At 52.3% G+C, this 142,742-nt stretch overlaps 1 protein-coding gene across 1 annotated transcript; it reads left to right on the top strand.

The window, feature by feature from the left end:
- Positions 1-48,553: 48,553 nt before the first annotated feature.
- On the top strand, positions 48,554-102,002 carry TMEM132E (transmembrane protein 132E). The gene is made up of 9 exons (XM_049701793.1): positions 48,554-49,378; positions 88,268-89,198; positions 90,684-90,830; positions 91,092-91,284; positions 91,943-92,086; positions 94,532-94,737; positions 96,556-96,841; positions 97,790-97,981; positions 98,855-102,002. The coding sequence occupies exons 1-9, from the start codon at positions 49,312-49,314 to the stop codon at positions 99,908-99,910; spliced, it is 3,222 nt and encodes a 1,073-aa protein (XP_049557750.1). The 5' UTR covers positions 48,554-49,311; the 3' UTR covers positions 99,911-102,002.
- Positions 102,003-142,742: the final 40,740 nt, after the last annotated feature.

The following is a 142,742-nucleotide window of genomic DNA, read 5'->3' as shown; positions in this document are numbered from 1 at the left end:
ATGCTGCGGGCACCAGAGCCTGCACGGAGCGTAATCTGCGGTTCTGCATCTGATCCATCGGCAACCCCAGGAGAGGAGCCTCCCTCCCTCTCCTTGCTGGCTCAAACAACCGCCTCTTTCTCACCTCCCACTGAAGCTGGGAGTTTAATTCTCCCCCTGGACCAGGATGTCTCTCACTTCTTGGAATGGTTCTGTGGCTGCCTGCCTGCATTCTCCAGCTCAACAACCCTTCCCAGCCCAGGAGAGGAAGGAGGGAAGAGTGGCGCGGGGCTGGGGGGGACGTGGGAGGGAAGAAGGGAAGCCCCAACAGGGAGAGGCGAGCAGGACTGGAAGCCCAGAGTCAGATTCCTCGGCCGGCAGGCTGCTTGCGCCTAGATTTTCCCATCCGTACAATGGGTTTCCATTCATTTTTTTCAACAAATATTTACATGCCAGACCTTGTTCTGAATGCTCTACCTAGCCATCATGAAGACAAGACGTGATGAGCAAGCTTGCCTTCTGGCCCTGAGCAAGCTTGCCTTCTGGTGAAGGAGACCAGGAATGCCAAGGTAAACACATGGAGAAACTAGACTGTTTCAGATAATAATGGCTCTGAAGAAAATTGAAAGGGTGCTAAAAGAGCGATTGGGGTGAGGACACAACTGAAGCAAAGGGTTTGGGGGAAGTCTGAGGAAGTGGCCTTGGAGCCGAGGTCTCAGTGATAGGGAGGAGAAGTCAAGTAAGGACATGAAGGAAAAGCATGCCAGGCAGGGGGAACAGCAGTGCAAGGTCCTGAGGTGGGAAGCAGCTTAGCATGTCAGGCAGAAAGCAAGCCAGTCTGGTGTCACTGGGATGTGGGGTTGGGGCAGTAGGAAATGCAGTTAGAGAAGGTGGCAGAAGACCACACAGGGCTTTGCAGGCTGTAGACTGTGGGGTAAAGCATGTGGATCTTACCATGGGGAGGTTCTGAGCTGGGGAGGGCCGTGATCTAATTACATCTGGTACAGATCCATCGAGCTGCTTTGCAGAGAATAAGTTGAGGGGGATGGGAGTGGAAGCACTTGGTGTGGAAGGAGGCTCCATAATAGGTATGAATATTTGATCCAAATGAGCTTAGAAAGGAGATGGGTAGAATGTAGCTTTGAAAAGGCAGATTCAGCAAAGATAAGCCAATAGCCACCGCCACTCCAACCCTGCCAGGAAGGAGCTAGACAACCTTCTCATGGTTCGTTTACAATTCAACAAACATTTGTCAAGCACCTTCTGTATACCACGCAGTGGGGAATCAGACCTAAGATGGTATCCCTGTCCTCAAGGAGGTCCCAAGCTAGTGGGGGAGACAGGCGATGAGACAAATGACTCCAGGCACAGACAGCCTATGGGCAGCCCTACCCAGAGAAATCAGGGAGGGCTTCCCAGGGGAGGTGACTCAGCCAGGATTTATAGGAGGAGGAGGGTAGGACAGGCAACAGCACATATAGGGGAATCCCAGACACAGTTAGACTCAAGGCCTGGCCTCGAGTCCATTCTGCCAGGCACTTTCAATCACCAGCCAACATGGAGAGGCCCACGCAAAGAGGAACTGAGGGCCCCAGGTGACCACCAGCATCACCTGCCAGACAGATTCTAGCCTCCGGCCTTCAAGCTTTCCAGCTGAGGCCCTAGACGTCATGGAGCAGAGAAAAGCCATCCCCGCTGTGCCCTGACCCAACTACTGATCCCCAGAATCTATGACATAATAAATGGGTGTTCTACACCACTACACTTTGGCATAATTTGTTACACAGGCAAGAGTAACTAGAACAGCTCCCCATTGTCTGCCGTTATTCTGAAGTCCAAGTTCTTTACAATGACTTGCCAGGACCTCCAAGACCGGCCCTGCCTACTTCCGGGCTCAGGTCTTTCCCCTTCTCCTCCCACGGCATCTGCATCTGAAACACCTTGAGCTCTGGAACATGGCATGCCCCCATGTCTCACATGTGCTCTCCCTTTGGCCCAGTGCCCTGGTTCCTCCTCAACAACCCTAACTCCACCTCCAAGTCTTACCTGGAGCCCACTTCCTGCGGGAGCCCTTTCCCGACACCCGCAACATGCTCTCAGGGTACCATCCACCCCCAGCACCCTCGTTATCACTCACTCCTTGGTGGGTACCTATCCTCATGCTCTTTCCCTCCCCCAACTAGGAGCTCTGGAAGGGTGACAGCTTTGTACCTTTCACTGTTTTGTCCCCAGCATAACACCTAGTATACACTTGTTGAAGAAATGCACCACTGAGTGTGAGAATAAGTTCTTCCTCACTGGGTGTGACCAAGCACACACCAGGCATTTCCTGAGCTCCTCCTATGTGCCCAGCACTGCTGGGCACAGAGAACACCCATCGGCTTCTAACACACGGTAAGTCTGGAGAGGACTGTCAACAAAGGAAGAAGCCAGTAGTAGGAAAAGTCAGAAGGACAGCTCCCACCCAGGGAGACTTCCTGGAGGAAGTGGCATTGCAGCTGGGCCCTGAGGGATGGACAGGATTCCAACAGGTGGACACAGAGGGAAAAGGGGCAGTTGGAGAGACAAAAGGAACTGCCTAGATAAAGTCTAAGGCAGTCCTGCCTAACAGACTGGTCCAGAGACCACACATTGAGTAGCACCAGTTTCAGAGGCGAGACCAGGACCCGGAAATGGCTCAGCGCCAGGGCGTCTAGATGAGGAAAAGTTGACTTCACAGGGGAGAAGCCAACCTGTGTGCCAGCATCTAGTCCCTGAGAGAAGCAGATCACAGCTGTTTGGAGCAGGGTATAAGGAGCAGCATGGGGGCTGGAGCTGGAGTCTAAGAGACAGAATAGCTAGACAGAGCTCCCTTCCCAGAGGCCAAAGAGCCCCAGACAAGACAGTGCTACCCTCCGTGTGCCTTTGCAGGTAACCAGGTCTCTAGTGGCCCAGGTGACCCCCATCACTCCCAGGCTGGTGCAGTGGCTCCCACCCCTTTGAGATTCTGTTAGAGCTGTGGACCCTCCCTCTGAAACAACCGTGTGCACACACACTGACACACTGATCTGTAATTTCCAAAGCTCCCAGAATCATACCCCAGTTAAGTACTAAAGCACTAAGCAGCCCCTTGGGCAATGTGTGGGATCCCCCTAATCCAGGGTCACTAAATCAGGTGGGGCAGGTGGCGAGGCACCAAAAGAAAGGTCTGCAAGCTCGTGGGGCAGCAGAGGAAGGGGAGATTTTTCAGGGTTTGCCTGAAGGCAGAGCGGAAGCCCAGTGGGAGGAGTTAAGGCTCCCTGGAGATTCAAGCTGCCGGGAGGAGCAGAGGGACCAGTAAGGCTGAGGCAGGCCTGAGGAGGGCAGGCACGGGGTCCCCAAGAGAGCTCTGGGTGCCTGGCAGAGGAGGAGAGCCCAGGTGCCTCTTGCCTCAGTTTCCCCATTTGTGAAATGGGAAGATGCTCCTCCCGCCCTTGCCTTCCCCGCTGTGGAGCCTAGAGAGGAGGGCTGAGATGAAGCCCAACAGGCACCTTGGACCCCAGGAAGGGGAGCACTGGCTTAATGCAACGATCATGTTCATGTAACGAGTTGACTGTACTGCACAGGCAGCGGGGCTCAGCGAAGCATCCAGCCTTCCAGGGAGAGAGAGAGCTGGCGAGAGCGATAGTGCTGGCAAAGGAGGCGAGGGAGCGTCGGGAGGGTTTTACCGAGATAGGAGGGGAGAAAGCGGCGGCTAATATGGGTGGGGGGCGGGGGGTGAGCAGAGCTGCTCCTGATGCCTCGGTAGGGCCTTTGAGCTTGAAATCGGGCCTTCCTCGGGGAGAGACCTATAGGACTGTGAAAAGCAGAGGGAGTAAGCTAAGACAAGGAGATAACTGGCGAATTGGGCATCTCTAACTGGTCCCCGCCCCTCTGAGGACCTCGGGAGTGGGGATTTGGGGGAGGTGAGAGACCGCAGCTGGAAATCAGACAGACCCAGCCCACCTCCCTCTTGCTTACCCCATGACGTCACTCAGCCCCTTAGCCCCTCTGAATCCCAGAGAAACGAGGGCACCCAAGGGGGTGCTTGGGACATGCTGGCACCCACCTATTCCCGGCCACGTGGCTCTCTGCCCTCCTACAGATGAGCGCACAGGTCAGAGGCCGTATGCAACCCTACCAGGGTATAGAGGAGGAAACCGAGGCACTGAGAGGACAAAAAGACCAGCTGATTCCAGAGCTCGTGTTCCCAGCTGCTAGTTACTCTCGGGTCCAGTGTGGATCATTGGGGCCAGAAGAGCAAAACTGGATTGTTGAGCCGTGAGGAGGGGTTCCTCCTCACAGGCAGAGGCAGATCCAGGCTCCTGGAGTAAGCAGTCATTGTAGGGGCGCAGAGGGCATCACAGACAGCAAATGGGGCCGGGGCTAAGCTAGGCTAAGAGTACACACAGGCTATTACCCATTTAAAACAGTTGTAACTTATTGGGAACCTACTGCGTGCCAGGCATTTGACAGATGAGAGGTAGCCCACTGAATCCACACATCTCTATGAAAAAGACTCATTATCCCTTTGTGGCAGAAACTCAGAGAGGTTAAGTGACTTGCCTCTGGTCACAAAGCTAGGAACTAGCAAACCAGAATTTGAACAAAGGTGTGTCTACCTCCCAACACCTGCTTTCCCCATGGTCTACACTGCCTCTACAGCACCTACTTAGGATGCTGCCCAGATCTAGAGTGGATGGGATTTAGGTTCAGGGCAAGAGGAGACCATAGAAGGAGCATCGCCCTGAGGATCTGATCTCCAGAGTGAGGGGAAGAGAGCAGGTGTCAGCACCTCTTTGACCTCAAGGAACAAACCTGTATTGTGCCTTGGGAAGGTTTCTCCAAGCAGGGCCTGGAGAGCAAGGGAGCCCTTGCCTCTGGCCCTGGAGGACTGGCCTTACCTGCCAGTCAACCATCAAGCATCACTGGCTCTCTGGCCTTTCTATGCCTGGGAGCACCTGGCAGCATTGGCTTTGCTTCACATATTAATTTTTCAATCTGGTAAAAGCTGTTTGTCTCCCAGCCCCTTCTCTGCCCTGCTGGAGACAGGCACATCCTGAATCCTGACCCTCGGGGGAACAAATGCTGTTAAAAACTCATCGGCCTTCAAATGAGGCTCAGGGCCCCACGCAGGAGCTTGTTACCTGGCTCCGAGCCCCGGGCTGTGTGTCGGGTTCGTGAGCAGAGGCCCCAACTCCATACCGGGTGGCTGACATCACTCAGTTTCCTCTCAACTCTCTCCACCACCCCACAGCCCAGCGGTCCCCTCAGTCTGCCCATTCTCACCCTGGTCCACTACCCCTTCTGGGGATGTTAGCATCTCTCAGCTGCAAACCAGCCACCTGCCTCCATCAGCATCCCTGCTGCAGAAGCTTCACTCATTCACACATTTGTTACTCGGTTCACTCAGCACCTACTATGTGCTGGGACCTATTTTGTGCCAGCACCCATGCTATACCCTACATATGAGAGTGAAAGACGTAGTTCCTGTTTTTGAGGAGCTCACAGTGTAGTGGAGGCACCATGAGAGTCAACAGATATGAATGAACTGTTTCAGAAAGGTGTGGTAAAAGTTAGAATACAGTAAGCTCAGTGCTATAGGAGGTGTCGAAACTCATCCCCAAGATGAGTTCAGTCTCAAAGATGAATAAAAATAAGCCACCTGGATTTCCGCCCCACCCCCACCCCCCGCCATTTTCCACTTGTTGAAATTCTACTCAACAAGCAAGGCCCAGTTTAAAAATCCCTCTCTGATCCCTTTAACCCAACCAGTCCCAATGTGCCCCGTATTTTCTCCACTTTCCCACAACACATGCTTCTACTCTTTTTAGAGCTCAGTAAAGGATTCTTGCAAGGCCCTTGCCTATGGCCATACTCACTGTGCATCACACTGCTCAGGGCTGCCATTCCCAGAAGGGTGGTTGAAAGTAGCACCCCCAGGAGTATTGCAGTGCGCAGCCTGCACAACTGTACATGGGAGCCCTGGGGACATAAGTGATTTTTCTTCTCAGCATCAGCCCCACCAGCATTCCCACAGCAGAATATCAGATTAGTCCTCACTTTCGCCACTCTGCTGCTCACCCACCTCTCTGTTCATTCCACGCTACTTAATAAGCTCCTCTACTTCCTTCCTTTTCACCTTACTTCAGCTTCTAATGGTTTGTGCTGGTATGGCTAACCATGTTTAAACTGATGACTGCAATAGTCCTGCCCAATCCATGTTTTCAGGATTCTCCTCCAAGCATGATTTCAAGAAATATATTGATTCGTGAAATCAGGGAGTGTCAGCATGTGTGTGTGGACTCTAAGTGGAAAAGAGAAGCAACACCATTGATTATCCACTGCATGCCAGCCACCATGCTAGCTGCTTCACATAATCGGATACAGACAATTTTAAGGGAAAAAAGAACACTATTTCTGCTTCATTGCTGAGGACTGAATGAGAGGGAGTGAGGCTGGAGGCATTTATGTTGAATATATATATGTATCTATGCATATAAAATGTTTCACGCCCCATCTTCTCCCTCTATCAAACTCCCTCTTTGAGTGTCCTTTGGTCTATCATAGTGGTGGATACAAGTGTGGACTGAACGAGACAAATGTAGGTTTGAGCCAGTGAATTAACCTCTCTAGACCTCAATGTCCTCGTCGATGCTATAAGGTTAACACTAGAAGCCCCTCGAAGGCAAAGATTTACTGGACTACCTATGCCACGTGTTTTACAGGGTGCCTGTCACACCTTAAGCAACACATCTTAGCAACTCGTATCATTACCATCATTATTTAGATGCCAGCTTCCCTCCTTGTTGGAGTTTCCACATCAACTCGATGTATACTTGAGTGGGGAGTGTGTGTGATGGCAGGGGCTGCAGCAGCCCCGATCGTACACCCATCCTCTTGGATCCCAGCAACCTGGCCGGCGAGAGTCACCCTGTGCCAGCTATCCTGGAAGGTGCTAGCTGGGACTCTGGTTCTGCCAAGTCCACTTTTCACAGAGCCACTCCAGCACCAAGGGAGTAGAAATAAGCCAGATGTGTTGATATGACTCCCACTAGGGTGCCAAGAGGGTGAACGGACTAATGTTTTCTAAGCAATTCGAGATGATCAGGCGAAATTCCTTATATAAATACAATTCCCTAATGGATTCACAGCAGCAAGGGAGATATCATTCAACTGAGTATTTAACAAAGCTGTTTAAAGAGGAAGACTGCGAGGACCATGCTTTATGTATTAGCTGTGAAAAATTATCTTTAAAATTTGTCTCAGTCATCTGAACGCTGGAGTTCCTATGAAGCGCCAAGTTCTGTGATATATGTTTTACAAGCATTGGCCCACACTCACATCCTTCTCTGCTTTTACCCTCCCTCACCCCCATCCCTGGCCAAATCCTCCAGAGATACATTTAATCCTCCCCCATCCCCCAAATGTTCTAAAGCAAACATGCAGTATCATTTTTCATGCATGTGTTAATAATTCAAGCTTCACACCAGGTTTTCAAAACTGAATTGGCTTCCTAGGCCGATGTGGAAATGTCTGGGTCAAATAAACTTTAAAGAAAAATTCCTTTAATTAGTTTCTTTTGAACACAACACAAAGGCCTAACTTGATAGCAAGGCAATTTACTGCCATCTTGACACGGCTCCCATGTTTATCAGTTAAATGATTCTGTGGCGTTGGAAATAGGACAACTCAGCTCCAAAGGACATTGCAGTCTTGTGTATTTTCTATTCTTCTCTTGCCTGCTTCCTAGAAGGCTCTGGGCTTTGTTCTCTCTGGTTTGAAGGCAGGGAGCAGCCTAGCCTGGAGACCAAAGTAGTTTGGCCAAGGTCGGAGTAGAGGCAGAACTCAGATCTCCCTCTGTCACCTTGGCCAGTTGCATTGTCACCACAACCTGAATTTTCTCATCTCTGAAATAGGAATCATGATGACAGATCCTTGATAGGGTCGATGTGGGGATAAAATGAGATCATGAATGTCAAGTGTTCTGCATGTAGTCAAGGCTCAATAAAATGGTGATGGTGGTGATGGTGATAATCACCACTATTAGTCTCCTCCCCAGATGTCTTCTCTCTCCATTCCAGAATTTCGTGCATTAAAACCCCTCCCAGTCCTTTCCCATGATGTGGAAGGCATCTGACTACCCTCTTAAAGGAATAGACAAGCTTCCTACAGCCTTGTCCTCTAGCCCAGTGCTTCTCAACAGTTAATGTGCACACAAGTCTCCTGAAGATCTTGCTAAATGTAAACTCTGATTTTCAGTAGGAGTGGGGTGGGGCCTGAGATTCTGCATTTCTAACAGGCTCCCAGGTAATGCTGATGCTGCTGGCCCATGGACCACACTTGAAGTAGCAAAGAGTAGCCCACAGGGTAAACGTTTATTTCTAGAAAATATACATGGAGAAGAGGGCAGAAGAATTAGGGAGAGCTGGTCTTTTCCCCTTGTCTTCCTTCCTGCCTACTCTCTTTCTTTCTTTCTCTGTTTCTTTTGGGCCTTTAGGGTCGCTTTGAGATCAGGCCGTCACAGGCTGGGCTTCTGCTCTCCAAAGAAAGGAGAGGTGAGAAAACACCTGAGCCAGGACAATTCAGTCATTCAATCCAGGCCTCCTTCCTTCATCTTTCAACAAATAAGAACTGAGGACACACCATGTGCCAGGTGCTGTACACAGAGAGAAGTTCAAAGAAACAAAACCCCTTCCTATAACCCCAAACATTTTTCCACTGAAAGAGGCCTTGATGGTTGAAAGGCTCTGGGTCAGATCTTTACATTGCCATCTTTCAGAAACTTGGGACCAATAAAGAGATAAAAGCCACTGCCGAGGTCATAACAACTGTTGTTTCCATAGCCGCTGTTTTCACCTGATCAGCAGGTCAGGGGGTTGCAGCCTGTTTCCAGGAACTGTGAGGGACCAGGGAAGAGAGGAGTCATGACAACACTGATTCAGTGCTGTCTGGGAGGAAAAGCATGCACTGGGGACAGGCAGGCTGTGGGCACCAACCCAGCTCTGCACTAGGTGAGCCTGGACCTCCCTGAGCCCGTTTCCTCATCTGTGACAAGATAGTAAGAGCACTTCCCTCCCAGGGATGCGGGGAGGGATGAGGGAGACCAGGTGTGCCCAGCGCAGTGCCTGGCACATCCTTCTTTCTGCCTGTCTGTGTGTCCCCTTCACCATCCATCTGAGGGAGCTGGGGATTTACTCTGCAAGTGACAGGTTGAACAGCACTGAATCATAGGGGGTTGGTTCTTTTGTTTGTTTGTTTCCCATCACAAGCTTGTCTACTCAATAATTCAATTCAGCAAGGCCTGGTTAAGCCTTCCTTCATTCCAAGGGCTGTACTGGGCACCAGAGGGATTAGAAAAATAAATATAAATAAGACTCTGTTCCTGCTCTCAAGGAACTTCCTGTCTTGGCAGTGACGAAGCCAGACACCCATACAGAGCCCTGTTCCCAGGGGGACAGCTGTAGCCGTCAGAAACACACACACACACACACACACACACACACACAAACTGTCACAAGTGCAAGAAATCAGCTGTGGGTCTTGTGAAGACTGAAACTCAATTCTATTTGCTTTAAAAAAGGGTTAAGTTTCCCCCCATTCTTATTATGGAAGAAAGCAAAGGCAAGATTCTGAGTGTTGTCTGGTTAAAAGGCAGAGGCTTTAAAGATACCTGGGTATATATATATTCACCACATACTTAACTTTGATGTCAGGTAAATTGAGATTGATATTATGGTTAAAACACCCAAATCACCCAGATTTTTGGTGACCATCATAATTTCAAATATTCCATATTCTGTTGTCTCTTTAGGTACGTGAGTTCTTGCCGGGTGTCCTGATTTGGGGCTGGAAAAACGTGGTTTGCATAACGATAATGCACAGGCAAACTCCCCAGCTGCCTTGGTTTGGAGCAACAAGCCCAGAATCATATAACCAACTGCTTTCCAAGTCTCTCCCTGGGTCTTGGCTCCTGGAAGGCTGAGTCTGGGTCTTTCATCAGTGGAAGCTCCACGCCTTAGGGGCCTGGATACAGTGGCTCCTTTTTAAATCAAGAAACAACTAAATCACCAAAGGCCCATTGCATCTTGCATTGTGAATGGCTGACTAAAGGGGAGACAGGTAAGAAGGCAGGCAGGCCAGGAGGAAGGGGTTAAAGAGAATGGAAGAGGAATAGACCCCTTCAGCCTGGGAAGAACTGCTCCTTGTAAGAGGTGGGAGTCGTGTCAGTTTAGTATGATGATAATAAAGCCTGACTTATTCTGGCAAGTTCCCAAACCTCTGCCTTTCTCCTTCACCCCAGTGCTTCCCCCGGTTAATGATTAACACGACCATGATAGCAAAGCTGTTCTCTGAAGAGTCCAGGGCAGTCAGCACTGCTGCAAAGAAAAAGGCATTTAGAAACACCTGCAGCTCTCAAACTGCACTCAAAGTTTGGGGTGCTGGGCTTCCCTGGTGGCACAGTGGTTGGGAGTCCGCCTGCCAATGTAGGGGATGCGGGTTCGTGCCCCGGTCCGGGAAGATCCCACATGCCGCAGAGCGGCTGGGCCCGTGAGCCATGGCCGCTAAGCCTGCGCGTCCGGAGCCTGTGCTCCGCAACGGGAGAGGCCACAACAGTGAAAGGCCCGCGTACCGCAAAAAAAAAAAAAAAAAAACAAACGTTGGGGTGCTGGGAGATTTGTATAGCAAGGGAGACAGCCCAGGAGCTAGAAGCCCAGTTGCAAACCCAGCACTGCACCCTCCGTGACTCTGAGCAAGTCACAATCCACTCCTCCTTTCTGAGCTTTAGTTTTAGTTTTAGCTTTAGTTTTCCCATCACAGCTGAGATGTGATCAGTGAGTTTCAAACTCCACTCCCTGCAGTTGTAAGGGTTCCACAGAGATGGCTGGAAAGGAAAGACCGAACAAGAGATAGGCCTGGCTCTACCCCCACTGTGGTCAGAACAGCTCAGCTTTCATCTATAGATAGACCGGACCTCTGCATAAACCTTCCCTTTGAAGAAAGGGTTTTGAGGTTAAAAATAAACTGAGAATTACTGGATTGGACGTCCTCTGAGGTTTCTTTCAGCTTTGACGTTTTCCTTCCCGTCCTTGATCTATTTCTTAAAGTTCTACTGCAAGGTAGGCACAATGTTGGCCAGTAAGGAAGGACCAGTGAGCAAGCCTGCATTGTACCTGTGGACCCCAGTCTCAGGGTGGGGAAGATGCAGCCATGCATGGCAGCCCCCTGAAGAGCCACAGCTGGGAAGTACTTAGGGGCTGGAGCCAGCTCCTGAGGGCCTTCACTTGACCCAGGCGAGATGGTGCCCAAACCATTTCTGGGAAATGATACACAGGAACTACTCCTGCAAAAGTAAGGTTAGACATGTGACGAGGATGAGCTTAGGGGCCAAAATATGGAGATGTCTTGACCTCCATCTCTTATTCCCCAGGATCCAGCCCTGCAGGCAAAAGGACATAAGGACATCAGGGGCCCACAATCACACTTTGCCTGTGTTCTTTATTAAGTCTTCATGATCCTGCAATCTGAGCCTTCTTAACGCCTTGTACAGATGAGAAAACTGAGGCTCAGAACAGTGAAGTGACTTGCTCAAGTTCAAGCAGCTGAGTCCATCTCCTCTTCACCCCTGCTTTCCACAGCCTTTATGAAAGATCATCTGCTCTCTCCTTGGCTCTGTTACGGGTATAAAGGGAAGGGCCATTTGTCCAGGGTGGGGCTAGAGTGTTATTGAAGTCTCAGCATCCCCCCGAAGCCAGCAAGGGGTCAATGGCAGAAATCAGAAAGGAAACCTTTGAAACAAGGTGAAATGGAGGTCTCTGCAGGTCTTCTTCCTTGTTGGCCCCTCTTTCCTACACCAAACTTGGAAGTGAAGCATGGAGCCTTTCATCCAGACAGGTGCCATTTCTTACATCACATGGGTTGGCGAGATGGGACGAGGTCAACCTCATCCACCCATGGCCCATGCAGAATCCCCCAAAGAGGATGGTTTTCAAGAGCAGCGAGCTGTTGTGACCACCTAGAGGGGTGGGATAGGGAGGGTGGGAGGGAGGGAGATGCAAGAGGGAAGAGATATGGGAACATATGTATATGTATAACTGATTCACTTTGTTACAAAGCAGAAACTAACACACCATTGTAAAGCAATTATACTCCAATAAAGATGTTAAAAAAAAAAAGAGCAGCGAGCTAATCTTCTTTACTCTGGCCCCTAGTGATGGTTAAACAGTAAGAATCAAACTGACATGAGTTGCAGTCCTGCCTCTCCACTCATTAGCAATTGGATCATGAGTAAAAAATCCATCCCTCTCTGAATCTAAGCTTATCCCTCTGTAAAACAGAATCAGCAATACACTACAGGGTTGTTCCTTTTTTTAAGATTAGTGCGTGATTTTTAGTTTAATTTTTCTTTTATTCCACGTAACATAGGTTAAGGATCAAATCATTATACAAGACTTTCACAAAAAACAGCAACCCCTGCCTCATTTCTACTCTCGTTGCTTACTTCTCTAAGAAAAACACTTTGAATTTTTTAACAGTTCTATTGAGAGGTAATCCACATACCATACAATTTACCCATTTAAAGGGTACAATTCAATGCTTTTAGCACATTCACAGACTTGCTCTGCCATCCCCACCATTGATTTTAGAACGTTCTCATTAACCTCCCCCGAGAAAACTCCCCACCCCTTAGCCATCAACTCTGTCTCCCCTCCCCCAGCCTTAGGCAACCACTAATCTACTTTCTGTCTCTATATAGATTTGCCTATTCTAGACAGTCCATATAAATGGAATCATACAATATATGGTCTTTTGTGACCAGCTTCTTTCATGTAGCATGATGTTTTCAAGGTTCACCAATTCTGTAGCATGTATCAGTACTTCGTTTCTTTTTTTGCCTAATAAGATTCCGTTGTGTGCTTATATACTACCTTCTCTTTATCCCTTCATCAGCTGGTGAACCTTTGGGTTGTTTCCACTTCTGGGCTATCATGAATAATGCAGTATAAATATTGGTACACAAGTCTTCACTTGGACGTATGTTTTCATTTCCCTTGGGTGTATACTTAGGAGTGGGATCCCTGGGTCATACAGGAATTCTCTGTTTAACCATTGGAGGCATCAGAGACTGTTCTCCGAAGCGCGGCACTGCTTTACAATTCCACTGGCAGTGTATGAGGCCCAGAGCTGTCCTTACCAGTTGAACTAAGATGATGTTTATAATGTATCTAGTATGGTGTCTGGCAAGTAGTGGAAAAAAGAGTAGTTCCCTTTTCCCTTTATTAATATGTCAGGGTCCTGAACAACTCCAACTTTTCCTAACACTTTGCCTAAATTCACCCTATGGATCTCGACCTGAATCTAAGGCCAAGTTCTTCACTCCAATTTATACCTCATTTGCATAGTGATGATTTCTCCCACCGAATTCACCCCAGGCACCGAGGGGGCTTGCTAGGAGCCCCACATAGCACTTCACTTGCTCGTCCTCGGGACATGACCAGGGGCAGATCTTGGCTTAGCTGCACTTCACAACTACTTTTTGTTTACACTCCCAGCATCTTGTGCAGCTGCACTGCCCAGGAGTGCTTGGAAACCCACATCCAAATCACGAATCCGCTGATTTCTTGGCACCAGGGTTAGAGCTCAGACCACATGTGTCCTGCTGGATGTCCAGTATCTGTAGTTAAGGCCACTGAACAAGGCCCATCTAGGTATAGCATTCCAGCCTTGACTACCTAAGGCTCCCTCAAACATGATAGAAGGCTCTAAAAGGCTGTAAGATAAAAAGACATGCAAGATGTAAGAAATCGATAAAAGCGAAGGAACCACAGAATGGGAAATTTATCCCCAAACAGCCTCTTCTGACTTTGGACCCACACAGCTTTAGCTGGATGCCCACTCCAGGTCACCCCAAGTCTCTGAGAGTACCTCTTTGTAGTAGCCAGGCTTCTTATGGTTGAAAGTTATAAAGACCAACTCATGATAGCTGAACCTAAAAGGACACTTTATTGGCTCATTGAAAGGAGAAGTCTGGATCAGGGGATGGGAAGCATTGAAAATGAGATCACCAGGTGAGCATTTCTCTCTCACATAAATCTGTGTGCCTCTGTGTGGTCTTTTCCTTGTGGAGACTGGCTTCTCTGTGGGGCTGGGTAGGCGGGACAGGGAAGTAGTTGCCATGTCTCAAATATTTCTAGGCTTCAGTAAATCCAGTTTAATAATCTCAGAGGACAGGGAAAGAGTCTTCTCCCTCTGTATGTAAAATCTGTATGTAAAAATCTGTATGTAAAATCCCGGAGTGGACTCTGATAGGCCTGGCTTGGGCCTATGCCCACTTCTTGGCCATTCTCTGTAGCCAGGCAGGTGCTGGGTTTGACAGTCCCACCAACACTACATGGGATGGGAGAAGGGAAATTCCCCAAAGGAAAGATGGAGAGCTCTTTCCCCAAGAAGGGGATCTCAAATAGACAAACCCAGCAGGGCTCCCTGACATGACTTTTCAACCTTCTCAAGAAGACCACAAACCTCCGAGTGCCCAGCTTATGGGACTTCTATAGCCTCCATCTCCTTATGATAACAGCTTCCTGTTATTCAATGCCCGGGACCTGCCCAGCACCTCCCATGGATTTTCTCATCTTAACAACAGCGTTTCAGTTGGGTGTTAGCACCCCCATTTTACAGACAAAGAAACTGACGCTCAGAGAGGTCACATCAGCTGCCCAAAGTCACACAGCTGGACAGTGGCTGAGCTGGGATTCAAGCTCTAAATGAAAATCAAGTGCTCTCTTGCCTGTTCGCTCTCCTTAGCAGAAGCCCCGCAGCCAGCTGGCACCTGCGGTCTCTCTGCCAGCACAGGTGTGCTCTCTTCGCTTTCTGACAACGACTCTACAGGCTTTCGAAGGAGGCTCCCCTGACTCTCTCAGTTCCCCATCATCCTTGGGTGGGCTGGCTCCCACCAGAGGAAGCTGGAACATTCATTACAAGGCTAAAAATCTTGTGAATCTGTGTAAGCCTTGAAGACTGGCATAGAGGAGCTGTCTCCCGCCAGGCTGGAGCGGCAGGAGATGTGCCAGTGGGGTTACACCTTGTCTGGGGGCAGCTGCAGCCACGCTGGGCAGAGGGCCTTCATCACGGGTGTCTCTGGCAACCGATGATGATCTCCTCAGACTCCATGCTGACAAATACAGCCTGGGAGGCAGGGACCTCAGGTTCTATATCCAGGTCACAACAGGCGATACAGCACATAGCTTCTGGAGCCAGCTGCCTGGTTTGAACACTTACTCTCCCATTTATGAGCTCCATGACCTTGGGGATGCTATTTAACTCTCTCTGTGCCTCAGTTTCCCCATCTATATTATCATCAAGGTGTTGTCAAGGGGGAATAGTAGATTAATATTTGTAAAATGCTTTCAATGGTACTCTGTCAATGCCGGCCACTACTATTCCAGTGACCCCTGACCCAGTGAATAGGAGGAAAGGGGAGGGATGGCAACCTCTCCCCCTCTAGGGGAGAATGACTGGGTCTCTCCCCTCCCAGGGGCAGCTGTGACATCTCAGCTAGCACCCCAGCTCTGGGTCCAAGATATCCTGTGACACAGGACGGTTCATTTCGCCTCGAAGAGCTTCCGTTTTCTTAACTGCAGAGCAAAGCTAATAACGCCTGCCCTTCTATGTGGGTTACAGCAGTGACAGCATCATGTGTACTCTAAGTGATGGTTAGTCTTCACAAAGGTGCCCTGGTAGGAATATCAGGAGAATGGAAGCATGATGAAGGTAAGCAGGAGCTTTGGAGCCCTAAGGAGGTGGCAAAGCTAACCCCAGGCTCTGGGCATAGGGATCTGTGGGAGCTATCATCATCATCATCATCATCATCATCGTCATCATCATCATCATCATAATCATCATAACCATCGTCATCATTATCATCATCATCATCATCATAATCATCATAATCATCGTCATCATCACCACCATCATCATCATTGTCATCATCATCACAACATTGATACTAGATGTCAGAACATTAACACTAGATGCCTGATTGCATATGGCAATTGATGGAACTATTTATAGATAGTTATGTGAACCCTGCACTTGCCTGTGGATCAATTATTCTCTACCTCAACGGTTCTCAACTGGAGGTGGACCATTTGGCAATGTCTAGAGACACTTTTAGTTGTCACAACCTAAGGGCTTGTCACAGGTGAGTAAAAGGCCAGGGATGCTGTTAAACATCCTACAATGCACAGGACAGGCCATAACAAAGAGGGAGCTGGCTCAAAATGTCAGTAGTGTTGAGACTCTGCTCAATATTTTTTACACCCTTGATGTTAAAAGTGTGACAAAGATCCCCTGGCAGCTTCTTCCTCAGGCCTACTGAATAAGAATCTGTCTACATACTAAAGTTTGAAGAACACGGTCTAAAAACAAAAACAAAAAAAACTTGCTGAGAGAATATACAGCCAGCAAACCAAACTACTAACCATATAGACCAAATGTAGGGCATTTGGGGTTGGGGAAAACAGAAGACAGACTAACAGTGGATGATGGAAGGATGGATGGATTGGTGGAATTAAGATTTGTTGAACACCTAACATTCACTCAGCGTTCTCATTTTACCCGGCTGCCCTAATTCCATCCCTGAGATCTGTTTGCCCGGGTCTCTTGTTCCCCACCCCATCAGCAGGCTCACTTTCCCTCCAACCCCAAGTTAGCCTTGGGCTTGGAAAATGCATTACGAGGGCCTCAGTACTAAAGATGGATGGCTGTTGACCTGGATCGGTGGTCAACAGACTTCTTCCATAAAAGGAAAAGATAGTCAATATCTTAGACTCTTTGAGATATACAGTTTCAATCGCATTTCCTCAACTCTGCTATCACAGCACTAGCACGGTCACAGACAATATGAAAACAAGTGGACGTGGCTGTGTTCCAATAAAACTTTATTGACAAAAAAACCCGGGTGGCAAGCCAGATTTGGCCCCCAGGATGTAGTTTGCCAACTCCAGACCTATGCAATCTCTAGGGTTTCTTCACCCCCTAGTATTCTGTGGCTTATGTATAAGAGAAAGTCCTAGATGAGAGGTTTAAAATGGGGGGTCTAAGCCATATCCAGCCCACCGACAGATTGTGTTCAGCCCAAACAGAGTGTTTCTATTTCAAGGACATTTAAAACAAACCCTGAAGCAGAGACTAGTACAATGAACCCACATGAACCCATCACCCAGTTTCAGCAACTATCACCGCTTTACCAGTCCCATGTCATCTATTCCCCCCACACACCTTTTTTTGGAGGTATTTTAAAGCAAATCTAGACATCATATTATTTCATCCATAAATACTTCAGTACATCTCTCTAGCAGATAAGACCTTTTTGAAAACACAACCATTATCACCTTAAAAAAATGAAGAATAATTCCTTATTAGCATCCAGTACCTCTTATATATTTAAATTTCCCTAATTATCTCAAAAATGTCTTTTTTACAGGTGTTTTGTTTGAATCCAAATAAAATCTATATGTTGTAGTCACACAGAGCTTTTAAATTTTGGAATTGGTTGTCAACATATGAAAAATCTGGATTTCACACAAACATCAGGTTTTCAAATTTTCTTGAGAAAAAATTGAAATATTTGCAACTTGGCATCCTCATCCCCCTGACAGCAGCAGCACTGAGCAGCCAGCACACACTCAGGATGAGGACCCAAGTTCCCTGCCCACTCCCACCCCGCAGCCCCCAGCATCCCTGCAAGCGTTAGAGTTTGCCATGCTTATTCTACATTTTCTAGTCTCTTTCTCCCACCTCACCTCTTTCTCCCAGGAAGTCACTGGGGCCGTTCTCTGACCCACTTTTCCCTCCACCCAATCCCAAACTTCCCCTTTACCATTATTTTTCCTCCATCAGAGAAAACCTTTGGAGTCTACACAATTCCTCCCGGAACTGGGGGTGGGGCAGAGAGGAGGGATTTACCCAGAATGATTGGCCAGCTTCTTGGGTGGCTGCCTCCAGGGAACTCGGATAGCTCCTCTGCCCCCTGAAATGCTCCCAACCAGCTCAGCTTCCGCCTGATGGTCACAAGGAACAGAGCTCCCTGCCCCCTCCTCCAAGTAGAGAACAGATCTGCCTGGAATTCACTGTGTGACCTTGAAGAAATCACTCTCCCTTTCTGGGCTTCAGTTGCTCCTTCTACACAATGGAATTATGTAGAATGGAGGAAAGTTGGGTAAGAGAACGGCCCAAGTTGAGTTTCTGGGTGAGACATGAGTAATTTTGAGCCAACAACCTGTGATCCTGTGATTCTATTGGTCATACATGGCCTCGCCAACCCTTCTCCAGGATGGTTGTGGGGAATGGAGAGGTGCCACCCCAGAGCAGAGGAGGAGGAGGAAGAGAAAACAGCCTGCACCCCTAATTTCCTTTGCATCTTCTCAGGCCACACCGTCTTCTGACTGTGAGTGCATGCTGGTATGACTTCCGCTCCGGATACTGACAAGCTGTGTCTGCCCACCCCTTACAGTGGTGCATACAGGATATCCACCAGGGCAGGACAGACTCCAAGAAATTCTAAGGCTGCTTCTGAGCATGTGCAGGGGTGGGGATGCCCATGTAGGGCAGGGGTGGGATGGCAGTGGTAGGTTCAGAGTCTGAAAAAAGGGATTCAGGCAACAGCCCATCCTGGGGTGCTCCGTCATGCACAGGACTCCAGCTGCAGGGAAGCCAGGTGGCAGTCACAGCCCACTGGGGGTGTCAAACACATAAACAAGCTATTATAATAAAACATGACAAATGTGGAATAGAAGCCTGCATCAGGCACTTTGGGAACACAGAGGAAATGGTTTGTTTATCCAGTTATATATGCCTCCACCTTATTCCAAAAATGATTTGAAGAGGCCAACAAAGCTCAATACAGACAAACGAAGTGAAGATGAAGCAAACAAGGCAAGAAAAATCATGTAGGAGGAAGAAGGTGAAAGCAAGGGTGAAGTTAATACCCAAAATGTCTACCAAAAGGTCCATACTCTTGCTAGAATCGAGCCACAGATTTGCCTGTGGGCTTCCTAGTAGTCAACGCAAAAGGAGAAATCCTCAGAGTTGTACAATCACAATGCTCCTTAAAATAAAGCATGGGAATAACTCTGGACATGCATAAGTAATCCTGATGCTGGGATCTGAGAGAAATTCCTCTCTGAGTGGTTCTCAAGAGGAGACCCTAAAACTAGGTGAGGAATATATGGGAACTCTCTGTGCTGTATTTGCAACTTTCCTATGAATCTAAAAGTATTCCAAAATCAAAGGTTTATAATCAAACGTTTATTTACAAAAGAAATAAGAGAAGAGGAAGAGGAAGAAGGAGGGAGAGAGAGAGGGAGAAGGAGAAGAGGAAGAAGAAGAAGTCGTCCACAGATAAAGCCCAACTCTCCCTCCACATTGCCCGCTAGACTCAAGTTTGTGCTATTCCTACTTGTAACTCCCGGGGGCGCCACTCACATCTACACACTACCTGACACATAATAGGTTTTTTATAAATATCTGCTGAAATAATTCTTGAGTGGTCAAAATTGACATTCAGGGGACATTTAGAAGTGAGAAAGGATATGGACTCTGAATTGAGGGAGTACCCAACAGATAATCCCAGGTGCTTTAGGGACATTTTGGCGGGGGGGGGGGGGGGGGTTAATTTATTTTATTGAAGTATAGTTGATTTACTGTGTTATGTTAATTTCTGCGGTAGAGCAAAGTGATTCAGTTATACATATATATACATTTTTTTCATATTCTCTTCCATTATGGTTTATCACAGGGTATTGAATATAGTTCCATGTGCTATACAGTAGGACCTTGTTGTGTATCCATTCTATATACAACAGTTTGCATCTGCTAATCCCAAACTCCCAGTCTATCCCTCCCTCCCCTCCCCTCCCCCTTGGCAACCACAAGTCTGTTCTCTATGTCTGTGAGTTTGTTTCTTTTTCATAGATAAGTTCATTTGTGTCACATTTTAGATTCTACGTATAAGTGATATGGTATTTGTCTTTCTCTTTCCACATTACTTCACTTAGTATGACAATCTCTAGGTTCATCATGTTGCAGCAAAATGGCATTATTTCATTCTTTTTTATGGCTGAGTAATATTCCATTATATATATATTACCACATCTTCTTTATCCACTCATCTGTCGATGGACATTTAGGTTGCTTACATGTCTTGGCTATTGTGAATAGTGCTGCTATGAACATATGGTTGCATGTATCTTTTTGAATTATTGTTTTGTCTGGATGTATGCCCAGGAGTGGGATTGCTGGATGATATGGCAACTCTATTTCTAGTTTTTTGAGGAACCTCCATACTGTTTTCCTTAGTGGCTGCAGCAATTTACATTCTTTAGAGCAAGGGTCCCCAACCCGTGGGCCGCGGACTGGTACCCGCCTATTAGGAACCGGGCCGCACAGCAGGAGGTGAGCAGCGAGCCAGGGAAGCTTCATCTGCCGCTCCCCATTGCTCGCATCACCACCTGAACCATTCCCACCCCCGTGCCCCACCACTGGTCCATAGAAAAATTGTCTTCCACCAAACCGGTCCCTGGTGCCAAAAAGGTTGGAGACTGCTGCTTTAGGGGCATTTTAAGCTACATCAACAGGCATCAATCTTTTGACCTTTTTTGGCTCCATTTACTAGTTTCTGCCAATGTTATGTCCCTTGGCAGTGAAAAAGTCACAGAATAGAATTTAGAGTGAGATTTACAGAACATGACAAGATTTGGGAGAATCATCATTTTGAATAAACAAGTGGACTTTAGCTCCCCTTTTATCTTTTTCACAACTATTAACTTTAAAGTGACACAATAATTTTTTTTCATAAGAATATAGCTGCTCATGGCCAGAATATTATCCAGGACATCTGACCTTAAGGCTACAAGGAAAACAAGACAGTGGGAAGGAAATTATGGAAGGCATTACGCTGAATTCTGAATTTTGTGACATCTGCTTTATTTTAGTCACTCAAAATCTTATTCCATTTGAAATGTCTGGGTGATCCCTAGACCATTTCAACAAACTACAGCCTAAATCTGGGATGTGCCTCACAATAAATGACAGGATTCTTAATCAGAACATGATTTCTAGACTGAAAATGCAATCATTTTATAAAAATGCTGTGGTGTACTATTTAGCTATATCTTTATAATATGAATAAATCTACCTGAAGTTTCCAGCCTCCTCCCTGCTGCAAAAAAGACCCTGGGTGATGGGATGAATGAGCAAAGGTCTCAATCACAATCATGCAATTGATACAATGATACAACAGTAAGCTTCCTAGGCAGGAGTATCCAGCTCTGCCTGCAGAGATCAGGGAAGCCTTCCCAGAGGAGGTGACTTTGGACTGAGTCCTCAAGGATCGGTAGGATGGTGTCAGCCCAGAAAGAGAGAGTGAGTGGAAGGAATTCCAGGCAGATGGAAAGGCAGAACCCAGTGCACCAGAGGCCTTCCATTTGCCCCTTAAAATCTCTCTCTCTCTGCTCTGCTGTGGGTCCCCTGGCTGTACTGAGTTTGACCAAAGGGATACCGAAGATGCCAATGCATTCCCTGTGTCAGCCAGGATTGATTTCCTGCCTTAATTTCGTATGGTATCCTTACATGGCCAAGAGAGACAAAGACAGAGAAAGAGAGAGAGAGAGAGAGAGAGAGAGCGAAAGAAGGAGATCATTTGCCTTCCGTCCCTCTTTTAAGGGCACTAACTCCATCATAAGGGCTCCACCCTCATGACCTGATTACCTCTCAAAGGCCCCACCTCCTAATACCAACAAACTGGGGATTAGGGCTTCTATGTGTGAATCTGGGGGTCTGGGGGACACAAACATTCAGTCTATAGCAGCAGCTTATAAACAAAGAGCCCCTGCTCACCAAAGCTCTTAATTATTCCAGGCTTGAGCCAAAAATTCCATCCTGACCCACCAGGAAGGCAGAGGTGAGAAGGACACAGTTGTCTGCCTGAGTTCCAAATGCAGGTCTGAATAGGTCATTTCAGGCATTTTCCCAGAAAGGGCTGGAAAGCTTGTCCAACACAAGAAAGTCAGCACACGGTCAGTCACAAAGCCAGAGCATGTGGTCTCAGAGAAGCTTCTCAGAAACACCAGTGCTTCCGCTCCTCTGCCCTCACATCCTACTGACCTTGGTTTTGTGGCATCTTTCCAGATACTGCCAGTGAAAGATTCAGAGACCAGGATAGTAGTGCTCAGGATTTAGTGCATATCAGAACTCGGGGAGCTTACTAAGAATATAGACACTGAGATAGTTACCAAGCTGCCCTTGTGGCGCTGAGGCACACCAGAGTTTGAGCTCACTGGACCAGGGAAATCCTGACATGGGGTAAAAGAATGGACTTCTCTATTTGGTGGATGTTTCTTACTGTCATTACTACTACTAAGTCATTGAAGAATTGAATTTTATAGCAAATGTTTATAACAGTCAAGTAGAATAAGTACCAACAGTGACAATATCACAGAACTGGTACCTAGCATGTACCAGTTTCCTTACATGCATTAAAAATGCATCCTTATATAAACAAAACATAGTATATACATATAGCGGAATAGAATTCAGCCTTAATATTGGATACAACATGGATGAACCTTGAGGACCTTATACTAAGTGAAATAAGCCAGCCCCAAAAGGATAAATACTGTATGTTTCCATTTACTCAAGATTCCGAGAGTAGTCAAATTCACAGAGACAGAAAATAGAATAGTGGTTGCGGGGGGCCGGAGGGAGATGGGAGTAGAGAGTTATTGTTTAACAGGTATGGAGTTTCGGTTTGGGAGGATGGAAAAGTTGTGGAGATAGATGGTGGTGATGGTTGCACAACAATGTGAGTGTACTTGATGCCACTGAACTGTACATTTAAAATAGTTAAAGTGGTAAATTTTATGTTATGTATATTTTAGCACACACACAAAAAGAAAACATGCTTACAACAAAGCTGGGCTAGGAGATGAATTCTGAACTTCAGAGTCGGGGAAGTGTGGGTGTGAATCCCAGCTGTCTCAGTGATCTTTGGCAAATACAACTTGACCTCTCTGAGCTTCTACTTTCTCTTCTGTGATATGGGCAGGGAGGGGGACCAGGACAAGAATTAACGTCTCAGGGTATTGACAGCGGCTGTCATTCCATAAACATCAAGTCACTGTCCCACAGCCCTGTGAGCTGGCTGGGTATTATTAGCCTCATTTTGCTGTAAAGGAAGTTGAGACCCTGAGAGGTTGTGTGACATGTCCAAGGTCACACAGCTAGGGTGGAAGTGGTAGGGTTCCAAATATAAATATGAGTATAAAACTGGGCTCTGGGGCTTCCCTGGTGGCGCAGTCATTGAGAGTCCGCCTGCCGATGCAGGGGACGCGGGTTTGTGCCCCGGTCCGGGAAGATCCCACATGCCGCGGAGCGGCTGGGCCCGTGAGCCATGGCCGCTGAGCCTGCGCGTCCGGAACCTGTGCTCCGCAACGGGAGAGGGCACAACAGTGAGAGGCCTGCCTACCACAAAAAAAAAAAAAAAAAAAAAAAAAAAAACTGGTCTCTGTGTTCCGTACTCTGTGATTCCCCCAGATACCCCTTGAAGCACATGCAGAATCTCACTTTGGATTTGAGGACCTGGAGGGTGCAAACCCAGGTGCTTGATTTAGGGCTTATTCTTCAGGTTCTGATATAAAATGTATTGTTTCTGAGGCCAATACGCAGCATCTCTCAGTTTACGGGCGTCCTTTATATTTACAAGTCCTATGAATGCGCAATTGAAATAGACCCAAAACGTGTGTCTCTAGACTCTTACGTGCTTGGAAATCAAAGCAGGACACATCGGTGAAGGGAGAAGTTGTTCCGAAAGCTGAAGTCTAAATTATGGGAATCAAGTTGAAATCTCAGTTCTGGGAGTAAAGTTCAAAATACACAGCGAGCCAGACAAGATAACAGGTATCGCTGCCAAGAGAAGGGAATGGAACTTCAGCAGAAGCAAAACAAACTCAGTAGAGTTCTCCATCTGAGAACTCAAGGATGCAGGTTTTTCCATCCCTGCCTCCCTGCCAAGGGCAACACTACACAGAACCACAGAGATTGCGCTCACCTCCAGGGGTTGCCATTTGCATGTTCAATAATACAAATGGCGCCCCCAAAGCTATGCAGTGTGGCAGCCCTCTCTGCCTTCAGGTTAAGGAGATTTCTAAGGATATCAAACACGGTGGGCATCCAAGGAGGATGGTGAAGAAAGACGTGGGAAATGCCCTGGCTTTCTTAGAACTTGGAGATCAGATTTTAGAAGGTGAAAGAAATACCATCAATCTGTATGGAACCCACCGTGTGCCTCCACCATGCTAGGCTTTCAGCCATTTTGTCTCATTTAATCCTCAGGAAAAGCGCTCAGAGAGGTTCGGTAACTTGTCTACAGTCACACAGCTAGGGAGTGGTAGGGCCAGAATTGGAACCAGGACAGTGACTCCATGTCAGCTCCTCTCTATCCAGCTGCCAGCTGGGAAGACTCTGAACCAGTCTGGACATGGATTCATCTAGGCAAGGCTGGGCTACTGAGCCACTCGGGGGAGATGCAAAGAGGAAATTAAGCCACAGAAAGGCAACCTGAAGGGTTCGGGGAGAAACAGAGCAGGGGAAAGAGACCCAGTTCCTCTAAGCCTTGAGGATTGGGGGGGACAAGAGTAGAGGTTGACCGGTTATCAGCAGCAGGGGTAGAGCTGTCCTAGTCTGTTCCCTCTTCCCTGAGTCTCTGCCCCTCCAGTTCTCACTGATGAATGACCAAGCTGTCCCCTGGATCCTGCACATCCTGAAGATGGCTCTGTGGAAGGACTGAAATGCAAAGCTCTGAATGGGGGTCAGGAAGCCTGTCTCAGGCACTTGGGTCCAGAGGTAAACTGTGGGCTCAGCACTGTACCAGGAGACAGGGGTCTGAGTTCCAGGCCTGCCTTGACCACTTTGGGCCTGACTTGGGCATGTATCTCTCCTCTCTGAGACTCCATTTCCTACCTCCATTCCGTGCAGGCATGTTGACTTAGACGGTTATTTCTAAGCTTTTTCCATCTCTAATATCCTTCAGTTCTAGAATTTACCTCTGCTTCAATTAGAAAGGCTAACAAGCCTTCTCCAGGGTGCTGGCCTTGTTTTGCAGGTTCTCTTGGTCTGGGTGGCTCGGCTGTGTCCTGCCGTGTCCCTAGCCCCACACTCCAGGGCTCAGGCTTCGTTAGCCGACCGACAAGGGGAGAAGGATGGGAGGGGAGCAGAATCATCTCACCTTCCTGCATCCCAACACCTCCCTACCTTTCTGAATTTTTAAAAATGCCTTTACTCAGAATTCATCAAAGATTCATCAGGCTTGGGACTGGCCCAAGCATTTGCCTAAGGAGCCAAGTGGAGGTGAAATGAGAGAGGAGGCCAGGGGGCCGGGAGGCTGGGCAGGAATGTGGGTCTCCAGAGCTGCACTGGGGGCTCTGCCGGCCCTGGCTCGCTGGCTCAGTGGAGTGGGGCTGAGAAAAAGGAGGCTCCCTGGGCACCCAAGGATGCTTGACCCAGGCTCTGGGCACCCTCCCTTCAGCAGTGTGGGCTGCACCTTCCCCAGAGTGGGAGTACCCCTGTCTACCCTCCAGTTTTACAGGAGGTGGTGAGGATCCATGGGGCAATGGTGGGACCCCACTCTCCATGGGAAGACAAGTGGGTAGCATCCCAGCTGACTGTCAAGGAAGGCATTTGAGAACTGCTGGCATAATGTCCCAGACGGGGCAGGTGCTGGGGCAAGGGAGAGGCCATAGGTTAGGCTCTCTGCTCCTGGCTTCCAAGCTCCCTCCCTCATCTGCCTTCAATCTTTAGTTTCTACAGGAGATGCTCTTTTGGAAAAAAAAAAGTGCACCATTAATGTTTTAAAGCTTGCAAATCATTGAACAATCTACCCCTTCATTTTACAGACAAGGAAACTGAGGCCCTGAGTGAACAAATGACTTGCCCAAGGCCATTGGCCAGTCAATGGCAGAGCTGTGACTAGAGCCCAGGGCCCTGGCTCCCAGGCCAGGAGCCTCCCCCTTCTCCACTGGCCTCACCTTGCCGATGCCTTTGTGTGGCTATGTCCCTCCCAAATCAGAGGTGACCTTGCAGCGGGTAGGCAGCCTGCCTGACGCAGGAGAATATTCCCCAGGTCAGGATAACTAGGTTGGGCAGATCTTCAGCCAATGCCCATGAAGGAATATTCTGAATTATGTGTGCCTTGTCAGCGGCCTGGCTTGGGTCTTTCTGCAGAACAAAGTGAAGTTCCTCCAACCCCAACGGAGACTTGGATTTCAGCTCTCAGAGCATTGGGTCATCTGGTTCAATTCTCAAGTATTCACAAGAAGACACTGAAGCCCAAAGAAGCCATGGGTCAAACTGGCACGAGGTTTCCCGGGTCCCAGGTTAGTGCTCTTTCTGCCACATCACCGCCCCTCCCCAGGGTTTCTGTCCTCCTTCGGAAGTATCCCTCTGCCCCCACTGCCACCTCCTCCCCTAAGAGGTGTGACAAGGCCAGAAATCAGAGCGGACCCTCTCTGGGGGTCTTCACTCCTCTGTATCTGAGAGGCTTGGCTGGCTCTCAGCACCAGAACACCCACTGCAGACCTAGCAATACAATAAACCGTGATAATCATGTTTTTAATAATTGCCTGGAGTTTGTTTAACATACAGTCATGGCCGGCAATAAATCCAAATTAAAAGCCCCACCGGGAGGCCTAAGTTAAGCTTCCTGGTGGGAAACGGAACAGCTGAGGGAGAAGAGGGGGTGGGAGAGGAAGGGTGTGGCCAGAAGGGGAGCAATCTCCCTTCAGGGCTAGGATGCCCTCCGGAGGGACAGAAAGGCGACTGCAGGGAAATGGGCAGGTCCAGGTCTGGCCCCAGCATCAACCTCAACCCTAGCGCGTGTTTTGGTTTCTTAACCCGAAAGGATTTCTTCAATGGTCCAGACAGAGAAAATATCTAAGTTCCCAAACCTCAGAGCTGTAAAAGAGACAATATTCATCCCCCTGCCTGGAGGTACCTCGGCTCCATATGGCAGGACCTTGCTTGTCATACTCAGTTCTGCTTCCCCAGTCAGCAAATATTTGCAGAATAAACAAATGGACGGATGAATGCGACTGAATGCTTCCCCTTCCCTTTATTAATTGCCTCGGGTTTTTTTCCCTCTTCAAGTATCTACCGTACCTACAGCACCTGGGGATGCAGATGAGCGAGATCTCTGCTGTCTAGGGGCTCCCTGCCAAGGGGACAGGAAACTGATGGATGATTCTGGTCTGTTTGATGCATGCTGAGAGAGAGCACACCCAAAGGGATGGAGGGAGGGATTCACAAGGGCTTCCAGGAGGAGGTTTCTTGAAGCCAAGTTCTGAGAGTAATTAAGTGTTAAGCTTAGGGGAGAGAGGGCAGGGTTGGGAGGTGACACTGACCTGAGAATAGTGTTCCAGACAAAAGAAACAGCATGTGCAAAGGCAGGGACGCAAGTGAGGATGTGGCAAGTTTAGAGAACTGAGGAAAATTCCGTGAAACTGGAGAACAGAATTAGAGCTGGAAGATGAGGAGGGAGGGAGGGAGGAAGGGAGGGGGTCGGGAACGGAGGGAGGGAGGGGGAGGGAAGGGTGGGGGAGGGAGGGAGGGGTGGGGGAGGGGAGGGGGGAGAGAGGGGGGGATGAGAGCAGACGGTTGGCAGGGCCCAGATTGTGAGGCCTATGTGAGCATGCTAAAGAGTTTGGACTTTATCCTGAGGGCAAAGGGAAGTTACTGAAGGGTTTTAAGCTCAGCAAGGACATGACCGGAATTGCAGTTTGGAAAGCTCACTCTGGCCACAAAGTGAGGTGAGGGAGCCTGGGGCCAGGCAGAGTGGTTAGGAGGCCGCTGCAGCGATCCTGGCAAGAGAAAGTGATGGCCTGGACCAGGCAACTGCAGGGAGACGGAGGGACCGGGACTCATCCACGGGGAAGGGTCAAGGATGGTGGGCAAAGGGTCATGCCAACTAAATGTGCGAGGGAAGAGGGGGGACCCCCAGGTATCGTGGGTGGTTGAGCAGACAACACTGCTGCTGAGGACGGGAGCAGCGACACGCCTGTCAGAGGTAACTTGATCTGCTGCAAACATCTCTTGGGGAGAAAATAGCCACTTGTCCCAGTGCCTGCAAACTCTACAGGGAAGATGGGCGGAACACGTCTGAGTCAGCCAGACCGAGCGAGCCCACAACACAAGGCCACCACCCTGGGGAAGATGTGACTGAAGCAGAGACAAAATCCAGAACCTTAGGGGCTACTTGCTGCAGAGCCTGCAATTTCTACAGATGTTCTTCCAAACATCTGCCTTCAGTCCAGCCTGCTGCTGTGACTTGCCCAGTGTCCCCTCTGGAAGGCAAAGTTTTGACTCCTACAGCATCGAAGCTGGAGTAAGTCTTCAAGAAACATCTCAGTCAACCTCTTCATTTGACAGTCTTGGAAACTGAGGCCTGTTGACTTGCCCAAGGTCACCCAGCAAGTTGGTGGCTGAGCTGGGAACAGAGTCCAGGCGTCCTGACTCCAGGCAGAGATGGTTTACAGTGATTGTTCCAGTTGCATGCAACTTCCCAGCCCTCTCCGTGCCTCAGTTTCCTCAGCTGTAAAAAGAGAACCAGCTGGGTTGGAGGTATGGGTTGAATAAGAAGACACATATGAGAGGCCTTTTGAGCTGGAAAGCATCGCAAATCAATAACAGCTTTATGCTTCCATTATTACTTTTTTAACAGATACTTGGCCTGTATCTGGTCTGTACCAGCTGTGCCTCTATACACCATGGTGGGTGCAGAAGTGACTGGGACAGGGGTCACCAGTGGAACTGCCCACCCCTGCACTGGCTCTGCACGCTGGAGCCTGGCGCATTTCAGCAGGTGGGTCCTTCCTGCTGCCTCTGGCCTCACCCACACTCCCTCCAGGACACTGAGATCCCACCCAGACCCATCAGCCCAGGGAGGGGACTGCTTGCAGGCCCTCCAATACTCATTCAACAGTCCTTTATTGTATGCTGGTTCTCTCTGCCCTCAGAGAGCTGACAATTTCATTGTCCTGAGGTGCACAGCAGTCCCATCTGCAAACATATCGCATTTCCCATCACACTTAGGATAAAAAGCCCAAACCTTCCCTTGTCTCAGGGCGTGGTCGACCACACTGACCTCAGGTGCCAGCACTGCCTCTCCCTCATGTCACGCCAGCCACATGTAACCCCCATCTTTCTTCAAACATGCCAAGAATGGTCCCACCACAAGACCGTAGCACTCACTGTACCCTCTGCCCAGAATGCTCCTCCCCAAATACCCACACAGTTCACTCCCTCCCTCCATTCAAGTCTCTACACAAATGCCCCCTCCTCAGAGAGGGCTTCCCTGATCACCCTAGGTAAAAGAGCCACCCCTGATCCCTCTCCATCCTTCATCCTGCCTCACATTTCTTCAAAGCTCTTACTGTGACCTTCCTCTTAAATGATTTAGATTAGATTTTTATTTGGTTATTTATTTACTATTTGTTTCTCCCAATGGAATATAAGCCACATGAGGTTAGAGACTTGGTTTTATTCACTGCTTCATCTCAGTGCCTAGAACGGATCTCCATAAATATTGGTTGATTGATTGATTGATTGAGTAAATGAATGAAGTCAATCCTTGTGGCCCTCAGGCCATGAGAGAAGCAGCTACTGCATGTCCCTGTTTCTAAAAGGCATTTCTCGAAAACATCTGCACAATTCTGAAATGTAGATAGTATGTACACTTACAGCAGGGTTTCTTTTCCCCCCAAAGCTATTATGAAATCGGTGCATCTCACAGTCAATGGCATCTTCCAGTTGAGGAAGAACCCAGAGAGGCAGGGACTCGTCCTCCCCAAGGAGACTTGGTGGAAACTTCCCCAGGCAGAGCACATTTAGCAGAGCTTTGAGGGATGAGTGAGCGTTTTCTGTAATGAGATTGTACAATAGAAAGGACAGTCCAGACCAGAGAAACAGCACGTGCAAAAGCACATCTGTTATCTTCTCTCCTTGAGAGGTAACATTATTATTCCCATTTCACAGATGAGGTAACTGAGACTACCATTTTAGCACCTGCAAAATGCCTGGTCCATAATGGACACTTAATAATCACTTCATTTTCCCATAAATATTAATTGAGCATCTATTGTGTTCAAGGCCCTCAGCCAGGTCCTACTTCTAAATAAGGTCTACGCATGTCATGCTCGTTCTTGTCCCCCGGCATAGAGGTCTTCACTACCTGAAAAACTCCCCTGATGCTTCAAGATGCTGCTCAGATGCCACTTCTTCTGTGGCCTCCCAGAGCAGGACGTATCACTCCCTCCTCTGCTTCCCTCCTACTCTGTAGGGCCCTCTGCAGAGCATGGCAGGGTTCACCTCTGCTTCCCCTTCTTCTAGGGCAGAGACTGGGCCCAGCATGCCATCTGGCACACAGTAGGTCTTCAAAACACGTTGGTAAATTGTGTGAATGAACGGATGGACAACCAAGTGATCCACAAAAAGGTGCTGCCCTAACAGAGACCGGAATGAAAAAGGAAAACTAGGCAGAGTTGAAATATGTGTCAGGGAAGGTCAGCCTCGGCCTCCACCTCCGTTCAGCCAAGCTCTGGGGTGCTCAGAGCTTCCTCCAGCCAGGCGCAGAGGATGAGGGAGGCATTCATTGAGATAGCTACGCATGGTGCTTTGAACGGGGACAGGAAGCACTTTCCTAGGAGGAGAATGGGGGTGAGGGAGTTAAGGACAGCCAGGCTGGCTTGTCCTGACAGCAGCCACGCCTGGGGAAACCAGGGGCTGGAGTGCTCATTTAACAAATGGAGCTGGCATTCCACAGCCCTTCACCAGCAGAACAAAAGTAATCTTTGGATTTTCAGTTAATTTGTTCTTTTAATGGATCCATCTTTTTATCAGCTGTTAAAATGGGCTTTCCCCATTAGCTGCTGGAGTCCAGCAAGGCAGCTGGTTTCCTAGCTCCTCTGCCTTAACAAGAAGCAAATGGGCTGTGGCACCTATGTGTCCAGAGACTATGGGGGGGTGGGGGGGCTGTTAACTTGACAACACACACTAGCTCAGGGGCATTTGAAACCTTTGGACATGCACAGTGAAATTTACACAGGATATGTTGAACACAGAGAGTTGTGAATCCCACCAGTGTCCACACTATTCCTACGTGTATAAAAAGGCAGCGCTGTGGGCTTCTCTGGTGGCGCAGTGGTTGAGAGTCCACCTGCCGATGCAGGGGACACGGGTTCGTGCCCCGGTCCGGGAAGATCCCACATGCCGTGGAGCAGCCGGGTCCGTGAGCCATGGCCACTGAGCCTGCGCGTCCGGAGCCTCTGCTCCGCAGCGGGAGAGGCCACAGCGGTGAGAGGCCTGCGTACCGCAAAAAAAAAAAAAAAAAAAGGCAGAGCTGAAAGGGGCCTTGCCTTAGAGACGACTGAGCTTAAAGCCCCTCTTTTGACAAAGGTAAAAGCCCAGAGAAGGAAAGCAACTTTCCTGAGGCTGCACAGCACCTTGATGCCAGGGCCGAACCTGGAACCCAGGTCTTCTGGTGCCCAATTGCTGTGGTCTCCTAAAATATCAGCTGCAAAGGCTGGTCCAGCTTCCTCAGAACTGGGGTTCCCAGCAGTCCCCTAGGGTTCCCCTTCTTGTTCATTTTCCACTCCACCAACCTGTCTCCCACACATAAACCTGATTATGCATCACAGCTCAGCTCCCAAGAATTATAACAGTTACACCCTCAGGCATGTGTGCAGCACTTTACAGTTTACAAACTGCTGTATCTCATCAACTCTCCGTCTCAAAGGTAGGCAGAGCTGGTATTATTTTAATCTCCATTTTCCAGATAAGGAAGCCCAAGCTCAGAGCTATTGGAAAGATAAGGCCAGGATTCAAAGTCAGGCCTCCCAAATCCAAATCCCAGTACCCCCAGGGCAGCGCTGTGATTGCTAGGTGCAGAAACCAAGGTTCCCTCTCCTAAAACCAAACTCAGAAACACGCGCCTGCAGGCACACGCACATGCGCCCATCACCCCAACACATGTGTCTGCACAAATGAGCAGGGCTGGACTGTGTGTACAGGCAAACAGCCTCCCCTCCACTCACATATTCCTCCCCCCAGCCAAGGCTGGCCCAAATCTGCCTACACTCCGGGCACTTAATAAGCAAAAACATCAAGTCACTCAATCAATAAGCTCAGCTGTTGACAACAGCGAGGGCTGAGAGCTCCTAAAAGCTAATAATGCTTTGAGCTATAAACATGGTCATTAGCCAGGTTCCCGCCCTGCCAAGCTGGCTCTGCTGCTGTGGACGGGGGCACCCGCGCCTGCAGCCAGAGGCCATGGCATTTCGAGGTTGGCTGAACCCACTCGGCCTGCCCAGACTGGGCTGCTGCTGCCATCCCCCTCTCCTGACTTGAGTACCCCTGGGGACCCTTTCCCAGGGCCCAAGAAGGGGCAGCCAGGCTGAGGAGGCCCCAGCTGGATCCCGCCAGAAGAACATGTGGGAACCCTGAGGGCCACCTCCAGGACTGTTAACTTTGAAACTCGTGCTGTCTCACAACCACCAATGCCACTCTCGGGAAGCTGCCAGGGAAAGATGTTACACACCCAGGCTTCAAGGAGATGTGATTCAAAGAGGAGGCCTGACTCCTAGCTGAGCCATTTATGAGCTGCAGGACCTTGGGCAAGTTACTTAACTTCTCTGTGCCTCTGCTGCCTCTTGTGTAAAATGGGAATAACCACCACCTCCCAAGGTGATTGTGAGGCTTGAGTGTGATACCTGCACCTAGCAGAGTGACCAGAACAAGAAAGGTGCCTGATAATCGAGGAAGGAGGAAAGTGACCCTGGAAGCCACCTGTAAGTGTGGGAGAAGCCAGCACTGTTGGAAGGTGGGAGGGACGTGAGCCAAGTGACATACCTTGTTGTCAAACATGGTCAGGCAGCCGGCAGAGGGTCTGCCTTTTTCCAGCTGTTTCCTCCAGATGATGTCTGACCTTAAAAACTGTCTTCAGCCAGGGTAGGTAGGGTATTAGCAGATCTGGACAGCACAGGAAGACAGTGACCTGCCAGGACACCAGTCCTGGATTAAGGAGGGCTCTGGGGTCCCATCACAGATCTTAAATCTGGGCACAAGATTCCACCAGCCTCTCCTTTTAAATGAATCAGCCCCGGCAGGGAGTTGCAACATCTGAGGGTTGCCCTTAATTAGTTGTTGTTTCAGCAGATAGAATCAGGGAGCATGTACCCCCCAGCTTCCCAGAGGAAAATAATATGCCTTCTTAGTAAGTAAGATTATTTGAAAGTGATGTCAAAACAGAAGCCATTTTTTTTTCCTCTCTGGAAATCTCTCAGCATTTCTGACTTTCCAGTGGCTTCTCCTATCTGCTGGCGCTCTCTCTCTCTCTCTCTCTCTCTCTCTCTCTCTGTGTGTGTGTGTGTGTGTGTCTTCTCTGTCTCTTAATGTCCTTTTCTGTCTCTCTCTGTTCCTCTTTGTCTCTATTTTGGCTCTCTTTTATCTCTGAGATTGTCTGTGTGCACGCATGAATGTATATGCAATCTTATTTCTCCTACTATTGACTCTTTTCACCCAGTTCAGAATTTCTGAAAATTTTTGGATAAGAGTTCCCACCTATGACCCAATATTGAAGGGGGGATTACCTTCGTGGGGTGACGGTTCAGAAGCATGGGCAGAGTTTCGCGTTGGCCACGCAAGGACTTCCAGGCCCTGAGGAAGGCGTCCTGGGTCGGGGTGAGTGGGGTGGGAGGAGGCTGGGCAGGATGGGAAGAAGCTTCTGGAACTGGTGAGGGAAGGAGAGGAGGAGCCTGAATTGATGGGAATGGGCTGGGTTGAGGAAAAGAGTGAGGATAAAATCATAGTGAGGGTGGAGGGCTGGATGTACCAGAGTGAGTATAAAGGGGTGAGGCTGTGAGTTCAGGGCTCCTGAGCATGAGTGAGGTGAGCAGAACGGTGAACAGCCGTGCGTGTGTAAAAGAGCATGTCTGTTCATTTGAGTGGATGTGAAGGCAGATACGAGGGATGTGCCGATGGGTTAGAGTCAGCCCAGGGTCAGAACTGGGCTGCTTTCAGCCTTTCTAATCCCTCCTCCTTGCCTTGTGGGAGGCAGCAGGGGCCACTTGTAGGGCTCAGCCCCAGGGAGGGGCTGAGTGTCGGGGAGCTGAGCTCACACTCGGGACTCCGCTTGTGGAGGGAAGGCAGGGAAGGGAAGCAGGCCATTCCACCAGGCTGGCAGGTAAATATTTAGAGGGCTGTTTTCATGAGTATAAAAACTCAGCCCGTCTGCTAGGCTGTGCTTGCAGAGGCTGGGAGGGGAGAGCTGGATCTAGGCCAGCCAGGAAGCCTGTTTAAACCCTCAGACACACAGCTCCCCCAGCCCACGCTGCACCAGCCTTCTGGCTCTCAGAGACACACACAGGGCACTCAGCCCACTGGCACACACGCCTGCACTCACCAGCACCCTGTGCACGGGTACACGATTACACACACGCACACAAACACACGCCAGCCACACTGTATCACATACACAACCAGACCACACAGCTCACATATCATTACAAATGCATCCACAGTGGCCCATACAACTCACACAATAACACATGCACACACTCAGTTCACGAGGCTTCACACCCACAAATGTACCTACGACTTAAACACACAGAGACCAGTCACCATAGATGAAACAATATCACAGGTGGACCAGCCACACACACAAAACGTATACATGAGCCCTCCCAGGGACCAAAGTAGACTTTAAAGAGCACACAAGTACAGGCGCACACACACAGACACTGAACACTTACGGACTCACATACTTTTGACAACATCACAAACGCAGTTTATTTATCAAAGGCCCTAGATACGTCCTGCAAAGTCACATGCTGTCTTACCCAGGCAACTCACCATCCTCTGGGAGGCTTTATATGGTAAGAATAATGTTTATAAGGTAGTGGTTAAAAGACCTTCTCTGGAATCAGACGGTGTGGGTTAGAATCCCACTTCTGCCATTTATGAGCTGCTCTTGGAGGGGGGCATGTAATAATTCAATGAATTCATGAACTTAGAATGGTACGAAACACATGGCGAACACTCAGCAAACTCCATCTATAATTATCACAGAGTTTACATATATAATTACTGTCCCTATTTCATAAGGAAGTTGAGGCCCAGAGAGTGGAAATGACTTGTCCAAAGTCATAAGACTGATGACAAATATGGCGGTGGGGATGACGGTGATGATGACGACATAACAGCAGATACTTATTTTGCACTTATGAGAGCCAGGTACTGTTCTAAGTACTTTCAACCTATATTATCCCAGTCAGTGCTCACAACAAGCATAGGAGAGAGGCCCTGTTATTATCTCCACTTTGCAGTTGCAGAAACTGAGGCACAAAATTGTTGAGTAACTTGCCCCAAGTTGCACAGTAAGGGTAAAGCAGGAGGTCGTTGCAGACTTAAGTAAGCCCTGCCCTGCCATCTTGCCCACTTACTTCCCAGCCACCCTCCCATGAACTGCAGCGCCTTTGAGTGGTACTGCGGTTTCTCTCTGTGACTCCTACTCTCTCCATCTGCAAGGGCCTTTCTTACCGACTGTCAAGACCTCTTCTCCGGTTTGCATTCTTTCCTAAGAATCTCAGCCTTACCCTTTGTCCAAGGTGTGGGAAACCCAAGGGGACTGGAGCCAAGGGCCTTGATTCCACTCCCTGGTCTGGGACTCAAATAACCCATGGCCTGGCCAAGTTCCTTAACCTCTCTGGCACCCAGTTTGCCATCTGTGAAATGGGAATGCTGTATCTCCCTCGGAGAGATTGATCACATTCGTGAGCATGAATAGTCTTTGCAAACTATAGAACCATCTATAGACATTGATGGCAGCGGCAGCGAGCTAGGAAGCTCCCAGAAATCTTGGCTCTCAGATTCAGACTCTCAATTTAACTTTGGTGGGAATGTCCACATATCCTGAGGTCTTTCTAAGAAGTGCTTAGGGAGCGACATCCCAGGACCAACAGGTGCCTTGGAAGCAAATTGGCCTACATGCCTTTTTACAGCAACGAGGAAAAGGTATGTCTCAGGCAGGATGGGTCACGTTACACCGTAGTAACAAATAGCCTTCAAACCTCACTGGTTGAAACCACATTATTTCTTGCTCACATTAATATCCATCACCAGTCAGCAGGGGGCTCTGCTCTTGGTCATCACTGGACAAGACTGATAGAGCAGCTACCATCTCTCCTGTTGCCAGTCACTCTACTTGAAGGAATAGAGAGCTCTAGGACTCACTCTGGCAATTAAGTGCTTGGCCTGGAAGTGACAGGTGTCAATTCTGCTCACAAGTCAGGAGTCAGAACAAACACAGAGCCCCATGCAAGGGGACCAGGCAGTGCAATCCTACCATGTAGATGGGGACGCTGGAAATAACTGGATAGCAGTTCTGATGGTGATGACAGGAGGAGGGAGGCAGCAGCTGTGACAACGACAGGGTGGGCTGCGCCCTGCACCCACTGCTCCTGGGGGAGATCCAGCCTCTGTGGTAAGCAGGCCCAGTCCTGTGACTCATTCCCTCCCAGTGACTTTCCAGAAGGCCATGGGCTATGGAGTCCCAGAGGCCTGGATTTGAATGCTGGCTCTGTGTGACTGCAGGACTGTTATATCAGTGATGCTCTGTGAGTATCAGTTTCCTCATCTGAAAAGCAGGGTAAACTCCCTGCCAGAAAGAATGGCATGAAGATAGCACCTATATCGTGCCTGCCACCCTGCCTGGAACATAGAGGGCACTTGACAAATGGTGGCTGATTCTCCCAAGGACTAAGGTTCTGGAAAGACCCATCCTCCACCCTGGCTCCAGCCTCTGAGCCTGGCTTTGCACCATCCCCCCACCCACATATTCCCCCTGCTGTCATGGGTTTCCACAGCCCCATCACGCTTTGCAGTGAGGCTGACCCATTCCCCGCCAGTGGTACCAGACCCCATGCAAGGAGAAAGGGCGATGCCGGCTACCCGGCAGAGGGTGATCCAAAGGAAACCTCAGTGACTGGTCTGCTTGCTCATTAATGAGGAAAACAGTCATCACTGAAACCTGGGGACTGGAGAGGGAGAAAGACGTTCCAAGCAGCACAGATATCCGATCTTGAGCATTTTGAACTCCACAGAAGGACCTCCACAGAAGCTGGGAAACCCCCAGCTCAGGTAGCCAGAGAAGGAGGGAGTCTGTCCTCTGAAAGACCATCCCTGCTTAGCTTCCTTATCTTCTCTCTCTATGCTTTCTCCTGAGCTCCAGGCTCATATGCCCTTTTTGTCCTGGGCACCCCCATGTCTGAGTCCCCAGACAGCCCCAGTGAAACCTGCCAACCTCACTCACTGTCTGTCCCCAGCCCACCCCAACCTGGTCTTCCTCCCACATTCCCGCTGTCCATGCAGGAACTTTTGAAGCTATTCATTCGGTCAACACGGCTCTAATGCTGCCTGCATGCCAGGCCCCGTGCCAGGAGCTGGGGATGCTGAGATGAAAGACATGGTCTCCGCCCCTGGCAAGTTCTCAGTCTAAAGGGGAAGACAGACGGGGACCAAGCACCACAGGGCAATTGTAGGGGCACGCTGGGCAGGCAAAGGCGTGACCGACTTTGCGGGCAAGGCAGGGGATGGCCAGTAAAACTTCCCAGCAGAGACAGGCTGAGGGATGAGTGTCCTGGGAATATCTGGGAAGGGGTGCTCCAGGCAAAGGGGATAGCGCAGCGTTAAACAGCGTGATGCATTCAAAGAACACAGTCGTCTGTGGCTAAAGCATTAGGTGCAAAACTGGAGGCAAGGAGTGAGTGGGGGAAACGGGGGTGCAGACAAGTAGGGTCACTCACGTGTTGCCATGCTGGGTCCCTCCCTCCACCAACGGGGGCGTTGTTAGTAGGAAACACATGAGACAGGTGGTCTCACCTGGGAGCTGGAGTTCTCTGGGGATCCCCTAGCAGAGCCCAGGGCCACCCAAGCCTCCCACCTGCACTGCTGCTTCCTCCTAGCCTGTGCTTGCCGTGACCCCTTCACGCTCTGCTTCTGCCTCATGTTTCTGGCCCCTTTCACGCTCTCCAGTCCCCTGCAGCCTTGGGTGGCCTGCCCTTGAGTTAGGTCCACCCCAGGTACAGCTAGCTGAAACCTAGGGGGTCCTGTGGCTGCTCCTTCAGTGGGGCTTTGCAGAGACGAGACTGACGTGTGCGGAGGCAGGAATGAGCAGCCCAGACACCTCCAAGTCTACTGCTGCAGCAAGTCCAAGCACTTGGACTCTGCGGGCCATGGGAAGCCGTAGAGAGATTCCGAAGAGGGAAGTGACAATGCTGGATTTGTGAATGAAACAGATGATGGGAAGATGTGAGTCATGGCCCCAGTGAGTACTTGGCTGTGTAGAGGCTGGGGGACCCTCAGCAGCGTGTACACAAGCTGAGCTTGAGCCCAGCCTCCAGTCTAGGGTAGCAGAACCTCTGTGGCCGAGAACTGACATGGGAGCCTTACGGGAAGGAAGAAGCCATCCCCAACCCTCTGAGAGGACATGGGGAGCCCCTACAAGTCCCACCCCAGCTCCCTTATGAACGCAGCCTGAACCTGCCACCCCACTTCCGCTGCATCCCATTTTTCCGGACTTAATGTGACAAGGTCAGTGGTAGCCAAATCAGCATCCTTGGTGCTGCAAGGGCCGGGCTATAAAGAGGTACAAAGCCATGGTGGGAGTTCCGGCATCCTTCCTGGTATCCAAACAGAAGAATTCCACGACCTGAAACACCACACGCAGGGACGTGCACACAGACACAGAAACACCCAGGAGCTGCCCTCACAGCCACAGCCTTTCAGAAGCACCTTGAGGTGGCACTGGCTGTCCCTTCTTTAGGCAGTTCTCACTCTGAAACAGGGCAGGGGCAGGCGGAGAGACCACCAGGCAGAGAAGTAGCCGTTCCATCCTGCTTTTCCTCCTGAGCTGTGGCCTCTTACATCTCCTCTGACATGTTCTTGGTTGCTTTCCTGCTTTCTGTCTCTGTCTCTATTTCCGTATATCCCTGGATCTCAATGAGTCTTTCAGCTAGGTCTTCCTTGGTCTCTCTGGGTCTCTGTCTTGGTCTATATGTGTCTATGTCTCCATTTCACTGTCTTTTTCTCTCTTCCTCTGTTTTGATGACTTTTTTCTGCAGCACCATCACAGACTAGCAGGGTAGAAAGAGCCCATAGATTTCATCAGGCCCAAAATGTACTTATGGAAATGAGGAAACTTGAGCCCGACAAGGGGAAGGGAGGTGCCCCTGGGCAGACACCTGGGCTTGTACTATTAGGGCCAAAGCCTCTCTTGTTGTAACAAAGCTAGAGTCTTCCTCCCCAGTTCACGTGGCTGGCAAGCAGCAAGAGGAAGCACAGGAGAGAGAGGACCACGATGATTCTACAGCAGCAAGGCGGGGGCAGGGAGACCCTGGGGCCAGTGGACAGAACCCAGTTCTAGGAATAGTCTGTCCATGAGCATGCTGTCACTTACCATCACTGAGCCTCAGTTTCCTCTGCTGTGAAATGGAGATAATCAGAGCAACCTTGTCTGCTTCACCAGCCTCTGATTAGTTTTTTATTAGAGGAAGGATATGGAAGTGCTTTGAAATAAACTGTAAAGCATCAGGCAGGAATGGAGGGCAGGACAAGGACTGATGACTGATGATAATGATGGCCCTTGATGTGGATGGTGACAGTGGCGATGATGGTGATGGTGGTGGTGACAGTAATGCTGGTGAGAGGGGTGATGGTGATGGTTCTGATTATATTGTGTTGACGGTGACCGTAGTGATGGTGTTGATAATGGTGATGGTGAGAGTGATGATGATAACGGTCATGAAAGTGGTGATGGTGGTAATGATGGTGACAATGGCGACGGTGGTGATGAGAGTGACTCTGGTGATCATGTTGACAGCAACCAAACGTAATATCTTGGATTCAGCCTTCTGAGGCTGAGATGAAAAATAGCAGGTATTCTTTGGAGAGAGAAACCCCCTCCAATCCCACCTTCTCCTTTAAGTCACCCCAAACTGTAGATCCAGGCTCCAGCCTTCCCATCTCCTCCAGTCCCTCCCCTGCTGTTGCCACTCTAGCCCAAGCCTGTGTGTCACCTCTCTCTCTGCAGCGTTGGCTTCCCTTCCCCAGCCACCTCCCCAGACTGTTCTTTCCCTCGACTCACTCCTACGCACAGGCAAGGAGAGGGAGCACACTCACCGTAGCTCTTTATACCCGGGAACACCTCCCATTTCTCCTGCCTTGGCCTCCTTCCATTCCCCACCGGCCTGCAGTCAGCTTTCTAAGACGGGAGGTGAGATGGACAGGGCCCAGCCTGCTGCCCACCCCCAGCTCTCCCTTAACCCCTGGGACAGGACCATGTGGGGTAGAAAGGGATGTTCATGATTTGGCACCAAACCCAGCTCCCTGCCTCAGTTTCCCCACAAGGAAGTGACCTCAGTCTCTGGAAGCGATGAGATGAGTTCCCTGCCCAGCACAGGTGAGGGTCAATGGCTTCTAAACTCAGTTGCCACCCTGCCAGTCCTCAGCAGGCTGGAGCCAGTGGGGTGATGGGAGGCTGTAGGATGGACTGTGTCCTGTGTCCTGGGACAACCATGCCCTCTCCCACGGCCCTCCTCTCAGCACAGGGAAGGGACCAGAAGGGATGGAGAGCAGGACAGAAACAGAGCTGTCAGCCAGAAATGAAGGCTGAGGTTTGAAGCTCTGGCATCTTCATCTCCATAATGCCTCCCACCATGTCACCCTCTCTCCTTGTGCCTCAGTTTCCCCTTTGCAGTAGGCAGAAGCCCATTGGGTGTCCTCCCTGAAGATACAGACAGGGGCTGGCAGCTTCCCACCACCCTGGCCTCCCCAGGGTCACTGGCAGACTCCCCCGCACCTCCTTCCCTGCCATGGCTGCTCCTTTGACAAGCACCACCAGGAAATCAATCATCCCAGCAGAGCCAGGCCATGGCCCCAGACGTTCCAATTAAACACTTCACTCTGACCCTGGTTGCATCATCTCGGCTTGGAATAACGTCATCTATCTTCCCTAGATGGACGGAGCCTACAGGCCAGGCAGGGGGGGACCAGAAGTGCCCCACCCCCTGGAGACAGCCTCATCACGACAGGGACACATTTCAATCAAGAGGAACTGCGGCCCTTTCAGGAAGAAAAGCTGTCAGCCTTCCCAGGGACAAGCATTCATCTCCCCAGGAGGAGAAAAACATCTTGGCCCCTGCCAAGGGGAGCCCCATGTTTATGCCTCTGCCCTTCCCATTTGTTGGGCTGTCACCAGCCAGCCGGCCAGCCGGGAACTCTGGAATCTCAGGGAAGTGGCAAGTGGGGGGATGGGAGACCAAGGACAGAGTCTGATGGGACTTAATTTGAGGAGGGTGGGGTCCCTGGGTGGGGTGCTCTTGCCTCATGGGGCAGCTTCAGCCCTTCTATAAAGCAGCCCCCAATTCGAGAAGGGAAAGAGGGGTCCTGTCCCAGGGCCTCTCCCGGACTGATGACAGTCTTGTTGGGGCAAGTCCCAGACTAAGCAGGGAGGCCTGCCCTTGGGAACCTCCTTTCTGATGGGGGCGGGGGGACATACCCCTGCCTCGCGGAAAGCCCAGTCTGAGAGATACAGTCCCTGCCCAGGGGACCTGCCCTCCACCCCCCGACCCCTGCTCCCAGACTTAAAGGGCAGACACAGCACCTGCCTTGGGAAACTCATTCTAAAGGGCAAATGCAGTTTCTGTCACATGAACATCCCCCCGGGACCTCCACCTTGTGGGCCCTGGGGATGGAGAGCCCCTCAATTCAGGGCTGCCCAAAGGATCTTTGGCATCAGGCAGACTTGACCTGAGTTCAAATTCTAACTCTATGCTTTCCTTCCTGTGCATCCTTGAACCAGTGACTCAGCCTCTCTGAGCCTCCTTTCTTTACCTGGAAAACAGGACCTGCCTTGAGGAGAAGGTGGGGAGGCTGTGTATGTAAAGCACCTAGCAGAGTGTCTGGCACACGGGGACCCACAGCGGAGGGCAGCGGCCTCCAGGGCAGCCTAACTCACAGGACCGGGCAGAGAAGCAGCCCAGGGAGCTCAGGAAGCCTGGCCCTCGAGAGGGGAAAGGAGCCCAGGTCCCACAAGGTAGTAACCGAGCCAGCGGTGGGACCAGGACGGGGGCCCCAACCTACCGCAGCCCTCCTTGGGCACCAGCAGATGGCGCAAGGCCGGATGCCCAGGAAGTTTACTGAATATGACCTAGAGGCTTAGACTGTGGGGTCGGGGGCCAGGACCCACCACCCAAAGCAACTCCAGATTTAAAATTAGAATCTATTACCCCAGAAGCAACGGAAGAGTTTCCTTGGACGCCCCCATCTCCAAGGAACTGCTTCTGAGCTGGCACTGCTTCCTTTGGGGTTATTTTTAGCTTGTTTTCTCAGTAATGATTCTTTTGGGTGGATTTCAGGGTTGTAGCTGTGTGCTCTCTGGGAGACGGGGAGCGGTATTCGTACAAAAAAAAAAAAAAAAGAGGGTTTTTATTCATAGTAATTCAACTGGATTTGTAAAGTTATTATTAAGCATTTGTCACCACAAAAGTCGCTTTGATTTGGCTTTCCTTGGAGCTGTTCTCCCTGCCCAGTTTTGCTTGCTTATCTTACATAGGACCCCTAGGAAGTTTAGGGGGCCCATCAAGGACACACAGAAAAAACCAGAGACCACTCTTCACAGAAGGAGAAAGGAGAAGGCAAACCCTTTGGGGTTTGCCTCCCAGGGAGGAACATGATACTGATAATAATGATACAAAACACGCACAGAGTACTCGCCAGTTACTGCTCCCAGGTACTTTGCAACACTGCCAGGTAGGTACTATCACTATCCTCATTTTAGAGCTGAGGAACCGGACAGGATACGTTAAGTAAGTTGCCCAAGGTCACATAGATAGTAGACAGCAGAGCTGGGATTTGAACTCAGGAAGTTTGGCTCCAGGAATTAGACTCCGAACCACCTATAGACAGCCCGTGATACCTGTCCGTGAGATTCTGAGAGACAGACGGGGAGGTGGAAACAAAAATGCTTTCACTTAGCCTGAGGATGGGGTGGGGGGTGGAATCTCCAAGTGAGGAAAACACTGCGGTGGGCCCAGACTTTCTTTGAGTGTCCCCTGCTGTTGTATTCCAAGGTGGACTTAAGGAGTCCTCGGGATATCATCTTGAGAGGGCATTTTTAATCCTACGTGCTCTGAGCAGGTGAAACGAACAGAGGCTTTACAGGCAGACAGAATCAAATCCCAGCTGTCTCACTTTCAAGCTGTGTGACTTTGAGCAAGTTGCTTTGCCTCTCTGAGCCTCAGCTTCCTCATCACTAAATGGAGATAATATTTACATACTGCTCAGGATTATAGTGAAGATTCAAAAAGGTAATGGATAGGGAGACACTGCAGGACACTGGTGTCCAAACTATTGCCTTTTCTGCCCTTCATTCATTCATTCATTCGTTCGTTTGTTCATTTGTTCGTTCATTCAGTAAACATTTATTAAACACTTAGGGTATGTATGGGACTGTGTTCAATGCTGTGGGAGACTGAAAGATGAATAAGACATAATCTTCGTCCTTAAGGATTTTATAAGGAGAAGCTAAGAGAGCGGGTGAATTCCAACTACAAGGCAGACAGTGATTAATTCCCTCTGGAGTGATGAATAAGGCTTTGCAGAAAAGGCTCCATAAGGAAGTGAGGAAGGAGGAACAGGTATTCCAAGCAGAGACAACCACAGGCAAAAGGCACCAAGGTAGAAAAATGTACAGCCTGTTTGGGGGAGAGTGGCCAAGGGGGGAAAAGGTATGTATCAAGCAATAAATGCAAATCTGAAGAATTGGGGATTAATCCTATAGGCAGTGGGTAGCCATAGATGGTTTTATAGCAAGAGTGAGACAGGAAGAAACTGAGAATCAGATTTGGGAGGTGGGGTGGGAAATTAAAGCAAGGATTCCCATGTTAAGGGAGCAGGAAGGAGAACCTGGGTTTTGATCCCAGCTCTGAAATGAGTTCCCTCTGTGAAGTCAAGCAAATCACCCATTGCTCTGGTCTCATGCCCCCCTGTAACGCTCATGGATTTCCTGGATGGCCTCTGAAGATCATACAAATCTGTGGTGTAAGGGCTTCCTCCCCCTTCGTGGCTCCCCTCTCATCTTCCCCAGCAGCTTTGGGCAGTCTCTACCCAAAGCAAGAATCCTGGGCACTGCCAACCCCAGGAGCCAGGCGGAGCTGGCTCGAAGCCTCTGTGGCCTTGCAGGCGACAGCTGGGGAGGCTCTGGGGAGAAGTTGGGCCCCTGCTTCTTCCTCTTCCACCTGCACCTGGCAGCCAAGTTGGCTAATGAGAGAGGAGTTGAGTAAGTTGTCGGAACGTCATGAGTTGACTGCCATTTAGCTGCTGGGCTGTGGCAAAAAGCGCACGCTTGTTCACTTTGTATTTTTCTCTCTCTCTGGCTCTGGCTCTCTACTTCTCTGCTTCACATTTGATCAAAGCTCTGCCCTGGAATTAAGTGAAGCTCTGTTGGGGGTGGGGAGGAAAGGATGGGAGAGCACAGCACAGCCAGCATGGCCTGAGTCCAAATCCTCCCTTGGCTGTGTGCCCGGGGGTGGTCCTAGCTTACTGTCCCTGTGTGCCAGAGGGAGGAGGGATGGGGGACGCCTAGATCAGGGTTTGGCAGAGGGTGAGGGTTGGAGAGAACGTGCTGCCTGCCGAGGAACTCAAGGTGGAGTGCTCTAGGGAAATGAGAGTAGAAACCCTAAACAGTTCAGGGGCCAACTCATCTTGCAAAGAGTTTGTGTGCGTGTGTCTGTGCGCACGCATAAGCTGATAAGATGCTTTACAAGCATCTCCGATTCTGCGACCATGTACATGTGAAGTTGTGTGTAGCTGAACATAATAGCCCTGGGAGTGCATGTCATCACAGGCATATACCTTTGTGGGCAGAGGCCATGTGCCCGCTTGCCTCTCCAGCATCCCTCCCCAGTGCCCCCCCTTCCCAGCTCTCCATGCTCCAGCCTTCCGTTTCCTGATCACACTGTATCCCCCCTGATGCCGCGCCCTTATAAAAGCTGCTCCCTCTTTCTGTAACAGCCTCCTCTCCTCTCTCTTCTCCCCTGGCCCACACCAACTGGTCTTTCCTTCAGCGCAGCTCAAAGCTCACCTCCTCCAGGAAGGCCTCCCTTTTCCTCTGCCAGGAACCTTAAGAATCTCTGAACCCCTCCCCAGCTGAGCCAGACTAGGATTCCAGGGGGATCCCAGGAGCACCCCCCCCACACACAAACAGTGAGCTCCCCTTAGTGAAGGCCCACATTGACCTGTCCTATCTTCTTCTGTGGGCAGGGGTCCTGAAAAACAGGGGCAGATGTCACCAGGTCCACCGTCGTGGCAGGTCAGGCAGTTTCTGTGTGGGTCCCTGATGGACATCCATGCAGGGAACAGGGCCCAACTTCTGCCCGGCTGCCTGGCAGAAGGCTGGGGTTGTTCTAGGGTCCATGAAGGTGGGTCCACATAGAAGGTACCAGAAGAATCTGAGGCTGAAATTACATATTCCCTAATGATAGCAGGCTGACCCCACCCCCCAACCCTTCCTGACTCTGGGTCTCAGTTTTCTCCATAAGATGAGCAAAAAAGCTTGCATTTTTATGCCACATACTTATCACAGCTTGTAATCAATCACAAGCTTAGTGTCTGTCTTCCCCTCTAGAATGGAAGTTCCACGAGGACAGGCTACGTCGGTCTTGTTCACGGTTGTGAGCAGTGGCTGTGATATCAGAAATATTCACCATATTGTGAAAGGGAGGGAGGGGGAAGAGAGGGAGGGAGGGAGGAGGGGAAACTGAGTGGGCAGAGGGAGATTGGATTCCTATTATCTAAGGGCTCTGGGTTACGGGAGCAGGGCTAGAGAGAAGAACCGGAACACTGTGCCCAGTCTGCGGAGGAAGCTGGGAGAGTGGACTGAAATCTCTGACCCACATCACCGGAGCAGTGGGTCCTCAGCTCAGAAAAGCAAACTTGTGTCTGTCCTCTGGACTTACTCTTTACAAGCCCCGTGCCCCTTCCTTGTGGGGAGGTGGGCAGAGGTAGGAGACCTCCCTGCTTCCGTCCTCCTCCTCCTGGACCCCCACCCCCACCCCAGGCCAGTCTCAGGAGGTGGTTTCTTTCCCCCTTTCTCCCACACAGAGGCTGGCTCGCCTCTCAGTGGGATGGTGAATAAGCCCTTGGGTGACGCTAGTTGCCATCAGGCATTAGGGGCCTAATGAGAATCATCTTCCTTGACGACTCCAGCACCTTCCATCCCCAGGGCCGCCAACAGCCCGGCCAGCCCTCCCCACACTGCACCTCCGAGCTCCAGACAGACGTGGGCTATGGGGAGGGACGAGAGCCGCTCTCCGCAGGCCCCTGTGCCAAGCTGAGGCTGCAACAGCCAGCAGCCCGGGAGGAGGGAGGCTTCCGGGAAGGCTCCAAGCCCATTTTCCAAAAAGAAAATGTCACTTTTCTAGATGAAAAGGAAACTCACAGTGTCGAGAGTTCTAGGACTGAGACAGGCAGATGAGGGACAGAGACGAAGCGCCCCAACTGGCCTTGCTCTGACCTACCTCTTCCCACACTCTGTCTGGCTGAGTGAAGAGATATGGGGGGCGGGGGGGGGTGACCCTGAAGATACACACACACCCCCGGCATACGAGCTATGTCCATAGGATTGAAGACCCTCTTCCTCCAGAGTAGAGTGGGATTGAGAGCCGGTCCTTGGGGGTTGGGGCATGATACCCAACGATGCTATAAAATCATTTCTATTGATCCAATGCCTGGCTGACAGTGGACGGTTGACTCGTCTGGTCTGATCTGGGTTGCGCTCGAATGGAACGGGCCTGACGGTGGGAAAGAACGCCACCCCCACCCCTCCCCCTCGGCAGCAGGTGCCTGGGTGAGTGTGCAAGAGGACAGTTCCCCACCCCCATCCCCATGTCCCTTTAAAGGCTGGCAAAACAACTTGTAGGAAGGCATGTCCCCTCCTCTTCGTGTCCCTCCACCCCCAGCAGCGGACAGGTTTTGTAGGAGCTGCGTCCCGGACCCATCCCCAAACGGAGCTGAGCCGGCGAGCTCCGGCGCGGCCCGAGAGGGGCTGGGCGCGACAGCGCGGCTGATTCCCACCCAGGGCTCCGAATAGCCACACGCAGACTCTGGGGGTGGGGATAGGGTACCCTCTATGCGCGCCTCTGTCCGAGAGGCCGTAAAACACCTCTGGCCACCAGCGAGGAGAGAGCATCCTTTGAAAAGGGACAATAGTGGCTGCGGTGGCGTCTTCCCCGGGGGAAATGTGGCCGCCGCAGCCGGCCGGCCCCAGTGGGGCCCCAGCGCTAGCCTGCTCTGGGGAGGAAAAATAAAACATGAAACAGGGGTTAGCGGAATCGTGAGGTCGGCCCTTGCCCAAGTCTCATTAAGGAGACGCGCGCGCTCCCAGGCTGGGAATGCGGAACGGACACGTGGACAGGGGAGGGGAAGCTGGGGCGCGAGGCAGAGGTGGGGGGGCGTCTCCGTGGTGCGCGAGTCGTGGGCCGCGCGCTCCGGGGCCACGTGACCACGGGGAATCGGGGAGGGGAGGGAAGGGAGCGAGCGCGCCAGGCTCCGCACCCGCTACTGCCGGGGTGGGCGCTGAATCCCGGACGAGGGAGGAGGGAGGGCGAGCGCGAGTGTGTGTGTTTCTCTCGAGTCATTTACGGCGGAGCAGCCGGCGCGATCGCCGAGGAGGCGGCGGCAGCGGCGGCGGCGGCGGCGGCGGCTTCGTGCAACTGTGGCTCCCCCCACCTCCTCTTCCTTTTTGCTCCTTGATTCTTCTTCTCCCCTCACACTCGTCCATGGGGAGCCGGCCCCCCTGCTGGCACCTCCTCTCCACTCGGCCCCGTAGGCACCAGCTGCCGCCTCCCTGGCCACAGGCTGCGCGGGCGCCCGGTGCCCCGGCCCCTGGCGTGGCGCCGGGGTCTCGCCGCCCGCAGCACAGGCAGGCGCGGCGCTCCGCTCACCCAAAGTGACTCCGAGAGAGAGAGAGAGAGAGAGAGAGAGAGAGAGAGAGAGCGAGAGAGAGAGCGAGAGCGAGCAGATGCCCGGCTGCACCGAGACATCGGGCATCCGGGGGCAGGGCGGGGGCGGCGGGGAGGAGGAGACATCGGAGACTCTGAACCCCGGAAAAGTTCAAGGTTTGTGCAGGTTCCCCCGGGGAAGGCGGAGCAGCGTGGCCCTCTCCTGAGACAGCGAGACCAGGGAGGAGAGGGGGGCGACCCGGGGCTGCCGCGGGCTGGCCGAGCCCCTCTCCATCCTACGACGCTCACGGCCAGGAGGCTGGAGTCGGCGCACGGGGCAGGAAGGTCTGGGGTCAGGCGCAATACCCGGGTTTCCCGCTCAGTCGCTTCTCCAAAACCCATCTCCATGGGGCAGCCCGTTCCAGCCGCGCCACCCTCGCGCCAGCCGCGGTGCCGCTGCCCAGGCAGGCGGCGCTGAGCCTGCCTGTGTGGAGCCCGGGCCCTGATCGAGACTGGAGATAGCGCGCTGGAGCCAAGCAGGGAGCTCGGCGAGGGGACAAGCCGCGGGCTGCCCATCTCGGGCATTCGGTCCGGGCGTTGCCTCGGGTCGTGGCGACCCGCGTCGCCGGTCTCATCACTGCACGGAAACTTTTCCTTCTCCCCATGGATTAAAGTTGCCTGGATTTTCTCTTTCTCTGCGAAAGAAATCATTCATTTGCACCTAACCTGGGATTTTTATGCTGGAGGTGCTGCTGCAGGGCGTTCAGAGGAAGGAAGCCGCGATATCCATGTGGGGTTACTACCGAAACCGAAGAAACTGAGGTTTGCATCGGAAATCTGCACCCTCGAACGAGTTCGGATTCGAGCGGGACCGCGGGGCTGTGGAAACCGACACTTGGCCCTAGGCAACCCGCGAGACGCCAGTGGCCACCCGGCCCCAGGAGCGCAAGTGCGGCTCCCCCCTAGCCGCACAGATCCTGCAGGGGGCACCAGCCGGGAGGTGGAGGCTCCTCCCGCCTGGTGCTGCGACCCCACCAGTTCCGAGGGTGTAGCCGGCGGCGCCCGGGACACCCCCTCCCCTCAAAGTGTCCCCGAATTTCACTCCCTGGCCCCCAGAGCCTCAGCAGAGACAGCCGGGCGCCACGGCCACCAGAAGTTGGATGTGACCAAGCCCAGCCTGGGGCCAAGTCGTCGTCGACCGTTGCCCCCTCGGCCCCTTCCCGCTCCTTCCTCGGCCATGGCCCCAGGGATGCCGGGCCGCGGCGGCGCCGCCCTGCTCTGCCTCTCGGCGCTGCTCGCCCACGGTGAGTATCGCGGCGCGGACTCGGGAGTGAAGATGCGGCGGGAGCCGCTGGAGGGGGCAGAGAGGAGCCTGGAGAAGGAGAACCTCCACCCCCGGGCTCGCAGCCGCCGTTGCCAGCTTAGCATCTCGGGCGGCAGCTCGAGTTACCTTCAGCCCCCAAACCCTTTGGCGGGAGCGGAGGCTGCGAGGCCCGCCCTGTGGACCGAATCCGGCCCCGGAAAAGGACGAGAGGGGGTATCACTGCAACCTCCTCCTGGTTAGAGAGCAGAGTCCAAACCCGGGAGTCTGGGGGCGTGTCCGCCCACGGAAATCTAAAGGGACCCGAGGGATCCGCTGGATCGCGTCCGGGCCGCCCCTCCTGCCACTCCCAGCCCGGCAGCCGGCGGGGCTGAGGGCTGCTGGGACCGCGGTGATCGTGTCTACCCCCACCCCTGGCGCGCAGGCCGGTGCGGGGTCGCGCCGCCCGCTGCCTCGCTTCCTGCGGCGGTCCTGGAGAAGGGAAGTGGACAGGGGCCCGGGGATCGCCTGCCCGCCGTCCTGTGAGCTGCATCTAAATGGCCGGCTTAGCCGAGCCAGAGGGCGGGGGTCTGGGCGGCGGGCGGAGGGAACGGGCTCTACGCTCTTGCGTTCTGCAATCTGTTGCGTCTGCTCCCCAGGCTCGCCCCGGGCTCCGCGGTAAAGGGGGTGGGAGCCGGGGTTGGCGCTCTTTGGCAGTGGGACAGCAGGGGTATGGGTGGGGGACCTAGGGTCGCGGAACAGCCCCCCAGAGTGGGAACTCCGATCCGACGGGAGGAGGCTGCAGCGGGCCTTCCGCAAGCTGGAGGCTTTGCAGGAGGCGAGGGGCGCTGACCGACGGGGGAGAGAGAGAGCTGGGGGGGGAGGGGAGAATGGAGAAAGAGAGGCTCTCTGCCCCCTCCCAACGGGAAACGAGCGGAGCGGGCACATAGTTCCCCAGCCAGCAAGGGATGGGAGACTTGGCTGCCCCACGCCGAGGGGTGAGCCTGGACAGCCTGGAGAGGGGCTAGGATGGAGGGGGCAGTGGGCTCTCCGCGTTGGCGGAGGACCTTCCATGTACCCTGCTCAGCTTTTGCCCACGTCTGCCTGGTCCCTAGGAGCCTGCCCAGGCGGGCCGTGAGCGCGCCCAAGGTCTCTAACCAGCGGCTTCTCTCACCCAGACCAAGGCTCCTTCTCAAGGTTGAAAGAATAAGGAGAAGAATGGGCTCTGGGAAGCTAGGGTCCTGAGGCTAGGATGGGGTGGGGAACAGGCTGACCTCCCTCTACGAGTAGATTGGTTCTCCCCGGCTTCAGCGAGGGGGTGGCTTGGGGTTGGGGGGCTGTTTTGCGTTCATTTCACCAGGCACAGCCAACCTCAGTTCTTTATCAGAAGAATGGGCAGGGGGAATGCTGCTGGGACCCAGAAATCTCGGGCTCCGTGTGCAAGACTGAGGGTGGGGAGGAGGTGGGGAGAGGGGACTCTGGATGTCTGCACGCTGGAACTGCAGGGGCTAGGCTTGTGACCTGGACCCAGTGAGCAGGGAGTTTGGGGGCGCAGCAGGAGGAAACCCAGGTCAGGCCTGGGTCTAGGCGTGGTTCTGCCCCCATCCCCTGCGTCTTGCTCCCAGAGTTCCCTTCCAAAAGCCCAGCCATGGCCTCACCTCCAGGCAGCTCAGACACTCTTATTGGATTCCGACGGCCCACCTTTCTGACCCCTCAGCCTCCGATTAAGGATCCTTTCCCCTCCCTCACCTCCCAGAATCTTGTCGACGTCCTAAAACCCAGCCCCAGTAGGGCCTTGCTGTCCTTGCATTGCTTCTCTTGGAATAAATCTGCCTCCTCTTCTCCTTAGATATCGGTGTCTTCTCTGTACCCATTTAGTCCTGGAGTGGTGGAGGCAGGTGGTGGGCTTATTCTGCTCTGTCCCCCACACAGCCAGTGCTTAGCACAGTGCGCGGGACACCCAGGGCCCAGGATTGGCTGGCGATTAGAAGGAAGCTATTTGAGGAGGTGGAGCCTGGGTCCCCCACTGGGCAGGCATTTCCCCCCGCTGATTATCTGTCTCCCTTTCCAAGTTTCTTCCCTGAATCCCCAGCCCATGCCTCAGACTCCCCTTCCTTAGGGAAGGGTACCAGCAGATGCTCAAAGCTTGGGGACCCCCCCGCAGATGGATAAGGCCAAAGAAGTTCCTCCCACAAAAATACATCTCGCCTGGGTTTCCCCTTCAGGAATACCAACACCCACCCACCCAAACGATGCCTTTATCAGGAAAAGGGTACATGGATTTAGTCTCATTTCAAGCTAACTCTTGGTAGGGTTTTCTGGGCTCTTCAAAGATGCTGGAGCGGGGGTACAGTTGCACTTTTTCATGCCTGGCAGGCTACCGAGGCCACAGGGCTCTGACCACACAGCCAGACGGGGAGCCAAATAGCCTGGGTTTCTGACTCTGGCGCCATCGGGCAGGGTGACCTCGGGCTGCCTCCCTCATGTTCCCCATCTTCCCCAACAGTGTGGCCCCTGGCCCATCCCTCCCCTTCTCACTCTCTGCCAGGACAACTGGGCAGATACCATGTGTGAACGGAGCCCCACTACCTTTCAGGGCCCAGCTCAGCCTCTGGGGTGGCAGCCCCTACACTGCTGTCAGTCTCAAGGCTTCTGTCAGAAACCATCTGAGAAGGCCACTTTCCTGCATCTGGTCTCTGGGGAGGTGTTCTGCTCCATTTTTAGTTTGGATAGGAGTTTAGCAAGGCATGGTGGTTGTTTAACCTGTTAGAGGACTGATTGTGTCAGCTTCCTACTCAGTATCCTTCACTGGCTCCCCACTGCCTGTAGGATCAAGGATATACTCTTTGCCCCCTCAACATACAAGGCCCTCTGTGATCTTGTCTCAATCTACATCTTCACTTCTGCGGTACTGCCCCCTCTCTATCCTCCGTGCATCTTATGAGATATCACTCTTTTCAACTTCCTGCCTTTCTGCTTTTGCACCCACCAACCCCTTCATCTGGAATACCTTGCCTCCGGAAATCCTTACCTTGCCTTCAAAGCCCAACTGAAACATCACCTCCTCCAGGGAGTCTGCCTAGATTACCCTTTGGCTGCTCATCAGCAGCTCCTAACCCCCAACAGAAGTAATCGGTCTTTTTCCTGTGCCGCCTTGGCCCTTCATGCTGCCTTCCCAGCACTCCTCAGGGACGGCAGTGTGTGTGTGAAGGGTATGTGTGGGCATATTTATGGGCATATCTATACATGTACCCCTCCTGATCCCCACACACTTGCATTTAGGGCAAGAGCCATGTCTTCTTCGGTTTTGCCCCACTCTCCAGTGCTTGGCACATAGTAGGCACTCAAAAGAAATGAATGGGGTGTGAAGATAACTCTGTTGGGGGCCCTCGCAGTGTCAGTTGAAAAGGGAGCTCTGGGGTGTGAGGCAGAAGAGGGGAGTGGGAGGAGACAGACAGAGACACCAGGAAGAGAGCATGGGGATGGGGCAGAGTTGTGCCATACCCCTTGAGTGGCCCGTATAGGATATACGTGTCTAGGGTGACGTGTTGTAACACGGATGTGAATGTAGTGTCCCATGATGCTCCGAATACGTGATCTCAAATGCACGTGTCCTCACCGTTGTGGTCACCAGCCTGACTTCTCTTCCGGGTTGTGTCCGTGCTGTCCCCACCCCACCAATTACCCAAGTTCTGGGCTCCTTTGGAGATGGAGGGAGGACACAGCAGGAGGACAGGGTCAGTGCTGGCCTTGGGAGGCTCCCTCACTACTGGGAGTGAGGAATGCTGCTTCCCGCTCCCCCCCTCTACACACACCCATTTTCCTGGCCACATGGAGCCTTATGCCACAACACAGCCTTGTTAATGTTTAAGACCAGTAGGTGGGGATGTGTTATAAACTTGGTGGCAGAAAATGAGCTGTATTGGAATCCATTCTGAGGATAGTGCTTGGCTGAAGGAGGGAAGGCCACTTTGCAACACCAGGACGGGACCCGGGCATCTCCTGGCCCTCCCTCGGGGCTTGTCTGAAAGTGATAGACCCCAGGCCTGAGATCGGTAGTGAGTGCTTGTGATGCTGCAGAATCTGAGAACCAGAGAGGCACCAACTCCAACCTGGGGCAGAAGGGATAGGGGGCGGGGTGGTCTCTCTTTGTTGCCCTACCCACAGTGATGGCCATTCACAACACCGAAACTAAAAGAGATCACAGAACCTCCAAATCCAACCTTTGTGCGGATGTGGAAATGGACACTCGGAGAAGGAAAGGGACCGGCCAAGGTCATCCTGCTAGTTCATTCTGGAACCAGGACCAGCACCAGAGCCCAAAGGGGTTTGCTAGATTGGCAGTCTGCCCCAGGCCCCTCAGCAGAGATTCCACCACCTCTGTCATCCCCTCTGTCTGAGGCTTCAGCTTCATACAAAGATCTCTGGCCTCAAACTAGCCTCGGGTCCCAAGCAGTCAAGGTAATCAATCACCAGTAGTGTTAATAAACCTTGCCAAGCACTACAGAGGGCACATGGAGGGGCTCAAGACCTGATCTTCGACTCCTTTTCATGAGCTTGAAGTCCAGTTGGGGAGATGAGAAAAAGGCCCGCATTCTGAAATTCCAGGTGGTCTGGATCCCTGGGATCCATCATTTAGAGGTTCAAATCCTGACTTTGTCATCAGCTTGCTGCGTAGCCACAGGACGGTCACCTCCCTCTCCAAGTCTTGTTTTCCTCCTCTGCAGAGTGAGAGGAGGCGATGCCCGCCGAGCCCCCTTCCAGCTCACTTGTTCTGCCACAGAGAAGCCTCTTGTCGCCTCCCTTGTCTCTCCGCCCCACACCCATGCTCCTTCCACAGAGGCCAGCCACAGACGCTAGCAAATGGATATGATTCTTCCTCCCCGTTCCCTCCCCGGGGTCTTCCTTACTTCTTCCTTGACAGTGCTCAGCACAGAATTTTAATAAGAGATTAATGAACCAGTTGTGGGGTGGCTTTTTTGTTTTTTTGAAAATAAATTAATTTTTCTATTTTCCTGCTCTGTCTTTTTAAATGAAAAGTGGGCCTCCTTATCATCAATTCAGCTGGCGGTGCCATAATCCAGCAGTCCCCAAGGATGGGGCAGTGTATCCGGGAGCACCGACTCTCTGCCAACTACGGCATCAGTCTCTGGAGGACCAATGGGCTGCCGGGGAGGGGGCGGGGCACGCACTAAGACAGGTGAGGCCGGTGTGGTAACAGAGGGGACAAGCCACTCTTGGGAGATAGGCTGAGCGTCCAGAAGTCATTATCTCCTTTCCTCTGCCAAGTTTGCCCCTCTCTGCTCCTCCCCCACCGCCTCCCCCCCAGGTCCCCCCCTCCACTCCACTGCCCCAGGCCCTGCTGGCTGCCAGACAACCCAGCAGGATGAAGTGGAAAATGGAAGCAATTACCTGGATTATTCAATGCTTGTTGCACAAATGAATGAACGCAAGAATGAATAATTCAGTGCAGAAGAAAAAAAGGGTAGAAAAGGTAATTGAATAAAACCCTTTTTGGTCCAAATTATCTAGATAATTATCTGCCTTTGGAAAGTTCTGCTTTTTATCAGACTTGAATCCTTCCTGCTGCATTCTCACCCACACCTTTTTTGGCCTATGAGAATGGGCAACTGGTTACTCTCTTCTCTTGTGTGACTTCCTGTTCAACTCAAACTGAAGGGCAGTGGGCAGGTTGTGTGCTAGAGGAATTTCTCAGCTTCTGTTTCCTGAGCCCATCTCTCAGGATCCTTAGAGCTGGGAGAGTGATGTGCCCAGGATCACCTGGATAAATGGATGACACTCAAACTGGTCCGGGTTCTCAGAGGCATCCCCATCCAAGGATCCAGGTCTGGACAGCATCAGACCTTACAGGGCGAGCCCTTAACCCTGGGAGAGAACAGGCAACCAGGACACCCTCAAGCCCAAACCCCTCCCCAGGAACACAGCCCCAGAGGTGGTCAGCCCTTAAACAGAATCAGCCAGAGTCACGTTGAGTGATAATCTCTCTGCTTTTCTGTGGGACAGAAAGGGTGGAGGGGAAATGGTTCCTGCCCTTGGGGATCATTATGACAAGGGAGACATTCCCATCTTCAGAGAGGCCCTAATCTGATGAGGGAGGCGCAGCCCCAGCCCTCCGAGGTGGCCTTTGTCCTCTTGCACATTGAGGGTCCGATGGTGAGAGACAAGATGACTGCCTTTGCCCAGAGGTTGTAGGACCCCACCTTGCAGGCCTCACCCACCCTCCCCCAGCCCCCAAGACTGATGGGGAGCCTGGCTCAGGGCCAGGAGCAAGTCTATTTTTGGTGGCTTGGTACAGATGATGCAGCAGACTTGTCACAGCAGGAGAAAGGTGTCGGTGGGAGCTGGCAGTGCAGCGCACTCAAATGCACACCCACACGGTCATGGGCACTCACCCGTACACTTGAGGGTCCCAGCAGTTCTTTGGAGTTTAGATCCATGATCTCATTTGGTCACTGGGAGACCAGTGACCGCCAGGTAAAGGCAGCAACTAGGATCCCATTTTACAGAGGGTAAAGCTGAGGCTCAGTGGAGACCTGGCCACACCAGCTCTTGAGGTCAGGTTTTCTGACCACAAATACAGAGGTCTTCTTGCCGTACCCCTCTGTCTCATGCACACAGGGAATAAGCACAGATGGGGACTGACAGCCACACTCCCACATACCTAAGCAAGGCCCACCCATCTGGCCGCACTCACCTCTCCAGTCCTTTACATGGGTCACGTGCTTTTCCATGTCAGAGCCTCTGTACATACTGTTCCCTCTGACCAGAACACTCTTCTGCCCCATCTCCTACTCAGCCTTTAGGCCCAAGTGGATCCACACTTCCTCCTGGAAGCCTGCCTTGATTCTGAGTTAAACAAAGACCCACCAACCCCTGCCACTCATTTCCAATTTGCCCTTTGTAAACTGCACTGCCTGGCCCCTTCACTGGCATTAAACTTGAATGGACCTGGAAGTTTTGTGCCCTCTTCCCGGTGCTGTATCCCCCGGTGTCTATTGGGATCTCTGGAATAAAGTAGGCATTTGACAATTTGTCAGACGAGTCGCTGAATGTACACTTGTGCACATACATGTACACATAGACTGCTTCCCTGTCTCTCAGTAAGTATTCAGTTGTTGCCTACTGTGGGCCAGGCACTGTTCCAGGCACTTGGTCTTAATCCATGAATACAGCAAAAAGCCCTGCACTCATGGAGCCTTTATTCTTGCGGGGGTGCAGAGAGGAGGCCACAGTAAATAATAAATACATACAATAAGTAAATTATATGTCAGAAGGCAACAAGAGCTGAGGAAAATAAAAGGAATGTAGGGTATGGGAATTGGGAATTCCAGCGTGTGTGTGTGTGTGTGTGTGTGTTGGGAGGGGTTGTGCAGTATTAAAATGAATGTTCACTTGATTAAATGTCATTAAGCAGACTTGAAGGAGGCAAGGGAGCATACTAAGCGAATATCTGAATATCACATTGGGACCAGTCCTAGGGCAGGGGTGAGCTTGACCATTCAAGACAGCAAGGAGGCCAGAGGGGCTGGAGCACAGTGCAGGCTGGGAAGGGTGCAGAGAGATTAAGTAGGGAAGGGAGGCCCTAGAAGATTACCTGGTAAACTGAGTGAAATGGGCAGACATAGCAGGGTTTAGAGTGAGAGTGACCTGAGCTGCTGGCAGCTGCAGGCTTGCAGAGCTCCAGACCTGTGGGGATAGGGACCCCAGCCCCCGTGCCACAGAGGGGATCTCTGTCTGCTCTCTAGCTCCTTGCCCCGCACAATCTTGCCTGTGGCTGTCTTTCCTGCCACCGCGCGGCCACCCCATCGGAGGCAGGACCAGGGTGTGCAGGGGACAGACTGCTGCAGAGACCACCCAAGGATTTGCAAGCCTGGCTTCCAGACCCGACCAGCCAAATTAGCTATGTGGCCACCCAGGCCTCTTCCATGGACTCGAGCTTCCTGTACGTAAAATGGGGCTGCAGCAAAAACCAAGTCTGCCTGGATCTCTGAGAAGTCCCACAGCGACTCCAGATTACCTGTTGCTTTGACCTCTCTGCCTGTCCCTGTTTTATGTCTGCAAGTGCTCAGCCGGTGGCCCCTTCCTCCCACGATTGGCCCCCTGCCACCGCAAGACCACTGCAGCCCATGCCTCTTAGCCAACGAGATGACCTGCCCCGAGCTGACCCACTGCCCTGTCCTGAGTCTCCCCGGGTCACCCCAGTCTCCCCTGCCCTGTCCCTTCTGGGGAGAGACAGGCATGTGGGGCCTTTGTCCAATAGGAAGGATCTCTTGGATTGGAAATACAAAAAATTGCCATTTTCTCAGCTGCCAACACAGCAGAGAAATGATCTCAGTTTTCTGTGGCTGCTCCCGACAGGAGAAAAACTGCCAACCGCCAGCCCCCGTGCATGAGAGGTCTGAGATGCTGAGGAAAGGGGGCTGCAGCTGGGGGAGGTGGCAGGGTGAGAAGCCGGGGTGGGAGTGGGGCTGGCTTGGTGCAGAGGGCTGAGCTCCCCACTTGGCTGCAGCGCTCCTGCCTGGGAAGCCCTTCCCCACCCAGCACCCGCCGACCACCCACCTGGGTCTGAGCGGCTGTTGAACTATCTAGTTATCTTTTTTTTTTTTTAATTTATTTATTTTATTTATTTTTGGCTGTGTTGGGTCTTCATTGCTGTGAGCAGACTTTCTCCAGTTGTGGCGAGCAGGGGCTACTCCTTGCTGCGGTGCATGGGCTTCTCACTGCTGTGGCCTCTCCTGCTGCGGAGCACGGACTCCAGGCACGTGGGCTTCAGTAGTTGCGCCACGCGGGCTCAGTAGTTGTGGCACACAGGCTTAGTTGCTCCACGGCACGTGGGATTCCCCTGGACCAGCGCTCGAACCCATGTCCCCTGCATTGGCAGGCGGATTCTTAACCACTCTGCCACCAGGGAAGCCCTCTAGTTATCTTAATAGTCACTTCTACTAACTGAGCACCTAATATGCCCTGTGCTGGGCACCTTTGGAGCCAGCAGACTGTTCGGTCTCTCCTGACATTCATAGTTCTCCTCCACCCTCACCTTTTCCCTGCACTCGGCTCTAACACCAACCTGCCTGGCTTTGTCCATCCCCTTGTGATTTCTGGGCAAGTTACTTAACCACTGTGCATGTTTCCTCATCTGCAAATGATTATAAAAATACTCAACTTACAGGGCTGTTGTGATGAGTTGAGTCGTTATTCCAAGTCAGATATTGAGAATAGTGCCTGGCACAGAGTGTCTGAAAATGATAGTTCTCAGTATTACTGTTATTAATATTATCAGCACATGCCAGGCACTGTGTTAAGTGTGAAAATGAAGAAGATACAGGGCCTGTCCCACGAGGAGCTTCTAAGGCATTGTCCTGGGGAGATGAGCTGTTTCTCCACAGATTGTGATAAAATTATGCCATAGACATGTTGGAAGGGATACAGAGTTGTGAAGGGAGAAATCTCGTATCTGCTAGAGAAATCAGGGGAGACTTCATGGAAGAAGTACCACTGCAGAAGGCCTTAACCCAGGTTCAAGAATTCTGCCTCTTAAGACTAATCAGTCAGCATCCACTCTGTGTCCAAGACCCTGAGGAAGACAGAAACATAGGGCAAAAATTGTCCCTGGCCTACCAGCTCTGAGTCCAGCATGGGAAGAGCCACAGCTGCCTGTGAGGGAATAGCAGGCAAGGGGGCTAAATGCAGGGTTACCTGGATGATCTCTTAAGACCTCTCAGAACTTTGACCCTGTGCTCCCTGGAGCACTGCGGAGCTGTGGCGTATTGTGGAGCGAGGGAGTGGCTTGATCAAAGCAGGGATCTAGCAACAATGACTTGGCTGGGGGCAATTTGCAGATTGGAGCAATATTGAAGGAAGCTGTTCCAGCAGCTGATCTGGGAGTGAAGGCTCTTGGGATGGGGAATGACCATTAGAAATCGTCAGAGGTACCACCACATGGCAGACAACCAGGAAGACGAATCTGAACGCCAGCTCTGCCACTTAGCAGCAGCCTGACCTCTCATTTCTACTCCTTGGTTTATGCCTCTGTAAGATAGGATGGCAACTGGGGAGCCTGTAGCATATGGCTCAGTATTTGGAGCTTTTTTATTAATTTAGCAGCTAAAGCCCAGAGAGCAGAGGGACTTGCCTGTAGCTCACAGCCAGTTCTGACCCCCTTGGGTGGGGACAGGAATGTCTTTATTGTCTGGTCAGGAGTACTGGGGAAGGTGCCCCAGTGAGAACACTGAGACAGACAGGATCTCTCTCGCAATTTTTAATAGAGGTCCAAGGCCCAGCCTCCCTCCTCTTCCCTCACCCTGGCAGCCAGAAGCTCAGGGGTCCGATCCATCCAGGGTCACTGTCAGTGACTGAGGCTCCAGGAAAGCCTCAGAAGAAGCCAGTCACGTCAGACTGTGGTTTTCGAGTCGCCCAAAACCAAACATAGGTTGGAATCGTAGCCCTGCTGCTGTGTCGCTAGGTTACCCGGGAGCACTCGCCTGCCTCGTCTCCCTGAGCCTCAGCTTCCCCATCTGCAGAATGGGCATAATAGCATCACCTATCTCTGCTATGCTGCCACAAGGATAATAAACCAGTGTACATGGACGTGCCCAGAACAGAAGCTGTGTGCCTGCCCGAGGGGCTCAGGAAACAATCAGCAGGTTTGTTTCCTTCCTTTCTTGCCCGGTGCCAGGCCTCACTGCCAGGAAGCATGTTTAAGACAGTGCCAAAGAGTTCCTGGAGAGCTGTTTTCTGGTGGTTGGGTTTTTTGGTTTTGTTTTCTTTGGGGTCTTATTTTTTTTTTACCGTTGATGCCTCCTAGCAACATGCTGCTTGTTTTAAAAACAGCAGTGGCCAGCTGCTGGCCCCTCTCCCTCCCTCCCTGCCTCCCTCCTTCCCTTCCCAGGAAAACAGCTTCAAGCATCTCCCCCACTTTCCAGGGTCTCTCCACCCCAAGGTGGAGGAGGCCTTCCTGTGAATGCAGCTGGACCCAGAGCACACAATGCCAGGGTGGGTACCTGGCCCTTGAGTCCACGGCTTCCCAATATTTGCATCTCCTCTGTGGCAGCCCCCAAGGTGGGCATAAAGGCTACCTGTACACCATCAGGGCAGGCAGCCTGTGCCATTGCCAGAAATCAGGTCTAAGGATACAGGGAGATTCTGACGGAGCCCAGGCATCTCTGAAGCACTTCTGCTGCTGCAACCTGCAACCTGAAAGCTCGTGGACACCCTGGTCCCAGAGCTGATCCCTCTAGCTGCCCATCCTGTAGGGTTGTGGGGGCTGGGTAAGGAGAACAGGCAGAACTCAGTGTGTGGTCTCTGTAACCATTTATAATTCATCATGAGCCCTTAGGAGTCGCTCAGGTGTCCCATTCCACCCAGAGGGCCCTCATCTCCCCAGCCTCCCACCGGGTTCCTCTGTCCCGGGTGTTCTTTCAGCCAACTGCTTGCCTTCAGACAAATCTTTTCCTCCTGCTGCAGTTTAGTTTCCCTGCCCATGAGAGCAGGGTTGCCGTGCTCGATCAGTGCTGTCCAACAGAAACGTACCACGAGCCACATGTGTAATTCCAATTTTTCTAGTTACCACGTGAGGAAAGTAAAAAGAAACAGGTGAAATAAATTTTACTACTATATTTCAACCAATATATTCAAAAGATGAACATTTCAACATGTAATCAGTGTAAAAGCAGTTAATGAGATTTTTACATTCTTTTTTTCCCTTTTGTGTTACATCTTCGAAATACCCCATGCAATTTACACTGTCAGCAGCACATCACAACTCTGTCACAACTCCATCACAACTGGCCCCATTTCAACGGCTCAATAGCCACACGTGGCAAATGGCTGCCATCCTGGAAGGTGCAGGGCTAGGAGCTCCCCAAGGGCCCTACCACATTCTCCCCTTGGAGGTATTTTCGGGGCCCTGGAGTTAGTGCTCTGGGGACCGGTGAGCCTTGGGGACTCTCTGGGGTCCTTCTCGGAGATTCTCTGCCCAGCCTAGAGCTGGCTCAGCTCCTCCCCAGCCCTGGCATGGTTCATGCTGGCCTTGGGGACTCCCATTCATGCAGGCAGCAGCTCCCAGATGCCTCCCAGAGGCCACGCTCCTTCCCCTTCTTCCAGGAGATGCTACAGACCATAGGCCTGATCAAGTCACCTTGAACTCACTGAGAGTGAAAGCCAGAGTCCTTCAGGGGCTGACAGGCCACACGAGTGTCCTTTTTCCTGACAATACCTCTCTGACCATATCTTTCCTGTCACCCACTCAGCTCCGACCACACCGTCCCTTTTGCTGTCCTCACCCATGCCAGGTGCCGAGCCTCAGGTCCTTCCTACCCCTCTGCCTGGTCTTTTCCTCCAAATAAGCATGACTCATCGCCCCCCTGCCTCCTTCAGGTCCGCGCTCAAATGCATCTTACCCGGGTGGCCCTCCCAGCCACGCCCTACTTAAAACAGCCCTGCCTGCCCCTCACTCTGCCCCGACCCTGCTCCATTTTTCTCCCCCTGACATACTGTATAGTTATGTTTCTTCTTGTTCATAGACTGACACCTCCCCCCCCTTGGAATGGAAGCCCCACGAGCAGGGCCACATCTATTCTGTTCACAGCTGTATTCCCAACACCTGAACCGGTGCCTCGCCAGAGAAGATGCTCAGTACATATTGTGTGAAATGAATGAATAGAAACGTTGCTCCTTCCCCTCCCCTCACCCTTTCCACCTGGGGCACCACCCAGAAGAAACATCTGGGCACTCAATGAGTGACAGAGACCAGAGAGGGGGATGTTTATTCCTTCCCACCTGCCTGCCTTCAGTCACAATCAGCTGCCATAACCTTGCTTTGCAGTCTTGGAAAAATTACATCACTGCCCTGTGGCTCAGTTTCCACATCTATAAAATGGGATAATAAGAGTACCCTCCTCACAGGATTGTGGTAGTGAATAAATAATAAAGGCATGGAGTGTGCTTGGAGCAGAGCCTGGCTTGTAGTAAGTGCTCAGTAAAGAGTAGCTACAGGTTGATTCAGCTCGTGTTTTTGAACACCTGCTCCACACCAAGCACTGTGACAAACACTGATCATGCGGCAGGAAGACACGGTTACCAGCCAGTGTGGGTCAAGGATGCAAACGATTTCAGTGCAGGGGGCAGAGGGGAAGGCAAACAGAGACTGGCTCACCTGGATTTCGGAAAGCGGCAACCACTGCCAAAATCTCTGTGACCTGGTGTGTTGAGCTCCACATGGGGTGACCTTTGTCCATCCGCTACAGCAGTGGAAAGACTACAGCACTGCAGCCAGGGAACCTCTACTCTGTCACCGACCTGGAGGGAGTCACTTCTGTTCCCTAAGCCTCAGGCTTCTTATCTGTAAAGTGGGATAATAACAAACAGCACCTGCATCTCAGATCATGGGGATTCAATGAGCTGATGTGTAAAGTACTCAGCACTGCCCAGAGGCTGGATAGACAGGAGATGCTATCAGTACCCTCCCTGCTAAAGAACTGGCCAAAGGGAAGAGAGAAAGTGTGAACCTCCTTGAGTGGTGCCCTGTGTGCAGCTAGCCCTCCATCAGCGCCTGTTGGTTTGCACTCTGAAATTCTCCCTGGACTGTGGTGCAGAGGGGCCGCTCAGTGGGGGGAGATACTTAAAGTTAGGGGAGGTAGATGGGAACTTCAGGCCCCTCTCATCCTGGAACCATCCTTATCTGAAAGATGGGGAGATTAAAGTCCAGACAGGGGAACAATCTTAGCCCAGCACACAGCAGTCAGGTGTGGCAGAGCCGGACCTGAGACTCAGGTCCCTGCTCCCAGGCCAGTGGGCTTGCTGTTGTGTCTGCAGAGGTTTCTCGTGAGGGTGTTGGAGGTTGGGGGAAGCGTGGCCAACTATTGCTGGAGGAAGCTGGTTGGTCACAGATTGGGGCTCCCCCCAACACCTAGTTAGCCTCCCCAGGGGCGTATCCAGGGGAACAGCCCAGCAGGCATGATCTTTACATGGAGTAACCAGATTCCATCTCCAATAATCACATCACAAACAGCATGAAATGTGACATGTGGGGAAGACTTTGCTAAATGTATGACTGTTTTTCTCATTTTCCCTCCGTTCCCCTCCCTAGGACCCCCCCTCCTCTTCCACACCATGCACACATGTACACATACACCCCTGCATTCCCCATGCATCCCATTCAGGCCTCTGATACCAGCCCAATGAAGGCCACTTTTGTCCTTGTCCAGCCCTAGAAGTGTGACTTCTCTGTCTGGGTGGTAGGCAGGAGATGTGAGTATTTGAAAGTCAGGTTCTCAACCTTGAAGTGTCCTACTGTTCCCCACCATGACCGAGGCAACTGGAGCCATTGGCAGTTGAAAAATGGCTACACTTTATGACTTTATTACAGGTAATCCTCACTGCGAAGTTGATAATCATGATGCCCATCATGTGGATGAGGAAACTGAGGCTTAGAGAGAAGTGATTGGCTCAGGTAACAGGAGAAGAAGAGGCAGAGAGACTATGTCCTCCACTCCCCCGGGGCCCTAATCTCCTGATTCTGGAGCTCTGGGTCCCAAAGCCCCTCCTCCAGGCCCCAATATCATAGAAGAAGTGACACACTCAATCAGCTTGGTCCCGGTATGGTCAACTCACCCATGCAGGTGCCCTGATCACAGAAGGGGAAACCAAGGCAGGGCGGCTGGCTCACCCCCCCGTGCCCCTTCCCTCTTCCTCATGTGTCTCAGCCGTCTCTGCCCAAGATACACCGCCCCCCCACTCCAGCCATCCCTTTTCCTCGGTCCCTGGCTGCTGCCTGGGGGGCTCCCAGGCAGATATGTCAGACCAGAACCCTCCCCCAACCCACAACCTTCAGAATCCAGAACCTCCTTCTTTCTCCGTAGCCCTGCAAAGCCGATCTGCATAAAACCATCCCTGGGCCCTGCCTTTAAAACTCTTCATCTTTTCTCTTCCCTAAACGGCCCCTAAATGATTTCTGTAAATTGCTCTAAGTAGCTCAAAAAAAAGAAATAATAATAACTCAGCGACTGGCTGCCTGACCGGAATGTTGATGGCTCTCCTCCTGCCTGGCCGCAGCTCCCAGGTCCTTGCTGCTGGGCACCCAGACGCGTGCCCCTCTGCTCCACACCCAGGAAGGGGTGCATTGTCTCTGAGACCCAGCCTTGCCTCCTCCCTCAAGCAAGAGGCTGCCCAAGTCAAGTGCATCCCCCATGAGACAGGGAGCTCCCCCGGGGAAGCAACATCCTTCCCTTCCTTTCCCTAGCCCCAAGACTGCAGACTCTCCCAGGAGAAGCTGGGCCTCCCTCATCGCTCTGGGGCTCCTCCAGAGAAGACTGTGCCTCTCTCATCAGACTATGGGCTTCCCCAGGAGAGACTGTGCCTGCCCCATCAGTCAGGGGATTCTCTCTGGGCAGGGCTGCGGGGGACACTCAGCAGCCCCCTCTGATTCTAACTTTCCTTGTTCTGCAACCAGTTCCCTTACAGGCCTCATCTCATTCACCCCGGATTAGAAATCTTGGTCCTGATTCCTAAACTGAGATCTGTTTTATTGATTGATTGATTCATTCATTCATTCTACACAGCTTTCCTCAATACCTACTGTGTTCCAGATGCTGACCAGACATGTGTGTCCTTCTATAGATTTGGCCCCTTTGAGGCACTCACCCCGTGACCAGAGCCCCAGACATGGCCTGGTTCTCCATGGGATAGGGCATCCAGCCAAAGGGCGCTGTGGACATGAACCCAGCCTCAGCCCCTGGTCACCATCATGACCTCCTGGCCTCTTTTCAGTGTGGACCAGAGAGGGGTCCCTCTTGGGGAGCAGAGGCCAGAGGTGGGAGGGAGGTGCTTCCTATGAGACCCCAGCCTGGCTCACCCTTCCATCCAGCCCCCTCCTCACTTCCTGCCCATGGAGCTCCACCATCTCCTGGCCACTGGGGGCTGAGATCAGGGCCAGGAGACCTTGATCCAAGCAACTTAGTCCCCAAAATGGTGGTGTGGCCTTGAGCAAGTCCCTTACCCCTTCTGGGTCTCAGTTTCCCTTTCTGAGATGTGATAAGATTGGACTCAATCACTGATTTTCTGGGTTTTTTTTTTTTTGGCCAGAGAAATACATAATATATATGTAATATATAATATATTACAGCATACAAAATGTTATATAGAATCCAGATGATATATAATGCAGATCAAAGCAGAGCTGCTGCTGATTGAATGGAGAGCAGCGGTGTCTCACTGAGTTATCTGTCCCACCCTCTCACCCCATGGCAGCCCTGGAGACCCCCAGTGAGCCTAGCTGGCAAGCTCTGGGTTCACTTAGCCCATCCCTGAGGCCCTGCCACTCTGCCATTGGGGGAATCTGGGTGGTGCTGTTGATGGGGGGTGGTCCCTTCACTTCTGCCACCGATTCCCTGGGACCCCACTCTGTTTCCCAGTTGCGGGGGAATACCGTGAAAAGAACTGGCTCTTGCCAGCACCCCCTAGGACCTTTGAATGAGTCCAGCCCCCAAGTAGAAAGGCAGGCATGGGAGCTGCTGGCAGCAGGTGAGGCCCAGCCCAGTACAGGAGGCGGGATTGTTGCAGATCCACAAAGCCCTTTGTCATCCTCCCTGCACTCTCTTTGATGTGCAGAAGAAGGAAGGAGGGGAACAAACACAGACACCGCCCTCCACTTCATCCCGATTTAATTGGAACCCAGTTAAGTGAATAATTGTTACAAATGTGAAATCACCTTCCACCAACTTGGGGATGGGAGCCTGCACTCAGCGGTGAGACTATGAGACCCAGGGTGAGACCTGGCCCTGGCCCAGCAGTTTAGGGTTTCCTTGGGGTGGGGAAGTGGTGACCTGCAGAGCTCCTAACCCCACAGTGGGAAGAGCTGCAGGGCGGTCCAGTCCAGCCCCTTTTGCAGGAGCACAGCCTCGGGCCCCCAGCCTCCGATATTCATGTTCAGCCAAACTGTATTGACCCAAGATGTGGACTCGCCATCCCAGGTCCCACAGACCCTTGCAGATGGAAATGAGTGTCACCGTGGAGGCATGAGCGTGGGTCCCAAGGAGAAACAGAGACGAGGAGGGGAGTGGGGAGAGAGGGCAGGTATGAGTTTGGTCATCTGTGGGTGCAGGGGCAGGGAAGGAAAAACTTTGTGAGAAATAGAACAACCCAGGCAGTGGTTCTCAATCTTGGCTACACATTCAGGATCTTTTCTTGAATAAATGCTGATGCCTTGGGTCCCAGCCTCAGAGATTCTGGATTCACTAGCCTGGGGTGTGGTCTGGGCTCCCAGGTGATTCTAAAGGGAAACCATGATTGAAGCTCACTGCTAGAGCAAGACTCCCTAAAAATGGTAGAGGGTATGGGAATAGAGTAAGATTCACCTCTCAGGACACATCCAGAACTTCTGGATTAGTTTGGCTGGGGAAGGGCCTGGGAACCTGCATTCTATAAAGCTTCCTGGAATTAGGATGATCCTAGAGGGGTCGCCCCAAAGCTGGGAGTCCCGGTGGGGAGGGGAGGCTTGGAAGCCCTAGAGGAGAGGGGCCCTGGGAAGGAGGAGGAGTGTGGAAAAGGTTTTGATGATTGGACTTAGCCTATTTTTAAATGATTTGCACAGAGACGTCTTTTCACTTTCTCTCTCATTCCCTTGCTCACCCTCACTTAGTCCTCTGTCCCAGGACCCAGAACTCAAGGTAACACACTTAGAACCACTATTCAGTCTCATTATACACATAGTAGGTGCTCCATAAATATTTATGGAATTAATTATGGGTAACGTCTCTTTGGTGGGCTGGGCTGAAATGTAACTGCTATTGATATTATTGTCTCTATAGAGAAAGGTGTGGAAATGTGTTTCCCAGTTCTAACAGCCAATTTTCAATGAACTTTTGATAAGTGGCCCATTTATAAGCTGGAGCGAGAGAGAGAATGTTCTGCTCTCAATGAACCTAGCATGGACTCCACCCTTGGGGGTCTGTACTGTGTAATATCAGCACCCAGATCGAAGCCAGTGGAGCATTTATGGAGACAAAGAGAGGAACGTGGTCAGAGGGAGGGGGACCTGAGTGGTGGATGAGGAGAGAAGCAGGAGGGAAGAGCCCAGAGAAGGGCTGATGCATAAGGGCAGGCAGAGCCATGGGTGGGAGGGGCAGGGGCTAGAGTGTGGCCAGGGCCAGGACGGATCAGTGAAGTACACAGAGCGCGAGGGTACTTTTCGAATGGCCTCAGGTCTTGGTCAGGGATGCAAAGACAGGTCTGGCAGATCAAAGATTCCAAGCAGGAAAAATAGAGATGCAACTGGAGAGGGGGTGAGGTCACAGGAGGCCCTGAGGTCACAGAACCGCTGACCTGGAGCTCCTGGGCCCAGGCCCCGCTGCCAGTGGGTATTGTGGGATGGTCCCCACCAAGGAGCAGGCAGACACCAGGAGGGGATTCGTGGCAGGGGAAAGAGTGTCCTTCCTGCCTTCTCACGGCACAGGATTTTTTGGCAGTAACAGCCAACAGTAATCTTGGTTAACGGTGTCACCAGAGACCAAGGAGGGCTCTGGCTCTAAACCTTCTAAGGGTTTGTAGGAGACCCCGATTTGATCACCACCCTAGCATCATCCCAGTCATCAGGGTGGAAAGCAGAAAGAGAGGAGAGAAGCCGGTCCAGAACCTGGGGGCACCTTCCCTTCCGTGGGCCTCTGTAAAGTGCAGGAATTGGGCAGCATTTCCGAGAAGGCTTGCTGGTCATTTGGCCCCAGTGGATCCCTCCCTCTCCAAGGGGTGGCCATTGAGCTCAGAATGAGGGGCTTGGGAAGAACCCCCAGCTCCCAGGGCTGCCCCCCTCCCAGATCAGGCTGTCTCTCCTGAAGCCAGGCTCAGCTCTGCAGGGTGCTCTGACCTCTGGCCTAAGGCTGTCTTTGTCCCCAAAGTCCCAGCCTTACTTCCTGCTGATGGAGGACTCCAGAGAGGCGGCATTCACAGGGGAGATGACCCTAACGGCCTTGGGGGAGGGGGGCAGTCCCTGATCACACAGGGGTGACAGTGATTAAATGTACCAGCAGCTGGGCCATTGGGGCCCTCCCTGCTGCTAATTTGGGTCAATTAAGCCAATTTGTCTTTGTTGACTTGAAGTCCCTTCTCTGTAATGGCTCTGGCCCCTCTGGGGCCTCGGAGGAAGGAAGGAAGGAAGGAAGGAAGGAGGGGGCAGTGCCCTGGCTACACGGCTGCCTTTCTCCCACCCTGTCCCAAAGCCCTGGGTTCAGGGACATTCCTGAACCTGTGGCACCTGCCGTGGCACTGCCCGAGGGCCTCCACAGCTGTCCTCCCTGCAGCTGCCCCATAAGGCAGATCTGGCAGGGTTAAACCTCCTTCCACAGATGAGCAATTGAGGGTCCTCCAGAGAGGAGGAAGCACCAGGTTAGCAGAAGGGAAGTGATCTGAGCCCAGCACTGGGTGCCTTGGGCCAGTGCCCCTCTTGCTGCATCCTTTGGACTCTACAATCTCCTCCAGGCGCTCAGTCTGTGCTCTGGCCCCAGGGGAACCCTGCTGCCACGGCCCCCAAGGGGTTCCAAGGAACACAGTTTGGAAAGCACTCCCTTACCCCATCAGGCTCCACTTTCCACAAGAAAAGGGAGACAGGACCAAATTGGTGTCTCCGGAAAAAAGCCAGCTGCCTCTGCTGGGCCTCCCAGCCAAGGAGAGGTCAGTCTTCTAGCAGGGGTAGGAGTGCTGCCTGGAAGCTGGGCCCTGTGAGTCAAGGGCCTGTCTGTCTCTGGAGCAGAGGTAGTGAGGCTATGCCCCGGCCTGGCCTCACCCATAAAAGGGGCGGCAGCAGCAGCGTTTTAGGTGAGAACTGAATCAGAGGCCCCATCCCCAGACTGACACGCAGCTCTGTTCACCCTGAGTTGTGTGAGTTGGGACAGGCCCCTTCACTCCTGTGGGCCTCAATTTCCCATCTCTAGTATTGCAGGGCCTGAAGAAGTTAGGCTAGGACCCTACACCTCGCCTCTGACAGCCCTCCTGGAGGCGATGGGGGAGGAGGGGGAAGGGGCTGGGAGACGGAGTACTCTCTCTATCTCCGTTCCCAACGGGTGACACTTGTCACATTGGGACACTGGCAGGGAAGAGGAAGATCCAGAGCTCCCTAGTGTCCCCTGAAGCTCAGGTTTCATCCCCATGGAGCCAATCTGGGCCTAACACTCAGGGCAGAGGGAGGGCACGGCCCGGGCAGTGGTTTCTGGAGAGGTCCGTGGGGGAAGAGAGTCTGGGAGCCGTGCATGAGCAGGGCCAGCACCCACCATGCAATTAGCTGAGCTTCCCTTTCAGACCCTACCAGTTGGCTGCCTTATCCTGTCTTGTGACTGGAATCATGTACGCCAAGGGCAGAAGATGGGGAAGCAGGTCCAAGTGGGAGGGAATAAGTGAACTATCTGCAGAGAAATGAGAGCCAGCTCTCAGGAGATCTTTCCGGATGTGCTGGTGCAAAACAGCGAAGCAGCTGCAGGGGGCTGGATGGTGGTGCTGTCTCTGCACACCCTCAGCATCTGAGTCAGCTGCCTGTGGATCCGTACCCCTCAGAGACTACCTGTGACCTCTCTGTGCCCCGCCTGGCACATGCAAAGCCTTTGAAGGACCGAGTAAAGGAATGAATGCATCTCGAGGAAGATAAAGTCCTGAGTCTAATGAGAATGAGTTATTATTAATAGCCCTGCTCACTTGTATCACCAAGCACTTCTGTGCCAGGCACCACGCATAGGACTTGCATTCATCCTCATGGCAACCCCGTGGAATGTCTACTACTGTTGTGGGCCCTTTAGAGGAGAGGTGGCAGAGGTTCAGTGAGGGTGAGCAACTTGCTCAAGGTCACACAGCTGGAAAGAAGCAGGCCTGGGATTCAAAGCCAGGTTTATGTGAGTCTGGAAGCTAAGCCGCAGACTTCTAATGCCCACAGCCCAGCTACCCAGAATCCCAGGGCAAGCCTGGAGGGCCAGCAGATGCCGAGGCAGCACTGAGAGGGACGTGCTTATCCCCCGCTGCCTAAAGAGCTGCTTGTATTTCCTTATGTAATCAGCCATGAAGTCTTAAGTGAGCCGACTCTGGTCCCTCATCCCTGACTCTCACACGGGCAATTGCGGCCCTCAGAACGTGAACCGTATGATGAGTGAGGCTCAGCAGAGCTCCAGAATCACGTGGCTCTTCAAAGCTCAGCCCAGCAAAGGTGTCTCCTTTTGGAATAAGGCCAGGTGTACTCAGCACCCTGACCTCGGTGGTGGGGTCAGCAGCGCCGATGGAAGCCCTTCCCTCGTTTTCCAGAGCAGGCCCCATTGAGCCAGCCTCCCCGAAAGACACTCCCAACCTCAAAGCAGCCAGACTCCATCCTGCTGTCCCCCTTGGGCTGCAGGGAACTGCCCTGTCCCTCCAATAAGCTATGGCCTTATCTCCAAGCAGAAGAGGGCTGAGACAACCCCTCAAAGCACAGGATTCCATGCATCCAGGAAAGATTTATTAGTCAGCTACTACCATGATAATGCCGCATAACATACTGCCGCAAAATTCAGTGGTGTAAAACACGGCACATTTATTTCTTGTAAGTCTGCAGGTGTCTGTGGTTTGGCTGTTCAGGACTGGGCTTGGCTGGCAAGACTCCAAGCTGCTGGTTGATTCCTTCTGTCCATGTTTCTTGCATCTTCTTTGGACCGGGCACTACTTGAGGCTTATTCTTCTCCTGGCGAAAAGACTCAATTCTGCAAGTACATTTCAAGCATCTATGTGTGTTTCATTTGCTAAAATTTCATTGGCTCAAGAAAGTCCCCATGACCAAGCCCCGAATCAGGAAGTAGGGAAGTAGACCTCACCCACCACAGGCCAGGGCAGGGGTGTGGCTGCATCATACTACTGCAGGGCCCAGAAGAATGGAGATGCTAATTCTGTCTACCACGCAGGAAGAGAGTGGTCCACAGTAAGAAGTGGAAAGGGCCAGAGCGGTCACAGGCATAGAAGCTGAGGCCCAGGGAAGAGACAGGACATGCCCAAGTCACACAGCAGAGGCCGGGCAGAGCTGGATACTCAGGGCTCTAGATTGGTTCTGCCTCTCGGCCCTGCTTCCCCATCCTCAGGAACTTCTATGAGGCCCGGTCCCTGGGAGGGGGTGCCCGGGGAGCCATGGGACCCAGCCTCATACCCTTAGTTTGTGCTTGTGTCCCCTGGCAAGAGGGGGGGACTGGGCCACCCCAATCCCATGACCTCTCCAAATAAGCAGAGATGTGGCTATTTTTCTCTAGCTGTAGTCCCATCTGCCATCCCTGGCTTCACCTGCCCTCCCCAAAGGACAGCACAGGGGCCCTCTTCTCCCCAGCTCAGCATCTCCCACTCACCCCTCCCTCTCTCCTCCTTTTCTTGCCTCCTTCTTTCTTCCCATGCCTTCCACACAGCAGACGGCAATTCCTAAGGACGGCAGCCTCACAGAATCTCACAGTTGAAAGGTCATCCAGGCCAACCCTCTGCTTGTACAGAAGCCCCTGCGCAGCATCCTCGATGGAGATCATCAGTCTCAGGTGGCTGGGATCCTCTCAGGGACGGGGATACCTCACAAGGCAGCCCCTTCTATTGCTGGGCAGCTCTGATCCCAAGAAATTACCAACTCATTCTTAGTTCCAAGTCTATCTCCACCATAATTCTGTTCACTGATCTTAATTCAATCAATATTTAGGGAAACCTTACTGTGTGGCAGCTGGGGACTAGAGATACAGAGATGAGAGTCACTGACCACATGCTTAAGGGGCCGCAGACCACAAGGGGAGGCAGACAAGGGTGCAAGGTGACAGGTAGGGGATCCATGGTTGTCCTGGGAAGAACACCTAACCTTTCAGAGGCAATAGACAGCTCTTCCCCAGGATGCCTTGGTGCTAGTCAGACGTGGGTTTGAATTCTAGATTTGTCATCTGTTATCTGTGACCTTGGACATGGCTAGGCTGTAGCATCCTTCTGCATAAAATTGGGATAATGGATACATGCTCTCATGGAAGAATGGAAAGTAGAGGACAGAAAGTACTTGGCACATGGAAGAGCTCCATGAATGGTATTGTCACTGTTATTGTTGTTAATTGCACACCCCAAGATGGAATGAGCATTTGGCATGTCTGCACTCGTGAAGTTAAAACTTTGACCTTCAAAGTGGAACTTTACACTGCCCCCAAGTTGGAGTGAGCAAAGAACTGTTGGGAAGGCGACTCATGTTTTCTGTCTTCTCGTTGCTTCCTCCCAGAAATGAGGACCAGCAGCGAGACCCCAGCTATGGGTGATCAGACCACAGAAGAGTTAATGCAGATCTTTTTAGCAGAGATGGGGAAGGAGGTGGCCTCAGCATTGAAGAGGATATCCTCTGTTTTTGTGCAGCCTCTTCCAGAATCTGAGGGCGGTAGCGACCTCAAAAATGTCTCGTTGTATACCCCCCCATCTGATGCTGGGAATCAAGAGGGTAAAGACGATAAAGATGTGACACAGAAGCCACAGTTCCTATCTGGCACTCACAGCAGACATCATTCATCGATTATGGATCTCTTCTTCCCCTGAGTGAGGATTCAGAATCATTCTCAGCTCAGATTTTTTTATAACAGCCCAGATAGACTTCCTGGAAGAGGTGGGATTTCAGGACCTTTTTAAATGGTGTGTGAATCACAGTGAGAAGTGGGGAAAGCGTGATCTAGGTGTGGAGTTTGGGGGATGTCTGGGGAGAATCCTGTGTTCAGTTTTGCACATGGGCTGGAGGAGAAGCCTTACGGCTGCTCTGCTGTCTCAGCACCCTCACAACAGGTGCTGGGCAAGGCCAGAGGAAGGGGTGGATTAAAGCGGAGTGGGATGGGGATGGGAGAAGGAGGAAGAGGAAGGCGACTGGGAGCAGAAAGAGCTGTCAGGTGGGGAGCGGGGCTTAGCTGGGGGAGGTGCCTGGCAGGGGTTTCTGCCCCTTCACCGTAGGATGCCAGGAGCTGAGCCCGGGGCAGAGAGCCCAGGCCGACCTGCCAGGTTGTTGAGGTAACTTAAGCTCAGGGAAATTAATTACAGCACTTGCTTCTCACGCTATGTATCAGCCCCTCAGAGCGGCAGCTTCATCCATCTCCCCTGCTTTTGCCCCACTGTCTTGAGTGTATGTAGTGTGTGTGTATGGGTGGGAGCGGGCAGGGAGACAAGGCCAGGTACCACCTCCTGGCATCACTCCCCTGCTCAAGAACCCTAGTGGCTCCCCATCGCCCATGGCATGATGGGCAGACTTTTAAAGGCATAGGAGCTATTATTCGTGTAAAAGCCTAGGTGACTACAAAAGCTGATCAGAATGGCTGTGAACCCTCCTCCTGTTGGGCCTGAGACACTTCCATGGAGCCCCAGGGCTCCACAGAAAACAGTTTGAAAACCCCTGGGATAAAATCCACAGATGCCTTCGCCTGGCATTCTAAGCCCTTTGCCCCCTGGTGCCCATCCAGTCTCAGCTCTCCCTGTGACATGCCACTCAGTCCAAAGCTGCCTTTAACCCCTGGCCCCTTTGCCACCCTGTTCTCTCTACCTGAAAGGTCCCCGACCCCCACCTAGGCCCCATCACACCCAGGCAGCCGTTGAATTTCCACCCATTCTTCAACACCCTATACTCAAATCACTCCACCTTCTTCAAGCATTTCTTGTGTAGGTATCTGGCTTTTCTTCAAACACCCAGGGAGCTCTGCTCTTCTCCAAAGCCTTACAGCACTTCCTACCTTTTATTTATGTGGTTATTTATGTACTTGTCTGGTTTCCCTGTTAGCCAGCAAATTTCTTAAGGGCAGAAACCATCTTCTCTATCTCTGTCTCCCTGGCAGTTCCCAGCAGGGTCTTGAGCAGAGAAAGGGCTGAATAAATATTTATTTGTTGAATATCTTTATTGAGTATTAGTTACAAGCCCTACTATTGTACTAGGCAGTCAGGCTGCATAGTGAAAGGCCCGCTCCCTGCCCTCAGCCAAGGCTTCTGTCTAAGAGAAAGCAAACTCTGTAAACCAATGGTGGCAGCACAGAGAAAAAAAGTACAGAATGATGCATGTGAGCAGCTCAGAAGTCAGGTCCTAACCCAGCATTGGGGGAGGGTCAAGGAAGTCTTCATGGAGGAGGTGACACCTGGGAGAAGTCAAAGGACAAGTGACACCTACCAGGTGGAGTGTGAGGGGAACAGCACAGCAGGCAGAGGGAACAGCATGTGTGAAGGCACGGAAGGCAGGGAGAGCGTGGCTGGAGTTGCCCAGACCCAGGTGTGTGGTCTGGGGAGTGGGAAGAGGTAGAACAGGTAACACAGAGTACTGTGGGAAGAAGGAAACATTCATGGGAATGCTGGACTGGGAAGCAGGAAGGGAAGCATCCCACAGGCAAGAGGAATGGGCTGCAATGGGGCAGTAGGGAGATGTGAGACCTGGGCAGGGCTTTTCTCCTCTCTGAATCTCAGTCTTCTCATCTGTAAAGTGGGTGGTTTGAACCAGAGTCTCGAAGACCTCTGTCCAGCAGTGAGTTAGAAATACCAACGGAGCAGCAGCTAGACAATCAATGTGATGCCAAGAGAAACCAGGTACAACAGGGCCTAGGCTTTGAGAGGTGGGCAGGGCAGGACAGGGCTGATCAAGGAGGGCTCCATGGGGGACATGGGGGCACCTGTGAGCCAGGGTCTGTGTGAAGCACTCTGCATGGATCCCCACGTTTACTCTTCACGACACCTGTGTTCATTAGCCCCATTTTGTGGATGAGGAAGTCAAGGCTCAAAGATTAAGCAACTTGAATCCAGGGCTGTGATTTTGATCCTCTGAGTCTCTCCCCAATGGGCAGGCAGAGCTCATCTTCCAGCGGCTCCCATCCTGCCTGGGAAACTGGCCCAGGCCTCAGAGTTACCCCTGCACACACTCAGTTCTTCCTTTCAGGGCCCGTCAGTACCCTGTGGGCAGAGAGAGGGATGGTTGGCCTCCTTCTTAGGGTGAACAACTGTGCCAGTTTGCCCAGGACTGAGGGACCCCCCCACACCCCACCCCAAGGATCAGGAGTCACTTCCAAACCTCAAACTGCCACTATACCTCCAAGACCTCGAACAAATATCTGCCTGTCTCTAAGCCTCAGTTAAAATGGGCATCGGAAGAAGGCTCCTGTCTCTGGACTGTTGTCAAAACATCAGAGATGGTTCACATAAAACTCACTGTGGACCAGCAAGAAAATCTTACCTTCATGCCCACCTCCAGTGCTGATCTTGGAGCATAGTTTAGTTGATTGCCTAGTCAGTCCCCAGCTTCCAGGCTCCTTATAGATGAGCTCAGGGAACTCAGGAGGGCTGACACACAGCTGTGTGTCCTTGGGCAAGCCCCTTAGCCTCTCTGAGCTTTGGTTCCTTCATTGGCAAAAACAGGGATGCTAGGGCTTCCCTGGTGGCACAGTGGTTGAGAGTCTGCCTGCCGATGCAGGGGACACGGGTTCGTGCCCCGGTCCAGGAAGATCCCACATGCCGCGGAGCGGCTGGGCCCGTGAGCCATGGCCACTGAGCCTGCGCATCTGGAGCCTGTGCTCCGCAATGGGAGAGGCCACAACAGTGAGAGGCCCGCGTACCGCAAAAAAAAAAAAACAACACAGGGATGCTAGTTCCGGGGGTTATTGTGAGGAAGGTGGGAAGGTGGGATCCAGCCCAGTGCCTGCACTCCATAAGCAGCCTCTAAATATGAGCTGGCCCACCCTATACCTCTGGGGCCCTGCTGTTTGCTGCAACCCTGACCCCTGACCTGGTGGAATGAGCTGAAAGAGTGATGTGGTTCCCCAGCTCCCCCCCACTCAAGGCCCAGCTCCAAACCCACCCCCACCCACCCCACCCGTCGTTCTGTCTCTCTCACACACACACTTTCTTTTCCTGTTGTTTGCAGCTAATTGTTTATTAGGAGATGCAGGCGGCTGTGCCAGTGGGAAGGCTCAGCTTGCTCCGCTATAATTAGGATAATGCACATTAGTCATTTAGTGTAACTCAGAGAGCAGCCCCCTCCCCTGCGCTCCCCTCCCCCGCTGCTCCCGCTGTAGCTCGCTCAGCTCCCAGGCTGGGCTGTACAGGTTTACAGGGGTTCCTGGGGGGCCTGGCCCCCCGCAGCCTCCCACTGGCCACCCACCAGGCTGGGGTTACCTCCTCTCTCTCTCTCCCCACCCCGACTCTTCCCTCCTGTTGCCTTTCCCTCTGTACCTCTCAGTTCCCAGCCCCATCCTTGCCTATTTCTGCTCTTTCTCTCTCCCTCCCCAAGGCCTCCCTGGCAGCCTGACCAGCGGTCTGGTTAGGTAGGTCAGCCGAGTAGGTCAAGCCCGGGTTTCCAGGTCCTTGGGGGAGGGGCCAGTTCTCCTATACAGGGTGACCTCCCTCAGACCTGCTCCCTTGGAGGGTGCCCGCCCCCTGCTGCTGTCCACCCCTCTTCCCTGCCCGAGGTCCCTGGCCCTTGTTTGCCTGAGGACTGGACTGGCAGAGGCAGGCCTTTGTCTCAAAAAGGCCTTTCTCCAAAAGACCACATCAGGTGGCTTCGCACCAGGCCCCATGAGAGGCGAGTGTGGGGGGTGAAGGTGGGGTCCAAGAGGGCTGTGGGAGCAGAGGGCCATCTGTCCACCAGGGACAAGGAGCTGTTCCCACAGCTGCCTTCTGTCCCTCGTCCCATAGCCACCGGCACACCTGGCAGCAGATGAATCAGACCCTCTCCCTCCCCCGCTGAGCCCCACCGAGCCTTCTGCATAACAGAAGGGACCTCACATCTGGCCCATTAGGCTGGGGGACTGAGGTCTGGGGCCAAGGGTGTGCCCTGGCCTTGCCGGTTGTTGCTGGGGGCAGGGGTGAGGATGGGGCCCCTCCAGATTTTCAGAAATAAATTATAAAAGAGATGTTCCCGGGGTGAGGGATGCTTGCCTGGAAATACAAGGCCTCCTTGTCTTCAGGAGCCTGTTTGAGCCTCTGGTCCTGATCCTGAGATCACAAATGTAGAAGGACTAACAGACAGACACATGCTCACAACTTACAAGCGCAGGGTCGCTGTGCACTTGGAAGGGGTAGAGCTTCTGTCCCTGGAGCTGATGCCCCTCCTCTCCTGCCCCCCCACCACTCCCACCCCCGCCAGGAGCCCTACCTCTGAGCTCAGGCTCCTCCAGCCCAGGGACACCATCTGAGTTGTCCATCTCAAGGTCCTCACCCCCAAGAGGTCCATATCACCGCCTCCCGGGTTACCCTTATCTCACCCTCTCTCTGTCACGGGCCCCGAGGCTCTGCACCCCAGTGTCACATGTAGCTTACAGGATCCCACGAGAGCAGAAGCTGGAGGAGGAGGGAGTGATCCCCGGCCCAAACAGTCTCTCGGGACCAGGAGACCTTTCCTCGGGCTCCCCTTGGGATTGCTTTTGTCTGGCAGCAAGGCTCCGGAACGGTAAGAAGGTGCCCCTGGGATGACCAGGGAAATGAGAGCCCTGTTCCCGTGGCTGTGATCTACCTTGCTGGGTACCCAGCAGGCCTTCCCCCAACCCGCCCCCCCCCGGGGGCCGCAGGTGCCCTCCAGGTGCTCTGGAGCAAGACTAGATGGTCATTTCCAGCACATAGGGGCTGTCCCAGCAGTAACTTCTCGGGGACCTGTGGCTGCCTGATCTTCCAGTGCCCTGGTCCTCCTTTGAACCCCGGGAAGCATCCCTAGCTCCCAAGTCAGCTGAGCTCGGTTCCTTCCTGCATCCGCCAGTATCTGCTCCTTCCCTCCTCTCTTCCTCCACCTACATCTCTCTGATTTCCTCCTTTGTTCTCCAAGACAAGAAGAGACAAGGGGGCATAGCTGAGCAGTAGCATCCAGTCCGGTGGAGGGAAGGATTTTAGGCTGAGGAAGCAAAAGAAACGGCCAGGAGAGCCCTGACTCAGGAGGTTGTGTGGGGATCTGTTTCATGATGGTGGTAATCACACCCAAACAACAGCTGACCTTTAAAGAGGGCTAACTGGGTGTCAGGCATGGTTGAAGTGCCTGCAGGTAATCTTATAACATGAGCGTTTCATTCTTAAAGCAACCTGCTCAAAGAGGGGCCACTATCACCTCATTTTACAGTTTAGGAAACCCAGTAGAAAGATGCTAAGTCACTTGCCTAAGGTCACACAGCTAATAACTGGCAGAGCCAGTCTGACGGGAGCCTTCCAGACCCTCAGTTTCTTTATCGGTAAAATGTGGGAGTAGGGACCCTGCCATCCCTTTAGCTAAGACATGGGGAATTCCGAGGCAGATAGGAGGAAATGACCTGGCCAATCACCAGTGCTGCTGGCAGTGAGCAGGCAGGAGGGAATTTAGGGCCAAGTGGGGGAAGGGGACCCCTCCGCTGGCCCCTCCCCCAGCTTACTTATTCCAATGTTGTGCTCCAGCCGGGTGGGGCATGGGGACAGTATGGGGAAGCTGGCTCCCCAGGATTTACAGCCCACTAGGAGACAGCAGGAGCCACTGGGGACTGTGGATGGCTGAAGCCTTCAGTGGCCAGCCCTGACCCCGCCCCCACGCTGCAGGGAGTTCTCACGTATTCACTGGCTGGATGTCCTCCCCTCTGCAGTTCCTGCTGCCCTCAGCCCAGCCCAGGCTTCAGGCACACAGTGGCCCTCAGTGGTGGGGACACAGGGGCCAGAGGACTGGGTTGATGGGTGACATGCAGCCCTGCCCGGAGCTGCTTTGGGAAGGGGCAGAGCCAGGTGGAGGAGGGAGATGCAGTGGCGCTCAGGAAGGGGGTGGATGTCAGGGAGTCACCCGCTCCTCGGCTGGACTCCTCCTCCACGGGGTGGGTTACCGCAGTCCCGCCTTGAGTGGGAACACGCCGGTATGGACCAGCCCATACGGCATCTCTGTCAGCTTGGAAAAAGACAGAAGCAGCCCCACACTAGGTGCCGGGCTTGGTGAGCAGACCTGGGGCTGGGTTTCAGCATTTTTGTGCAAGACGCAAACTGCTCAACAGCACGTAGAGGCCCTGTCCTGGCGGCGCGAGGGCAGGGCCATGTTTGGGACCACTTGGCCCAGCTGTCCCCTCCCCTTTATCCAGCCGCCCCTGCCTGCTTCAGAACCCACCAGGCTTCCCTGCACACATGGCCCCTGCCCAGCCCTAAGTCATATATGGCAGGCTGAGCAGGGACCAGCCTCTTCTCCTAGATGAGGAAACCGAGGCCCAGAGAGAGGAGGAAACTGCTCAAGGTCACACAGAGTTTCCTGGTCTGGGTTCTTCACAGCCCCCAACAACTAGCCCTCCTTCCAGCCTCAGCGCTGCTTTCGAGGTCCCTGGGACATTCTGCTTCATGTGCCTGTCACCTCTGTACTTGTCCTATTTAACTTAACAGACTTTGACAGGGGACCTACCATGAGTTAAGCAATGCACCAAGTGCTGGAGAAAAGCAGGTCAGCGCTTCCCTCCTCTCAGAACTAAATAACCAATAAGTGATGAATGAATGAACCCTCATCACTGACTCTGTTCCAGGAACTACACCAAGCAATTTGCTCATTTAGTCATGACAACTCTATGAAATAGATTCTATTATTCTCATTTTACAAGTGTGGAAGTAGAGGCTCAGATGGGGTTATGTAACTGGCCCAAGGTCACACAGCTAAGAAGTGTCAGATCCGAGATTTCTATATGAATTTGTGTGGCTCCCAAACCACACAGGTTCTTTCTTCCTTTCTTTCTTTTTTTTTAATTTCCTTTTTTAAAAAAAATTCTTGCAATAGCTTCAAACACTTTCCTTCATTTTTAATGACATTTATTGTTTTCTTTCTAATTTTACAAGCAATACATGTTCTGTCCAGACAACTAGAAATACATAAAAGCATAAAGTAAAAAATAACAATCATGCATAATCCTCAGCCCCCCAGAGATAACCACCAATAGCATTTTGATGTATTTCCTCCCAGTGTCTACATAAAAACTGATATCATGCCATATAGCCAGTTTCTCACCATCCTTTGTTTAGTTCAAACTATTTTGGGAGCATTTTCCAACCTGAGTAAAAAATTTTTGGAAACCTGCATGCTTAGCCATTTGCTTTTATTTAACCATACCCTGCCTTTGGACATTTAGGTTGTTTCTAATTTTTTACTAATAAACAGAACATTGTGGTGAATATCTTTCCACATAAATTTTTGAGCCGATTTCTGCTTAGTAGATTCCCAAAGGCAGAGTTACTGGGGCAAGGAGCATGAACGGTTTCAAGGCCTTCAAAACATATTTTGAAATTGCTTTCTAGAAAGCTTGCCCAGTTTACCCTCCGACAGCAGGTCATGTGATCGCCCCATATCTTAAAGCCCTTACTAACACCGGGTATCACTAATTGTAAAAATAAAACCTTTCTCAAGACATAGTGTTTTTCTACTTCAGCACCCCACTCTGGAGTAACTGGTATATCGGTTGCTAATTCCCCATTTTGCTGATGGAGAAATAGGGCCTTGGGCTGCAGAAATGACATGCTTGCCCTGGGTCAGATCCACCCAGCAGCCAAGGAAGAGCAGTGCTGGAACGCAAGCATCCCTCCTACCGGTGAGAGCCCTATTCTAGCTCTTCAGGGTCCTCAGTGGAGAGTTTCCTCCACTGCCACTGTCCTGGGCCAGGGGAGTGTACCCCCTAGGTCACACCCCTCCTGTGGGCCTGGAGGTCTGGGTTGGGAGGGGTCACTGTGCATAGCCCATCCCTGGTTTCTTGATCCTGGACCGCATGGCCCCTAGTGCTGTCAAACCCAAGTCCATGTGCCCGATGCCAAGTGAGGCCAAACAAATTTAAACGTTGGAGTTTGGAGCAGAAAAGGTTTACTGCAAGGTCCAAGCAAAGAGAACGGGCGGCTTGTACTCAAAAGACCTGAACTCCCCGGTGGCTTTCAGGCGAGCGTTTTTTAAGATGGTGCTAGGGGAGAGGGTCAGAGGATGCCTGATCAGCTTGTGCACCTTCTTCTGATTGGTTGGTGGTGAGGTAACAGGGTGATGTTTCCAGAATCTCAACCTTCTGGTTCCAGCCATTCTGAGGTCTACACGCTTGTGGTCAGCATGTAGTCACCATCCTCCACCTGGGTAGGGGTCTTAGTTTCAGTAGAACAACTCAAAGGTAGGCATCAGATTGTTGTTTACATCCCTGCAGGAGGAGTTAGGAGCGCTGTGACTCTATTGTCCAAATCACTAACTGCTTGTGCCTGCTCTTGTGGAACTCTGGGAAGGCCTAGGAGACCGAAGCCTTTTTCCTACAGACAAGAAATGGGGGACAGGGAAAGGCTTTTGTACCCCGGAGGGCCCTCCAGGGTCCTGCTCGATTTCACTAGGATTCTCACCACCTGCATCAACCCTGGCTCTCACCTCCTCTCACCCGTTCATTCATCCCTTTGTAGAATTGGCACCAGTGCGTGCCCAGCACTGTTCTGGGCTCTGGGTGCTTCATCTTGCACCATCAGCATCACCACGTTATGCCATGCAGGTCATGACCCCTTCAGCATCTCCCAGCCCTTCCTGCTTAGCGCTGTGTGGTCCAAACTCCTATGATAATATCAACGCCTGGCATCCTTAATAAACACAGATTACCAGGTCTCTCCCCTGGACATTGTGATTGTGTCTGCCTGGATCCAGCCCGAGAATCTGTTTGCTATTGCTGTTTTGTTTTCTCTGGCTGATTCTTAGATTCAGGCAAGTTCAGGAGTAAGAGTAGAAGGATCCCCAAGCACCAGACCTGAGGTGTGGCTCTTACACACACACACACACACACACACACACACACACACACAGGTAAGCAGGCCAATCCCTCTCCCAGCACAGCCTCGTGTCCTCTGGCCCTGCTGTGCCCCTCAGCCTCAAACTCACCAAAGCTGATGACAATCTTTTTTTTTTCCGATTTACAAGCGATTAGTTTTAATTTGGGGACAATTAGAGATAGAAGCAGGAGGCATCTGATCTTGATTAGAAGCAGGGAGATGGCCAGAGGTGCCCCCTCCCCCAGACTGCCTGGCCCTAGCCTCCACGCAGATTCATTTATCTATTCTATAGGTTGGGGAGAGGGACTGGCCTCTGTGCCTGGGGAGAAGGTGTGAAGCTTATCTGGGGCTGGGCAAAGGCCCCTGCTGCATTCCCAGACACCTAGGGCCAGCCTGAGATGAAAAGGGAGGGCCTCTATCCAGCCAATGGCCCTGAGCAGGTGCCCCCAGCCTTATAAGAGGGTAGAACTGACATCTGTTAAGCGCCGACCGTGTGCCACGCCAGGCACTATGCAAAGCTGGTCTAGACCCAGTGTCTGCCCAGATCCCAATCCAGCTGGAAAAACAAAAGCATAAACAAGTACCTGCCTTCTGGTGTTGGATTGGAGATGGCTTGAGAGACGAAGGGGTCCATGGACCAGCATCCTGCCCCCCAGGAAAAATTCACAGAAGTGGCTGAGACAGATCATTGATTACTTGCATCTCACACTTATACCAGGGCCAAGCTCCTGATCAGCCAGAGCCAGAGCTGGACAGAACAAAGCAGTGGTGGCAGTGGAGGTATCTGGGAAGGCTTCAGGGAGGAGGTGATGCCTAAGCTGGGCATGGAAGGATGAGGGGACCCCCACACCCCACCTCCTGGGCAAATGTTCTCTTGGGTGCTGGTGGGTCCAGTGCCTTTCTTTAGCTCCAGTGAAGCCTCTCTTCATGCCTTAGTCTCGTTCTGGAACAAGAAGGGAAGGATGGCTTCTGGCTCTCAGCTGAGCATAGTCTTGAAGTGGCCCCAGGATGGTGCTCCCAAGGGTCCCTGAGGTGGGCAGGTTCAGGGCCCAGGGGAGCTGGTGGGAGAGGGGATGGTTGGAGGTGGGGGGAGATGGGAGTTCAGACCTCTTACATCCACAGACACCTCATCCTTAGTTACCAAGCTGTTAAGAGCTGGATGTGCCCTCCAGGGCTGAGGGAGGAAGGAGCTGGCTCAGCTCAGCTAGGAAGGGTCACGTGCCAGGCACAGTCAGGGGAGGCGCTGGGAACGCCTCAGCCTCCATCATTATCCCTGTCTGCAAAAGCTGCCTGATCCCAGCCTGTCTTCCTCCTCCACCCCTATACGGTATCTCCACATCTTACTGGGGAAACTGAGGCCGTGAGGGACAGAAATAGCTCATCCCCATCTATTATTAACCTGCTCGGGCTGCCATAACAAAGTCCCAGAGACTTTTACAAAAACAACAGAAATGTCTTTTCTCACAGTTCTGGAGGCTGGGAGTCTGAGATCAAGGTGACAGCAGGGTGGGTTCCTTCTGAGGCTTCTCTCCTTGGCTTGTAGACGGCCGCCTTCTCCCTGTGTCTTCACATGGTCTTCCCTCTTGTGTGTGTCTGTGTCCCAATCTCCTCATTTAAGGACACCAGTCATATTGGATTAGGACCCACCCGTATGACCTCATTTTAACTTAATTACCTCTTTAAAGACGCCCATCTCGAAACACAGTCACATTAGGAGGTGCTGGGGGTTAGGACTTCGACGTATGAATTTGGAAGGGGGGCATGTAATGCTAACCATGAGACATGATGAGACAGGGAGAGCCCCTTCCCTAGGGAGACAGAAGCAGGGAAGCCAGACCCATATGATTCCTTAGGCCCAAGGCCACCTAGACGGAGGGAGAATCCGACTGCTGCTCCCAGGAGAGGGGAGGCTGCTGACAGGAAGGCAGTACTAAGTCTGGTCCACAGGGCGAGCTGGGCTGAAACAGAAGTCAGCAGGTGGAGCCTGGGGTCCGGGGAGCCAAGTGGGGCAGGTGAGAGGCCCGGGGGCGGCCGGGGTTCAGAACTACCTGTCACGGGCTTCCTGGTGGGGGTCCTAACGAGCAGGTGTGTGCCAGGCTGTGTATGAGCATGGGTGTGTGAGTGTGTGTGCGTGCGTGCTCCCCTCTCAGACTGGAGGGAGTTGTGTTGGGTGTTTCCAAGGCGGGGCAGGTCCAGGCCAGCAAGTCCACCCGAGCGGCACCCTGGAGCACTCCTCCTTCACCTCTGGAACTGGCTGAGCTCGGCTCCGGGTTGACCCTCCCTTACCCCATCCGTCTTCCTTCAGGGAAACTTCTAGAAGCTTTTCCTTCCCAAGCCCATTCCACGCTCCATGATGCCCGGAGCTTAGAGCTCCTTGTGAGATGCCAGCCAGCGTGCAGCTCAGCACACGCATGTGTGCACACACATTCACACATCGTGTCTCCAAAAACTTGATCTGCTGGCAACTCCCCCAGTCTCCCCTTCCTCCTGGCAGCCCCACCACACCAGACAGCTTCCAGGGCCTCCCCTACCTCCCTGGGAAAACTGGGGCCCAGAGACATCAAGCAACTTCCTTTAGGCTCCAGAGTAATTGAGCCATAGAGCTGAGATTAGTGCTGGGGTCTCAGGAACACCCCTGCCCCTACTCAGCCCACAGAGGGGTCTCAGGGCCCCAGAGGATAGAATGATTCATGGGTGGTGATGGGGGGCGGTGCTGTGTGTCATGATGACATCAGTACAAAATGGTAGTACCCTAATACCATCTTTTCTGGCTCCCTTTTCTAAATGCTAGTTGCCTTCTTAATATAAGTTGCTCCCTGTTTCAGAAACTCAGTCTCCTTATCTGCAAGGTTGCTGAGAGAGATCAAGAACCCCCAGCCCAGCAACCCTGCCCTGACTGGCCATCCAGTCTCCTCTGGGATGCCCCATGGAGGGCGCTTTCATTAGCCCATGGCATCCCAGTCAGTGCTGGGCAGCTCATTCAGAGAACTGCATTCATTCAACAAAAATCTGAGGGCGGAGGGGTGCACGCAAGCACATTTCTCCAATCCCTTTCTCCACGCCCCTCTGAGTCTGCTGCCTATCTGGTGGCCCCGCCCCACTGTGCCTCCAAGGGGTCCAGGTGGCTGGCCCTGCCTGAGGTTGGGACGGTGAGAGGGCCAAAGGGGACTAAGTGCCTTAGTCTTAGTAGCCTCTGGGGTCTCCTGGGGATGGTAAACGAGACAGGGCCAGTGGTTTTGACATCCACATCCCTACCCTGTCCACCCGGCCTGAGCACTTACAGCTCAGGGACAACCGGTGCCCTTCTCCAACCCCAGCAGGACAAGCACGGTGGCCTCTCCCCATCTCAGCTCAGTACCTGCAGGTCCTGGACATCCCACCACCTGTAGCAGTGCCCCCTCCTCCCCTTGGTCTTTCAGCTACTCTCAACATCCCTGTGAGGGGGCTGATGTCACCTCCTCAATTTTAGAGATGGAAACCGAGGCTCAAAATGGGAAGCAAGTTGCCTCGTGAGCGTGGCAGGGAGAAGCCTTAAACTTGAGTCCTGAAGCCTCCGTTTGCCTACTTCCTGCTGCTTAGAAAGCAGTTGGTTGGCTGCTGTGCCTGGCCCAGGTCATTACCCCAGATCCCACATGTGTGCCTGGGCCAGCTTCGCCCCAGGCATCAGGAACACCTTCTCAGAAACTCCAGTGGTAACCGTGGGGCAGGGATTCTATGCAGCAGCAGGGAAGGCTCCCGTCTCTCCAAACACCTTCCTATTCTCATCTGGGACCAGGCTGCGCATCTCTACCCCATCATCGGCAGCTGGCTTACCTTGCAGGGCTGCAGGACGTCTAGTGGAGAAGGGTGGCCTGAGAACAGAGTTCTCCTGGGAACAGAGGGAGCAGTCTGATGGTTAAAGCATGGGCTGCCTAGAGGACCAGGGACCAGCTGGTCCTAAGGACTGCTCAAGCAGGGCCCTAAGGAGTCACACAGACTAGGTGCCACTCCTCTTAGGACACTTCACCCAGGGCCTTTGTTGTGACCCAAGCCAATTGCCTCATTTGTTAAATGAGAAAATTAAACCACAAATTAAAAAACATCAGACATAGACACCAGAGCCTCAAGGGCAGGGAATTTTTAGTTCATCGCATTTATGAGGAATTGGGTGTGAACATTTGTGGAACCATCAAGGTTTCATTGATGGTGGTAACATGATAATATGCATAAGTGGCAAGTAACCACCATAGCACTGATTAGGAGTCTCCTTGGGACGGAGTCTCTGCGAATCACTCAGTGTAGATCAACAGTGATTTGTTAAAGACTTGTTCAGTGCAAGGCCTCGTAGATAACTCTCACGCAAGGCAGGATGAGAGGTTCCCTCAGAGAAGGGCAAAGCTCTGAGGAAATTCCCAGGAGTAGAGGTCATATCTTGAAGGGCTTCGTGGAGGAGGTGGCATTTGAGCAGGGCCTTAGAGGAAGATTCGGATTTGGATGTGTGCAGATAGGATAGGAGAGAATCCAATGCAGAGGGCACAGCATGAGCATAGGAGGGACGGTAAGGCAGCATCGGCCAGCGCTAAAGCCAGAAGTTGTCCAGTTATGCTGGCAGCAGGAGCCTGGGAAGAGGAATACTGGGGAAAGGGGAGCCTGGAGCTCATTGTAGAGGGCCCTGAATGCCACACTCAGGCGCAAGGTGAGTTCTGTAAGCAGAAGGGACAGTCTTTAATAATACACTTTTGCATTGTGTTACATAAATTATAGAGCAATTTCTTGATTCTCGAAAACAAATGACAACACAACATCAAAGGTGAGAAACATGGCTCAGGGGTCCACTGGAGTCTCTGAGAGCATGTCCCTGCCCCCTAAAGGGAGGCTGGCTGCAGGCACACATGTGGGATCAGGGGTAATGACCTGGGCCAGGGCACAGCAGCCAACCCAACTGCTTTCTAAGCAGCAGATCCAGAACTGGTTCTCAAACCTCAGACCTCCCCATCTTGGTCCTTCCTGTTCCTTAACAGTGTCCAACAGGTGTTGAGCTGGGAGTAAGGAGCCAACAAGGTCCCATCTGTGTCTGGGAGAAACAAATCCCTCTGGCTGCTATAGGGGGGAAGGGTATGCCAGGGAAGGGAAGAGCTGGGGAGAGGTGAGACCCACTTAGACAACGTTATGTTGTCATAGCAACAGGAATGAAGCCAAAGCTGGAGCAGGGGCCTGGGGATGGAGGTCAGGGGCAGCCGGGGACAGACCAGAGAGCCAAGAGGTAGAATTGCTACAGCTTGGCGGGATCCTGCGAGGATGGGGTGAGTGGCCGAGAGAAGGGAGAAGTCAAGCCCGAGATCCCAAGGCCCACGTTTGGGTTTGGTGGACGAGGATCAACTTCCCAGTGTGTATTTGTGGGGTGGTACATATAGGGGGTAGGGGGTGATGTGGGATCCCTGGGGACCCTGCACCATCTGAGGCAGCTGGAGCAGTAAAGGAGTAGAGGCTTGGGTTTGAAAGCCAGGTGGCCCCAGGTTCAACTCCAGCTGCTGGCCCCTTTCACTCATGTGACTTGGGTAAGTTATTTAAGCATCCGGCACCTTCATTTGTAAGAGGTAAGAATAGGCTCTCCAAAAAGAGAAGTTACTGATAGAAAACTGGGTGAATCAATGGAGATCATAATAATACCTGGTTCAAAGACTTGATGAGGATCAAATAAGCCACTGCCTGTCATAATAATGCATGAATAATAGTTTAATCTTAATAAACAATGTTAAATCGTTAAATACGTACTGTACTGTACCATTAATAATGGTAAGAGTGAAAATTTACCACCTCGGCATCACACTTGCTCTTAGCCCTCTATGCACATGACTTCGCTAAGTCCCTACAATAGCTCTTTGAGGCAGAAACAATTTTTATACTCATTTTACAAACGAAGATGCCAGAGGATAAAACCTCTTTAAACCTTCACAATGCTTTGTACCGGCATTAGCTTTACCCCTGCATCGCAGATAAAGAAATGAATCATCAACAAGAGGGCAATTAACACACCAGCAAAGGTGGAGCCCGGCTTGGAGCCTTGAGGATGGAGAGCTGGGCTGAGCTCGGCTTGGCTGGGAGTGGATGGCCCTCTGTAAGGGTGGGAGGCTGGGGTGCCCTGGAGTCCCAGCACAGCCTCTCCTGACCACTGTGGGGTCTTTCTTCTGTCTGTCCCCAGCCTCTGGCCGCTCCCACCCAGCCAGCCCCAGTCCTCCGGGGCCGCAGGCCAGCCCGGTGCTGCCGGTCAGCTACCGCCTGTCACACACGCGGCTGGCCTTCTTCCTGCGGGAGGTGCGGCGCACGCCTCCCACGGTCACCAACGGCTCCCTGCAGCGCTCCGAGCCCTTCGTGGTGTTCCAGACCAAGGAGCTGCCCGTCCTCAATGTCTCCCTGGGACCGTTCAGCACCAGCCAGGTGGTGGCCCGGGAGCTCCTGCAGCCGTCCAGCACCCTGGATATCCCCGAGCGCCTGACGGTCAGCTGGAAGGTGCGAGCCTTCATCGTCCACCCCCGCGTGCCTGCCTCGCAGCCCGTGGCCCAGGTGCTGTTCTACGTGGCCGGCCGGGACTGGGATGACTTCGGTGTCACCGAGCGGCTGCCCTGCGTACGCCTGCACGCCTTCCGGGATGCCCGGGAGGTCAAGAGCTCCTGCCGCCTCAGCGGGGGTCTGGCCACCTGTCTCGTGCGCGCCGAGCTGCCCCTGGCTTGGTTCGGGCCGCCGGCCCCGGCTGCACCACCCACTGCCCGCCGCAAGTCTCCAGATGGGCTGGAGCCCGAGGCGACAGGGGAGAGTCAGCAAGCCGAGCTCTACTACACTCTCCACGCCCCGGATGCGTCGGGAGGCTGTGGAGGAACACGGCGGGGTGCCGGGCCCGGGGGCGGGGCCCGGGCCGAGAGCCCGACCCAGCACCCCCTGCTGCGCATCGGGAGCATCAGCCTGTTCCGCCCGCCCCCGAGAAGGACCCTGCAGGAGCACAGGCTGGACAGCAACCTGATGATCCGCCTGCCTGACCGGCCCCTCAAGCCCGGGGAACTGCTCAGCATCCTCCTCTACCTGGCCCCCAACTCCTCCTCTCCCTCCAGCCCCAGCCTGGAGCACTTCACTCTCAGGTACGGGGGTATGGGCGGGGGTCTGCCTTCCCTTCCAAGGTCAGATGCACACCTGACCCCTTGTAGAGGGCTCGCCCAGATCTGCCCATCCAGCATCCTAATCCCAGTTCTTCCAGTTATCACCTGAGCAGCTTCAGGAAGACAGCTCACTTATCTGAGCCTCGGTGTTCTCATCCGCTTGATGGCCACAAAAATGTCTGCCCTGTCCTCCCTACCTCACAGAAGTGGTGTCATGGTGAAGAGGAAACATCCATTTCCACAAGCATGATATCCAGAATGATAGAATCGGGGCTGGAAGGGCCCTTAGACATTAGCGGGTGCAACTCTTCTATTTTACAGATGAGTAGGCTGAGGCCTAAGAGGAGAAATTGAGATCAGAGAGCAGCCCCTTGCCTGGGAGCCAAAAGATGAACAGGAGAGTGTCCGTGTGTCAGGACATTTGTCTAATCCTGGAGTGGGGAGAAATATTTTCAGGAGTCCTAGCTCTTTCTTTGTGAAGGATACAGTTCAGAAATTCAGAAATGCCTTCAGTCATAGCACATCCCCACAAAATATAATCATGTCTCACAGTAGGAATCCATGGTTTGAGCCATGTTGGGTGATTCTGAGGATATAAGAAAGGCCCCACCAAAATGCTCCCCACAAACCCAAGCACTATACATGGGACCTGAAACAGCACCATTAACCTCCGGCTTCTTTAAGTATTACCTTCTGTCCTGAATGTACTACCTTAAAGTTCAAGTATTCCTGGAGAGAGTCATACCGAATTCAGTGATTAATACCTGAATGTGAATATGAGTTAAATCAGTCATCAGAGATCCTGGGCTGCATTAATAGGAGTAAAGTATGTAGAATTAGGGAGGTGATAATCATTCTGCTTTAGTTAGTGTTAATTAGAGCTGAAATGTTGTATTTAGTATAAGACACTACACCTTATGTATTCAGAATGTCCAGAGGAAGGTGACTAGGATATGGGCGACTTGAAGCTATGGCAAAAGAGCAACAATCGGAGGAACTGAAGAATTTAGGCCTGGAGAAAAGAAGACTCAGAGGACACCTGCTCACCTCCCCAGATGTCTGTTCAGGTGGAAGAGAGCTGTCCTCCCTTCCCCCAACAGAACCCACGGCTGTTCTATTTCAGCTACATCCAGGGAAGAAGTTTCTCCTTTTAGGGACTTTCTAAAGATGTAATGGGATGTGTGCAGAAGTAGTGAGTCCCCTGTCACTAAGATATGCAAGTAGAGGTTAGGTAAAGACCTGGCAGAGATATAATAGAAGGGACTACAGCTTCCACTAGGGCCAGAGGTTGAAGCTACATGATACCAGATCCCCCAAATTAGTTTCAGGCTTTGAGTCTAGAACTCAGGGTAACTTACTCACCTGCTCGCCCTTCTCCCAGCCCCAGCCTAAGGATGGTAGGCAGGTGGGCAGCCCTTGGACCCCCAAGCTGACCCTCTCCCTCTTCTTCTTCTTGTTTTGTCCCAGGGTGAAGGCCAAGAAGGGCGTGACCCTTCTAGGAACCAAGTCACGGAGTGGCCAGTGGCACGTGACCTCCGAGCTGCTGACTGGGGCAAAGCATTCAACAGCCACCGTGGATGTGTCCTGGGCCCAGGGCACACCACTGCCCCTCTGGTGAGCCAAGGTGGCTCCTCTGCCCACCTCTTTGCAGGACAGCACCGGGGAGGGGTGGGGGAATTCTTGACGGAGGAGGCCAGGCTGGCGCAAGGGCCGGGGCATACTTTCTGGGGACCCTGGAGGCCAGGCTGGGGAAGGTTCAGAGGACCCCGGGGAAAGGCCACTGAGGAGGGCTAGGGTCCTCAACGAGGGTTTCGGAGCTCCTGAGCTGCTCCCAGCCCTTCTTCCTGGGCTCTCCTTCCTTCCCCCACCGCGCAGGGAGGACCAGGGGCCCCTGGAGATCCTGCAGCTGGACTTTGAGATGGAGAACTTCACCAGCCAGTCAGTCAAGCGGAGGATAATGTGGCATATCGACTACCGTGGCCACGGTGCCCTGCCTGACCTGGAGCGGGCTGTCACCGAGCTGACGGGCATCCAGCGGGACGTGCAGGCCATCCTACCTCTGGCCATGGTGAGTGCACTCACAGGAGGCAGGCGAGCTCTGCGCCTGGCACTGGAGTGGGCCAGCGGCTGCTGAGGGGCACGGAGGTGGGAGAAGTCCCCGTGGAGGGGGCACTTGGTGGGGGGGCTTCCTGGATGAGGTGACCATGCAGTGGAGCCTTGAAGGTCCCGTGGAGGAGGGGATCATACAGTAGTCAGAGAAGATGAGGAAGGTGCTTTAGGCAGGGGATCTCCTGGGCAAAGGTGTGGTGATGGGAATGGGGAATAGTTTGTTCAAAGGAGCTATGGGTTTAGGAAGAGTGCCGTGGAACGATTGTCTGGTGCCCAGGGGCACGTGGAATAGCCAGGCAAATGTGCTGGACGTTACTCTGAGTCCGGAGAAAGATGGAAGATGTTGAGAGGAGATGGTGGAGGATTGGGGAAGCATTGTTTTCTGGCAGCAGAGTGGGGTAGACCCTGAAGGCTACCATGGGAGTCCAAGTGAGCAGAGCGTCTGAGAAGGCACATGAGACCAGGTAGATGCATCTGTCTGCCCACGTCCCCAAGGGAAGGATACGCATCTGAGGAGTGGGGACAGCTGGGAGCTGCCGGGGCTTGGCTGGTGGTCCTGGGAGAGCAGGGGACCTCAAGCAGCTCAGCAGAGCCCCGCCCTCCTCTCGTCCCTGCAGGACACAGAGATCATCAACACAGCCATCCTGACTGGCCGGACGGTGGCCATCCCTGTCAAGGTCATTGCCATCGAGGTGACCGGCCTTGTCCTAGATGTCTCTGCCCTGGTGGAATGCGAATCTGACAATGAGGACATCATCAAGGTGAGCTTCCTGGAGGTGGGGGAGCCTGGGAAGAAGGCCTCGGGCCTTCCGGGGGAGTGGAACCCCAAACCAGAGGGGAATTCACATCCCAGGCAGGTCCCCTTGGTAGGCAAGAGGAGGGGAAGTGGCAGGGGGTGAGGGGAAGAGCATCCCATGTCCAGCCTGAGCAAGGGGAGGTCCTGGAGGGCTTCCTACAGGAATGTGGAAGAGACCTTTTGGCAGGCTGAAGGGAGAAAGCAGCACTGACAACTTGAATTCAATCCCCAAGTCATTACTGAGCCCCTGTTGTGTGGCAGACACCAGGTAAAGCAATAGGGGAGGGGGTCCTGGGGGGGATCTCAGAGACATGCCCTGAACCTGGGTGCTGGTGACCAGGTGGAGGAGATCCAGCCCAAGGAGGAAGCCTCCAGAAGCTCATGAGTTAGGCCAGGAGTGAAGGTGGTGTAAAAGGACCCACTCCAGGAACACCCACCCCAGCCCTCCACCTCCCAAAGGCCTTGCCCTGAGCTCCTCCCCAGATGCCCCCTCTGGGCAGTGGGTCCTCCACAGCCCAGCAAACAGGACGTTGATCTGACTTGACTGGCCCAGTTTGCTACCTCCCCAGGAGGGCCTCCAGATTTCCTCTGGCTTTGGACAGTGGTCAGAGGTGAGATGTGGGGAGGAGGCAGTGGGGCAGGCAGTGATGCAGGAGGGCATCCAGCCCTGGTCCCTGTGGGATTGGTGAGCTGTTTGCCGTGCCAGCCTCCAGCTGGTGCCAAAATCAAATGATTGGGCAACAGAATCTGTTTCCTGTTCCTGTAAATCCTTCAGCAGGGGGAGTGGAGATGTGGGTGTCCTCCCTCCCTGGGAGTGTGTGCTTTCTCTCTCTCTCTCTCTCTTTCTCTTTGCTCTGCTCTGCTCTGCCCTGGATCCCTCCTGGTCTCTGGAGCCCCGAGGCTCACCTCGTCCATCCCCCCCATCCAGGAAGAATGTCCCCCGAGTGAGCCAGAGCAGACGGCTTGGTACCACACACCCACGGCCTCCTGAGGGCTGGAAGCCTTGTCAGGCCCATGGGGCTTGCCACTGCTGGCAGGCTGGGACGGGGAGAAATGGGCCTGCTCCCAAGAGCCCTCACCCAGCACCTTCCTCTACCACCCAGACTCCCACACCTCCGCCCCAGAGCAGACCAGAACAGTCACTGTGGCTTAGATACCAAAGGGAATTAGCAAAGATTCGAAATGGAATTTGTTTCTGTTCTCACTGAAATACACTCAGGTTCTTTCGGGAGTTTGCCAACACTTCAGCTGGAATTCCCTGCCTTCCGAAGTGGGAAATGAGCATTTCTAGCAGAACCACTGTCCCACTCCTCTCCACCCACCCCCTGAGATGATTAAGAGAGCTCGAAGGAGTTTGGGACCGTCAGGGGCTCATCTGCACGGATGAACCACAGTCCCAGCCCCTCCCCACCCCCACGAGAGCATTCAGGTTGTCATCAGCCCATAGGCTGCCTGGTAGACCCTCCTCCAAACTCAAGGATGTGCACCCTGGGGCGTGTCCCAGTAGGAGCACCTAAATGCATTGCACACAGGATTCACTCCAGGTATGCCAGGTGTGTACGTGGGCACTTACACAGACACCCGTTGCATCTGCCCTGAAGTACTAGCAGGGACACCTCTGTGAGTGGGCACAGCTACCCACCAAGATGTGTTCAGTGAGCATATGCTCATCTGGGGAACCGTGAAGAATGCAAGGTGGTGTCCAGGTGGGCATGCATTTGCAAAAGCTGCACCTGTGGGTGACAGTTGTCCACCTGTCTGTGCTTGGGGTTCTCTGGTCCTGAAATTTCCTCTCCCTTTCCCTCAGTTCCACCCCTGGCTGGAGCAGCCCCCTCCTGGAAATTAACCAGCTGCCCAGCTGCCTGGGACCACTGGGCCAGAGTCACCTTGGAGGAGCTGTGGGCCTGCCCCTTCTCCCCACCCCCTCCACCTCAACCTCCTCCCCGCCCAGTCGCACCCCAGTGTCCTGCTCAGGACAGGCTATTCCTGTGTACCGTGGAGGACTCTACCCATCAGACACCTGCTCCAGAGCCCAGGCGGTCATGCTGGGGAGGGGAGCCAGCGCTGGGGACCCTCAGCCTGAAGACTCCCCCAAGGTGTGGCCTGCCACATCAAAAACAGCCCCTTACAAAAATATTGGCACACTGCCTTCTTGCCAGGGAGCAAAATCCTCCCAAGGTAGCCACTAAGAGGTGATCTCTGGAGCAATGGAGTGGAAGCTGACACCTCCCAGAGGAATTAAATTAGGGGCCTTCTCCCACTCAGCCTCTCCCCTTCAGCCTCCTGTGACTGGCACTTTCTCTGTCCAATGGCCTTCTGGCCTTCCTTGTCAGAATGAAGTCCTCTGCACTGCCCCACAGGATGACCTGTAGGGCAAGACAGGCCAACCAACCTCTCTCTCCCTCCCCAGGTATCCAGCAGCTGTGACTACGTGTTTGTTAGCGGAAAGGAGTCTCGCGGTTCCATGAACGCCAGGGTCACCTTCCGCTACGACGTCCTCAATGCCCCCCTGGAAATGACAGTCTGGGTGCCCAAGCTGCCCCTGCACATTGAGCTCTCGGATGCCCGCCTCAGCCAAGTGAAGGGCTGGAGGGTACCTATCCTTCCTGACCGGAGGTATGGCCCTTCCAAACACAGCAGATGCTGGGGATACTCATGGGTGACACAGCCCTGGCACAACGTCTGATCTGCATGTGTGTGTAAGGCCCTAGGTGTACACAGTCTGCAGGTCGGTTTTGCAATCAACAAACTTATTGAGCAGCTACTGCGTGCCAGGCACGGATGGGGGCAGGGAGGGGAGCAGGTAAGTGTGGCCAGAGCCTGACCCAGTTGAGCTCTGGGTCCATCAGGAAGCGGTCTTATATATATCATGAAGCGTGGTGGATGAAGGAAGCCCTGAGTACAGGGAAGCAAGTGGCACAAAGGAAAGAACCACCTCTTCCTCCAGAAGAAGTCAAAGCAGGCTTCCTGGAAGAGGTGACTCGGGAGCTAAGTCTTAAAGGATGAGTGGAAAGGATTTGGCTAGGGAGACAGGGTAAGAGCAGTCAAGCAGCAGACAAAATGGAGCAGAAACACCAACACAGGTGCTCACACACCTGTACACGAGTGCCCCAGCCTGGGCACACCAGGGGCACACTTGTGAGTACATCAGTCAGGCACACGGTGACCCCCACTGGGCTCCCTCACTGGGATACAGGCTCACACACCTGGGTGCCCATCTGTGGGGCAGGTCCAGGTGTACTCAGCACACTCCACTCACCCACTCATCGCTGCTAGAGAGAGAAGCCAGCAGGGAAGAGAAGAAAGGCAGAGTGACAGGCAGCTAAGAGCGGGAAGGGTGGAGCTGGAGAGAGAAGCAGGCGGCCTAGTGAGAGTTGGGATCAGTTCAGTTCTGCGGAGATTTGGAAAAGCAAGGCAACATAGACCAGGGCCTCTTGAACTGGCGCGCGACTTGCCCAAGGATGCTGTTGAAATGCAGATTCTGATTCCGTGAAACTGGGATGGGGCCTGTGAGTCTGCATTTCAGGCCAGCTCCCAGTGAGGTTGATGCTCCTTTGAGTAGTGAAGGACATAGTGAACTCTGAAGCTAGATGGCTTGGGGTGAAATCCTGACTGCTATTTGCTAGCTGGGTAACCTTAGGCTACTGTGCCTCAGTTTCCTCATCTCTAAAATGGGCACGTTTACACTTAGCGGATTGCTGTGAGGATTAAATTAGTTAACACAGGTAAAAGAGCCCTCTATGTGAATGAATATTCTGGTGGTTTAATCCTTCTGAAGCACTAGCCAAGCACTGGCCACACCCTTCTCTCTCTCCACAGCCTGCTTTCCTGGGTGAATCTCCTGATTTTCGTATTTTTGGCAATCTGGACAGGCTGAGAATTCCCCAAATTGTCAAGTCCTGGTTCCATTCTGCCTGCCAGTTCCTCCCTCCATTTATCTGTCTCCTCTTGCATTTTACTCTGAGCAGCCAGAGGAAGCCAGGACACACCTCCCACACTCTGCTTGGCAATCTCATCAGCTGAATATCAAGTTCTGTCTGCCACACAGCTGTAGGACACGACGACGCAGCTAAGCCTCCTGGCACTTGAGCAGGGATCACCTTTGATCCAAGTTAGAGCTGAGCCCAGGGCCCAGCAAGTGCTTAGTGCTGAGAAAGAGCCAGTATTTGCTAAGATTTGATGCCAGCTATTCACAGGTGTAGGCGCAGCCAGGCAGGGGACACGGGGTGGGGTGGGGAGTCAAGAAGGTACCTTTCTAGGAGAGGAAAGCCTGGGACTTCGGGCTCCAAGCTTGTCAGAGACAGAAGGGGTGGACCAGGGAAAGCCTTCCACCCACGGGAGCCAGGGAGGGGCTGGTGGGGCAAGAGGGAGGGAGGGACTCATGCAGGTCAGAGCCGGGGTGGGGAGCCCTGACTCCAGGCCTCCCCCACCCAGATCAGCCCGGGAGAGCGAGGACGAGGACGAGGACGAGGGACGACGGCAGAGCGCGAGCCGTGGCTGCACTCTGCAGTACCAGCACGCCACCCTGCAGGTTTTCACCCAGTTCCACACGACGTCGGCGGAGGGCACCGACCAGGTGGTCACCATGCTGGGCCCAGACTGGCTGGTGGAGGTCACCGACCTGGTCAGCGACTTCATGCGGGTGGGTGACCCCCGAGTGGCACGCATGGTAGACAGCAGCACGCTGGCCGGGCTGGAGCCAGGCACCACCCCCTTCAAGGTAAGCACAGTGGGGCGTGCCGGGTGCCGGGAGCCTTCACACAGACGTTCCTAAGACAGGATTTCCAGCGCCTCGGCCTTGGGGAGCAACCCCAGACGGGCCCTGCAAACACACTTCCCCACCTGCCCTTCTGCTTGAAATTCTACCATCGAAGGTCAAGAACCTTGGAGAAGCTTCTCTCTCCGAGCCTCATCAGCCTCTGTGAACCTTTCATGGCTCAGTGTGGTCGCTGAGAGATGTGGCTGCGGAGCGGAGGAGGTGGGAGGGCCCAGCCAGCGTAGAGGCCAGAAGAGGGAATTTTGGAGATCTAGGGACTCAACTTTGACCTTCCTCCTTGATAACTGGGTGCCTGGGTAGATATCATCCATCTCAGAGACTATACATAGTGACCCATGGGCTGAAATCTGCCTGCAGACATATTTTGTTTGTAAAACGATTGACCCAACCGTTTAAAAATTGGGAGTTTCTCATTTTTTAAAAAATGTAAATTTCTGGTTTTAGAAAATATGAATCTGGCAGCACAGGGTCTGCATTCCCGCCTGGCAATCATCAGCTGGAGTCAGTACTGCTGCCTTTTTTACATGAGCATGAGTTCTCCCATTTGCCCCAGTGCCCACCACTCCCTTTTGTCTCCCTGACACTGAGGCTGACCATCAACTGTGACTTATCTCTCTACGGGAGGGCTGTTGTTTTCTTTAAAATCAACTCACCTCACTCATCTGTGTTCCTGCCTGGCTCCTGTGAGCCCTTGACCCTTGCTTGGCCTCTGGACCCTGGTTCCCGGTTGCAGACCTAAGGCAGAGCCCAGGAGTCCTGCCTCCCAATCTGCCCCACCCCCTGGGCTTCTCTTCCAGCAGCACTCAGATTCCTCCCTGGTTGGGAATTTGGAGAGGGGTGGGGTGTCCTTCTCTCCTGGCTCTCACCCATCCCCGCCCCACCCTGCCTCAGGTGGTTTCCCCCCTGACGGAGTCCGTGCTTGGGGAGACACTGCTGACAGTGACAGAGGACAAGGTCAGCATCACACAGCTGCAGGCCCAGGTGGTGGCCAGCCTCGCCCTCTCCCTGCAGCCCAGCCCCGGTAGCAGCCACACCATCCTGGCCACCACAGCCGCCCAGCAGACCCTCAGCTTCCTCAAGCAGGTAACTGGATGCCCAGCTGGCCAGCCTGGGGGCTTGGGGTGTGGAAGGAGGACTTGCAGTTTCTGGCCACGAGCCCCCCAGATAAGGGATTTGATAATGGAAGATCTATCTACCCTTTGTGCCCTGTGCACCTGCCCTACTGGGCCCGTGCCCCACCATCTGCCTGGGAGTCTGGCCAAGGTCTCACTTCCTGCACCTGCCATGGTGAGATGCTCCTGTTGAAGGTTCCCACTCCTGCATTTCTCAGAGGGCCCGTCACCTCTGCCTCTACCCCCCAGAATTACCCTCACCCATCTCTGGACCCCCAGCTATAGCCCCCCACTGATACGCCAGGGCACTGGCTATGGGACAAAGGTGGAAAAGTTACAGGTGGGGGTCACGGGGGGGAGAAGGTGGGCACTGAACACCGAGCCAGAGGTCAGGACACAGGAGTCCTCTGCCCCAACTTGCTTCGTGACCTCAGGCCAGTTGCTTGTCTCTGAGCCCTGCTTCTTCATCTGCAAGGAGGTCAACTCTCAGAAGGTTTAACAAACAGAGGACAAGGCTGGGGTTGAGTATATGTGCGTTCTCAGTCTCCACGTGTCTGCTGGGGGTGATCAGGCATGGAGATACGGTGTGACTCCTGCAGCAGAAGGGATCTGAGTTAGACCCAAGGCAGAATTTACCATCAACTCACCCAGGGGAGAAGGGCGAAGTGGGCAAGGACGTTCTCGGGGCAGTATGGAGCCATAACTCCCTGTACAGAGTTGAGTGGGAGAATTCCCCCTCAAATAACCATTCCCGAGCACCCACCACCTGCCAGGCACTGTTCCAGCACTGGGAAGTCAGCAGGAGTAGATCTCTGATTCCTGTCCTCTCCTCTTCCTCCTCCAGGAAGCCCTCCTGAGCCTCTGGCTCTCCTACAGCGACGGTACCACGGCCCCACTCTCCCTCTACAGCCCCCAGGACTATGGGCTGCTGGTGAGCAGTCTGGACAAGCGCGTGGCCACAGTGACCCAGGACCGGGCCTTCCCACTGGTGGTGGCTGAGGCCGAGGGGGCCGGGGAGCTGCTCCGCGTGGAGCTCACCATCGCCGAGAGCTGCCAGAAAACCAAGCGCAAGAGTGTGCTGGCCACGACCCCTGTAGGCCTGCGGGTGCACTTTGGGCGGGAAGAGGGGGACCCCACCTACGACTACCCCGGCCCCAGCCAGCCAGGGCCCGGCGGGGGCGAGGACGAGGCCCAGGGAGCTGGCCCACCGGGCACTGCCGGATCCCCACCCGAGGCCGTGGGCCCGGGCACAGCCAGCCCGGTGGTGCCACCCACAGAAGATTTCCTGCCACTGCCCACCGGCTTCCTGCAGATGCCGAGGGGGCTGACGGACCTGGAGATCGGCATGTACGCGCTGCTGGGTGTCTTCTGCCTCGCCATCCTGGTCTTCCTCATCAACTGCATCGTCTTCGTGCTGCGCTACCGGCACAAGCGCATCCCGCCCGAGGGCCAGACCAGCATGGACCACTCTCACCACTGGGTGTTCCTGGGCAACGGGCAGCCGCTGCGGGGGCAGGGGGAGCTGTCGCCACCCGCCAGCAACCCGCTAGAGGCCGTGCCCGCCTGCTGCCACGGCGACCACCACAGCAGCGGCAGCTCGCAGAGCAGCGTCCAGAGCCAGGTGCACGGGCGGGGCGACGGCTCCTCGGGCGGCTCGGCCCGGGACCAGGCCGAAGACCCCGCCAGCTCTCCCACCTCCAAGCGCAAGCGGGTCAAGTTCACCACCTTCACGGCGCTGCCCTCGGAGGGGCTGGCCTACGACTCAGTGCCCGCCGGCGAGGAGGACGAGGAGGACGAAGAGGCCCTGGGATGGGGCTGCCCAGAGGCGGCGGGCACCGCGCGGCCCACTCCGCCCCCTGACCTGCACAATTACAGGCGCAGAGTCAAAGAGATGGCATAGAGGTGCGTCCCCTGCCCACCATGGCCTGGGCTCCGTGTGGGACAGAGCCGGGACCCAGCTCACAATTGACACGGGCTGGCTGAAGTGGATCTTATGCTCCGGCCCCGGCAGCTTTGCTCCTCCCGGACGGCCACCTCCTTGCCTCGCACCCTACCATCCTCTGCCCCCAGAGGTGGAGGGGCCTTCCCCCTGGAGCTTGCTAAGAGGAGAGCAATCCCAGCCTTCGTTCTACCCTTTCCAACCCTCCTCCTGTCTTAGACCCCTGCCCCAAGACAGGGACAAGGAGGCCGAGCTTGCGCCAAGGGTCCACACAATGCCCCGCCCCATCCCCCCACGTCCCCTGCTTCCCCCTGTGTGGGGGGCCCTGGGGGGGTCTTGTGTCACAGGCTGCACAAAGACTTTTCTCAAACCGCTATTCAGGGATTTCTGGCCTGCAGGGTGGGGAGGCGGCGGCTGTCTGCCCTGCCAAGGATCTTGCTGTGGACAGAACATTTGGGGGGCAGGGGATATTTGTAGCATCTGCTGGCTTCTGGGTGCCCCCCACTCCCTTCCCAGGACCTGGGAGCTGACTCTCCAGAGGGGTCTGGGGCCAAGCCAGGCGCCTCTCTGAGATCTCAGGACTCCATCCTGTGCCCCCAAGGGCTGTGGGCAGGCCCTCAAGGGGGAGGAGTCCTCGGTCCACCCCAGAGCACTGTGGTCCAGGTGCCCGGGAGCCCTGGGTGCCCCGCGCCCACCCCTCAGCAAGGTCAGCACTATGCCTTAGCCATCCCTCCTGCTCTGCTGAGCACTCCTTCCTCTCTGCAGGGGCAGCCACCCGCCCCGCTGCTAGGCGGAATCTGGTGGGAAGGGGAGAGGGCGCCAGGCAGTGCTGGGAAGGACCCTGGGACAAGCAAGGCAAAAGGGAGCCCACGGCTCCCCTACCCCATCCCACAGCCACCCCTCTCTCGGGTTCTACCCACCACTGTGTCAGATTTTTCTTAAGTAAATGGAGGCAACCAGACTGGGAATGGGGGCAGCAGCAGCTCCCGGAGAACAGGCAGTACATGGTGGCTGGCTCTGTGTCTCTTCCTTGCGTGCAGGCGCGTGCATGCACACACACACACACACACACACACACACACACACACACACACACACACACACACACATGGAGGTCACGCTAAATGACATGAGACGGAAACACGGCTGAGCCACCTGCGGTCCTGCTCCTCCTCCAACATCCAGGTCCCTTTAAACCCTGTGGTGCTGGGGGGATGCTCACCTCTGGGGATAGAGGACTTGCTGACCCAGAAATGTGCCCTTCTAAAGAGATGTCTCCTCTAGGAGAAGGGTAGGAGGGTACAGAAAAAGAAGGAGAGAGGCGAGAGGGTTGTATGCACACCTGAGCTCACTCCAGTTTCCTCCTCTGCCTCAGTGCACCTCTCAGAGGGCATCCCTCCTCGTCACCATCACCACCTCCCAGGGAGGCCTCTCTTCTCCAGGGATTGATGGAGACAGTCTGGGGGTCTCCAAGTCAGAAAGCCAGGCAGGAAAGAGCAATGGCTGTTGGGGGGCTCCTCCCTGCTCGGTGGGCCATGGGCTGGCCCCTCGCCCCTCATGGCCTCCCATGGCCCTGGGAGACCGCTCCCCAGCACAGGTAGCAGCCCCAGGGACCACAGGAGACCTGGGGTGGGGGAGGAAGAGCTCGGCCAAGGCTGCCTGGCCAGCCTCCAGTGCCCTGGACAGGTGGCTACAGCAACCAGCATCTGCCCCAGAAGGGACCAGGGGCAGGACTAGTGCTGTGTTGGCACCTGCCCCAAATAGCTGTTGCCCCCACACACAGAAGGAAGCCTGCCTGTCACGATCCTCTGCTCAACCAATCAGGGCAGCCCCGGGGCTGTCGTGAGAATTAGATGAGATCATGTCTGTAAAGTGCTGTGTGCGGTGCCCAGAAGCAGACAAAGTTCCTGGCACAGACCCTGGCACACAGAGATGCTTAATAAATGGAGTTTGTTGCATCCAGGTCTTAATGTTCAGGTAAGATGTGGGCCTGAAAGAAAGACTTGAGATTGGCCAGCTCTGCCCAAGATGTGTTGGCAACAGAGAATAAGTGTAGCTCAGCAGCAAGGAAGCCGGGAGCTGCTGGAAAGCCATGCAGAGCAGAGCGTGAGGCCTCTCCTGGAGTGTCCAGGACATCAGGTACCTGCTGTTCAAATGTGCCCTGACGGTGCCCTCCTAGAGGGTCCTAGGGGGTGGGCAGGGGGGCCCTCAGTCACTTTTCATCACCCGTGGTGCCCAGAATTGGCAAATGCTCAACAAATATTTGCTATCTCAAGTTCAGACGCAAACTATCAATGGCTTCCCTGTTATCCCTCATTTGGGGATTTTCCATACTCTGCCACCTCACCACTTACCTGCACAGTGTTCCAGAGAGAGATGAGGAGGACATAGGTGTGTGTCAAGGAAGGATGAACATCCCAGCTTGGGTGTGTGTGCACAGGAGGGGTGCTGGTATGAAAGCTGGAAAGTGGATGCAATTCATTTATTCAATGCATTAAGCTCCTACCATGTGCCAGCTCCTGCCAGGAAAAGAGGAGGCAAAACCGTGGGCTTGTCGCCCAACCCCAAGGGGGAAGATGGACATAGCGGCTGGCCATGTTCGCCTGGGATGATTGATGATAGAGCTTTGCCCTGGGTTGGTGGGGCACAAAGAAGGGAGGGGGAGGCATACTCAAACTGAGTTTGCTGAGGCCAAGGCCAAGGACATTCCAGGAAGGGAGAATAGTGGGTGAGGAGGCCCAGAAGCTGCATACTTGACACCATGGGACTTGCTTTTGCTGCCTTGTCTCTGCACACGCTTTCCCCGTGCCTGGGCTTTGGGTCCCTGATGATAGAGAAACACATAAAATGTATACGCCGAAGAGAGGAGGCCGGAGGGAATATGGTGGGTTCAAAATGGATGGGGAATCAGGATTGACTTGAGGTTCAGATCATTTCCCTCTTGCTGGGTGAAGGAAAGAAGGGTGCGAGGGGCAAGGGGACCAGTTAGGAGGATGCTGCAGCAGAAGGACAGTGGCAACAGAGAGCTGGTAGACACAGTAGCATTCACTGCAGGATTTGCCAAGTGCATTATCCCACATGGGAATGACGGGAGGACATCAGATGCTGCTGACACCGAGATCTCCTTCCCAAATGAACCTCAGAGAACACGCTGCTCCAGGGGAGACCACAGAAGCCGGCCTTATGGTGGTTGTCAGCATCCATGCTTTCACAAATGGGGAAACGAGGACCCCGAGAAGGGGAGCGGTTCGTTGATAGTCACACAGCAAACCTAGCAGCAGGGCCAGAGCTCTGCCTGCCACCCTGGCTTGTAATTTGTGTCCCTTTCTCTTCATTCCTCACCCCCTGTCCGAAGGCAAGAACTCAGAAGCAATTGCTAGAAATGGCGAGACCTGACCCTCACGTGGTTCAAGAGGCAGGAAGCTTGGAGGCAACGAGGCGGGACATTAAGTTAACAGCCCCTAGAATGGCCCTGGCGCTGAACTCCTCTTTAAAAATTTGTATTCAACCCCAAAACCGAATCAAGGGACCTTGTAAAGAATAGTTACTGACAGAGAGCTGCGCAGGGAGCGCCAGGGAACCAGGCCCATGAATCAGCTTGCTGGCAAAATGAGATTTCTCCGACAGCTGGGGGGTGTGGAGAAGCCACCCTGAGCCTATCCCCTGCCCGAGGTCAGTGCTCGGCTCGGCTCCCCGCTTCACCCCCACGCCACCCAGGACATGCCTACAAACCTGTCTTCAACAAATATTGACAAGCACCTACTATGTGCCAGGCACTGTGCCCCCCTTAAGAGAAGGCTTCAGGGAGAAAGGGAGAGACTTGGAGCCAAGCTGAGAACCTGGGAAATACAGTATATGGGCCAGGAAAGGAAACTCTCATTTAAAGGGATAAAACTTCTTAAGACAGGTTGGCAGGGACCCCTGGGGTCTGATGGTGCATTTGCTGTGTGACCTTCAGCCAACACAAAACCAGCTCTGGGCTCTCATTTCTTCATTTGTATAAACATGGAAGTCACCGCTACTAGACAGTATTCACTGACCTCTCTGAAGGGGCTGTGCTGTTTTAGCACCTGTACTGCACAAAAGTCCAGGGATATAGGAACTACTAACTCCTATTTTATAGATGAGGAGACAGGCACACAGAGAGTGATGGTAATCTGCCCAGGGTCTCCAGCTTAGAAGTAACCTCCGGGCAGCTACAAACCTACCCTCTTTCTGCTACATCCCGAAGCAACTGATGATGTTGGCAACGGAAAGGAAATGATGTTGGAGAGACCGGAAGGTGCGAGGGGCATACAGAGGGGCCTCTAAGGATTTGATGTGCTCAAGTGATGGGGGCAAGGCTGTGGGACCCCCATTTAAGGTATAGACCATGGATAGTGTTGGGGGGCAGATGGAACACAGTAAGCGCTACGGCCTCTCTCCCATTTTTAGAGGGAACACTCTCCCTCCCCTACTAGAAGCTCCACCCCCAGCTGACTGTCACAACAGACAACCATCCAACCCTCTCTTGGTCACCTTTGGAGCAGAGAACCAGCAGGGCTTTCCTGAGCAAGGTGTTGAGCTGGGCTTGTTAGGAGAGCGGGCAGCACACACAGGGAAGTGGGTGTGAGTTGCACCTGCTGTTTCCCTTGGGATACTGGCTGTCCCTTCAGCCTCTGGAGTATGAGCAAGAGAAACTGGGAAGCTGAGGCCATCCCTTAGGCCCCCACCCCGGCTACGGTAGCACAGTGAGTGTTTATTAAATCCTTATCATAGATCAGTCAGAGTGCCAAGCACAGGGGAATCAGGAGGATTAAATAGCCATCACTAACATTTCCTGAGAGCTCACTCCACGCTAACCATTTTATATCCATCATTCCATTGAGTCTTCACAATAACCAAATAAGGTAGGTGCTATCATTATATCCATTTTACAGATGACAAAACTGAGGCTCAGAAGTTATGTAACTTGTCTCATGTCACACAGCAAACAAATAGCAGCACCAGGATTCATACCCAGGTTACATTGGCTCAAGTCTCCTGTCTTCCCTCTGCCCCACACTGCCCTCCTCTGTGGGGACCGGGAGTTCAGAGAATGATTCTGACAGTGTCAAGCGCACTGGGCTGGGAGTCCAGGGCCTTGGTGGGGGTTCTCTCTCTGCCATTGACTAGTTGTGTGGCCATGAGCCTGGCACTGCCCATGTCTAGAACAAGCCAGGACCCTCAACTAGAATCCAGGGCCAGATGGCCCCCTCAGTGCCTTCAGTCTTAATGGTTTTCAGGTCTGCAGGTGTGAAGCCCAGGGCACTGCCCAGCCCTGCTAGTTTATACCTTCCACCCTCCACCCTCCACCCTCTTAGAGATGCTGTGGGCAGGAGGCGGGTAACAGTTTCAACGGTCCTCAGCGGTTCTCCAAGCTTTGCCAGCTCTGCCGTCCTCTACTTGATGCTGCCACAGGTAGCTGCTCCTGTGAGTTTGGACTTTGCCAGATTGGGGGGCGGGTGTCCATAGGGAAGGAGCATGGGGGGATGGGAACGGTAACCATCCCTGTGTCTGCCAGAGAAGCAGCAGCTAAGACAGAGCTTGAAAGTTCAGCTTGTGGATCCTCTGCCCACAGGGAGCTCCCAGTCTGATGGAAGAGGACTGGGCCCTGTCCCATAGCAGCTTCCAGTCTGAGGGGGGGAGAATGACACACCCAAAGAAATGCCACCATGCATTCAGTGAAACATATGAACAGGTGCTAATAAGTGCAAAGTAACCTAGGTATGCACTTAGCCCACAGAGCAGAAGAAGTAAAATAAATGTGGAACCTGGGAAGTTAATCCAGAAAGGCAGCCTGGCCCAGGGCTGTAGGTGGGTTGAGGGGAGGCATTCAGAAGGGTCCATCAGATGGCCAGGAATTCAGACACAAACAGTTAAGGGTAAGGAGGTGGGGTGGATTTACCCCGGTGGCTGGGGGATGGAGCCCCACAGGGGCCTGGCTAAGAGGAGTGGGCGTGGGAAGCGGGGGAAGGGACCCTCCCTCAGGTGACCCTGGAGAAGCCCTGGGCTGCTTAGAAGAGAGCTGCTTGGCTTCCAGTCCCCTGGCTCCCCCGCAGCTGCAGTGTGACCTTGCACAAGTCTCTGGCCCTCCTCTGTGAGAAGAAGGGTCTGGACTAGATGCTATCTGAGGACCCTCCCCGGACTGACCCTCTGTGCCCCCATCCAGAGGCCAACTGTGAGCCCATCTATCAAGTGGATTCAAACACAGAACTCAAAGTGCCTGCCAGGACTTTCCTGGGGCACAGACGGGGCCTCGGCCCCTGGCGGAGTTCCCAGCCCCATGGGGCAGGCCACTATGGGGCTCCCAAGAAAAACAAGGTCATAAGGGCTTGAGCCCCAGTTCTGCTGCCATCTTCCTGTGTGACCTCAGGCAGCCCCCCAGCCCTCTTTGGGCTTCACAGAAGGGCTGGGGGTGCCCTTTCCCTCCCAACCTTCTGCAGTTCTCGAATGACTTTCTTCCTCCTCCATTGCAAAAGCTCCCAACAGGTCTCCTATGACTTGTACTGGGGCAGGGGCTCTGGGGCTGCTTCCTGTAGATTCTCCCATCAGGAGGGGTCCTGCCAGTTAGGACAGCTGATTGGGAGCAAAGGAAAAATGAGCAGTGTTCTGGGAGTGGACCCCTGTGCTCCTACTCTATACCGAAGCCAGCAGCCCAGCCCTGGCCCTGAAATGGACTCCACCTGCAGACCCCCACCCCAGGCATGTCAGGGAGGGGGGAGGGTGGAGGGATGCCGTTGGTGGGAGGTAGCAGGTGAAGGGTCCTTCATGCCTCCCCTTTCTCTGCCCCTTCTTATCGTGTACACCCTACAGCCACCTCGATGCACACAGTCCGCCCCTCCAAGGGGCACAGAGAGTGAAGCCCACCCCTCCCCTGATGGGATGCAATTCATCAGCATAGACAGAAGCTGGGATGCTGTTCCAGGGCCTCCGCCCTCACACACACTTGCCCACGGGGTCCTTCTTCCACAATCTGTTCCCTGCCCCCTCTGGGCTCCGTTCCAGATTCCAGATCCCCTGTGAGATGGCTCTCTATCAAGGGAAGGGGCAGGCCCAGGGGAGGGGAGCTGGACTGTGGCTAGCCCACCGGGCAAGGACCACATCCCTCAGGGAGGGAAGAGAGGAAAGGAGGCAAGGAAAGAACACTCCAGCAGCTGCAATATCTCGAGGAAATCTCCAGTGACGCCAGAGCCACGGGGTGACCCTCCGCCCCAGCAAACCTTGCTTCAGGAACAGACACAACAAAGCACCAGATGCATCCAGCAATTAAAGTGCTGCCTTTGTTAGAAGATGAGGAACTGGGCTCTTGTGGGCGGGGCACGTAGAGCACGTGTGCACACACTCCGTACGCACACAGAGCACGCATCACAAATGCACTCTCTCCGAGCATCCCTACTCGTTCACACGCCTGCCAACCTCACAGATGTGCACAAGCAGGGGCATGCCCCTCACAAACACACACACACACACACACACACTCCCAGGGGTGGTGGTTTGTACAGAAGCTTGTTGGAAGGAGGGAGGGGTCAGGAGCACATTTATCCCATACCTAAAACAATAACCAAATAGTCTCACAGCACTCTGAAGAATACCCATTCACATGCAAGCCATCGCTGAGTTAATTACAAAGATTCTTATCTGTTCATTAAAGCAGACTGGAGGGCCTTCTATTTGGAAACACTTTGCAGTTAAAGGGACTATGTTATTAACTCTAATGAAATGATTTATTCTGGGCCCGTGCCTGGTGAGGTAGAACCAGAAGCCCTCATTCAGAGGGTGTGCCCTGGTTCCTGGGCTGACATTCTCTGCATGGAAGCCAAGAAGATTTCTGGGAGGAAAGGGACAGAGATCCTGGAGAGATTATTAAAACACCTGTGGATGGAGAGAGCCCTGCTGAGGCTGGCTGGGAGGAAAGGGCACCCCGGGTGACTTGGAGGTCACCCTAGCCAAGCTGGCCTAGCATGGAAGGCAGTGGAACTGACTCCACCCTGATTCAGTTCCCTGCCTATGAAATGGGGATTCAACAGCTCGTACTTCAGAGGGTTCTCGTGAGGATTAAATAAATTATTGCACGTGACATCCAGATAGAGGGAGCAAGGTGGTCTAATGAGGCTCTGTCTCAGACCAGGGTCCGCCACCAGGAAAGTCTCCTTCCCAGTGTGGAAATGTAACCCAATGTAACAAGCTCCAGGCGTCCTCCCAGCCTCCAATCCAGCATCCCAGCTTCATCCAGGGGCAGCTTGACCCTGGGGTGGCCCTGGGTGTAGGAGGCAGCTGAGGGTACTCCCAGGTACGGAGGGCCCACCAGCAACAACAAGGAGCAAGGATCCCAGCAAGGGTGGGGCGAGCAGGGTGGGGAACTCACAGGGGAGAAGGGGCGCTGAGAAGGGAGGGCCCGGCTCAGGGGAGGTGGACCAGGTCTGGGGTCTGAATTCAAGCCTGAGAGCAGGCTTGTTAGCTGGGGGTTTGTGGATGGGCTCAGGGAGTCCACGACCTGTTGAAATGGTACATGAACTTGAGGTAGGTATGGGGAAGAGTGTAAGTCATCACTCCAGGCCCTACGCAACCCCTCCTTCTCCCTGTAGGGTCCCAGCAGAAAACTCTCCCCAGGTCACACCTAAAGGGGGCATTTCTACAGTCAATGAAGCCACTCATCTCAACAGGGAGTAGAGGTCACAACCAAAATAAAATGGGACCAAATCTCCAGCCCCAACTGGCCCACAAAGGATTCCCAGATTAAATGGAAACGAATTGGCACGTGATTCTCTTTGGGATGCTCTATACTCTGGGGCCGTCTGCTAGACGGGGAGGAAAGGGCAACAACTTTGATTCTTCTCCACTGGGGACCCACGGAGGCTGGAAGGCAGCCCCAGCTGGTCCCCAACCTACACAGTGGGCAACTCCCACATTTCCTGGCCCACCCAAACCCACAGCCACTAGGCAGGCATGACAGGAGCAATCTTCAAAGACCAGATTGGAAGAACCCTACCTTCGACTGTTCAGGCTCACCCCTACCTGTGACTCAGTCTCCTGTGAAAAGAGGTTCTACTGTCTCACCTGGATTGTTTCCCCGGGGGGTAGGATGGAAGAATGGGAAGGAACAAAGTCCAACTGGCCAAATAGATAGAAAAGGTATTAGGAAGCTCAAAACTTTCTTCTGGAAACAACAGAAGGAGAACTTGTGCTGGTAAAGGGAGAAAACTCAGAATCTAGCAAAGACTCAGAAGCAAGAGAAGGGCCTGGGGATTTTGGAAATACACCAGTGTTCTCCCCCTGAGCTCGTGAGCAGACTGGGAAGGCAGACATGGCCCAATAAGACTTTGGACTGTATCCCAAGGTCAACGTGCATCACTGGAGACTTCTACAGAGTGGTCCAGGGAGACTGGGTTTTGGAAAGACGGCTATGATGCAGAGGGATGAGGAAGGACTGGGGCCCGATGAGCGATGGAGCTACGCTAGGTGTCAACTGAGGCCAGGAATGGAAATGCTTTCCCAAACAGCTCTCTTGAGGTTCTCAAATCCCTCCTTTCAATTATTTATTCCTCTAGATTCCCTAAGGTCCAGACCCCCAAGTCTCTTTGCCCTGGGATAGTCATATCATTTAGTAAGAAGAAAGGACTTTGGAATTAACAGGGTGGGTTTGAATCTTGGTTCGGCCATTTACTTCTTGCAAGTCATTTCAAATCAGTATCTCAGTTACTCAGTCTGTAAAATGGGGCTGAAGTGGGCCTCTTCCCAAGGTTCATGTGAAGATCGATGATCTTTTCCACACAGTCTTAAGGCAATAGTAAGTGCTCAACAGATGTTGGAATATTACCAGCATGTCTTTAAATTCCCAGCACATGACCCATTACCAGCACTGGAAGGAATCCATTCCAATTTTGGAAGAAAACAAGACCCAGAGCAATGGAATGATTTGCCCAGATTCCTAGAGTACATTGATAAAGGAGCTGGGATTCGAATCTAATTCTCCCGACCACCGTCCCATCTTCCCAGCTGCCTCACTCTCAGGCAGACTTGACCTTCAGGTATTTTGGTGAAATGACTGCCCCTCATCATGCTTTCAGACTGTGTCGGTTGTCAGGTCTAAATCCAATGCCTTCTCGCCACCTCTCCCCTGATCACAACCCCATCTTCTCTCTGTCAGGGAGCATCTGCTTCCAAGTGCCGTTAAGACCTAGGCCGGGGGTGTTGCAGGGGTCGCTCGGCGGAGTGGTTGGATCTGGGGGAGAGGAGGTGAGGCACCAAGGAAAGAAGGATGTGAAATGTTCATCTCGTCTCCATGCTCTCTCCTGGGCTTGGAGCCGGGCTGAGGGATGGGCCTGTGCTCTGTCAGCAGCCCCGGTCCACGATGGATGCGGAACCTGGTAGGATGGTGTCGGCAACACTTGGTGAGATTCATTTTCCTGCAGCGAGGGGAGAAAAATGCAGCCTCTGTGTCATCCATCTGCTCTGCAGCGAAGTGGTAAACAGGTGAGCCTCACGGAGAGCTGCCTGGAGCCGAGCCTAGCTCAGCAGGCCTCCCGCGGGGGCTCAAGGCCGGGAGGAAGTGCCGGGATTCATTTCCTTGGGTGCCCAAGGCTGGGAGGACTCCTGAGCGTGGCCCTACGTGGTGGGACCCTTGGTGGAGTCACACACGCCTTCAAGAACCAAAAGTTAGATGGACCATGATTCCATTTCATAACCCAAGGGGAAATGGCTGGGGTCCCCCACGTTCCTGAAGCCCTGCCTTCCGGTGTTGGGCTGCTCCTTTCCCCGTGTTACTCTCGGGATCCTACCCATGACCAGCTCACAAGTCACCCACTCCAGGGAGGCTTCCCAGATCCTCCCAGCTTTATCTCTCAGTGCTCAGTAGTTATCTTAGGTAGGCTCTAGGTCTCCAAATAACTTGTATCTACCTCTGCCACGCACAGCCATATCATTTCTGAGCCTTAATCCTCCCAGCTTTCCCTGTAGTGAGTTACCTGCATTCCAGGGTAATCAAGGACTCAGCTAGAACACTCGTAAAACCAAAGTTCACCATTTCCCTCCCCGGTCAGAGGCCACCCCTTGGCAGGTTCTATCAAATGCTCTTGTCAAGTATATTGTGCTTCCAGGAAAACACCTAGACACTTCGAGTGGGGTTGACCCTTCCTTCTCCTGGCCTGCCCCACCCCTTCCTCCTCTCCCCAGACCCCATCATTTCTTCCTGTACCACCTTTTCTCAAGTCCTCGTCAACGATCCCTACATCTGTTCTCGGCACCAAAGTGCTTTCATGCCCACTCTCCTGTCTCTAGGCCTCACTTGCTAAGACGGGCTGCAACTATAATTATTTCATTTAACAGATGGGTTCCAAATGTTCTATTCCATTTAATAGATGGGAAAACTGAGACCAACACAAACACAAGTCTTGCCCACGGTGACACGAAGTCAAAGCAGGGACTGGGGCTAGATTGATTCTGAACCTTCAGAAGCAATCCCTTTCTACATTTTTAAAGTTCTCAGCCCCATCGGGAGGCCCTGCTGGCTCCTTTGTCACCAGCAGGGACAGGGCCAACTCCAGTGCTCTATTTTCCCACTCCCTTGTTTCTACCAGGACCACTACGACACCCTCCTACCCAGCCTCTCTGCCCAGCTCTCCCCACTGCAGCCTTTGGCTTCAGAATCACCTCTAATCTGTATCTGATCATCGTGCTGCCCCTCAGGGATGCTGCCCTCCTCCCCTCTCCCTGCCCTATGTAGGTGTCCTTTGCTGCAGGTGGAGGGGGTGTTGCAGAGTTAAGGTTTAGGCTGCCCCAGGTGAGAGGTCCTTGCAGATGCTTCTGACCTGCCTCCTTGTATGTGCACGCCCCCTCCCCACCGCGAGGATCCCCTGGGGAAGCGGGGAGGGCAGCTCATCCACGCAGCTACATACACCAGACTTTGCTTAAACCTCCTGGTCTTGCCCCCATCTCTTATCTCCCAGACTTTCACCAGGAGAAAAAGCGTGCAAGGGAGGGCCGGGAGACCTGGGTTCTCTCATTCAGTGCCCCTCTTAGCCGGGCCTTGGACCATAGAGACAGTAGGGAGGTGACAGCCCAACCGAGCCCCCAGGATCCACAGATCTGCCATGTGGCATTGGATGAGTCCCTCCCCTCCCCATCTGTTAAGCAAGAGGGAAGAATCCAGGAGATCTTAGCTCCGGGTCGGGGGTGCGGACAATTTAGAGAAGCTGATGAAAACCACGCACCCTCCCCCTACTACTTTTCTACTTATACAAAATTTCACACACTACTCAGTGGGGGTGGTGAACCCCTAAGGACCCTCCCATGGACTCCCCCTTAAAACTCCAAGGAGACTACTTCAGAAGCCCTTGTAAGATGGTTCCTAAGGACCCCAGCTTCAGCCCTTTGAGGTGCACCGCTTCCGTGCGCCCAGGCAGAGCAGTCCCTGTCCCCTGGCTGCAAGCCCCAGGAAAGGTTAGGGGAGGGAGTGTTTCTCGCTCATCCCTCACCTGGGGTGTTAGTGGAGCTGGCAGGACCATTACTCACGGAGCCAGTCCCTCGCTCCAACGCTGGCCCTCCCCTCCTCCGAAGAACAAAATTAAAAGAGATTTGTCCTCGAGCTGCGACAGCTCATCAGCAGCAAGGAGTTCCTGGGCCAGCAGTTGAGGGCAGGGATGCTGGGTGAGAGCCTGGACAGGAGGCTCCATCTCCTTGGCCTTGGTCCTCCTGTTCTCAGCAGCCATCTCCCTCCAGCCCTCTCCTCCTGTCCCCCTTTCAGCCAAGGGACATTTTAAATGAATTCCATTTAAAACTTCAGAAGCAATCCCTTCTCACATTTTTAAAGTTCACAGCCCCAGCATTAGGCTCTCGTTCTCATCTGTTCACGCTTTTGTTCAACAAGTAGCTCAATTTGTCACCTCTTTGCTGAAGCGTCCGGATCCCTCCAAGCTGAATTATGGTGCCCTGCTTGGAACCATCAGAGTGAGCGCTTGCTCGAGGCATCATACACTTGTTCCTCAGAGTGAGGGCTCCAGCTGCCAGCCTCTCTGCCTCTCCTGGGCGTGGGGGTGAGCTACTTGAGGGCATGGACCGTTTGCATTCATGTGTGCAACTCCGACCTGTGCCTGGCAAAGAGCACATGCCAACCTGGCAGACCGCATCTCCTGATGGTGGGTCCACCAAGTGCCCAGCACTGTGTAGCCACAAAGGGGCTGACCAAGAATGATGCACCTAGTAGAAGTGACAGGTACAGAATCCAACAAAATGCCACTGTGACCAGTGAGGCAATAAGGGTGGGCACCGCCATGCCCACACTCTGCCCTCTATCTACTTACCCTCCATCTCCGGCCACACTGGCATACACTCAGGCTCGCCCAGGCAGACAAGGTCCCCAGCTTACCAAGATCTCTTGGCAGTTACCACCTCTGTCCAGGACACTGGGGCCAGAAAAGAGAGCTTAGTGCCTGCTCTGCTCCTTGAGAGGATTGTGGGAAATTCCCTCATGGCTATTCTTACAAAGGATGAGGAGGGGCTGGCAGAAGGGAGGAAGGGAAGAGGACCATTCTCTCAGTCTGCTCCAACCACTTGCTTACTCCGGACTCACTGTTGAGAGAATATTATCCCAAATTATCTCAAACACTATGGGAACAGCAAACTCACTACAAGAAACAACTGAAGCCCTCAGAATTTAATTTAGAGGACCTGCTTTGGGGGACCTTCCTACGCCCCTAGATCTCCTCCTTTGAGGAGCTTGCAACTGCAGCAGAAGTCTAGATGGAATCCCCATGGCACCCAAGGTCTCAGTTCAACAGGCCCCAAGGAGGGGCACCACTCAGACCCAGGCAAGATCCTGCCCTCAGTTGGCAAATGTCTTAAAGCAGCAGGTAGCAAATATTTCAGGCTTTCAGGCTGTATGGTCTGATCTCTGTTAAAACAACTCTGATCTTTTAGCCCAAGAGCAGCCATAGACAATACCTGAACAAGTGGGCACAGCTGTGCAGCAATACAACTTTATTTACAAAACCAGGCAGCTGTCTGCTGGAACTCAAGTATCACACACACACACACACACACACACACACACACACACACACACACACACACCCCTTAAAGAACACGTGGGCACCTCTTGTCACTCAGGATTGTTATGTTCAGCGCTGGCACGTATAGCCCCTAATCCTAAACCCCTGCTCTCACGATTAACACTGTTCAGGCTCCAGGGAAATGGGTCTCCACATCTTTTGCTCTGGGTTTGCTGAATAAAAAGACAACAGAGTCAGAATGCTGAGAATGTTTCTGGGACCTGCTGCTGCTGACAAATGGCTCCACTGGATGGAATGGAGAACACGGGGCACATAAGAGCCACAGAAGCACTTGGGTAAGATGAGTTAATTAGCTTTTCAAATCCTTGCTCTCAGATAGCATGAATGCAAAAGATTCTTAAAAAACAAAGTATCATTTCCAAGCAATGCCAAGTGTCCTTTTCTAGCTGTCTGACTGTTCCAATTAACGGTTCTGGAAGTACTCACAATTCTCAAGTTATTATTTGTAGTGTTGGCTCTAGTTGACAGAGCAGCTAAGGAACATTTTGCTACATTCAACAATTCATATTAATCATATGGTATAAATGTAGGTCTAGATGTAAAATGCATGACACTGATTCATTACATTAACAAAAACTTGTACTTTTAACACTAGAGTTGTGAACAATTTTTTTAATAAAAATATTTAATAATACTTAAATAACTTTTCAAAATATTTTAAACATTTCAGGTTAGTTAAATAATTTTTATTAATTTTTATATTCATTAATTACAATAGGAATTGCACCTTTTAATTTTAATAGATCATTTTTAATACTTTGATGAAAGATATATGAAAAAGGGTTAGTTTTTAAATATTTTACTATCATTTGAACTTAAATGCTTAATGAAAATATTTTCGAATTTTGTACACTTTGAATAAAATTGCATTTTATTTTTTAATTCTTTAGCTGAGCTGTCCAATAGAGTATCCATTCTCTACATATGACAACTGAGCACTTGAAATGTGGCCAGTTTGAATAGAAATGTGCTGTAAGTGTAAAATGCACACAAAATTCTGGAGACTTTATATGAAAAAAAGGAACATAAAGTATGTCATTAATAACACTTTATATTGTTTACCTGTTTAAATAACAGTTTGGACATCTTGGATTGAATAAATATATTATTTAAATGAATTTCACCTGCTTATTTTTGCATTTTAAAACGTGGACTAGATTCTATATGTGACTCATGTATTTCTATCAGATAGGGCTGCTTGAGATCATTACTGTCAAGAGAACGCAAATTATATGAAAATCCTGATTATAACAACAAAACTGGTGATTTTGCTGACATAATGGCAAAAAAGATAAATTTTAGGGAGTAAATATGTGATAATTTAAGCATGATGCACATCTTTTTTTACGTGATTTTAACACTGATTTGTTGTAATTTTCTCATGGTTCTGATGTTATCAAGTCTTTTATGGCTGTATTTGAGGTATAATTTACATACAGTGAAATGCCCTCATTTTAAGAATACAGTTGGATGAGTTTGGATCAGTGTAAACACCTGTACTACCAGCCCCCTAATCTAGACATAAAACAACTTCATCAGCCCACTCAGGTCCTTCACAATCCTTTCAATCCCAGGGGCAACTGATTTTCTGATTTCTATCATCATAGGTTCATTTTGCCTGTTCTTGAACTTCACATCATCAGAATCACACATTATCGCTTTTGCATCTGGCTTCTGTTATGTGTCTTTATTTTATTTCTCATCCAGACATCGGCCCCCACCAATGGGACACCAGGACATACATGCACGGTAATAAATAAACATTCTGGGATTTCCCACCATAGCTCTATATATTCTTTTCAGTTTTGTCATTATGAAGGTGTATTTGCCTGGGGAGGGGGCTAAAACATATTTTATTTGCCAGTCTAATAGCTGAATCAATGATGTTTTGGTATTTAAACATGTGGTATGTGGGCCTCCTTTGCACTCTTGCCCTGGGCCTTGCAGCTGGTAGGCATGGGTTGGCTGAGGAGGGAGTGAGAACGGAGGTCAGGACTGCAGGGGAGCCTCCACCTCCTATAGTTCAGGAGCCTGGCCTGGCAGGTGAGACTCAGCCTCAGGGCTTCCTCAGAAAGGATGCTCCAGCTGTCTGAGGGCCAGCGGAGAAATCCCTTACAGAGGAGGCAAGTTCAAAGGTGGCAAGTTCAGGGTGTGCTGGAGACCCATGAAGGGAGGGGCAAAGCAAGGGGTCCTGAGGTGCCGAGCTAAAACAGGCACTGCTCATTCGACCGACAAATACTTCTTGAACATCTGTTGTATGCCCTCAGTGTGCTAAGATTTAGGGTGATAATGGAGAAAATGTAAATAACAGATGTCCCCTCTGCCTTCATGGAGCTTACAAATTGGTAGGAGATAATCAAATAGTCACATCCACGAGGGATAAAACCTACAGAATCTAGCCCAAACTTTCTAGACAGACACTCAAGCCTTTGTTCCGGCTGCCCCCTCTGCCAGAGAAGCCCTTCTGGCTCTTTCTTCCACCTACAGAAGGCCCTGCTCATTCACCGAAGCCCGGCTCCAAATGCTTCCCCTCTGCAAAAACTTCCCTGGTGTCTCCTATGTGAATTTTCAACCCCTTCCCCTGAGTTCCCAGGGCACCTTCCTCACACTTCTCTAATTGCACGTGTCATGTTTTGGGGGTCATTTGTCTCTACCTCTGCACCTCCCACCACTGAGGGGTGGGCGAGTGGAGAGAGTGATGTGCTTCATGGCTGCATTGGAGACCTGGTTCCACCACCCAGAAGCTCTATAATGTTGCCCAGGTGAATTATTGTCTCTGAGCCTCAGTTTCCTGGTCTGTACAATGGGAATAATGATAATTACTTTGCAGAGTTTTTCTGAGGATTAATTAAGTCTATGGCACAGATAGACGCTGAGTAAATATTAGTCCCTGCACACCCCCCATGCCTCCCCCCTTTGCTAAGAGGTCCAGGACCCTCTTAAAATTGGAGTTGACCACCCTCACCTGGCCTTACAGCCTCTGCATCCAGGCCAGACAGATCAGATAGGCAGCTAGAACGGGGAGTGAGGGGCACACTGGCCCCTCACTGTGATGAGGCCCACAGAGTGATTCGTTGGATTGGTTCCGATCTGCATGTGGCTAAGGGTAGCAAAGAGGCGGCTTCTCTTGGCAGCATCCGGGCTTGGAGTCAGCCGCCAGGGTGGACCCTGTGTAGTGGTAGGACAGGCCCAGAGCAGCTGGCATCAAGGAGGGCACTGCCAGGGGCAGGTCCGGGCTGCTGGAGCACCAACCAACGCCGCTTCCCAAATCCCACCTTCTCTCTATTCCCGGAGTGGCCGCCATGCTGCCAACTAGCCTGGCAGCCCCTGGTCCCTCCGTTTCCAGAGCAGGCTGGGGGTCCAGGACCTTGCCAAGCCAGCCGCCGCAAGCTGAGGTGCCCCTTCCTGAGCCCAGAGGGTAAGGTCCCTGTCCATCCCATCACCAGGCTCCAGGCTCCCAAACTTGACTACAAGCTATCCTGGAACAAAGCCCCTGCCGGGGCTCCTCACCCCACTGTGGGTGTGAGAGGGCAGCCCCCAGCCCAGACAGAGAAGGCAGGGCGAGGGTCTTGATCTTGAGTTCACTGCTCCAATGCTGATTCATTCTTTAACCTGGGCTTGTGTATCCCTTCTCCAGGTCCAGTTTCTCATCTATAACATGGAAAGAATAAGCTCTGGCCTCCCTACCTGCCACGACTCTGTGATTGTGAAATGAGACCACGCAAGAGGATGCATTTTACCTGTGGGTCCACTTGCTGTGTGACCTTAACCAAGTTGCTGCCCTTCTCTGTGCCTCAGTTCTCTGAGGCAGCACTAGGACAGGACGAATATAGTGCTCCTTCCCCTCCTGGCCCACATCCCCATCTCCAGGAGAAGGGAGAGAGCATCTCCTAGCAGCAGCAGCCTGGGATAACCGGTAAGTATCTTTTCTTGGCCCTTAGAGAAAGCCGAGGCTTGAATCTCACATAACTCCAATCTCCAGCCATCCTCGGAGACATCCCGGGAGAGTTCCTGTGTCCTGGAGGAAGTCCGGAGGGTTCTTGTCCTGAGAGATAGGCTCCCAACCAGATGCCAGCTCTCCTACCAGCAGCCAGCCTTAGCTGGGCCCTTCCCCTCCCTCCTAAGCTAATTATCGCCATCCCTGGCAGCTCAGACCTCCACACCTGGCCCAGTTAAGTCTCTCTCCTTCTATCAGTCCTTCCCTGTCCCTCCACTTATGTCATCCAAAGTCATTACATCCAGTGGGGATTCACTGCCAGCCTGCTAATGTCCAGGTGCTGCGCTAGGCAGGGGTGACACACAGGGAAGTAAGACACAGCCCTGCTCAATGGGGCATCTGGACAGAACTGACCCCAGTGATCCGAGAACGATGTGCTATCTCACAGGTGTATAGTAACAGCCAACATTTTTTGAGCACGTCCCAGGTTCCAGGGACAGGGCTGAGAGATTTACAAGTATGTCCCCTGGGAACATCACAGCACTGTGAAGGTGGGTGCCATTACTTGAGTGAAATGGTCCCAACGTCATTTTAGAGATTTGAACACTTAGAGGCTATCTAAGAGGTGGCAGAGCCAGAGTTTAGACCCAGTTTGTCTGACTTTAAGTCCCTTGCTTGTGAAGATAAGCTACTTATAACACCGCAGCTGAGGGATAAGGAGCATTCCATAGCGCCTGGGACAGTCTTGAATGCTAAAGGGAGGTGATGTTCCAACAGCAAGGGGCCTTGGTGGATGGATAGGACTTCGCCAGGCAGGCAAGGAAGGAAAGGCTTTCCAAGCAAAGGGAACAACATGTTCAAAGGCACAGAGGCCCAGAGGTACATGACAGGTCTGGGGAGCACCAAGCTCTTGAGTGTGGCCAGACCCAAGAGAAGTCAGAATTAATGGTGCCATGCAGGTCCTCTTGTGTCATCCTCCCCCCTTAACCAGAAAGAAGCTGAGGCCCGGAAGGGCTCCACCCCCAAGGCCAGGCAGCCAGAGCCGAGGGTGGGACCCCAGCCCCGGGTTTCCAGGCTGGGACTTTGCTCCCATGTCAAGCTACCTCTCTGATTCTCCCTTCTTCTCTCCCTTTCCCTCCTCTTCTCCCTCAGCCCCTGAAAGCCTCCCCTTCCTTCCTTCCTTCCCCACCCCCACCCGCCTGATGAGGAGGCTCCCAACCTCCTGTCACCCAGGGCTCCTCCTCTCTCCATCTTCTCCTACATTCAGCCTTCCATTCGCTGCCTGCATCACCCTAGTGTGCTTTGTCTGTGATGCAGAGGGCACCTTCCTCAGCCAGGGGTGCCGTTGCACAGATCATTTTACTATTCCACGTAGAGTGCTCAGGTCACGAACTGCTCACCAACAGGTAAACACATATATATGGAATCTAAGAAAAAAAAAAAAGGTCATGAAGAACCTAGGGGTAAAATGGGAATAAAGACACAGACCTACTAGAGCATGGACTTGAGGATATGTGGAGGGGGAAGGGTAAGCTGTGACAAAGTGAGAGAGTGGCATGGACATATATACACTTCCATACGTAGAATAGATAGCTAGTGGGAAGCAGTCGCATAGCACAGGGAGATCAGCTCGGTGCTATGTGACCACCTAGAGGGGTGGGATAGGGAGGGTGGGAGGGAGAGAGACGCAAGAGGGAAGAGATATGGGGACATATGTATATGTATAACTGATTCACTTTGTTATAAAGCAGAAACTAACACACCATTGTAGAGCAATTATACTCCAATAAAGATATAAAAAAAAAAGAAATTAGAAAATAAAAAGTAAAAAAAAAAAAAAAAAAAGGCAGGTGTCAGATTGCCCGCTCGATTCAGCCCGCTTCTGGGTTGGGCACAGGTGTGCAGTTCACAGTCCCTGCAGGTGATACCCTGGACCAGCCGAGCCGGAGCCTGGAGGCTGCCCATGCAGACATGCAAATGCTGGGCCCCTTTTCTCAGCTCTTTCCCTAAACCCTTGCCTTGCTGTCATTCACATCCCAACTGATAATAATGCAAATAATTCTTGCCCATAGAAATGCAAATTGTGTTCAGAGGAATGCCGTTGATTGTTGTTCTGTGGATACAGACTAGATTTGCCAGTTTTCACAACTATGTGTGAATTCATTTCAGGACGCCTTCTTTGACTCTATACATGAGAAAATTTGAATTCTCCTTTGAACAGGTTGTAACATCTCATGGGGTCCCTAGCTAATTAATGAGTTAAATACAATCTTTGACACATGTTCATTTTGTTTCGGTATGAGAGTCATGTTGGTACTTTTTCAAAATAAATTATCCTTTAATACTCCTGCGGCCAGCTTGGCATCTGGAAACTAGGATGGTGGGGGTTTAGGGACAGTGTGCCCCTGGTGGCGAGAGTGTGACCCCAAATGTCTGACTGGCCCCAGTACTGCTGCTCCCAGCTACTTGTTCCCTTGTCGTCGGGCATGGGGGGGAGGGGGGAGGAGGGAGGGGTCCTAGTAATTCTTTTCACTAACTAACTTTTTGCTAACAGAAGCCTGGAAAGGCTTCAGTGCTCCCACCCGAGCAGAAAGGGGCCTTCTTCCCAGTCATGCCCAGACCATGGGGCTCACAGAGGAGGGCTCTGGAAAGAGGGGGTGCAAGATCTTTTGCTGGGCTCCTCGGTCAGACCTTCATTCAAGCAGCATTAAATGAGCACCTACTATGTGCCAGGTGCTCTGAGAATAGAGTCAACCAGGAGGGTTCCCCCTTCTGGTCTCTCTCACCTTCCCTAGGCCTCAGCCCTGCTGTCACTCATCTCCCAACTGACCCTGCCTTCAGATGGGGCCTTAAGGAACCAGAGAAGCCCTATGTTTCCACCCCCAGCCGCCCAGCAAGCCTGGCCCAAAAATCCTCCCATGGGATGCAAGGCTCCCAGACTCCTGGGCAGCTGATCTGCCTCAACGGCCACTCCCTCCCCCAAGGGAGACTTCCTTACACTGGGGCCTCCTTCCCCAGGGAGGAAATGGGCACCTTTTCCTCACCAAAACCTCTGGGTCTTTAAAGCCCCAGTGTGGGTCAGTGAAAAGAGCAGCGGGCAGCGCATCATACACCTGTTACTCTCTGAGTGGCCTTATGCTGAGGTGTCCCCTGTCAGTTTTCCCACACCAAGGATACAACCATAAGAGCCCCTACTTCATGAGGCTGTGAACGTGAACTAGGACCACGCTGAGAAGTCTCAGCACAGGGCCGAGTGCACAGTAAGTTCTGAATAAATGCTGGCTGCGATCATTGTCTTTATTAATTATTAATACCCCCTTAAAAGGCTAAGTGGGGTCAGCATTGTTAATTCCATCCTATAAACTGGCAAATTGAAATCCAGATGTTAAGGAGATTCAAAATGTCTCTAAATCTAAGTTCAAGTACGAAGCCAGAAAGCAAGGACTGGGGATCCCACACACCGCAATTTGGATTCACCTCATCAATTCCCCAGAAGGAAAAAGGACAGGGCCATTTAATGAGTCAATGGGGCCGAAGGATCATACTGGTCGCAAAGGCCCAGCCACCAAAATCCCAGGAGTCCTGCGCCCAGTTTGCTGTGCCTACCTTGGTGTAGTTAACGGGGCCATGTAGGCAGCAGGCTGCTCCTGGCACCGAGGCTGAGAGCTCCAGGCAACCCCGCCAGGGAGTGTGGAGGCGGAGACCCCTCCACCTGCCACTCTGCTCAGGATGCTTTCCCACATGGCCTCCACCTCCTGCTATAGGCACCACCCTGCTGCGAGATGCAAGCGGGTCTCCTGGGAAGCAGATGATCTGAAAGTCCCCTTGGAGGCTCGTTAAAGAGCTTTTGGAGGCTCGACTGCAAGATGGTTGGATGGATGAACAGGAGAGTGGAGCCAGATCTTCCCAGGAGAGGACAGTCCCACTTCCCCGCCCCACTCTCTCCCCGCCACCCGTGGTGGACATGTTGGGGCTCAAGGAGGGGAGTAGGAGGAGGTTGTCGGAGTCCATAGGGGTGAGATCATACCCTGTTATGGGCTAAGCACTGTGCTAATTACAATAGGTGACTCTCATGTGGTGCTTGCTCTGTACCAGACACTGGTCCGAATGCTTAACATGTGCTATTTCATTTAGTCCTCACAACCACCATTGGAGGTGAGTAGTATTATCATCCCCATTTTACAGATGAGAAAACTGAGGCACAGAGAGGTTCAGTCACTTGTGCAAGCAAAGCATTAGTCATGCAGCACCTCATTGAATTGTTATCACAACAAATCAGTGGTATAAGGGACTGTTTTTTATCACCATTTTATAGAGAAAGAAACTGGCTCAGAGAGGTCAAGTAACTTGCACAAGACCACACAGCTAAGAAGTAGGGAGAATGTGAATTAGGACACAGGGCTAATTCATATTAGCCACCCGTACCCTAAGCTTGGGCTCTCCATCACCATGTCATATTGCTGTCAACCCTGAGGTGTAGGTGTGTTATCGCCAATCCCATTTTCCAGAAGAAGAAACCAGGGCCCTCAGGGCAAAGTGACTAGCCCAGGGCACACAGTAGTACATTAATCAGGACCAGTGCCAGCATGTCTGTCTCCACGCTCCAAAGACAGCTTTCCAGGACTCCACACACACTGCACAGGTGGAGTCCACATTTTCCCCATCAGACTAGGTGCTGCCAGAGTTAGGGGCCTGTCACCTCTCCACTTCCAGACCTTCCTCACACAGACGCAGCCAGGAGGGACTCCCCGTAGAGAAGATGCTTCCTTGGGCACAACTGTCTAACAGGTAGGGAGTTTCCTATCCCCGAAGGTCTGTACCAGAGGCTGGAGGGAATGTCGCTAGAGACCTGCTTGGGGTGGGCCTCAGTGGACCTGATCTCAGAGGAACTTCAAAGTTCTACCCAGTTCCCAAGGCCTTCCTCTGGAATCCTTGACCCTTGGGAGTCCCTTTTACCCCCCTTATGACCTACCCTCTGTCCCATGGTCTCAGCCTGAAGGGTGCACTGGCTCCCAGTCTCACCTCTCTCTGCTCTCCTCCACCCCTGCGTGACCTTGGGCGGCAGGCACTTTCACTCTGGGCCTTGTCCTTGTGGGAGAAGAAGAGGGTCCCACCCTCAGGACCCCACACAAATTGACCCATGAGAGGACCCGCCCCAGCGGAGGCAGTGGGCCCAGGACACTCAGGAACCCAACCCACCAGCCACTCGGAGACACGTGTGAAAGGCTCTTATGGAAAGGAACTGCCCACCAATGCCTGGGGCCCATGCGGTTGTCTGGACAAAGTACACAGGATGTAGGTGGAGAGATGAAGAGAGAGGGAAAAAGCCAGCGACAGAGACCAAGAGATGGGGGAGATAAATGACAGAGAGAGAGAGATGGAGAAGAGACAGAGAGAGACAGAGATAGAGACTTACACAGACAGAAACGGAGAGAAAGACAGAGAGCCAGAGAGATTCACCAAGACAGAGAACACACAGAGAGAAAGACAGAGATACACCTACAAATCCAAATATAGACCTTGAGGAAGACAGGCAGTGAGAAAACAGGGAATCTAACAGCTAGAGAGAGAGAGGAAGAAGGGAAGGGAGGAGGGGAGACACAGAGTGAGCTAAAGGGTAATTTCAAAAGGAAAACAGAAAAGGTGCAGAAGAGACAGAAGCAGAGAAAGGACAGAAGCAAGAGGACTGTCCGGAAGAGAGGTAGAGGAGGAGGGAGGGCAACAGGAGGAGGTGCAGCCGGCAGAGACATCCTGGCCCCCCCAGACCCACCATCCACATGGCTCCTGATTTCCTAAAGGCATGAGAACGATAACCATTAAACTCTATAAATAATTTTATCCACCCAGCCTCCTAAATGGGTTCTCTGTGTCTATGAAAACTTTTAAAAGCCATTTGCTTGGTAAACATGCAGACAGCAAACAAAGGCCTTTTCCTAGCAGTGGGAGGGGAGGCTGGAAGACTAATTAGGCTGAGGGGTAATTAATAGGGAGTGTGTGCCTGCTAGTCCCCTGCCCGCCTCCTCCCCTCCGGGCCTGGGAGCCAGCTGAGGCTGCCGGTCTGGAGCAGGTCCCTGGCTCTTCACCCCCTTCCCCACTATGTTCCTCTCTTCCTGGCTTAGTGCCAGCTCATAGCCACACCCTGGGCACGGGAGAGCCACATCTCGGCCAATGACCCACGCTGAGTCAGCCCACCTACACATGGAAAGCATCTTATTCTTTTTTTTTTTTTAGCAGTACGCGGGCCTCTCACTGTTGTGGCCTCTCCCGTTGCAGAGCACAGGCTCCGGACGCACAGGCTCAGCACCCATGGCTCACAGGCCTAGGCGCTCCGTGGCATGTGGGATCTTCCCAGACCGGGGCACGAACCCGTGTCCCCTGCATCGGCAGACGGACTCTCAACCACTGAGCCACCAGGGAAGCCCAAGAGGGAGGTGAAACCTTAGCACTGGTATTCCTATGGATTTAGAAAGTTCTTCTTTGTTTCTAGCCTGAGTCCCTCATGGTTTTCCATGCCCTCCAGCCTTTAGACCTGAGGTTTCCCCCCTGCCTAAAAACAGACTGGGTGACGTCTCAGAGAGGGAGTTCCTATCCCTGACTCTAAATCTCAATGTCTAGTGTCAGTCCCAGGCCCTCCTTTCAAATAGGTTCCAAGGCCCCACCTGTGCCTACCTCTGGACTGGCCCACCTTGTCAATATCCTTCCTAAATCTTCACTCGGAACTGGACTTGCCCAGAGAAAAACAAGCTTGCCCCTTATTTTGGCTGCTGTTGTGTATGAACAGAGCCCAGGAGAAGTTAGCTGCTTGGGTATATGTACCTCTCCCTGCCAGCCCCTAAAAAAGGATTACTGCTGCCTGAGCCACTATGAAGAACAGTATGGAGGTTCCTCATAAAACTAAAAATAGAACTGCCATATGATCCAGCAATCCCAATCCTGGGCATATACCTGGCCAAATTATAATTCAAAAAGATAACATGCACCCCTATGAATAGTAACACTATTCACAATAGCCAAGACATGGAAACAACCTAATGTCATTGACAGGTGAATGGATAAAGAAGATGTGATACAGACACACACACACACACACACACACACACACACACACACACACACAATGGAATACTACTTGCCATCAAAAAGAACAAAATAGGGCTTCCCTGGTGGCACAGTGGTTTAGAGTCCGTCTGCCGATGCAGAGGATACGGGTTCATGCCCCGGTCCGGGAGGATCCCATATGCCGCGGAGCGGCTGGGCCTGTGAGCCATGGTCACTGAGACTGCGCGTCCGGAGCCTGTGCTTTGCAAAAGGAGAGGCCACAACAGTGAGAGGCCCGCAAACCGCAAAAAAAAAAAAAAAAGAAAGAACAAAATAATGTCATTTGCAGCAACATGGATGCAACTAGAGATTATCATACTAAGTGAAGTAAGTCAGAAAGAGAAAGACAAGTGCCGTATGATATCACTTATATGTGGAATCTAAAATATGGCACAAATGAACCTATCTACAAAACAGAAACAGACTCACAGACGTAGAGAACAGACTTGTGGTTGCCAAGGGGGAGGTGGAGAGGGAGAAGGACGGACTGGGAGTTTGGGATGAGCAGATGCAAACTATTACATATAGAATGGATAAACAACAAGGTTCTACTGTATAGCATAGGGAACTATATCCAATCTCCTAAGACAAACCATGATGGAAAAGAATATTAAAAAAGAATGTATATATGTGTATAACTGAGTCACTTTGCTGTACAGCAGAAATTAGCACAACAGTGTAAATCAACTATACGTCAATTAAAAAAAAAAGAATCACTGCTGCCTGGCATCAGCTGACTACTTGCTAAACCCCCAGGTCTTTGTCACTCCCGCTGGCCCAGCCTCGGCTCTTGGGACCCCACAACATGATGTCCTCTTTGTCCCTGTTAAGCTTCATCTTGTCAGATGAAGCTCCAATCAACAGAGATGCTCTTAGATCCTGATTGCATCACCCAGCTTATTTGCAATCCCTTCTGGTCCCAATTCAGTCTCCGGGGCTGGACCCAGGGGCACTCTGGGGGCACTCTGGGTGTTGCTGGGTACAAGACACCCTTCTCTCCCCTTGCTCCTCAGTGGTGATCCATGTGTGGGCTGCTCTGGCTCTTTGAACTGTCCACTGCCATCAAGCTCCCCATTCATGCTACACATAGTGGCCTAGCTGTGCCGGAGAGCCGGGACCCTGGCGTCACGGGATGGGGCTCACATGGCCCAAGGTGGTCTGTTGGTGCTGAGGCACCTCCATTCAGCCCTCTCTGACCCCACAGTTCCCTGACTCCATAAACGTAGAGCGCACACAAGTTCCAGATAACAAAGAGGGAGGCTGCACCCTCCCACTAGCTGTGACGAAGCAGGAGCCTGCCCTTCTGATGTCTGGAGGCCTTGGTAAGCATGGCCACAGGAGGAGAAGCTACTGGATGGCAGCTCCTTTCCCAGTGCTGGTACTTAACAGCTCTCGGCACAAGGCCACAGTCACCCAGGGATGCGGTAGCTGTGGTTTCCCAAACTCCACCTGCGTCAAATTGACAAGGAAGAGGAGCCCAGGACTCCATCCAGACTTTCCCTGAGTCCTGTGTCCAGCAGAGGCAAGGGACAATGGGGGTGGGCAGTGCACAAGTCACTGGCTAGAACGCATTCTGGGTTGGCTCTGGGAAAAACAAGTCACCTGACAATAGGCAACATAATTGAGTGTCTTACATAGTGTCTAAGATCGTAAATTTTGTAGGACTGCAGCTCTGCCATTTAGCTGCTGGGTGACCCTGAGAAAGTTACTTAACCTTTCTGAGCCTCTATTTTCTGATGTGTAAAATGAGAATACTACCGCCTCCTTACAGGGGTCATCTGGGCATTTATTGAGGGCCCACTGAATCCCAGGAGCCACGAAAGGACTGCTTCATTTCTGCCCCACAGAGTAGTTGCTGCAGGTTCAAATCCATTTTCCAGAATCCGTGGAACCAGATTTTTGAAAAGTACTTCAGTGCATGTTCTGTTTATTTCATGATGCCTCCAGGCATGCACCCCATAATCAGAGACATGCATCTGCGGCTAATCGCGTGATAACTCTCTGGTTACAGCCTCACATCAGGTCAAATTTTTCACCAAATGAGTTTTGAAACAAAACTCAGTTTTCCGACACTGTTGGCTTCCTGAATTGCAGGTGGACCTGAATTACCATCCCCATTTCTTAGGTGAGGCAAAGGAAGCTGGGCTCAGGCTACATTGCCCCAGGATGCCCAGCCAGTGGGAGCAGGGCTGAGGTCTGTCTGCTGCGTCCAGGACCTGAGTCCTTGTGTGGTCACCTCACCTTTTGGAGGGATCAGTACGTGATTTTGCCTCTTGCTTCCTACCCAGTGCCTTCATGTCAGGTCCCCCCTTCCAGCCTGGTAATCTCCGAGGGGCAAACTGGGGAGGTTTAATGTCTGTGAACAAGGCATTGAGTCCCAGACTGGGGAGTGACTTTCGCAGCGATCCAAGGGTTTGTCCTTGCTGCCCTCACCTGCCTTCCTTGCTGGCCTCTCTCTGCAGCCCAGGCCCTTTCCTTACACAGTGCCCATCCCCCAGGCCTCACTCAGGCCAGAGTCAAAGGTCCATTACAGCTTGGTACCCCTGGGGGCATGTGTGTGCTTACTTGTGAGCCAAAGGCAGGCATGGAGGGGATGGGACGAGGACAAAGTGCCCTGCCCTAACACAGGGACTGTGGGTCAGTGGCGTGTCTTCATGGTGCTCTGGAAAAAACCTCTCCATCCAGCCAGGTCCTACCCCACCCAAGTCCTGGCAGGGGGAACATCGTCAAGAATGTAGGCTTGAGATGTCCTCCTGCTGGGCCTCCCCTCTACCCCAGTCCACAGGCAGCCCCTTCTCCCAGCTGCCTTCCCCAAACCCAAAGGGTGTCAGGTTTACTGAAGGTCTGTGTACTGTGCTGTCCCAGGTTCAACCAACATTTCTGTCTCTGTCCTATGGCTGGGCTCCCACCCTGAGATCATTGTATGTTTTTTTTTTCCTACTGCTGCAATAACACAGCACCACAAGCTTGGTGGCTTAAACATATTTATTACTCTACATTTCTGGAGGCCAGAAGTGTGAATTGAGTCTTGCTGGGCTAAGATCAAGGTGTCAGCAGGGCTGTGTTCCTTCTGAAGGCTCTAGAGGAGAATCTGTTCCCTCGCCTTTTCCAGCTTCTAGAGGTGGCCCACTATTCCTTGGCTAGTGGCCCCTCACACTGCATTGTTCCAACCTTGCTTTTGCCATCACATCCTCTCTGCCTCTTCTGCCTTCTTCCATATTTAAGGACCCTTGTGATTATTTTGGGCCCGCCTGGATAATATTGGGTTGGCCAAAAAGTTGATTTGGGTTTTCTGTAACATCTTACGGGAAAACCCAAATGATCTTTTTGGCCAACCCAATACAACACTCTGCTTACCTTAAGGTCAGCTGATTAACAATCTTAATTCCACCTGCAACCTTAATTCTCCTTTGCCATGTAACCTAACATATTCACAGGTTCCAGGGATTAGGACGTCTCTGAGAGGCCATTGTCTGCCTACCACATTATGCCAACAGCCATGGAAGCCAGGGAAGCAGCGTACTGAGGGCGAAAGGGCATGGGCTGGAGAGTAAGGAGGTCTCAGCTCACAAATTGTTCTGCCCCTCAATGCTGGGATGACCCTAAGTAAGTGACTTAACCTCTCTGCGATTCAGCTATCTCATTCATTCAACAACTATGCATGCACCCCCTACTGTACAATGAGTATAAGTTCAGGGGATAAAGCAAGGACTTCCTCTCATGGAACTTACTTCCTAGTGGGAGAGAGAGAGAAAAGAACCAAATCAACATATTAAATGTCAGGTGGCGGGAATAATTGTTATGGAGGAAAATAAGCAGGGGAAGGGTAAAAGGACTGAAGGGTGGGGTGAGAGGTTATTTTAGGAAAAATGGTCAAGAAAAGCCTCTCTGAAGAGGTGACAGTTGATCTGAATGAAGTGAGTGGATGGATCAAGGCCTGTGAATGCATATCAAGAGAAGGACATTCCAGGCAGATGTGAACAGTACATGCAAAGGCCCTGAGGCAGGAGTGTGCCTGGAGAGTGAGGAGTGGCAAGGACACCAGGGTAGTGAAAGGAAGCAAGTTGTGAGGACTTTGGAGAGGCAATGGGGGTCACAGTAACTAGGGCCTGGTGGGCCATAGCGGGCACTTTGGATTTTACATCAAATGAGATGGTCAAGTTGAGAGTAAGAACTTTTCAAGAATTAATATTGTGTAAGAATACATAGCACAAGCGCTGAAATATAACAGCAGCTTAATAAACTGAAATCCCCAACTTCCAGGGCAGAGGCCATGTCTCCTCCATAAGTCCGGGAGCTCCCGCGGGCTAGCCTCTGTCTCCCCCATCAGACTAGGGCATCCTCCCTGTCAGAGCATCTTCAGGGGTCTGCAGGGCTTCCTCTGCATTCAGATGCCACAGCCCAGAGCCCAGCCCTCTCCCAACAGCCTCCAGCATCTGGCCCTGTTTGTGTTTTCTCAGTATTTCCCGCAGCCCCCATGATTCTGTTAGTTTTTGTTGCTCCTTTATTAATTGGCTTTTCTTGGGCTTATTTGATTTCCACTTAATTGCTTAATGACAGCAAGGTTTGTTTTGGGTCTTTTCTTTCCCAGAAGAGGGGCAGGTGCTGGAGAGTGGGCCGGGCAGGCTGCTCAGGGCCATCTGATCTTCTCCGGGGCAGGCTCTTCTCCCACTTGGGCTATCAGGTCCCCCTCCCACCTGTCACCCTACGGAGGACAGAGGAGGGAGGCCAGAGGCTGCCGCAGCTCTAAGCTGCAGACCAGAGCCACCTGGGTGCTTGCAGCCAGGGGCTGCTACTGCGATTCCAGTTAAACCCCTTCTGTGGAGCACAGATCCAAGCCACTGGGCTTGGCCTTGAATACACAGCATCACTCATTCTCAGCAGCTGGAAAGTGGAAGCCTAATATCCGGGCTGAGGCAACAGAGGCTCCCAGTGAACTTGCCTGGGGCCACAGAGCCAGCACTGACCAGGACGAAAGCCAGCTCTGCCGGATGCAAAAGGCAGGCCCTCCTGTTTCCGTGGGATGGGAGAGTGAACGTGATGGACTAGGGTCCTACGCTCTTGGACCTCACAACGCAGCAATGAGAGCTGCGTCCGCCTGACCAGACCTACCCCCTTGGAGGAGGAAAGGGGAGGGAGGGAAGGAAGTTCTCTGAATATGTACAAGGTGCCAGGCGTACGCTGACCTCTTACATTCACCATATCGTTTAATCCTCACGGCAACTCTAGGAAGAAGTACATCGAACATGATTTATAGATGAGGGCCCTGGGAGGCTAAGAGAGGTTAAGGGGCTTGCTCAAAGTCACACCACTGTAAGTGTGAGCCGCAATTTGAACTCAGATTTGTCAGAATCCAAATCCTGAGCTCCTTTGAGGCCACCATGCTGGAGACTGGAGAAGGGTCTTATTTTTTGTGGGCTGGGCAGGGATGAACCTGTGGATGGCTGGTGACCACTGGGTGTGTGCTTGGCGGGGGGCGGTCAATTACCTGAGACTGACCATACTGGAAGCAGGTGGTTTGCTAGGGAATCAGACCGAAAGTGCCCCCTTCATGCATGTGATCTGGGCTCGGGCCCTGCAGGGAGCACCCAGCAAGGCTGTCTGAGCTGCCCCCTGGCCCTTGAGGCTCTCTGTCTGGGGACACTCAGGGCCTAAACTTCAGGGACTTCCCTTCCACTACACTGGGGCTGCCAGGGCTGCTCAGAAACTTCAGTCTCTCTCTCTCTCTCGCTCTCTCTCTCTTGCGCTCTCTCTCTCTCTCTCTCTCACACACACATACACACACACACACACACACGTAATCTGTGGTCTCACAGCCCAGCATTCTAAACCCTGCCCAGCCTGGCCCCAAACTCAGGCTCATTTTCTGACACCTGGCACCTCCCAGCATACACACCTCATCCTACAGCAAGCCAGGGGTCTCCATGCAGGGATTGTTGATGGCCACGAACATAAAGCAACTCATACTCACTCAAGGGAGTTTAAGGGAAGCACACAGGACACCTCCTGGGGCCCCAGGCTTCTCTCTGCTCCCTTCTGCTCCTCAAGCACGCCGGCTTTCTCTGCCTACCCATAGCCCCATAATGTGGGCTGGCACAAATTCCCGCTTCTGGGATGAGCTTCCTGTCCACTCACCTGTTCACCACCATCCATCTGACTAGTTCTCAGGGTTCAAATTCCCAGGAGCAGGGCTCTGATTGACTCAGCATAGGTCAGGGCTCTACGTCTGGTCCAATCAGCTGTGCCGACAAGGGATAGAGTTCTTTGGACATAGGACTGTCCTGTCTAAGGGCTCAGGGTCTCTAAGAGCCGGCAGTGAGCTTAGAACAACAGTTGACATTGGGCCACTTCTTGATCCTCAAACAGACCTATACCTGCCAGCCTTTGCTCTTGCTGTCCCTCCTCCTGAACACCCTGCCCACAGATCTCTGTCCTTTGTGGTCCAGAGCAAGTTATTTGATTTCTCCAGTCCTCCAGCTGAGTAAAGCCCCTACCCGCAACATCTTGGGATGGGCCCCTACCCCACCTCTCCCCCTATGGCCTCTTCCAATGATTCATTCCTGGTTTATCTGGGCTCTTCCCCAGCGCACACGGATTTGGTCCTGCCCAGCCGCAGTTTGCCCAGGCACAACGTGCTTACCCCTTACCCTGCACTGATGTTCAAACAAACTGAATAGGGGAAAAGCAATTGCATATTCTGGAGACCCAATCAGGACAGTGAGGCTAACTCACTGAAAAAAACCATCTGCCTGGCTTTTCCGCAGCCAAGCTGACTCCCCCTCCAGCCTGAGAAAATGTCTCCTTGCCAGCCCAGCCTCCAAGCTAACCCCACACCTTCAGACCTGACCTATTCGGCCAGACTCCCCCTGAGGCCCCCATCTTCCCAAGTTTCCCATTCTGGGGCCCACGTCCCCCGCCTTCTGAACACCTAATCTGAAACTCTCAGGTGCGGGTTACTCTTCCACCCCCTCCCACACCTGCAAAACCTTTTAAAGTAGAGCTCACAGTCAAAATGCTCAGTTGCTGAAGATAATAATCCCACCCTCCTTCACCCCCTTTGTCTGTAGAGCAGGGTCTGACTTGGACTTTCCATTCTAAGCCCCATTAAATTTTTCCCCTCTCCTTTTTTAAACACAGGGTAATTTAAATCCTCTTTTCACAGATGAGAGGCTTTCAACTTTGACACTAGAACTGGGGTTTGATTTATTTATTTTTTGATCCTCAGAATAGATTTTTTTTTCCCAGCCAGAGGGACCCCCTGATCCTCTGGGCAGAGCTCTTGCTTTTACAGAAATGATTGCTCAGACCCAGGAGGAGAGGCAACCCGCCCAAGGTCACAGGGCACAGGTGGGCTGAGGACCCAGGTCTCCTGATGCCCCTCCTCTGGACTGCTCTATTTTCACTCTGCTGCAGATGGTCATTTTTTCTAACTGGCAGCAACTATGTGCTTAAAGAGAAAAACAGGAGGGAATTAGATCAACGAGCATCACCTGAGAGAAGGCAGAAGCCAAACCAGCTCCAGCACAGCCCAGAACAATTATGAGGACAATCGCTGTGTGACCACAGAGCTGGCGGCTGGGCCTGGTGGGCAGCGCTAGAACACAGCTGCCTCCAGAGGCCCCTGGCCCCCAAGCAGGGCATCGGGCACTAAGGAATAGTGGCCCTGGTGCCTCTGCTTCCCTGACACTCCAGGTGAGGCTGGGATCCCAGTATTGCTTCCCTGACACTCCAGGTGAGGCTGGGATCCTAGGATCTACCCTTTGTTCTGGCTGCTGTCATCATAGAGCTCGAGGTTCACTGCGGGCTTGCTAGGTGCCAGGCCCTTTGCACCCACACGGTCACATCCAGCCTTCCCAACAATCCCACGAGGCCGCCACCATTCCACTACGCCCACTCTACAGATGAGGAAACTGAGGCTCAGAGGAACCCAGCAACTTGTTCAAGGTCACACAGCAGATAGAAGGTAGATCTGGGATCAGAAGCTGTCTGGCTCCAGAGCCCACACTCTTCCCATTACGCCCCTCAGATTAGATTTTTTGAAGTCCTACAGGCTGGGAAGGAGCCAGGTGCAGAGGATCAGAGTAGTACTGAGGGACCATTCCATCCACTAATTAAAAAAAAAAAAATGCTGTCTGTCATGAGTGCCTGGGGCCATGCAAATCAGCAGACGGCTGACCTTGTTGCCAACCAGGGTGGACCCCAGCCGGCAGCATCAGTGGATCAGACACTCACCTGGGATCAGGCCTTTCTTTTCTTCCCCTGGAGGCTGACCCTGCCTGTGTGGACAGGCCAGCCATTCCAAGGCCATTCCAAGGCTAAGATACCTGTACACCTGTACCTGAACAGGGGTGTGGCCCTGGACCATGGGGGTGGGTGGCATCAAAGTAGACTTAGATGGAAGCGAGTTGTGCCAGGGCCGTGGAAGGACCCGCCCCCATTCCAGAAAGTCCTGCACTGATGGAGGAGGGGGAGAAGGAGAAGGCTCCGGCAGTAGAAAAATGAAGCTGCTCTCTCCTTAGAGCTTGGGTCTTAGGAGGACTCTCCGTGGGATTGGTGCTCACCCAAGTAAAAGCCCACGGTCTTGAGATGACCGTCAGGGCCCTGTATGACCTGTGACCTCAGTGACCTCATGCCCTATTCTGTCCTCGGTCCTTGCTCTTCCCCAGCCACATCTGCCACCTCACTATTCCTGAAATACCCCAGGCACAGTCCTGCCCCGGAGCCTTTGCAATTGCAGGTCCCTCTGCCTGCACCTCCTCCAGACCTCACATGGTTGACTCATCTCTTCCCTAGAATTGCAAGTCAGCTCACCGTTGCCTAACCCCACGTTCTTACCTTTTCTACTTAATACCTCTGGCTGTCTAGTATAATATATTTTGTCCTGATGGATGCATGTATTTGTCTGTCTGTCCCACATAAGCTTTGTGAGGGCAGGGATTTTGTCTGTTTTGCTCTCTTCCTGGAGTTTCCAACAGCGCCTTGCGCGTACATGCATCATCCTTGAATGAGGTCTTAAACTTTCCAAAGGCAGAAACGGGCATCACCTGGGCCACAGTCTGGGTGGATGTTTGGAATTGGCAAACACCAACCGCTGGTCACATCCAGGCACCTGTAAGACCACCCAACTGTGAATGAGTGTGTGAGTGAGGGCAGTGGGAGGCCAGCCAGGGCAGGGAGGAAATTTCCACCGTGTGGTCCCAATTATCATGTAATTACAGCCTCACGTTTCTCTCCACTGCAGCATCTGCTTCTATTCAACCAGGAGGGTCTAGACCAACACTAAGGGGGTGTGTGTGTGTGTGTGTGTGTGTGTGTGTGTGTGTGTGAGAGAGAGAGAGAGAGAGAGAGAGAGATGAGAGAGAAGTTTTTAGAAAAACATATTCATAGTCAACAGGCAGCCACAGACCAACGGCACCCAAAGGGTATGTGCCAGCAAGAACAACTGCCTTTTCCCTTCTAGTAAATTCCCCACAGGGGCTGTGGTACCTGAGTCAGTAAGGAAGTTCTAGGAAAGAGCAATGAAGAGCCCCCAAGGCTGTATTTACCTGACATCCAACATCTGGATGAAAAGTGAAAAATCCTCATTGTCAAGGTGTTTTTTCTCTGTACAAAGCTCTAGGTATTTAGAAACATCTGGGTGACGGGCTGGCTGATTTTGCTCTTCGTCCAGATGCTCAGCCCGACTGTGGTTTCTGTAGAGACAGGTTCAAGCTGGGGGTGGGGGGGTCGTGGAGACGGTCAGGGAGAAGGGGCCACAGTCCTGCCCTGAGGAACCTTCTGACCCTTGGTTCACTCTAGTCTTTGTCACTGCCTTCTCAGCTGGAAGGATCTGTTCTCCCCAACCCCTCACACAGCCCCCAAGTTGCACAGAGCTGAGACACACTGACATTTATGCAACATCTTCCACTGGGAATCAGCCAGCCCAGCACAGAATTAGCTGGCATCTTCCCACTCTTGGATTATACGACAGTGGCTTTGATCGAATCTGGCAACCAGATTTATGAATCAGTCGATATTTATTGCGGGGAACAATCCATCTTCATGTCTGGTCTGTGCACACAGAACCCTGCTCCAGGCATGCCCAGACGCCTTGGTGCTAAATGTTGAAGAGCTCAGGGTGAACACATCTGAGGAGGGGGCAAAGGAAAGGGGTATGACACCATCAAAAATGAGACAAAATATAATGTGAAGTGTAACTGGTAGGGGGAGAGAGGGAAGGAGGTAGCTACCCTAGCCATCCCATGTTCGTCCTGGTCTGCCCTTCTCAACCCTCTCCAAACCCTCACATCCTCCAACTAGCAAAAGTCACTATTTTTTTTTTTTGTTTTTAAATTTATTTATATTATTTATTTATTTTTGGCTGCGTTGGGTCTTCGTTGCTGCGCGCGGGCTTTCTCTCGCTGCGGCGAGCAGGGGTACTCTTCGTTGCGGTGAGCAGGCTTCTCATTGCGGTGGCTTCTCTTGTTGCGGAGCACGGGCTCTAGGCACATGGGCTTCAGGAGTTGTGGCGCCGCGGACTCCATAGTTGTGGCTCGCGGGCTCTAGAGCGCAGGCTCAGTAGTTGTGGCGCACGGGCTTAGTTGCTCCACAGCATGTGGGATCTTCCCGGACCAGGGCTTGAACCCGTGTCCCCTGCATTGGCAGGGGGATTCTTAACCACTGCGCCACCAGGGAAGTCCAGAAGTCACTAATTATTAATATTCTTTGAAGTCAAACATGTTGCAAAATTTTGATGCAATGCATTCCAGTGAACTGAAAGCATGTGTGTGTTCTTCTAATGATTTACGCTTTTGTTCTCTCCCCTGTCCACTGGACCATTAAAGAAATTAACTGAGCTTGACCACCCAAGCCCAGTCTTCTGATGGACCAATCAGAGAGGCAAGGTTGTAGCTCAGCTGATGAATGGCCAGGGAAAAGGCTACTCAGGATTCTCTCATTTGCGTACCCGCACTGATTGGCTAAACCACAGTCCCTGTAGTAGGAAGTAAGCTCCCAGTTAAAGCAGAGGGAATCCAAGTGTCCATCCATCCAATGGCAGTCTGTTTATTTTGAGGCCTAGGAAGGATGGTCTGTTACTGTTCTGGGCTTCTCAGACTAATTGTAAGAAGTGAGGGGTGGAATTTAAGACAGGTGGAAAGAAAGAAGTAAAATGGTCACCATCTAGTGCCTCCTTCCCAGCCCTAATTCTGCATCCTGCCCCAACTACTCCTTATTCTTCTGGTCCTCTGTGCCAAGGCCACCACCCTTTTGACACTGTGCCAAAAGCCCACCCCACAGACCCTCCCCCATCTGGAGCTTCTTGCAGGATATACAAGGCACTAAGGGGCACTGAGGAGGGGAAAGAGCAGAGTCTCTACCAGCAGGGAGATGAGAGACACTCTGACCCTTCCTCACTTCTCCAGCCTTCACACCATTTAGGATCATGAGGGCTGTTCTAGGAGTGATGGAGGAGCTGGGGGGCAATGGCTGGGTTGGGGAGACAGGGCCTGGCACCATCTTCACCCACCCACAAAGCTTGGGCCTGAAGTTGAGCAGAGGAACTGCTTTCTTGCCTTACAGAGACAATAGGTCTGGGCGGGGAGGGGCAGGTCAGGCAAAAGAGTCTTCTCAGGAACTAACTCCCCAGATGGTACAGACAAGAAAAGGGCTGGGCCAGCCCCTGTCTCCCAAATGGGAGGAGAATGGAAAGCACCCAGAGGAGATAAGAGACAACTGCCCCCCACCCAACCCAAGGACCAGGACACCCGGGCTCTTAACCTGGCTCTTGTCAATTACTTCACCCCTCCAGACCCCTGTCAGATGGGGAATCATGGTTTCTCAGACCTACCCCAGAGCTAGTCACACAAGACAATACATGTAAAGGACTGGAATCTCTGTGGCTCCAAAGGACAGAACCTGAACCAATGGGTAAATTTGCAGGGGATCAGGCTTACACTCAGTGTATAAAAGAGTTTTCTACATTCAAAGTGCCCAGCAATGGAAGCAGCTCAGATAGTGATTTAGCACAGTTCAAGCACCCAAGTAGAGTTTGGATGACCATCTGTTGTAGAGTATGATTTCCAGACATTTTCATGCACTAGATGAGAATTTGGGCATAATCTGTTGGCTGCCTCTAACTCTTTAGGATTCTATGATTCATTCATTGAAGAAATGTTTATTGGTTGCCCACTAGACCCATCTCTGTCACTGATATACTGTGGACTACCAATTTTCCTCTCTGAAGCCGGTTTCCCACATATAACATTTGAGTGTTGGGCCGGTGGGCCACTGAGGGCTCGTCCAGCTCTGACAGGCTGCCTTGTTCTAAACGGGATCAGAAGGACTGCACAGGCTCACGCTAGCCCCCCCGCTTGTCCCCCTCCTTCTCCTGCTTCTTCCCACACTGCCCAGAACTTAGCAGAGTTGGGACTGAATGAACTTCTTCTGGCCTGGGAAGCCGTGAAAACAGATGGGCCTGTTGCCGTGGAGACCAGGGAGCCACTTGTCTTGGGGGGCTGGGGATTGGGTGGGGGGTGAAGGCAGGCACGGGTGATTTACTCCTGTAACAGCCCAGCCCAGAATCTACATGAATGTTAAACGGGGTGGCTCCAGGCAATCACTCAGCCAGACAGATCAGAAACCACTTAAGATAAAAGACCCAGAACATTTGTACATCCCAGGGATGCCTGTGACTTCCCCGGCTCCCCACCCCTACTGCACAACCTTGGGCAGGTCAGCCACTCTCTGGCCAGAGGATTTGACTCAATTTTTCCGCAGGCAAAGCTGGAGGAACACAGGATCTGTCCTGAGCGGGATGGGGGGTGGGCAGGGGATATAGGAAATTCTAGAGGGCACTGGCTGGGGGAACTGAGGGAAGCTGACTTCTTGGGCTCCTTAGAAAAACACAGTTCTCTGGCAATCAGCACTGTCCAACCACAGATGGGCTGCCCCAGGAGGGAGTGAGCTCCCCAACCCTGAAAGCATTCAAACTGGGCTGGGAAGATCCTCCATCAGAGACTCTCAGGACGACTTCCCCATCAAGCAGGAGACTGAGCCTGGAAGCTTCTGAGGGCGGCTCTTTCAATTCTGATATCCTGTGATAGCAGAGGCAGAAGAATATTGTGGTCACAAGTGTGTACTTTGGAGTCAGACAGACCTGGGCTCAGGTCCCAGCTCTGCATCTTACTTGCTGTGTGACCTTAAACAAGTTAACTTCCTCTGAACCTCTATTTCCTCACCTGTGAAATGTGAGGCACAATACCAGATTTATAAGATTTTCTGGAAGGGATTAAAGCAAAGCAATGTATCTAAAGTGCTTAGTACAGTACCTAGCCCATAGTGAATACCTGATAAGTGGTTATTATTAGTATTCTGTAATTAGGAAACCTACAAAGGAATGGGAGCTCCCAGCTGTTTGGATTGGACTCAGCCAACACGACTGGCTCCTGATCTTCCGCTTATTGTGTGATCGTGGGCAAATTTCTTAATCTCTCTGTGTCTTAATTTCCTCATCAGTAAAATGAGGCTAATAATAGTGCTCACCTCATAGGGTTATTGTGAGGATTGAATTCCATGTCGCATCTAAAGTGTTTGGGGGCTTCCCTGGTGGCACAGTGGTTGAGAGTCCGCCTGCCGATGCAGGGGACACGGGTTCGTGCCGCAGTCTGGGAGGATCCCACATGCCGCGGAGCGGCTGGGCCCGTGAGCCATGGCCGCTAAGCCTGCGCGTCCGGAGCCTGTGCTCCGCAACGGGAGATGCCACAACAGCGAGAGGCCCGCGTACCGCTAATAAATAAATAAATAAATAAAATAGAAATAAAGGGTTTGGGATAGAACCTAGCACAGAGCAAGTACCCAATAGCCGTGTGCTACCATCACCCTCACCATCATCGTCTCTCATCCTCGTCCTCTGCTCTGGTTGTCTCCCCAGTGCTTAGTACTTGTTAAGGCCAAGGGATCGATTTAGAGATAGTGGTTCATGAGTAGGCAATGCTGCTTCAAAATTTAGTGGAGACAAGAGAGACCGAAAGGAAGAAAAAGGAAAGGGGGCAGCCTGAAGGAAGAGGCAGCAGAGCAAAGTTGGTAACTAAAGAAGAGCAAGGACTCACAGTGGCTCCACACTTGTAGGGAAGAGAGGGGGACTGACAGAACAAGAGAAGGGACTGATGGGGAAAAGGGTGAGTGGTTCCACGTGGAAACCCCGATCTTCATACAATGCAAATGTTCCATATTCAGTTGACAGACATATCTTGAGCACCTACAGTGCATTAGGCACTAAGAATATAAATATGAATAGACATGTTCCTGATCTTAGAGGAAGTGTTTTCAGCTTTTCACCATTGTGTGGTTGACAGTAGGTTTGTCGTATACGACCTTTATTATGTTGAGGTATGTTCCCTCTATGCCCACTTTCTGGAGAGTTTTTATCATAAATGGTGCTGAATTTTGTCAAAAGCTTTTCTGCATCTATTGAGATGCTCATATGGTTTGTATTCTTCAATTCGTTGTGTGGAGTATCACACTGATTGATTTGCGGATATTGAAAAATCCTTGCATCCCTGGGATAAATCCCACTTGATCATGGTGTATGATCCTTTTAATGTATTGTTAGATTCGGATTGCTAGTATTTTGTTGAGTATTTTTGCAGATTAAAAAAAAAGAATGTTTATGCCAAAATGAAAAGGAGAAAAATAAATCAAGAAAAAAATAGGAAAAAAATATGAACACATATGGTTCCTGCCCTCCAAGGACCTTGTAGTATCAGTGGGGGAAGTAAAGACATCCCAAATGCATGCAACAAGCATAACAGATGCTTTTATACACAATATCTGTCCAAGTAGCTGCAGAACAAGGAAGTGATTGATGTCACCAGGCTTCAAGGAAGAAGTTACTCACGAGCTGAGTGGATGTTCTCCAGGAAGACTGGGGGAAACATACCTGTAGGAAGGGAAAGCATGAGAGAAATACCAGCGAGTGAAAAGCCATGCCATGTTCTACACTAATAAGTCATTCTGATACTAAGGACTCTCAGATCCAGAGCTGAGACTGGAGATGCCTCAAGGGACCGTGGGCTGGACAGCAGTGTGGGCCATAATACAGAAAGAGGGAAGGATCAAGAAAAGAGTTGTGCTGGGATGTGGGGACCCTGAAAGGGAAGGAGATAGTTTACAACATGGGTTTGGAGTCAGACACATAAGAGGAGAGTTTGGCTGGGAAAAATCAGGGGCAATTCTTCATTTAAGGTAGGAGGGAAGGAGGAAAGAAAGCACAAGACGTTTTGAAGTAGGGAGTGAGAACTGACAGGCCTAGGAGGTCCACCCCTGACCTTTCCAGAAAAGTCAGAGGCAAGGACTTTAGTTAAAAAAAAAAAAAGTTGGGGGCTTCCCTGCTGGCGCAGTGGTTGAGAGTCCGCCTGCCAATGCAGGGGATGCGGGTTTGTGCCCCGGTCCGGGAAGATCCCACATGCTGCGGAGTGGCTAGGCCTGTGAGCCATGACCACTGAGCCTGCACGTCCGGAGCCTGTGCTCCGCAACGGGAGAGGCCACAACAGTGAGAGGCCCGCGTACCGCAAAAAAAAAAAAAAAAACCCAACAAAAAAAGAGTGCCAAGTCCATTCAATGGGGAAGGGACACTTTTTTCACCATATGGTTCTAGGACAACTGGGTTTCCACATGCAAAAGAATGAAGTTGGACCCTACCTCACAGCAAATACAAATATTAACTCAAAATGGAATTATGACTTAAATATAAGAACTAAAACCATAAATATCTTAGAAAAACATAGGGGAAAATCTTTATAACGTTGGATTTGGCAATGGATTCATAGATTTGACACCAAAAGCACAAATAACTAAAGAAAAATACAGATAAATTGGACTTCATCAAAATTAAAAATTTTGTGCATCAAAGGCATTATCAAGAAATTGAAAAGACAACCTACAGAATGGCAGAAATTATTTGCAAATCATTTGTTAAGGGCTAAATATCCAGAATATATAAAGAATTCCTACACTCAAAAAAAAGACAAACAACCCAATCTCAAAAATGGAAAAAGGACTTGAATAGACTTTCTCCAAGGAATATATTCAAATGGCCAATAAGCACATGAAAAAATGTTCAACATCATTAGCCACTAGGGAAATGTTTATAAGAGCCTCAATGAGGTATCACTTCATATCTACAAAGATGGTATTAATAATAATAAATGGAAATTAACAAGTGAGGATTTGGAGAGATTAGAATTCTCATGCATTTCTGGTAGAAATGTAAAATGGTACAGACTCTGGAAAACAGTTTTATGGTTGAAAAACCAAAATTTAAACATAGATTTCTGTATGACCCAGCAATTCCACTCCTAGGTATATACCCAAAAGAACTGAAAACAAGGATTCGGATACTTGTATGCCAATGTTCACTGCAGTAGCCAAAAGGTGGAAACAACCCAAACAACAGGGTAAATGGATAAGCAAAATGTGGTATACACACACAATGGAATATTGTTCAGCCATAAAAAGGATGAAGTTCTGATACATGCTACAACATGGATGAACTATAATCATAGCCATATTGGGGGAGGGGTGCAGATTGTGTAGGTACTTGGCTTTTACTCTAAGTAAGACAGAAAGCCATTGGAAGGTTTTGAAGGGGCAAGATGTGAACTGACTTATGTTTTTAAAGAACCACTTTGGAGACAATGAGGGAAGTGTGGAAACCAGTTAGGAGGCTATTGAAATTACCAGGTAAGGTACAATGGTGGCTTGACCCAGGATGTAGCAGTGGATGTGGTAAGAAGTAATTTACATTTCTGTAAATAATGTCAATAGGATGTACAGACAGTGTGGAATTAGAGTGTGAGAGAAGGGGCAGAGTCAAGGATGGCACTGAGGACTTAAGCCTGAGCAAAGGATCAATGGAGTTGACATTCACAGAGAGAGGGAGACTGTAGGAGGAGCAGATTTGGAAGGGGGAAGATCAAGAGTTTGTATTGGGTCATGTTAAGGTTGGTTTGCCTGTTAGATGTCTAAGAAGAGTTACTGAGTAGGGAACTGGATGCATAAGTCTGGAGTGAGATATGTCAGAGGTAAGGAAACAAATATTCAGGTCTAAGACACTTCCACAAGGTCACACAGCTAAAAAGTGGCAGGACCCAGGACTCACTCCAAAACCTGGGTTCTTAACCTCTGTGTTATACTGCTTCCCTAGTAACCCATGGTGAGCCAAGACTTGGTTTTTGAGGAGGGAGAACAGAGTAGAAGTTTTCAGGCTGTTGACCCTTAGCCTTGATGACTATAATTCTCCCTGTCCCAACCTGAGTTGTTACTAGGATAGGTTTCATCTGCAGTCCCTCCCAGCATGCATTTATTTGCCTTTATAAGAAAGCAGTTCCCAGGAAATGGCCACCCCATGTCTCTCCCTGCATGTGGGTGAATAGAGTGGGAGGAAGCGAGAGTTGTTGAGGGTTTTTTTCTTTCTTTCTTTCTTTCTTTTCCCGTTATTATTATTATTTTTTTTTTTTTTGGAAACTGTCCGGGGGACGTGGTGTTGCTGCTGGTGGTAGCAGAAACTGCTACAATCAGAGCTATTTCAAAGCAAAGAACTAATTTACTGCATGAATGACTTTAGCTCAAAAGAAGAAATAAGGGTGACCAGGAGTCCTAAGGCAGCAGAATAATAGGGTAATTTACACGGAGA

The sequence above is a fragment of the Orcinus orca genome, chromosome 19 (assembly GCF_937001465.1).
Source record: "Orcinus orca chromosome 19, mOrcOrc1.1, whole genome shotgun sequence".
In the NCBI taxonomy this organism is placed as follows: Eukaryota; Metazoa; Chordata; class Mammalia; order Artiodactyla; family Delphinidae; genus Orcinus; species Orcinus orca.
This window is presented reverse-complemented; position numbering and strand designations above follow the sequence as displayed.

Coding starts and splice junctions, on each gene's coding strand:
- TMEM132E (XM_049701793.1), top strand. CDS start 49,312: ATGGCCCCAGGGATGCCGGGCCGCGGCGGCGCCGCCCTGCTCTGCCTC. Junction 89,199..90,683: donor CTGGAGCACTTCACTCTCAG/GTACGGGGGTAT, acceptor GTTTTGTCCCAG/GGTGAAGGCCAAGAAGGGCG. Junction 97,982..98,854: donor CCCTCAGCTTCCTCAAGCAG/GTAACTGGATGC, acceptor TTCCTCCTCCAG/GAAGCCCTCCTGAGCCTCTG.